Source organism: Panthera leo, chromosome C2 (genome assembly GCF_018350215.1).
Source record: "Panthera leo isolate Ple1 chromosome C2, P.leo_Ple1_pat1.1, whole genome shotgun sequence".
In the NCBI taxonomy this organism is placed as follows: domain Eukaryota; kingdom Metazoa; phylum Chordata; class Mammalia; order Carnivora; family Felidae; genus Panthera; species Panthera leo.
The window spans coordinates 32,476,013-32,620,191 of record NC_056687.1 but is presented as its reverse complement, the minus strand read 5'-3'; the positions used below and the strand labels follow the sequence as shown (position 1 = coordinate 32,620,191).

The following is a 144,179-nucleotide window of genomic DNA, read 5'->3' as shown; positions in this document are numbered from 1 at the left end:
CATTGTCACGTGTATAAGATACCTGGAATTCAGATTGTTTAAAAATTACCAGATGAAAAATGAAAGAGAATCCTATTGTTGTAGTTAATTCTTAGAAGTTGCTAGTTTTCTTAAGGAAAACTTGATGGGGCAGTAAAAAGGCTAACTTCTGTATGGGAAATAATGTAAGTTCCATCAGGAAACACTATAGGACTTTAACTCTTTTTTCATATAAGAAGATTTAAACATATGCAAAAATATTTTCTTATGACTTTGGAAAATTTGTTCATGTAAGTGTGTCTAACAAAAGACCCTCCTGGCTGCATTGAGCCAGAATGACTAAAAAATATCTTAGAAACAGTGGAAAACCAGGATCACAGTAGAATTAGAGAACTATCATTTTTTGAATATTGCTGATAAAAAAATGAAAATACTTCATAAGAATTGATGGAAATGAATCCCACGTCCATGTACTGTATCCAGCAATGACAGTAAATATTCAACTTGATATTAAAATAGTATATTATTTAAGAATTCAAGAAGTTGCCGACTTTAAAGTTTGACTCAGAACAACATGCAAGTGTCTGAACAATTGGTTACTATTATAGATGAAAATGCATAACCAAAAAATAAAGGAAAACACCGTTGAGAAATTGGAAGACATAAATCACTATATTTCAAAGGTCTATAATAACCATATAGCAATAACCACTGCTACATACATGAACAGTTAATGATAACTTACAGTTTTTTCATAGAAAGTGAATGAAATACTACTATTTATTTAAAGCTCTTGTGTCATACAATAGGAAAGAAAACTAGTTGGCCCAGCAGTTAACATATGCCACAAGTATTCCATGTGTATGTTGTTAAAAATGCAATTCAAGTTTAACCAAGAGTGCCCTTAGGATTCTCCTTTCTGGACTATAAGAACATGTCATTCTTTGTGGATTAGGGCCTTTGTTTCTTCTTTACTTTCTAATCCCATAGAGGTGCAGTGAATCTACAACTGCCCCGAGAGTGGTTATGTGATTAAGGCCAGAGGAGTTGCTGGAGGATTAAAGTCCTCTGCAGTACAACTGTGCTCTATGGACAGAATTCATGGCCTCTTGCTATAAAAATGTTCACCCAAAGCATTGATCGTAACTCTTTCTTCAAAAACCCATAGCACACAAGTGGGGAAAGAAAAAAAAAATAGATTAATTGGAATTTATCGGAAATATATATTTTTCTATTTCAAAGGACACTGTCAAAGAAGTGAAAAGGCAGCATACATAATGGAAGAAAAATTTGCAAATCATATAACTGATATGAGACTTACATGCAGAAAATGCAAAGAATGTTTATAACTCAATAATAAAAGAAAACTCAGTATAAAAATGGTCAAAAGAGGGGTGCTGGACGGCTCAGTCAGTTAAGCACCTGACTCTTGGTTTCGGCTCAGGTCATGATCTCACAGTCTGTGAGTTAGAGCCCTGCATCAGGCTCTGTGCTGACAGCACAAAGCCTCCTTGGTATTCTCTCTCTCCCTCTCTCTCTCTGCCCCTCCCCGGCTCACTCCCTCTCTCTCTCTAAAAATAAATAAATTAACTTAAAAAAAGGAAAAGATATGAATAGACATTTCTCTAAGGAATATATACACTAGCCAATAAGCGCATGGAAAGATGTATAACATCATTAGTCATTAGGGAATTGCAAATCAAAACCAAAATGAGATACCATTTCACACTCAGTAGGATGGTTGTAATAAAAATTTCAGATAATAACATGTAATACCGAGGTTATGAAGAAATGGAAACCTTCATACACTGCTGATGAGAATATAAAGTAATGCAGACACTTTGGAAAACATTTTGGCATTTCCTCAAAAGGTTAAACAGAGAGTTGCCATATGACCTAGAAATTCCACTCCTAGGTATATCTGAAGAAAAGTGAAAGCATACATGCATACAAAACTTGTGCATAAATGTTTATAAAAGCATTATTCATAATAGTTAAAAAGTGGGGGGCAATCCATAAACTGATGGATAAATAAAATATTATGTACCTGTACAATATTTTTCAAGAATAATAAAAATGAATGAAGAACTGTCATATGCTGCAACATGAATGATCCTTGAAAACATGTGAAGTGAAAGAAACCAGTCACAAAAAGGCCACATAGTCTATGATTCCATGTTTGCACAATTCTGTATTACAATAAAAGCCATTGAGTTGTATGGTTTAAGTAGGTGAATTGTAAGGTGTGTGAATTATATGTCAATAAAGATGTCAAGAAGACACCATAGCAAATATTTTCGAATGGTCACCAGCTCAACTCTCATAATTCCTTTGATATGAACAGTTATTAACTATAGACTTAAGATTATTCACTACTCTTTTGTTTGTTTTGTCTTGTTTTGCTTTGGTTAGTAGATTCTTCCATAAGCTATGCAGTAATAAAGTTGTAATCTAAAGTTGGCTTCAAGCTATGCTATGTGGAAATAGCTTACTGGAGACAGAATTAAGTTTTAAAAACCATTTCTTTTCCTCCCTCTCTTAACTAATTTTTTTTTTCCAGTGGGAAAGGAGTCATATCACTTCAGCAATGATTTATTTTACTGAACTTCATTAGAATGATTTTGACAGGGCATAGGTGATAGGAAAGAAGCCAACGTGTAAGGAACATCCAGAAATGGTTCTCTGATTAACAATAAATAACATGTAAGTCAAATAGCTTCACATAAAGAACATTCTATATCTTAAAAAATTACATGAACCATAAATCATTTCTGAAGTATAGGAATAGTGCAACTATGTGTACCATATGCCATATATGCAAATTCTAACATTGATAACTATTTCAGTAGTAACATGATATGCCACAGATTTTAATTTATTCATTCACTCATTCATTTATTCATAAAACTCTTGACTGCTAACTACATGTTAGGATTTGGAAGATACCAGAAATACAGGATGATTAGGGTGTAAATCCTGTTGCCAAACTGTCAGTTAAACTCCAAACATATGTCAGATTTCCTAAAGTTACATGGAGGAGAACTTACATTTGAAGAGTTACATATTCCTTATGTTGTTTCACAGGGAACTTTATTTTCTTTCCAAAGTTGCTTCATTGTCTGGTAATTCTACAAAACTGTTTGAAGTTACCAACCAATTAAAGAACCATGCATGTAGACCATCTGATATGTCAATCCATATCTTCAGGCAATGATATTTTATTTTATTTTATTTTAATTTGTTTTCTCTTTACTTGAATTATAGTTTATATAAAATATTATGCTAGTTTTAGATGTATAGCATCGTGATTGAACAGTTAGTACATTATGCAGTGCTCCACATGATTACTGTATTTACCATGTCACCATATAGAGTCATTACAATATTATTGACTATATTGCCTATGTTGTACTTTTCATTCCCACGCCTTACTCATTTTGTAACTGGAATTTTATACCTCTTAACCCCCTTCACCTATTTTGCCCATCCCTCTTTTTCACCTTTCACCCCCCGTTTCCTCTGGCAACCACCAGATTTCTGTATTCATGAGTCTGTTTCTGTTTTTTCATGTTTTTTTTTTTTGTTTTAGATTCCACAAGTATGTGAAATTAAATTTGTCTTTCTGTGTCTGACTTGTTTCACTTATCGTACCCTCCAGGTTCATCCAGGTTGTGAAATGCAAGGTTTCATTTTTTATGGCTGAGTATTATTCCAGTGTGTGTACGTGCGTGCGTGTGTGTGTGTGTGTGTATGTGTGTTTGCGTGTGTGTGTACACATACAGACATATATATCATATCTTCTTTATCCAATCATCTAATTATGGACAGTTAGGTAGCTTCCATATCTTGACTATTGTAATAAAAACGCTGCAGTAAATATACAGGTGCATATATCTTTTCATTTTCATTGGCTAAATACCCAGCAGTGGAATTGCTGGATCATATGGTATTTCAGTTTTTATTTTTTATTTTTTGAGGAACCTTCATGCTATTTTTCATAGTGGCTACACCAGTTTACATTCCTGTCAATGTAGGAATATACTGGGTATATCATTTACAAATATCTTCTCCCATTCAATAGGTGACCTTTTCATTTTGTTTATGGTTCTCTTTTTTTAAAAGTACGTATGTATAAGGGTGCCTGGGTGTATCAGTTGGTTAAGTTGCTGACTGTGGCTTAGGTCATGATCTTGTAGTTCATGGCTCTGTTCTGACAGGTCAGAGCCTGGAGCCTGCTTCAGATTCTGTGTCTTCCTCTCTCTCTGCCCCTCCTCTGCTCATGCTGTATCTCTCAAAAATGAATAAATGTTACAAAAAATGTTTTTAATTATGTATGTATGTATTTTTAATTTTTAAATGTTTATTGATTTTGAGAGAGAGACAGAGCATGAGTAGGGGAGGGGCAGAGAGGGAGAGAGAGAATCCCATGTAGGCTCCACGCTGTTAATGCAGAACCCGATGTGGGACTCAATCTCATGAACTGTGAGATCATGACCTGAGCCGAGATCAAGAGTCAGACATTTAACCAACTGAGTCACCGAGGGGTTCCTGTTTATTGTTTTCTTTTCTGTGCAAAAGCTTTGTTTAATGTAGTCCCCAAAGTTTATTTTTGCTTTCCTTTCCCTTGTCTGAGGAGATATATCCAGAAAAATAGTGCTAAGGCTAATGTCCAAGAGATTACTGTCTATGTTTTCTTCTAGAAGTTTTATGGTTTCAAGATTTACATTTAGGTCTTAATCCATTTTGAGTTCATTTTTGTGTATTGTGTAAGAAAGTGATCCAGTTTCATTGTTTTTTTTTTTGTTTTTTTTTTTTTTGGTTTTTTTTTTTGCTTTTATACTTTGGTTTCATTGTTTTGCATGTACCTGTCCAGTTTTCCCAACACCATTTATTTTAAAGAGGCTGTAATTTCCCCATTGTATATTCTTACCCTTTTTGTCATAGACTAATTGACCATATAAGCATGAGTTTATTTCTGTGCTTTTCTTTTCAGTTCCATTGATTTGTTTTATTTTTTTGGGCCAGTACAATACTGTTTTGATTACTCTAGCTTTGTAGTATATCTTGAAATCTAGAACAGTGATAGCTCCAGCTTTTCTTTCTTTCATTCTTTCTTTCTTTCTTTCTTTCTTTCTTTCTTTCTTTCTTTCTTTCTTTCTTCCAAGTTTGCTTTGGTGATTTGGGGTTATTTGTGATTCCATATAAGTTTTAGGATTATTTGTTCCAGTATTGTGAAAAATCCTATTGTTATTTTGATGGAGTTGGCATTGAATCTGCAGATTGTTTTGGGTAGATGGACATATTAATAGTATTAATTCTTCCAGTGCATGAACATGGTATACCTTTTTATTTATTTATGTCATCTGCAATTTCTTTCATCAGATTATTATATTTTCAGAGTATAGGTTTTGCACCTACTTAGTTAAATATATTTTTAGGTATGTTATTCTTTTTGATGCAATTGTAAATGGGATTGTTTTCTTAATTTTTCTTCTGCTACTTCATTACTTAGTGTATAGAAATGCAACAGACTTCTGTATATTGATTTTATATCCTGTAGCTTTACTGAATTCACTTATTTGTCCTAAAAGTTTTTTGCTAAAGTCTTTAGAGTTTTCTATATATGGTATTAGACCATCTGCAAATAGTGACAGCCTTACTTTGTCCTTGCCAATTGAATGTATTTCTTTCTTTTCCTTGTCTGATTGTCACATTGTCATATATAGCCTTATTATGTTGAAATAGGTTCTTTCCAAGCCAACTTTGTTGAGAGTTCTTATCATGAATGGATTCTGAATTTATTAAATACTTTTCTGCATCTATTGATATGATCATATTTTCCCTGCATTTTGTTGGTTTTGTTAAATATATTTTCTATTAAGTAAACTCCATGCCCAACGTGGGACCTGAACTCATGACCCTAAGATCAAGAGTCAAATGTCTTTCCACGTGAGCCAACCAGGTGTCCTTATCCTTCATTTTGTTGATGTGGTGTGTCACATTGATTGACTTAAAGATATTGAACCATCCATGCATACCTGGAATAAATCCCACTTGATTGTGGAGAATGATCTTTTCAGTATATTGGTGAATTCAGCTTGCTAATATTTTATAGAGGACTTTTGCATCTGTATTCATCAGTGATACTAGCCTGTAATTTTTTTTTTCTTTCTTTCTTTCTTTCTTTCTTTCTTTCTTTCTTTCTTTCTTTCTTTCTTTCTTTCTTGTCTTTGTCTGCCTTGGCGATCAGGGTAATGCAGGCCTTATGGAATGAGTTTGGATGTATTCCTTCCTCTTCTACTTTTTGGAATAGTTTAAAAAGGACAGGTATTAACACCTCTTTAAAAACCTTTTTAAATGTTATTTATTGGGAGAGAGAGCAGGGGAGGGGCAGAGAGAAGGGGAGACAGCATCCAAGCACCCTGACATGGGGCTTGACCATGAGATCATGGCCTGAGCTGAAGTCAAGAGTCAGATGCTTAACCAGCTGAGCCACCCAGGCGCCCTTAACTTCTCTTTAAGTGTTTGGTGGAATTCACCTGTGAAGCCATCTGCTCCTGTACTTTTGTTTGTTGTTATTTTTTGTTTGTTTGCTTTTTGTTTTTTGTTACCAATTCCATTTCATTACTAGTAATTAATCTGTTCAAAGTTTCTACTTTTTACTGATTCAGTCCTGGAAAATTGCATGTTTCTAAGAATTTATCTATTTCTTTTAGGTTGTCCAACTTATTGGTATATAATTTTTCATAGTAGCTCATAATCTTTTGGATTTCTATGATGTTGGTTTTAACTTCTCTTTTCTTTTTGATTTTATTTGAGTCTTCTCTTCTTTCCTTGATGAGTCTGGCTAAAAGTTTATAAGTTTTATTTATCTTTTCCAAAAATCAACTCTTAGTTTCAGAGATCTTTTCTATTGTTTTTAGTCTCTAGGATATTTATTTTCATTTTGATCTTTACTGCTTCTTTCCTTCTACTAACTTTGGGTTTTGTGTGTTTTTCTTTATTTTAGTTTCTTTAGGCATAATGTTAGATTGTTTATTTGAGAGTTTTCTTGCTTTTTCAAGTAGATCTGTATTGTTATAACCTCCCCGTCTAGGGGAATGTTTTGCTGCATCCCTAGGATTTAGAACTGTTGTAATTCCACTATCATTTGGTTCCTGTTTTCTCTCTTTTTTTTTAAATTTCTTATTTAATTACTTTGTTTGCTCATTGCTTGTTTAGTAGCATGTTGTTTAGCTTCATGTGTCTGTGTTTTGTCTAGTTTTTTTTTTTTTTTTTATCTTGTATGGATTTCTAGTTTCATACCACTATGGTCAGAAAAGATACTTGATATGATTTCAGTCTTCTTAAATTTGTTGAGACTTGTGTTGTGGCTTAACATGTGATCTATCCTAAAGAAAATTTCACGTGCACTTGGAAAGAATGTGTATTCTGCTGGTTTCGGAAAGAATGTACTATATATGTTTTTGTTAAACCCATCTGGTCTCATGTGTCATTCAGAGCCACTGTTTCCTTATTGATTTTCTGTCTGGATGATCTATCCACGGAGGTGAGAGAGATGTTAAATCCCCTACTATTATTGTATTACTGTCAATTTCTCCCCTTTTGTCTGTTAATATTTGCTTTATATACCTAGGTGCTCCACAATGATGTTTAAAGAGTAATTTACAATACAAGTTATATAAAAAATATTAAAGTTTAAAATTCTCCAAAGTTTCTTCATAAATATACTGCTTTGATTTGCCCATGCTCTTTTCTGGAGTAGTGTATGTAACTGGCATATATGATAACAGTAGAATAGATACAAGTGAATATTGTGCTTATTCCACTGTCTAATATATGCATTAATATTACTTATATAGTTATAGTCTTCAAAATTACTATTTCACATAATATATAATATTGGCTTCATTTATACACCATAATTATTTAATTATAACCTCATTTTTACTACGGAGTTGCCAGTTCTTAATAAGACATATATAGTATGTAATTTATATGTAATTTATAATTTGATATACAATTTATATGTAATTATGTATTTTTACTTACTTTGGATGATTTATATAAGTCACATCCTTCAGATGATGTTGTTGTTTTGTTTTGTTTTGTCTTTAGACAAAGCATAAGAGAATTTTCATGACTTTAGAAACACTTCACAATTTGCCAAACTTCTTTTTAAACTGTATGAACTGATTACACTGTCAAAAGGACAGCTAAGTACCTGTATTAAAATACTCTTGTTATCATTGCCTGTTGTCTTAGTCCTAAGTTCTAAGCTCTAAGAACTTATGTTTTCTGGTTAGTTATCACTCCATAATAAACTACTTCAAAATTTAGTGGCTGAAAACAACAGCCATTTCATTATATCTCATAATTTTGTGAGCGAACAATATAGGCAGGGTTTGCACGGTGATTCTTCTTCTGGTCTATATGATGTTAAGTAAAGTCCTTTGGTATTCAGTTGGCAGCGGGGCAGACAGGATGTGGACAAGGGGCCGTCAGACAGCCTCATTCCCTTTCACGGTGTCTTGGTGGAGAAGGCTAGGAGGCTATGCTCAGCTGTGCTTCTCTCTCTGAACTTGTATTTTTAGGGCCACCTCTTGTGGGTCTCTCCAGCAAAGTTATTAGACTTCTCATGTGGCATTTCCAAAAGGCAAAGATGGGAGCTGCTATTCACCTCAAGGGTAGCTCCAGGTCTGGCCCGTTGTCATTTCCACTTCACTCTGTTGGTCAAAACATCATAGGCCCACCCAGATACAAGAAGGGGGAAATAGACCCCAACTCTCAATAGGGAGGCAAAGAATTTGTGACCTTTTTAGTCCACTGCCTGATGATTTTATATGTCAATAAAATAGTGTTTGGCTACAGCTTAGCTCAACAAAAATTGTAGACTAACAACCCTTATAAATGTTTTTATTTTAATGAAGTGCTTTGATACAATACTTTGTACCTGTGATAAACATATTACAATCTGATTAATTCTGTATTGATTTCACTATAGCTAAGCCAAGCGAATGTGCAATTAGCATTTTTTAATCATCCAATTTAAATATTCTATGGCAACTAAAGCTCATGAAGTTGCTATTTACATTGTCGTGTGTTAGTCATTAAGAGATTGTTCCCATTAGGATTATAAAAGGCTAAATTTAAGTTTTCTGGTTGGCTCAGAAAAATTGGTACATTTTTAAGTTCTTTGTGTGCTGCTGAATTCTGATTTCTCTTGCAGGTCTATAAATATTCTCGATTCAGGGATCATTAGACTGCCACACAAAGGCATGTGGTTTAGTCCTAAATGTGGCTATTTTCTTTGTGTAAGCATTTGCTTTATTGCTGTAAATTTATTATGCAATCACATTGGAACACTACCTAAAATATATTTAGCTTATGAAAAGCTTTTCTTCCACTTTGGAGAAAGTGTGTTAGATGGATAGTAGATTTTTCTAAATTGGGCCACAGATTGCATGGTAGATTTTAAATAAGTTTGGAAATTTACAATCTGTGTTACAACAGAATTACCATATAATAATGGCAAAACTCCTTAGCAAATGGGAAGTTTACATTAGATTTATCCATTTAAATCTAAATTATCAACATTCCTGTTTCTTTCTAACCAGACATGTTTTTAAAGTGAAAGATAACCAGGCAGGGGCTGGTTGTATTATTTTATGAGGTAATAATTTGAATTTATAAATGGAACTGTATCTCAAATATTCCATTTATGTATGAAAATGGATGCTTAATTTCATTTTTTTTGTTATAAATTCCACTCATTACTTATAATTTATCACTTCTAAGGAAAGATTATAAAAACTTAAGTTTATTACGAATGCAGCTATATTCAGTTTATTCAAGTACTTACATTTTTTATTGTTCATAAGCAGAATTATAAAAATAAAGGGATTCACCAACATTTGTTGTTTCTCTGTGTGTGCCAGGTTCTGGGTCACCAGACCTCCTTGTATTTGTTTATTCCTCTTAGCACCTTTTGAAATTTCTTTCTACTTTTAAAAATAGTGCGTCACATATACAATATTCCCAAAATATAGATTATTTTATTTTGGGTTTATTATTAAGATGTATAGTTTTTCATTGTCTGAAAAGACATCTTAAAGAATTTAGAGTTCAATTCAACAAGCTTTTTTATTGAAAGATTAATTTAGCAATTTAAAAAGTATTTTTAGAGAAGAAATAAATATAAATAGATTAATAAGTCAGTGGGAGAAAAGTGAAGCATAATGATTTGGTCAATTGCTATAAACATTTTATTTATTATGTATGGTGCCTCCATGTCATTCTCATATAATCTTTTTTTTTTTAATTTTTATTTTATTTTTTTTTTAAATTTTTTTTTCAACGTTTTTTATTTATTTTTGGGACAGAGAGAGACAGAGCATGAATGGGGGAGGGGCAGAGAGAGAGGGAGACACAGAATCAGAAACAGGCTCCAGGCTCCGAGCCATCAGCCCAGAGCCTGACGCGGGGCTCGAACTCAGGGACCGCGAGATCGTGACCTGGCTGAAGTCGCACGCTTAACCGACTGCGCCACCCAGGCGCCCCTCTCATATAATCTTTTATCAGGAGTATTTTCATTTCATCTGTTTTCAACACAAATAGTAAATTAGACACAAATACAAAGGAACTACTGAGTCACACAATACATTTAGACTTAAAAAAAAAAAACAAACAACATATGCCATGATTTTCTGTAGAGAATAACTATTTCCAGTGCTTCATGTGCATATCTGTTGATTGATTGATTGATTAATGTTTTCAAGATAAATGTGCTTGTGTTAATTAAGCAACAACAAAATAAAATAAGGAAGGCGATTATTAGGGAATAAGTGAATATAGAGAATTATCTTAAGTAAGGCATGTATTTTTCCTGATTGTTGAAGTAAAATAGGATGCATATTGCTGATATTTTACTTCATGGACAAATAATATAATCAGGAGTAGAAGAGTTCAATCTCATAACTTAAAAAGCACTTAATAAATTAACATGAAGTTGTCTATGGTTTTATAAGGGGCCACAAGACTACAAATTTTCAGTTCTTAGGTAACATTTTATTTAAACGTATTGGTTTCCTTGTAAGCATAGTATGAAGAAAGTTTTTTGGGGGTTTCATTTTGACACTTTCTTTTAAAGTCTAGTTAAAAGAGCTTTGCTTCTGATCTGGTTAAGAACAATGATGAGGACGATAAAAGCACTTTAAGTTTGTTATTATTAATTATTATTATTATTATCTTTATTAATTATTTTTGTTCTTAGGCACAGTCTTAGTCCATTTGTCCTGCTTTAACAAAATACCAAAATACTATATTCTCAGGGGTTATTTCTATAATTCATTATAAAATACCGTAGGCTGGATAGCTTATAAACAACAGAAATTTATTTTCAGTAGTCCTGGAGGGTTGCAAATCCAAGATTCCAGCAGATCTGGTGTCCTGTCAGAACCCACATGCTCATAGATGGCTGTCTTCTCATTACATCCTCATATGGTGGAGGCGGTGAGGGAGCTCTTTGGGGTCCCTTTTATGAGGGTAATAATCCACTCAGGAAAGCAGAGCACTATGACCTCATCACTTCTCAAAGATCTTGTATTTCCAAGCACTTTCCAGCCAGATATTATCTCATTTAATTCTTTTAACAACCCTTTGAATTAATTGTTTTTAAGTTTATTAATTTTGAGAGAGAGAGAGAGAGAGAGAGAGAGTTCATGTGTGCCCATGCAAGTGGGGGAGAGGAAGAGAGAGAGAGTCCCAGGCAGGCTACGCACTGTCAGTGTAGAGCCGGATGTGGAGCTCAGACTCACAGACCATGAGGTCATGACCTGAGCCAAAGTCAGATGCTTAATTGACTGAGCCACCCAAATACCCCACCTTTAAATTATTTTTTTAATGATTGTTAAGCAAAATCAAGCAACTTGGTTATAGTCACAAATCTGGTAATTGGGAGAGCAATTATCCAAACCTAATAGTTTGCTATATTCATACTAGTAAGTATAACTAATCTAGTTGTACTGTCTTTGAAACCTATTAAATGTATACAGTTGAGCCCAGTAAACATGAATTACTAAGAGGATAAGTGCGCTGGTAATAATTGGATTTTATTTGTAAAAAAATGATATCTGTGTTGAAACATATCACTTCCAGTTTGTGATAATAACAAGATACACAACTTTGTACCTAAATATTTCTGCATGTCTAATTATCTCCTTAAGATTTTTAGAAGTGAACTTTTTAGTACCTTTTGAAACTCATTTTGAAATTTTTTTACAGAAAGTCTATACAAATACTAATGAGCCTTGCAACCATTTTAAAAAGATACAGTTTTGGTGTGCCTGGCTGACTCAGTTGGTAGATCCCCAGTTTGTGAGTTTAAGCCCCGCATTTGGTGTAGAGATCACTTAACAAAATTATACTTTCATAGGTGAAAATAACCTCTATAGTTTGTGTATGCATTTATAATGACTACAAAGACATATCCAATTTTTAAATATCTTTACTGCATTTACTGCATTACTCTGGTGAATTGGATATGTGCTCCTTTTTTCTGTTTTTTTTTTTTTTTTTTTTTTTTTTTTTTTTTTTCTTTTAGTTGGGGCCTTTTGATTTGTAGTGATTTAATGCTGAAATTTTTTCCCATATTAAATGATATTAACACTTGGTTTTGCTGGAAATGCCCCACCCCCTCTTCTCAACTACCTTTATTTTTCTTCCCCCATGGAAAATTAAACAGTGTTTTATTTTCATATTTCTACCTCTTATGTCTTGCTTACAAAGTCCTTCCTTATCTCAACATATACATATTTTTTTCTTAGCTATATTTTTGGTGTGTTTTCTCTTCTTTTTTCTTTTTTTTTTAACGCAGTAAATCTTTAATCCCCAGTGCTTGTTTTTGAAGAACTACATCTTTGTAGTCCTGTGGACATAGGATACTGCTAGTATGAAAAATACATCTGGGTATATAGCACTTAAAATATATCTACTCTCTCATCCATCCTTTTTTACGTAGCCGTTAGGTAGGGATCATTTCTTCCACTCTGCAGACAAAAATTTCTTCACTGCCTGCTACTAACACCCAGTCCAAGTTCTTGTGTGGTCAACTCTATCTTACTATGCTTTAACATTTCCTTATTGTAGTGCTGATTAAATTTCATCTTGGAGTTGGTGGTGGGCTTGGGGATTTGGCTGGCTCTTCCCATTCACTTTCATCTTCTATGTGTAAACAAACAAACGAAAACAGATTTTCTCTTATCATTTAAAATAAAATGCTTCTTTCTATCTCCCTCCCAAGCCTCTTAAATTATTTAGCTACTTTCTTTTTTTCATGAAAAGTTGGGAGAGTAGAAAACCATAATTTAATTGTTTTTCAAGACCCAAATTGTGAGCCAGATCAAAGCTGACTTTCACTTCCCTCTCTTTCCCGGGATAATTTCCACTGCCCTTACCTTGTGGGAGATAATGACGAGTATTCTAGCATTGTGTTGTCAGCATCTGTGCCAAAGATCTGACTTGTGGGGGATATAAAGGGCAAAGGACACAAGGACACACACGTAAACCCAGGTTTTCTTTGGTTTCATCTTATCTCACAATGATCTTCATAAAAAGAATATTATTTTTACATAAAAACAACACTTACCGATACTAAGATAGCATTAGTTGTAGCATTTGAAACTAACAACATGACATAGAAACTGTTATGTAATTTAATGCTTCATGTTAAATTGAGTCAAAGTATTATTTTGCAGAAAAAATAAATTCATATGATGAATGCCAATTATTTTAGTTTGTTTATACTGTGGATTATGTGCCCCCCAATTTTAATATGCTTGTGACGGCATGCTCGGGACATCATGAGAAAAATTAATTGCTTTCCTCTGTTTCTTCCGAAGTGAAATTCATCATTAGTGTTGGAGTCTGTGAATTTATGCTTTGAGAATCTAGGTGCCCAAGTGTTAAGTACTTGAGTTAAGGTCTTTGGAGTGGAAATGTATTAAGTCATTATTGTAGGGCATGAGGAAACGTTAACTCTGAGGAATAAAAAATTAACTCAGGGGAATATATCTACTTGGAGAGAAAGATGTATAAGTGTTGAGGGGGGGAGTCTAAAATGAGGCAGGGACTTCCCTAGAGAAAAAGTCTTTTTTGTGTGTGTGTCAATTTTATGGTAAGATTTTAAAAATTGAGTGTTCTAAGTATTTAGGGGAGAGAATATTACAACTATAAAATGACATGTGCAATTGATTAAAAAAAACTGACTAAAGAAACTACTTAGTATTTCTTTTTTTTTTAAGTTTATTTATTTATTTTGAGAGACAGAGAGCAGGGATGGGACAAAGAGAGAGTAAGAGAGAGAATCCCAAGCAGGCTGTGTGCTGCAGAGCCCAAGAGAGGGCTTGATCCCACAAACCATGATATCATGACCTGAGCTGAAATCAAGATTCAGATGCTCAACTGACTGAGCCATCCAGGCACCCCCTATTTAAAATGTCTTGAGTGCCTAGCAGAGGTTAGACATACTTATTTTTAAGGCAGGCACAAGGAGTAAGAAGTAAATCTAAATGAATACTACAAGGAGTTGTAACTGATTTAGGTAGAGAAAACTTCAAGTCATTTCTTTTTGTACTTTTTGTTCTTTTCTTTTGTGAAATAATCTCATGGTATTTTTAAAGCAATCAACTAAAAATGGTTAAAAACAAGGAGAAAATAGAATAGAACTAGTGAACATAGCTTTCTTCCCTTTAAACTGCACAACGAAATATCATGCTGTGTCTCTACCTCCAAAAAATACTCTATTGCTGCCTGCAGAACTTTTGTTTGACAGTCTAGGTTTGAGTAAATTAGTGGCTTTCATGTTTCTCAGTAAATGTTTTGATATTTTCACTGAAGTAAGTTGGACTCCTTATTAAGTCAACAGACTGAGCTAAAAGCTTCAGAAAAATGCTTAAAATTTGATAATCAAAGGTCTTCTGATTAAACTGTTAAAAGGACCACAGGCTTGATGACCTGTTAATCTTCAAGGCCACCTTACTTTTCCATTAGATATATTTGAACTTTTTTTTTAATGTTTATTTATTTTTGAGAGTGAGAGAGAGCATGAGCAGGGGAGGGTCAGGGAGAGAGGGGACAGAGGATCTGAAGCGGGCTCTGTGCTGACAGAAGACAGCCGGATGCGGGGTTCAAACTCATGAACCGCGAGATCATGACCTGAGCTGAAGTTGGAAGCTTAACCAGTGAGCCACCCAGGGGCCCCTATATTCGAACTTCTAGCTAATATCTCACCTCAGTGAGGGTGGTAGAAGTTAAAAGATACCACATTAAGAGAATCAAACTGTGAAACTTGTGCTCAAGTAGCTTAGGTAGAAGCTTAGGTAGAAGAAGCTTAAAAACTAGAACTGCTCTGCATATGGTACCTTCAGGAGAGATAGACATATCATGAGGGTAAGTGTAGTGCTATATTTTTTACATCTAGTATACATATGGAAGCTTAATTATATGAAATCTTTGAGCCTGTTAGAGTGTCGTGTTTCATATCCACCAATCAGCCTTAAAACTATATCTACGTGATGCTGAGAAACAAATTCTTTTCTTAAATAATTGAAAATTACTACTTATCACATAGACATCATAGAAGGAAAAAAAAAGCTCCTTACTGAACTAAATGCTTCAAGCAATTGTGTTGAGGGCATAGAGAAATCGCCAGTGCGTCTTTATTCATAGACTTTGGAGATTCGATGTGAGCAATTTGTGAGTCAAATCGCTCTTCCCTGTATCTACTATCAAAATGCAGGAAAATTACTCAGAGCCTTACAATCAAAGTAATTATAATGATAGATATAAGGGGATTGCAGATGAGTGTTTAAATGTTTTCTTAAAACCTTCAATAGTGAAATATTTTACCTGTGTTTTAGAAGCTGGTTTTAAGTGAATCAAAAATTACCCTTAGCATGTCTTCTTGAAACTACTCACTTAACTATTATGAAATTTTATTTTTTATAGAAGGAGGCACATTTCTCGTCTTATAAAAAATTATGCAGGAAATGGCAGAATAGTCAAGCCATCTGGTTCCTAATGAGCTGTAATAACTGAAAACTAAAGATTGATGTTAAATGTTGCACCTCACCTATTCCACAGAGGTGAGTACGAAACCTCAGAGTCTAGCTTCAGGCCCTACTTTCTGTGTTATAATGAGTCACTCTAAAAAGCAACACAGCTTGTTCTGTTGCAAAAGTCTTCTGTGTGCATATTTTAGCCTTTTTTACAAGGTGTGAACTGAAACTCAACTCGCGGAGAAGTTTTTAATAACTTCGACCAATTAGGTAATAAGAAAAGATATTCAGAGTGAGCATATTAAACTGTAATCCCTCTTGAAAAATAGGATCCTTGGAATATTCCCTGAGAAACTTGTGCCAACCTCTGAACACTAGTTTTGCTGACTTTCCCCAGGGGTGTCTACGGGGCTAAGTAGTCAAAACAGAATAAGAGACCATTCTGATATCTCACATGTTAATCAACAAATGCTGTGCTTTGCTCCATTTGTGATACCCCACCAGAACAATCTGGGCTCTACTACTGCCTAAAAAACATGTTTTATTTGAAGTCTTTCACCTGTTTTGGAGAGAGTCCATCTTTAAATTGAAACTGATAAAACAAATGTAAAAAACGATGAGATGAAATAATGTGAGTTACTGTGAGTTTAAAATAAAAAGAATCAAGTAAGTGAGAGAGAATCATAGGTTAGGGGACAAATTGTCCACTATGGAATTTTCTTGGACACTGGCTCATAGAGTTTCTGACCAGTGTTGTTTTTTTTTCCCCAAAATTTTAAATGTTCCTTTACCTTTGGATTACATGTCCTTATTTCATGCTACAACATATTATGAGGAATTTGAAACTGTCAACGTAATGATAAGGTGAATAAATTGTGTGTGTTCAATGTTTGCATTTTTATTTTCTTCTTCAGTTTATGGCTATAAATCAAAGTACAGTAGGTCAAGTACAGTGGGTTCCCCTTGTAATCATGGAATAACTGAATGAACAAGCACCTGAAAATAGTATCTCAAATTAAAAAAAAAATGTCTTGTTAAATGAATAGAAAATGAACAGTTATAGCACTTATTTTCCTGTCTTTATTTCTCAATAATAGCACGTTGTATACTTAATTTTTCTTCCTTATGTAATGAAATAATTTCCAATTACTTTTCTGGCTTGTCCTAAATAATGTACTCACTAAGGAAAACTGTGTTTCTTTTTGTTAAGTTTATTTATTTATTTTGAGACAGAGTTAGAGAGTACAAGTGGGGGAGCAACAGAGAGAGGAAGAGAGAGAGAATCTCAAGCAGGCTCCATGCTGTCAGCGCAGAGAGCCTGATATGGGGGGCTTGAACTCACGAACCATGAGATCATGACCTGAGCTGCAATCAAGAGTCAGGCACTTAACTGACTGAGCCACCCAGGCATGCCAGGCAAACTGTGTTTAATATCTTGATGAAACAAACTTAAATATATAAACTAGGACATTCCTCACCAAAATACCTTATTTTCGAAAAACCACTCAGACCTTAGCCAAGAATCAGACTTCTCTTTTCTTCACAAAGTCATATCTGACTCTAGTCACATACTTTGATTTATTTACTCGGACTGACCAACTACTGGGAAGACTTCCTGTCACAACAGAAAAGTCTAGAAGAGGCTGAGCAGTTGTGATCAACAATTACTATAAAATCTCTCTCTCACAAGTGGTGTTGTCTGATCCTTCGTCTTCTGTGACTTTGTCCATTTCATGAAGATGAACTGGTTTCTGAGATTCAGTGCAGTCTTTTGAAAAGCTACCTTGCCTTGTCCTTGGATGGTTATTTCCTCCAAGTCTGTTATTCTACTCTGACCTTTTGACCACTTCATGTCCCCTGCTGTGATTTATTCTAGGCTTGCTGCTTCTCGTTTTCCCAAGTTTTCAGCCCCCTACTTTTGATGTGGGTCTTCCTTGAGGCCTGAATTCGATCTGAATCCTGAACTAGTCTCTGAAGCTACTAATAGTGGCAGAGTTCCTGGCTCTCTTTCCCATGACTGCCCAACCTGTCTTTCTCAAAATAATTCTTAACCTCCATTATGCTTAAAAGAGGCTTAAAAAATAATTTAGAGCTGCAACCCTAAAGATTCTGTGTTCAGTTCAAGATTCTGTCTCAGTTAGTTCCCACATATCTGCATTTTGACAAGCTGCTTGGTTCTGTGATCTCACGACCACCTCTTGACATATATTTTCCTTCGTTTTGTTGATGCTCTATTTCTGTAAGGAAAATGGAAGAAGGTTTTCAGTTATTCAGTCCATCATGGTGACTGTTGATATTCTATTTGGCAATTCCAAATGGTCTTTTGAAATTGATTGCAGAGGTTTTGCTTCATCTGAAAGCCCCATGCTTAGAATTAGTTCCATTAGGGCATCATGCAACTTTCAGGCCTTATGTTCCTTCCTTGACTGTTTGAGAGGTGGGCATAGGCTTCCAGATTGATTCTGGCTACTCTGGGCACCTGCCCATCTCTTTCTTCCCATTCTTTGGTAAATCAAAGTCAACCTCTCTCCCTATGTGTATTTTCTTCCCGTCTATTATCTCTCCTGTTACTCTCCTGCCCCCCTCTTTCTCTATTTCTTCCCTCTTTATAAAAACTTTCAGGATTCTGGAAGACAATAGCCAGAAATGCATCTTATCAGTTAATAACTTCTGTTTCATGACTTACAACAAATATAGAGATTCTCTCTCTCCTTGCAATGATTTCTTTTTGAAGACCCAATTAAAAAAATGTTTGACTTTCTCTCTCAACACTACCAATAATAGTCTCTGATCATATTTATTATCTCTGATTAGTCTGACTTGGATTAATGCCCATTTATAAACCAGTCATCTTTTTTTTCAATAACTCTACTGACAAATCCATTGGCTAAGACTCAAGTCATAAAGTCAGTTTTGGAAGAGTGTTTGCTTCTCTGCATATAAATTTAAGGGACGAAACTGTGGAATCATTTGCTTGAGGTATTCACAGTTCAGACTGTGAAGTCTAACTTGGGTAAGTTTCTTAACCTCCTTCTGCCTCAGTTCCTCTGGTGAAAAATGAGGATGATAGTAGGACCTCATATGGTACCTGCAGACCATAAGCATCCTATGTGTGCAGTACTGGTGAGAGACTTAAACTCAGCGGCACATGGATTTGTGTTTAAAATCATTATTTCCCTTTTAAGGAAATTTAATTCTAAGGAATTTTTTTAAATGTAAGTTTTGGACTAAATGCATTAACTGTTTATGCATTTGTCTTCAGACTGCTGTGTGACTTTCTTTTTCCTGACCCCTTCTGGAAAGAAGTAACATATGTATATGTATATGTATATGTATATGTATATGTATATGTATATGTATATGTATATGTATATGTATATGTATATTTATTTATTTATTTTATATATTTGTATATATTTGTGAATACTTATTAAGACACTCAAACATACCTTGATCGAAGAGACTAATATCCTTGTATGAATATTCTGTTATATCATCAGTGTATGCCTTTATTTGATTCTTGCTTTTTTACCAAGTAAATCCAATACGTAGTCAAAGGAATTTTTCCTCCCACATCCTAATTAGAGTATATATACTAGTATATTCTCTGTAATGAACTGCTGTTCCAGAATTAATATTTAGTGAATATTCTTTTGTATTCCCCTAGTGAAATAGATGTCCTACCAATTTCTTTAATGAATAAAAATAATCGTTTTGGGGGTTTTCCCCAATTTGATAAAATATTTGAAGAAATACAGGATTTTCCCTACTTTATTTGTGACTTGGCGGGGGGGAGGCTCCCTATGTATATGCTGTTGGATCTTATAGGTAGAAATTGCCATTCTCTAGGCTTGGGTACAAATATGGGATGAGAACCAAGAAAAGAGTTATCATTGAACCAGGTATAAGATGGCCAATTTCCTCCATCAGTTTTTTTTAGTTCCATAATTTCTCAGGCTGTGACATATTGATATTCATGGTAGCCACTACTTTTGTCCCTATTTAATTAAATGGCAACCATGACAGATTTTTTAAAAATCATTAATCTTCTTGTAAAAGAGGAAAAAAGTCCTTATCAACTTTGGTATTTAAATGACATCAAGCTCATATTATGGTAAAGAGAACTACTCTCTGAAGAAACATAAACTTGTGTTCTACGGAGTGGGGACATGGGTCCCCTATGATAGGAAAGAAGACTAAAACATAGTGGAGGACGAATACAAAGCATGACCAACCAAATAACAGGACTTATTTGTGACTCTTAATGCTATAAAAATATTAGGTTATATAAAGGACACTTGCAAAGCATGAGAAAAATAAATGAGAATTACCAAGAGATTGTGCTTACAGTTGCTAAGAAAAGTGTAAAGATGTGATTAGAATGATATGTTCTATTTATAGAAAACTTCCTGCTATAGAGGAATATTACTTTTATGTTAAAAAAATCACATTCAGGGGCACCTGGGTGACTCAGTCAGTTGAGTGTCTGACTTTAGCTCAGGTCATGATCTCCCGGTTCGTGAGTTCAAGCCCCACATCGTGCTCTCCACTGTCAGCACAGAGCCCACTTCGGATCCTCTGTCCTCTTCCCTCTCTGCTCCTTCCCAGCTAGCTCTCTCTCTCTCTCTCTCAAGAATAAATAAAACTTTAAAAAACAATCACATAATTCATTTGAATCTTCTCTTTGACCAGCATGTAGATTGATAAGAGCATAAAATATGAAACCATTGCCAGACTTCAACTGCAGCTTCCGGCACATTCAACCTATAGCATCTAGGATGTGTTGCTTACCTAAATTAGCTGTGATGTAGTTATTTTTCAAATGGAACCAATCATAGTACCCCCTTGACAGGACAAATGACTCAATTTATATAAAATTCCAGGAAGAGGACCTAGCGTATTACATCCTAGCAACTCAGTAAATGTAACTTCTCGGTAGGAGTGTTAGCGGTACTACTAGTTGTAATAGAAGCAATGGTCATAGTAGCAGTAGCAGTAACAAAGATGGTCTTAGTAGTCATCATAGCGGTATTATCAGTAGCTGCAGGATCAGTCGTACGGTGGTACAGATTATCCCAATAACCAAAGCCCCTTTTGTCATTGTCAAAAGCTGAGAGTTCAACGAGCCGTATCTTCTTTATCGCGCACATCGTAACTAGTATTATCTAGTGATTAGGAATAAAATAAGCCACTCAGCATGATGTGTATATATAGCATTGGCATATTGTACATTAGCATTAGCATATTGAAGCGTTGGGTTTTGCTTTTGTTTTTTAAGACTAGCTTTCATAGTTTTATATTTACCACCCTCGAGTTTAATTGTTTGGTTCAAATTAACTCATGTTGTAGTCAAGGAAATTTTGTCCTTAAACGGATTTTCTGCATTCTATAAGCTTATTGCTTTTGGTTAAGCCTTAAGCAAATAAATTATATTGCAATCTGTGGTAGAAAGCAGTGGATCTGAAGTCTGAAGAGAGGCTAACAGGTTATTCGTTGAATCCCTATCCAGCACTTGAATTCTTTTTACAGTGGCACTAATTTTGTTCAGGTAGAACATCTCTTGGTGGAGATAGCGTTATCCATCCCATTTTTGAAGTTTACTTTGTTAGAAAATACTTTCCTCTGTTGAACTTTCCCTGTAAAGCCACTTAAAACAAGTGCAACATGCAGCCATAGGAGTGACTTTACATTATCGGGAATCTTCTCTCGTGTCTGTCACATCCCTCCGTAGTCTCGATCACACAGGCTCGTTTCTTGAGAGCCTCATCACGATCTTACAATATTGCTTCATCTTATCGCTTGTCTTTCTTTTTGGAAGTGGTCCAGTTTGTCAGCGTTTATATTACATTTTAAACTATCAACTCATGTTCTAGACTATATTCTTTTCTGTTAATGAAATCCAAGACCCCATTAGTGTCATTTTCTTTTGTTTGTTTAATGTTATGGTCGCATCTGTGTTAACGCTGTTGACTAAAATTAGAGGCAGCAGTATCTTCCGAGTCTTCTCCTCTTGCGCCCATTTAACGTGCATTCTTATTCTCTTTTACACTTGGGCTTCATATTTAGGCGTATTTTCAGATTTCACATGACAAGTAGCCATTTGACTCTCCTCTCGCACCTGTCCACTTTGACCTGCTGAGTAAGTCAGGGTACGTTTCAACTGATACCTTTCTCTACTCACATTGTCACTGTGAAATCATAGTAGAGTTATTATAGCAAGATTTTAAATTATGAAGTGTATTATCAAGTGAGACATATTTTCCTGTTGACTTAACATTTACATATTTTCTTAAAACAATATAGAACAGGTTAAAAAAAAAAGATGTTACATTTTTCTTCTTAAGCCAAGAAGACCAGATTAAAAGAGTATAATGTCATTTAAAATATACAGAGAGAGTCCAAAATTTGTAGTTTCATAGCCAGCATGAATCCTGTACAAGTTCACTGTGGCATATTTTAATAATATCATTAGCATTCTCATCAAGAACACAATATATACCATGGTTTATAAATAAACAGATGTTCTCCAAAAATAATGTGACATCTTGGTGAGGGAAAGTCCTCCATTTATTATATTTTAATTAAATTTTGTGCATATCTATTATAAGCAACACTGATTGCATCATGATCTCAATTATTTTAAAACACTAGAAATCACTATAACATATATAGTGCCAAATTTAAGTGGCTGTTCAATGTACTGAAATATTATTATACAGAACATGTTGCATAGTAAAATTTCAGACATTTAAGTAAGATAATTTGCAGTTATGGACTCATAATTTGATTTATGATAAATGAAATGTTAGAGTATTGTAGAAATTTGGAAAATTTGCCTTTGATATTACTTAACAGAAGTAAAAGTTTGAATTCACCACTTACATTTACACAAGATTTGTTTAGTATAAAGAGAATCAAATGGTAAAATAAAAAGATAAGATGGATATTTGTGTCCTTGTAAGTAACAGAGAAAAGGCCAAAATAATGATAAAAGGCAATATCTATGTTATTTAGGAAAAACAAGAAAATAAAAAATGGGCTATGATCTATGAAAATTACTATACACATAATTCTACTCATGAATTTCTAGGGATGAATAAGACCATTGATGTGAGCTTTTGGTGTAATCAATGTAATTTTTTGAAATAAAAACTTAAAAAGTTTATTCTGGGGTTAAATAATGAGGCTCAATATATTTATGTATTATTATATACAATATATTAATATATAGATTTTATATACATTAATTTGGATATGCCATGTATAAATATATATAATTTGGATATGATGTGTACAACTGTGTATGTGTGTATACACAATGTTTTGTGTTGAACAAAGCATGATACACCAGTTATCAGTCTGAGAGGAGTAAGGTACTTGAGTCAGTTACCACTCCCAGAAAAGGCCTCTAAACACTTCTCGTTGCATCTTGTCATTGGAGTCCCCAAGGAAAACATAGCAGAATCAAATACTGGATGGAACGCTTTACTTACATAGAGAAGAGAGAGAACAAGATCACCTTTAATAGTGTGCTGCAGTCTACCATGGCCCGCAGGTCTCTTCCAGCAAATGTTCCAGGGCAGTATGCAAAACCCTTTTTGCTGCAGTGCTGGGATCCAGTGCACTCACACTGAGGACAGATGTAATAGCGGGACTGACCAGGTACCATATGATGCACATGTGTCAAGCAGAGACAGAACATTCATTGAGCCTGGAACAAGTAAAGGTCTTCCTACACAAGGTGGTAAGCCCAGCACAGGCTGGGTGGGCTCATGATTAGTGAGAAAGTGTTGCAAACCTACTCAAGACCCATTGTTACATGGCCAAGTAGGAGCCAAGAGACTGCATGCACAAGACGCCTTTCCCAATATTTTGTACATAAATAAAAAAATGTTGAGACTCCAAGGTTGAAGTAACTAGATTATAGATGGGCGTTTATGTGTGTCTAAGTAACTGGGATAAGGCAAATGGGGTACAATCAGACTGACAATAAAAAAAAAAAAACCACACTAATGGGCTTATCAACCATGGAAGATCAAAAAAAAAAAAAAAAAAAAAAAACAAAAAACAATCACCAGTAACTTAGGACCCTCCCTGCTCTATTCTTGGATAACATCTTTCTCGCTCACTTCTTCCATCACTATCATCCCTTTGTGTTAATCTTTCTCCTACCTTTCCTCACTATTTTAATGTATGTGAATCGCTTACTTTGCCAGTTGTTAAACTTAACATGAATGGACTCATAGTATATGTATTCTTCGATGATTCCTTCCTTCCAACGTTATTTTGATATTTATGTTGACACATACAACATAATAAATTGCTGTCATTGCTGAGTTGTAGTCAACTGAAAATACATTTTATGTTTTCATCTTACCATTCATGGGCATTTTATTTGCTATTATTTTAAAATAATAAAATGCAAACAGCTTTTTGATTTGTAATATATTTGTCTCCTGGTACTCATGTTCAAAGGTTTCTTTGGGATGTAAATCTAGGCGTGAAATTGCTTGATTGTACGACATACGAATATTCAGATTTCTTAGGTAATGCAAAATCTTTCCAAAGCTGTTTTTTAAGTTTACATTTTGCTAGCAGTGGATGAGAATGTCAGTTTCTCATTATCCTTGCAAACATTCGATATTGACTAGCTTTTACATTTTTGCCAATCTGGTAATTGTGAAATGGTATCCCATTATAGTTTTAATGTGCATTTTCTTAACTGCTCTTTACATATTTATGGGCCATTTGGATGTCTCTTTAAATTAAATATCTATTCATGACTTTTTCCCATTTAGAAAAAATTCTTTTCTTTGTCATCTTATTTCATATTGGTAGCAGTTTTTATATAGCTTCAGTATTAATCATATGCCTGCAATATCTTCTCTTGGTTTGTAATTTTACATTTTATTCTTTTTGTGATATCTTTTCATGAGAAGAAGTTATTAATATATTTCAAATTAGCAATTTATTTCTACACAGTTTGTAATTGTGTGATCGTTAAAAACAAACAAAAAAATTTCACCACATGGTGATAAAGATATTGTATATAGTCTCAAGTTTTATCCTTTAGCTTTACATTTAAATTCTTAATCCAGTTGGAATAGACTTTTGTTATTAGTGTTCAATTTCACTTTCTTCATGCAGATTTGGGGCTCAAATTAATTTTTTCATATAGACAGCCAATTATCTTGCCTTCATTTATTGGAAAGTCCATCTTTTCCTTCACTAACTTGAAATGCCCACTATTACATATCATTCCATGTATGCCTAATTTTTCCTGACATCTTTATTACATTACATATGTAACTTTTTCTATTTCAGTAACAAAACCATTATCTACGATGCAATAAGTTTCTATATTTAGAAGGTTAAATTCCTCACCTTGTTCGATTCTTGGCCCTTTGTCCATGTAAATTTTAGAACAAGTTTGTCAAGTTCAATGGAAGACATTGATGGGATTTTTTCAGTGATACACTATTGAAACTTAGATCAATTTGTCAAGATTTCATATCATTGTAGTATTTATTATTTTAACAGAAAATTGTGTTGTATATTTCTCTATTTACTTAAGGTGTCCTTAAATATATTTCTACAGAGCATTTTTATTTTTCCATAAAGGTCATATATACCTTTTTTTAAATTGCATCTAGGTACCTGTTGATTTTCATTATTGTTGTAATCGGTGCTACTAATATCTTTGTTGATGTCACAGATATTTTTTAAAGGTAGCTTTTTAAAAATTCAGCAGTGTTGCTGAAATTATTATTCTTTCCAAATATTTATTTATTATATTATTATTCAGAGATTCCTTTGGCTTTCAATTTTTTATCAGTTATATTTTTCATCAGTTTTTTGTCAGTTTATGTATGCCCAGTACCTAAACTATTCTTTAAATGCACATACTTGCGCTCCACAAAAATATCAATATTATGCTCTTGATTTTCTTATACTAGTGTTCCTCAAATGTATCTAATCCAATATTCCTATTATTTGAAGAAATGTATTCCTTTCATTATATTTAAAGGACATTCGTAGTTAATGTAACCTAATTGCATACATTTTAAAAAAATCTAATTCAGGGCCATAACTATAATATGAAAAAGAAATTAAGGGGAATTGTATATAACTACATATGCAGTTTCTTTAATATATAAATTCTCAAGCAAAATATGAGAAGACCTAATTAAGTAATAAGATGTTTGTCCCTAAACTTGTGAATCCAATGTCATTCATGTGACAGCTTAAAACACTGACAAATAATGGTGTTTTGTATTGATGATGTAAATACAAAAAACTTTTTGGTTCTTGGCAATCTGATTGTCTGAAATGGTTAATAGTTCAGGATAAAGTTAAAACATGAGAAATTCTAAATTTCTGCTCATTATGTATGATTGCAATTTAGTTATGTTTAAGCAATGCAAACTTCTTTGCATTGGTAAGTGAAATGAAGTTAACATTGTAGACAATGCTATTAAAGACTGGCTATTTTACTGTCAGTGGTTGGTGAGACATTCTTAAGCCATGCTTGGAACACGTCACAGGACATCTATCCTCCTTGCTTTCCTTCTATTAAATTCTAAAAGTGTCTCTATATTACTTAGTCATGAAAAAGTGCTCCCCCAAATTTGCAAGCAGCACCTCTCTGTAGAAGATACTACTGTCCGTCTTGAGGAACCACAACTCCTTGCAGCTTGGCTGGTGATGCACTTTGGGGAAAAGGAATTTGGGTGCAGCAAAAATAGGACCCACCATCATTCTGTTAAGTCTAAAAATCAGTAGGTGAAATTGACCTCTTAGCAATTGTATATTAGAGGAACCGTGATTAATTACGTTATTCTCTATGTCTATGAAATAAATAGAAACCAGATATTTAGGAAAAGCCAGAGAAATTTCCACCAGAAATCCTCATTAAAAGATACTCTGAAATATTTGGGATTGTGTTTTTTATGTTATCTCCACAGTAAGTGCAGTGATAATTAATATATGAATATCCTTGTATCTCTACTCAATAGTGGTTGATAGTATTTTACCAAAATGCAAGTCAGGGAAAGAATATCTATGAGAAGATTGAGAAATGGTACATGAGTAACTCTTAATGGTTTGAGTTGATCCAAGGGTGTCACCTAGAACATAAAAATAAAGACCGACTGCACATACACAGGTGATTCTTTATAAATGTTTATTTATTTATATTTTTCATCTGGGCAAAATGAAAAATAACTAGGTAGCTGAGAGATCATATTCTTCTATAAGGATTGCCATCATTCTATGCTGTTGTTGATGAGAAGTTTGATAATGAATAATGGAAAATGGGTTCAGTTACGTTTTTTTTTTTCCCTCTTGGAGAAATAGGTCTTTTTATTTTTGTGAAAGTCAACCTCTGAAGGCATTATGTGATCAGAATAACTTACTTCACAAAATCAAATTCTGATATGCCTACAGCAGATAAATTTATAGAACTATTGCTATGTTAAATACAAAATCATTTTATGTTGTGGTTATAAGTTCAGTCAATTTTGAAGTAATCTCTGGAGCACAGATTCATGCCTTTGGAGTGCCCTACCTATTACTACTTCTAAATCATTTTAGTTTTCTTTTAACCTTCCTTTACACTAGCAATCTGCAGACTCTGGGATATGGGATTCATCTTTTTTTTTTCTTCTGACATACTATACATGTAGGCGCACCAGAGTCATATCATTATATCTTGGATGACCAATTGCTTTTTTCTGAGAATAGTAATTCAAGATGTGGCTATTTGAAGGACTAAGGAGAGTAATGATGAATTTTTCAGATGCTCATATCCTATTTTCTTGCTGTGAAAATGTTTAAAACAGATCTACTCAAGCTCCATAGCCTATCCCATAGAATAAAATCACCAAAAGATGCTGTAAAAATTACACTAAGCTATTTACTCTAAAACTGATTGGCCATGATCATGAGAGATGCTAATACACCTACCTAAAAGGAGCACTCAGATAATTGAAATCATACAGTTATAAATTAAACACACACACACACACACACACACACACACACACACACACACACACACAAATATTAGTGAAAAAGAACAAAATGTGGCCTAGTGTTCAGTGCCTAAGAAATTATAGCTCACTGATTAATTACAGTTCCTTTTGCAGTTAAAAGTTGCTAAGTCTTATTGAATGCCATGTTATGTCATATATTTTGTTAACAATTGCCTTTAAAAAATGTTTGAGGTTGTCTGTTACTAATAAATATAATCTACTCTGACAGGTTTTACACTCTTTTGAAATTCAATCTCAACATCTCTTATTGAGTGTCTAGACTCTAGAGAGACTCTAACAACCATAATTAAAGAGACTTCCATGTAGCATGTATGTGTTATGGTTGACAAAAATATATATAAGCATGACTTTAGGTAATAAATGCAATGTGAGTTGTTCTCAGCATAAAACTCTAATTTTATATGAATCATCCCTACTTAATATTTTAAAGTATAAACTGGATCAATCATCTGTTGAAAACAGTTGCCAGAATGACTGAAAATAGAATAGAGATCCAGTTTCCTGTGATGGCATTTGAAGTTCTCCACATCAAACCACTATTTCCGTCAACCATTTTCCTCACCATTCTCAAGGCCCTTTATTCCTCTTCTGTACCTCAACCACAGAGGATCAATTCTTGATCCCCAGACAATGTCTGCATTCTCTCACCTCCATATTTTTGCTCAATTCAACCAAAACAAATGAATTCCTATTTTGTATTAGGTTCTAAATGAAGAAAATTCAGGCCAGCCAGTAATTAGGGTCTAGGGGAGAAACAAGCAGAAAATGCAATTGGCATTAGAGCTAAAAAGTGTGCTTAGGGTAACATATAAGCAGAACTTATTTGATAAGCACTATTCTAGTCCTTATCTCCTCTTATGGGAGAGAAGCTAAAAAAGCTAATGGATGAGCAATTTTAATCTTACTTTAGTTATAGCTTCCTAGCATTTGTAGTTTCAGTCAAGCTAGTTCTGAGAGTTGTGTAAAAATCAGGAACATAAGTAATAAGCAAACGGTCGTTGCAGACAGAAGATGAAGCCGATGCCATGCCATGGTGTCTTTGGGACACTACCAGTAGTTTGGTATGTCTGGGGTAAGTGGGGATGCGGGGGAGGAAGAGCTAATAATGGGAGATGGGGCTGGAGAGGGAAACAGTCCAGTTGATGCTAAACGTTATTGTGACATACTAAAGGGTTGTTATTGTATTTTCAGCCAGTGGGTAGTGTGACTTGATGCTCTTTGTCTCCTTGAAAGGTCACTCTCACAGCAGTGTGAATGATGGCTTGGGTGGGGTTCAGAGTTAAGACCCTGGTGTTGTAGATATAGAGTATTGGACAAATTTCCCCATTCACCCTTCCATGCCTGAAATACTGTCTGTCTTTTAGCTCCATATGTTGGAGTCCTATCTATCTTTCAAAGTCTGGCTCAAATGTTACCTCTCCATGAAACGTCTTCCTAGATCCTTCCTCCATCAAAATATTGTCTCACTCTTCGAGTTATTCCCACAACTTTCTCTCCTTCCTTCCCTCCTTTTCTCTCTAATCTTCATTTTAGCTTTTGGATTATAATTTACATAGTGCTGTCTTTCCAACTAGGAATGAACATAAAAAGGGAGTAGCCACTCAATAAATATTTACAGAACTGACACTTTTCATTAAGTTTTAAAAGTCACAGATTTACATTAAAATTTGCATGGTTCAAAAGAGGAGAGATTTGGGAAACTATATATGTTAAATTAATTGTAGATGTTATTTATATTTTAGCTATTAAGTTTGTTTCTGTTACTACTTCACTAGCTCTCTAGTATATACCAGTTGGGGAAAGAATTTCCTCATCTGTCAAATATTGGTTGATTTTTAGAAAGCAAAGACATAAAGCAAGTGTCCTCTCAATTTACTTATTATATTAAAAAGAATGTAGGAATGCCTAAAAATAGGTTTAGTTAATAATGCTTTCTAGTATGTTCATTTCTTTCAGATACTGAAATTGTTTTTTTTTTCTTGACATGAGGAGGAAATGTGAATTTTATACTGAAGATCGATTGTCCACAAAAGACTGCCTTACCTCTGAGGCACTTTCCCCTAACTGCAGGATCCTACAGACTTAAGTTAATTATTGATTGTCATATTCTACAGGACCAGATCTGCCTGTCTTTACTTTGTAAAACAGAAGCATACTTTTATATATGTATTTTAGAGATGTTTTTCTCAGTGGTATTAAGTTCCATACTTAGAAGTAATTAATATTTATGAAGCCTAACCTGAACAACATAATTTAATTTTTTCCAAATATTTAAAAAACATAAATACCTTTTATTCTTAACTTTTCTAAACAATATATAAACATTAAGAACCTGACAGTGAAAATGTAGAATATTGGACAGATTTTCTCATTTACTGTAACACATCTGGAATACCCTGTCTTTCGGTTCTGTCTACTGGAAACCTGGCTGTTCTAGTGACCCTCCACATTTCTAAGCTCCCTGAGACTGCAGTGACTTAAGCAGGCAAACGAATTAATGCTTAAAGTGAATGATTTCATAGCCGTTTAGAATATTAGCAGAGAGCTGGTACACATCGTTGGAATTTGCCAGATCTATGAATTAGTTTGGGCTGCTGATTGTTTACTCAGATAGCACACACAGCAGCCAACTCTTGTGGAAAGAAAGAAGAAATCACATTGATCTAATTGGTTTAAAATGCTTTTTTTTTTTTGGCCAAATATTTTATTTTGAAAATGAAAATGAAGGATTCTGATCAACATGGTATATGTGAACACATGTGGATAATTTTGGAGAAATAAACAATTTGCTACCATTCCTCTCTATAAAATGGGAAATAAACTATTGAGTTTTATTCCCTGGTTTCTATGTGTGTACTTAAAAATTCACACCAAGCATTTTGACATCTATACCTATAACTACCAGTGACTATATGTCAGAATGTTTCATTCTATATAATTAAGAATACATTAAGGTATAATATACTAATTTTTATTTTCTTGGGACACTTTATTTTCTAATCCATATTTGATTTAAGGGACATGATACCTTAATATTGTACATTTAGATTTTTAGAAGTGTATTGAGAGATAAAAAAAGACATTCTCTTGTGATGACTTTTTAAAATAATATATACCATGATGTTAGTGTTAATATAGATTGGAGTAGACATTTTGGTTGGCAATATCAAAAATCTTAAAAGATAAAGACTCTTGTAACTGTATGTCTTTGATTCATGAATGATTCTTCCAAGAATAAAAAGGAAATAATAAAAATGCAGACATTTAAATTATAATACATTGACATGATGGAATTTCAAAAATTATGCTTCAAAGACAAATGTAAATAATTTATACAACATTAAGTGAAATAAACAGTGAGGGGAAGATGATAGATAAATAGAGAGATAGATATATAGGTAGGTATCCCAATTTATGTCTCTGCATTATATTAGCATTTATTTTATTTCAAAGACTAGAAATGTGGTGGATGTACTTTCTTTTCGTCTTTGGCTTATTTCATTCAACAATATGTATATGAGAGTTGCCTGTGATTTTGTGTATAGTATCCCATTGTATGAATGTATCACAATTTACACATTTTACTATAGATAACCATTTGTATAGTTTTCAGGATTTGGCTCAGACCAGTATAGCTTCTATTAACATTCTTGCAAACGTTCTTTGGTTAACATATGTATAAATTTCTAAAGGGAGTATATTTGCTGGCTCATAGGTTATGTCTGTGTTTAGCTTTGGTTTGCTACTTTTTGTTAGCAAAAGGGAAAAGAAAGGAGGGAAGAGAAGGGAACATCGGGGAGAAGAGGGAGAGAGGAAGGAAAGAAGGAAGGAAGGACAGACAAGAATTTGCTACATATACAGACAAGCTTGCTATTCACATTAACTTGGGCAGTATTAAAGGCCATTGATCCCTGGCTTATCATGTATGTCCATTTCTTTCATTTAGTTCTGCTATGCTAGTAAAGTTGAATAAAGCTGATGGCCTTTATTCTGTATTATTTATAAAGCAGATCTGTCTCTTTGATTCTCTATACTCTGACTTCACCTTGACTTCTGTTAAACGCCACTAATATGAGAGGTACCGTCTGTGCCTGTATTATGATTTAAATATTAATGATAACATGTAGATTAACCATTATAATGCATGTTTTAAATGCAAAAATGTTATTATTATTATTATTATATTACATTAAGGCTCAATCTAGAATCCAGAATGAGAAAACTCAGAGATCTACCTATCAGGAAATCAAGATGTAGGACAAAAGAGGTGAAACCATACACATGATTTGAAAGGAAAAAATAAATAAACACCCTAACAGTCACATTAGGGGCATAGGATAATGTTTTAATTTTTAAAGCAAATTTTTAGAACCCAAAATGCTATAAGCATCTTTTTATAGCATACTTTTCACAATGCTTCTTTTGATACCAAAGAGCTCAGCCTCAAGTTTTTGGAATGATCAAAATTAAGAACATGATCTTCATTTTTGTTGGCCCAGATATCTGCTTTAACACTTCAAACACTCTTTTAAAATATCTCACACTGTATCAAAAATAACTTTCCTTAGCCACAAAGAAATCTGAGAGCTCTGTCAGTCAGCAAGCCCATATGTAAGTGAGAAAGAAATGTGCTGCTTAGTTTACATGACAACCTACAGATCAAAGCAAAATAAATAAATAACATTGAGTTGACTAAGCCTTCTATTTCTCTGGGAATAAACATGGAATATAAATACTTTGAAATGGAACACTGAAGACACTGTTGCTATCACTGTTGGAAAAAGATTGAAAATAAAAGTCCCTGGTAAAGAGGAATTATAATTTTCAATAGAGAATTTTAATGTTCATCAAACAATACAAATCAAATGTGGTACAGATTGGTAGACTAAAAATAAAAGGTTTTGTCCATCACTGTAGAAATCTAAACATTGCTGTGGAAAAATAATTTGGGCTTCTAAATGCAAACTAACCATTTATGATTTGTTTGGTTTCATTTAATATTTTTAAATGTTATTTTATTCATTAATATATTATTTAGTTCAAATGAAACCATGATTTATAGAATTAAATCCAAGTAGCCCTCCCCCCCACCCCTTCCCCCTCCCCACCACTGAGGAGGTATTATCGTTTCCTTACAAGAGTCTAGGATATTTTCCTGGAATAAAAAGGTGTTAACTTTTGCATAGGGTTTTATCTCCATGGTGGTTTTAATTCTTCATGAATGATTCTGATTCTTATGGTGGTAGTTTCTTCCTTTCATTAGGCTTCTTCCCTTCTTTAGGATGAATCAGCTTTTTAAAAGTAGGAATCTATCTAAAGGAGGGATCTCCTCCCCTTAGAGAAATAAGCTCAAAAGAGTTTGTAAAAAGTTATTTTAGGGAGAGCCCAATTTTCTTACATTTACTCCTGGCCTACTTCGGAGCTATCAAAGGAAGGGCGGCCCTCAGCCACATTTCACAGGAAGTTAGTTCAAATTAAGAGGATACACACAATGTCAGAAAGCCGGAATTTTATAAGGAATATCTCCAGGTGCTCTCAACCAAATTCCTTTGTTAATTTGATCAGTATTTTACAGAACTCAAATTTAGGTTGATCCTTTTAGAAACCCAGTAGTCCTGGTGACTACTCCTGTGCAGAATATGGTCATTCCTACATGGATTCAAACTCAAGTCCTAAGACTTTTTGTTACCTATGTAAAAGAGAAGAATAAACTTGAAGAAGAGGGTGCCGGCCTCCTGTAGGCTGAAAATTAATAGGAGGCAGTCCGGATTTGTAGTGGGGAAAAAAACTATATGTAGAAATAAATATAATTCAAAACATTTAAAAATAACCCCAAATTTTATTTTAATTACTTAACCTAAACTTCACTTTGGGATATATTAACTCTTAGGAAACAACTTTGATGTAATATCAAGGACAGAGCTTTCCAGAATTTCAAAGCCAATAATAATATATAGCCTATATAAATTATGTATGTGTTGGTAATATTTAATCAACCAGGATGTCATTAATGACCCCTGGGCAAAGAGAAGTATTTTAGCATTGATTAAGGAAAACACACACATACACACACACAAAGAACAAAAAAACAGTATGGTTCAGTAAGCAGTATGACAATAATCAGAACTTTGTTGGGGGGGGGGTCATATAATTTGGAGGCAGACCTTAAGACAAGTTCACTCTGTCTCTTACATGGGCAGTGATTATAGTTGGTGAAGATCGATAGGAAGCATCAGATAAGATAGTTCTTTGCAATAGAATGAAGTAGTTCAAAATAGTTAGGGTTTTTTCAATGTTGTCTATGTCATTTCTGAATATATTTTTAAGTGCATCAAGATTAGGATTGTACACCAACGATGTGTGAAATATTACCTCTTCACAGTAGAAACCTATTAATTTAACAAGATAGTTTAATCTCCACGTAGGTGTGAAATTCCTCTGAGTGATTCAGTGTCTTCAAGTTCATTCCCTATACTTTGGACCAAAATATATCAACCCATCTTACGTAGAACACATAAAAATATTTATATGGCAATTGGAGAGAATTTGGAATATATTTATACAAATTGATGAAAAACGCAATGTTATGTTTTCTTGATTCTATTAAGATAAAACACAAAACGTTAGAATAATTTTAATATTGAAATTGTATAAACTGTACAAATAAAATATTTTCATTTTGAATCAGCTTGCTTTTGTAAATATAATATTTCATATGCAATATATCTTTGAAACAGTTATGATAAATTACAGATACAGAGTTTTTGATAATGGTCTTTCAAAGTCATCATATTCACTGTGGACAAACTGACAAATGAGTAAATGGTAACAAATGTCAGGAAAGTATCTATCACTTCTTTTTCATTTAGTAAAAACTTTCTTACTTTTAATAAGAATCCAGAGTATTTGATGTCCTTAAATAGGAATTGATGTGTGATTACTTTCTAAGCCTAAGAACTCTTTCATGTTCTTCTTGCCAAATGCAAGATTGAAATTAAACTTTGAAATTGAAATTGAAATTTCTGGTGATAATGCTAAAGGTCTTTTAATTCAATCCAGTTTTTTCATATCAAATATTGCCAAATAAAGAAGCTACTACTCTTACTAATTTCTTAAGATTCAATAAGTTTATTTAGTACTTATACTTGATAGACTATTTTTATCCTCATTTTTCCCAAACTGAATTTTTACTTTGAGCCCATAAACTTTGTTTGTACATATTGACATATTTTCATATGGGTATTACACATTTTTAATTAATTTTATTGTGCTGCTGAAAAATAGCAAAATACTTGTAAAACCAAAAACTGTCCTTCAAAAATTGTTTTTAAGTTCTTGGCAAAGTTCTTCCTTTGACAATGAATGCACGTTAGTGTGAATCACCAGAGAGTTTTCTGGTTCTATTTCTTCATATCAAATTCAAAACAGAAATGAGTGGAGTGGCCTGGCTTGCATTAGATTAATTATTGTGATGTTATATTTAATGAGTATTTCAGATGGACAAAATTTTCATATGCAATATTTTCTGTGAGAAAAAAATCTGTTTAATATGAATATCAGATTTCCTTTCTGTCCATATTTATTACATTTCCATAGTATTTCGTATATTTTAAGATGTTCATTTACCACTTTGACTATTTTGTCACTGATATTATTATTTTGCTTCTCATTTTAATAACTCATGTTACTGGGGCACCTGGGTGGCTCAGTTGGTTAAGCCTCTGACTTCAGCTCAGGTCATGATTTCACAGTTTGTGAGTTCGAACTCTGCGTCGGACTCTGTGCTGACAGCTCAGAGTCTGGAACCTGCTTTGGATTCTGTGTCTCCTTCTTTCTCTGCCCCTACCCCACTTGTGCACTGTCTCTCTCTGTCTCTCGAAAATAAATAAAGGTAAAAAAAAATAAAAGATGGTCGCCTGGGTGGCTCAGTCAGTTAAGCGTCCGACTTCGGCTCAGGTCATGTTCTCACAGTCTGTGAGTTCGAGCCCCGTGTCAGGCTCTGTGCTGACAGCTCAGAGCCTGGAGCCTGCTTCGGATTCTGTGTCTCCCTCTCGCTCTGACCCTCCCCTATTCATGCTCTGTATCTCTCTGTCTCAAAAATAAACATTAAAAAAATTTTTTAATAAAAAAATAAAAATAAAAAATGTTTAAAATAAATAAATAAATAAAAGAATAAATCATGTTACACTAAACTTAAATTCTAATTAGGGATATTAGCAAAGCACAATTATTATCATGTTACACATTGTTTTTATCTAAGAGTGCTGTTCACAAAAGTGGCACCTTTTCTATTTGTTTTGAGTCCCAAACAGTGCAGGCTTGGAAAATGAGTAACTCTGTAGTGGTGTAGCACATTCTGGCTTCAGGTATAAGTTGTGAGAATTTGCAATGTGTAGTGCTTGAACAGGTGATGTCAGAACTCACTCATAGAAGATTTAGACATTTTCAGCTCACTGAAGTAATAATTTAGAAGTGTGTATATCCGTGGGGAGTATTTTGCTATAAGATGTCTGCATAGTATTTTACTTTCATTGTGCAATTTGTTACTTTGTATATTTCCTTGCAAATTAAATATTTAGGCTGGTTAGAAGTAGAAATATTCAGGTATAAATTTCAATTATACAAGATGAGTAAGTTCTAGAGATCTACTGTATAGCATAGTGCTTTGAGTTAACAATATAATATTGTATACTTAAAAACTTCTTGCAAGGGTAGATCTTATGTTAAGTGTTCTTAACATACACACACACACACACACGTACATGCACATGTACACAATAATACTAAAAAATAAAGAGGGTGAGTAAAAGATTTTGGGATTGATAGGTTTATGACACAGGTGTGGTGATGGTATCATAGGTATATACTTATCTTCAAACTCATCAAGTTGTACACATTAAATGTACACAGTTTTTTTCTTGTCAATCATAGTTTAATAAAGTGGTTTCTAAAAAAGAACTTTGTGAAAAAAATACATATGTGATGTAATCCTCATTATATTACTCAGTAAGTACTTTGTGCTCCTTTTTCTGTATGTACCATGTTTTGTCTTCTGAATCCGTTGAATTTTCACCTTTATTTTTTTTTTTAACTCTGCATTACTCTAGTATCACAGGGCTCAATGAAAAAAAACAGAAAACACTAGTATTATTTCAAAAAGAAAAAAAAAAGATTAACACATGGAATAGAGCGCTTTACTAACTTTCTAGAAGAGCAGGAGCAGTGAAAATGAGGGAGTGTCTCATGATTGGAGTAAAGATCACTTCTGTGGCTGTGATAGGAGATTAAGAAACTAGTTCTGCCTATTTCCACCACAACTGGCTCTTATGCCAGGTTGCTGGTGACTAGACACTGACATGCGTCACACAGAGAGGGGATGATGCCTGCCACCCCCTTTTGCCTTCCAAAGTTCATACGAGCACATCTACATGATGGAACCTATTTATATCTAGAACCCTAGCTGCAAGGGATTTGGGGAATGTGGTTTCTAACTTTACAACTACAGATGGTCCCCAATTATTATCTGTTGACTTTATAATGCTACAAAAGCAATATACATTTGGTGGAAATTTTACTTCAAATTTTGAATTTTGATCTTTTCCCAAGCTAGCAATATGCATGCAGTAAAATGCTCTCTTGTGATGCTGGGCAGTGGCAGTGAGCCGCGGCAGCTGCTAGTCAGCCACGTGATCATGAGGGTGAACAACTGACACACTGACAACCATTCTGGACCATAAAGCCGTTCTGTGTGTCACTTCCGTTACAGTATTTAATAAATTACGTGAGATAGTCAACACTGTACTGTGAAATAGGCTTTCTGTTAGATGATTTTGCCCAACTGTAGGCTAATGTAAGTTTTCTGAGCACATTTACGATAGGCTAGGTTAACCTATGATTTCAGTAGTTTCCATGTGTGAAGTGCATTTTCCACTTACAATATCTTCAACTTACAGTGGGTTTGTCAGGATGTAGCCCCATCACAAGTCAAGGAAGATCTATAGAAGCAAGTTGGAATGGAAATTGAGAGAACTAACCCAGGCATCGTCAACAGCCCACACCTTTGGCTATTCAATCCTCATTTACAGTCTTCTACAATTAATGAAATTTCCAAATAGCAAATATAACAATTTGATCTAGTCCAAAATAATGTAACTATACCATGCATTCGTGTTTTATTCTCTTCCCCAAAATGGAGACCCCAAATCCCATGAGTAACTGAATAAACCTCTGGGGTTGTATTGAAGCTCTTATAGTTTAATTGCAATCCCATTTTCCCATCCTATAAAATCTTTAAAAATGTAAGGAACAAGAAGAGGAGGAAAAATGGAAACTGGTTAGTATATACAAATACTTATAAAACAATGAAATGGAAATAATATGGAAATCTACATCCTTTCATTTCTGCAACTGGTCATAAAAGTGTAATCAGTTTGTACAATTCTTATTATCCTTCTGCTAGCTCTTCAGCTGTCTGGGATTATCTACATGGTAGAGTAACCCAAATCTTGATTTCTTAGTGATCTAATCAATTGGAAGAAACAAAAATTTCTATAAAATGAAATTTTTTTACATTTAGAACTTCAAAGATTTTGCATGTTTGTTTTCTGGCTTCTTGGCATAGGTTGTCTGTTTAAATGTAAACATTAAAAATACTTAAAATTAAATTATATTTAAAAAGGTGAAAAAATAAGCATGAATTTAGCAGAATAAAATTGTTACTCATTTTTGTTTTGCTTAATAAATTTCTGAAAATTTACAAGTTTTAAATATTACATACAACTGAATGATCAAATATTTTGAAAAATCAGTTTTCTTAAGCTTTATGATCCATAGTACTTTAATGAGTTGTCTTATTTAAGTCATATTCATTTTTATTTCTTTCACAAAATTGTAGAACACTTTCAGTCCTTAAAAAAATATGACAAATTTAAAGTTGCATCACAAATCAGACTGCCTGATTGTGAACATCAAATGTAGGAAGATAATAGAAAATGAGAAAAATGTGAAAAACGAAAGAAAAGTGTTACAATTCAGAAAATTTACAAAAGCAATTACAAGAGCATCTGGTATATAACAACAGTCACCATCATCATCATCCATATATCGTATTTAAGGTGAAAATGAAATAAGGGCACTATAAACCCAAAGAATGCTATATAGTTTGCTAGTTGCTTATAAAACAGACCTTCCAGCTAAAAAGGTAATAAGTTAACAGACATAATTCAATGGGAAGGGCTAATTGCTGCTATATGGTGTAGCCAGTTCAGAGAGGTATGTGACTCCAAATCGATTGTTTCTGAATTTCTGCTGTGACAATATTCATTGGGATGTTGCCAACAAAATTTTCTGGCTCTCAACCTCCGTAGTTTATGAATTTAGTGACAGCAGACTATTTTGTCATTTGCTGCCATGAACTTTCTTGCTTAGCTCAATGCTGTTTTTACTCCTTGAGGCTGTTAAACTGACCCCTATCAATAACTCTATAAACTGGAATAAATTTTGAATCTTTCAGGATTCTTGAGTCAAATTCTCTGACAGAGCATGAGGGTTGAGGTAGTTTTAGACTTGAAGCAGAACTGGCTTTATAGTCTGGCTCAGGGAGCAGTGTTTTAGGAACAGCTATAAACTTTGGGGACCCCGCTTGATTTTCACATAAAGTTGAAAGGAAGAATCAGAAATTCCAATCATAGCCCAGGCTTTAGTTCACAGGAGTGTTATCTATGGCCCTTGGAAGCCAACATTAATATTTCCATGTGGTAATTTGACCTGCACATATTCCTACCTTCATTTTTTGTGTCAGATTGTTGAAGTATAATTCTTAGACATTAAAAGTCACTCTTTATGCAGTTCTGTGATTTTTGAAAAATATAGTAGTAATGTGACCATCACCATAATGAAGATGAATATTTCCATCTTCTGCAAAAGTTCCTTCATGGCCCTTTGTAGTCAATCCCCCTGGAAAACTTAGATCAGATTTCTGATAGTTTGACCTTTTCTAGAATGTCATCTAAATCAAATTTTATAATATGTTGGCTTTTCCTCCTGGGTTCTTTCATTTAGCATAATACTGTTGAGATCGGTCCATGTTGTTGCATGTATCAGGAGTCATTTTTTCTATTGTTGATTAGTATTCTGTCATATGAATGTGCCACAGTTTTCTCATCTACTCACCATTTGATGGACAGTTGGTTTGTTTTCATGTTTGATGCGGTTTTGGAGAAAGCTGATACAAATATTTGCCTAAAGTCTTTGTGTGGGCATATGTTTTATTTCCTCTTGGGTAAATACCCACAAATGGAACTGCCAGATCTCGGATGAGTACGTTTCATGTCAAGAAATGGCCACATTATTTAAGCATACTGGCTTTAACATTTCGCATTTCCACCATAACACTAATAATAGCGACAACCACAATGGCAGCAAGAACAGCAACAGCTGCCATCTTACTGAGCACCTATTCCACATCTCTCACATAATGAGCACTGTGTTGAGCACTTTGTGTATATTTTTGAGAGTACAGGAATACAGGCACTGTAAGGTGCTGCTTATTGGAAAGTAAATTATCTCAACCCTTCTGAAAGCCAAAATGGGAACATGCTTCAAAAGACCTAAATATATGCATGTACTCTCACCCGTGGAAAAAAATCTGTGTTCAGGAAATTTGGGGGGTATATAGTTCAATAAATTTTAACACGTGTAAATTCACGTAACTACCAACATAATAAGTATACATCAAAAAGGTCTTTTGTGCTATTCTTTTATAGTTACCCTTTTCCCCCCACAGTCTCTGGCAACCACTGATTTGTTCTTCAATACTTGTAGTTCATCTTTTCAAGAATGTCTTATAATTGGAATCACACAGTATGTAACCTTGCACTGAACACAGTGTGTTTTAGATTCATCCGAGTTGTTGTATTTATTAATAATCCTTTTATTGCTGGCCAGAATATTCCCTTGTATAGATGCAATACTGTTTGCTTATCCACTTACTAATGAAATGAGATTTGGGTTGTTTATAGTTTGGGGCAATTATTAACAGAGCTGCTACAAATATTTGTGTACAGATTTTATGTGAATATAGGTCTTCAATTCTCTAGATACCCAGCAGTGGGATTGCCGAGTCATGGAGCCTGTACATGTTTAACAATTTATGAAACTATAAAATTACAAACAGCCTAACTATTTTTAAGATTTGCATTCCCACCAGCAGTGGAAAAGACTTCTGTTTGCTCCATATCCTCATCACTGCTCAGAATTATATTATTCATTTTTGTCTCTGATCGATGTGCAGTGATATGTCATCATAGTTTCAATGTGCATTTATCTAAGTTAATGGTGTCAAGTGTCTCTTCATGTGCTTCTTTACCATCTGTGTACTAGTGCCAATGAAATGTCTGTTCATGTCTTTTGCTCATTTTTTGATTGCTTGTTGTTGCGTTTGAAAGTTCTTGATATATTTTGGACACAATTCCTTTGTCAAATATGTGATTTATAAATGTGTTCTACCAGTCTGTAGTGTGTGGTGTGTGTGTGTTTTAGAAAATGTTTCTTAGAAAATCTCACCCTGAACTGGTGTAACATGTGATACAGTACAGCCATTTATTGAAACCAAATATACTTGTTTCCAAAGTGGTCCTTGTACAAAATGTATGAAAAGCAGTCTCTGGTATGACCCGTGCTCTGTTTCTACCCCTTGACATCCCAAAGCATCCCGCCAATGGCTATGGATACCCATTTTCCAGATGGGGGGACCTGAGGCACCAAGATAGCTGTTGCACCAGTGGTTGCATGGTGTGGTGGCTGTTAGGAGTTGCCCTTCTCTGCCTGGCCCAGGTGGGAGGTGATGGGAGAGAAAAGCTGACAGGACTATGGGGACAGATCTGTTTCGTATCTGCCCCAGGCCCTGAATAAGGGAGGGAGGTGCTTAGGGCACGACTTTGGTAGAAGCGGAAGACACCTTGGGAGCTGTTGAAAGTCTAGAAGGGAGACATCTTTGGGAGAGGCAAAGAGTCTGTGGCCAAGGTGGGAGGTGGGTGATGAAAAGCTCGTGCTGCTCACGACGAAGCCTGATCTGGAGGCCAGTCAGAGAGTTTGCTCTGCTAATACTTGTGGGCAGCTGAGGTCATCTTCCAGCTGGATGCCTTGAATTCGATGATGTCTAGCAGCAGCAGGTGGGCCAGGGAGCTGAGGCCAGTTGGGAGTAGGAAGCCATCTTGGTTTAGGACTGAGAGCTCATCCATTCATCCATGTCCTGTCTGCTCATCTTTTCCAGCTGCACCTCCCTGCCCTCCACCCCCCCACGCCCCAGCCAACCCCCCAGGTGCAGCACCAGGCAGTCTACCCCCTCCTCCTTGCTCAGATTATTGGGTGGGGCCCACTGGATGAGGCAGACATTATAATGCAAAGCACTTTGTATATTTTTTAAGCAGGTTTTTTTTAAATGTTTGCTTATTTTTGAGAGAGAAAGAAACAGAGTGCGAGCAGGGAAGGGGCAGAGAAAGAGAGAGACATAGAATCTGAAGCAGGGTCCAGACTCCGAGCTGCTAGCATAGAGCCCAATGCAGGGCTCGAACTCACAAGCGTGAGATCCTGATCAGAGCCAAAGTTGGACGCTTAACCGACTGAGCCACCCAGGCGACCCAACACTATGTATATTTTAAATTCATTTCATAATCACAGAGATGCATGAGATGGATGCTATTGCTATCATCTTTATTTTTAAAATGATGCAATTGAAAGCCAGAAAATGGCATGTAACTTGCCCAAGTCGTCTCAGCCTACAAGTGCCAGACTGTGATATTCAAACCTAGACAATGTGGCTGAAAGATTGCCCCCCCCAAACACAATGTTCTACTGCCTCTCCATTTACTGATAAAATAGGCGTGAGGGCTAATACAGAATTGGCCACCCTGCAGAAAAATAGAATTCTAGAAACTGTCTTTTTAGGGACAGCATTGAAAGGCATCTTGAGCAGAACATAAACTATAAAGTTAGCATCCAGGAACTGGAGAAAATACCATTAGTAAGTGCATACAATAGCCATTCATATGTGCAAGTTGCCCTCTTTTTCCTGTATTGACATAATCCCTATCCAAACAGGAGCTGTTTTCTGCAAATCATGTGAGGTTTGGATTGAATATAATCAGAAAAAAAAAAAATAACTTCAATCTTGGAGAATAAGAACAGAGGTTGAAAGAGTCAAACTCCAAACACAAACAAAATTCTATTTAATCTGAGAAAGAAATAGAACATGACATGTTTTTATTAAAAGCAGGAGAAGGATTTAATGGAATCATTGAAATAGGCCTTGTATTTTTATTTGCAGATTATATAAAACTGCTCACAACAATTGATAGACACCGAGTAGTTTGGCAACTGCATGTTGCCCAGAATTATTTGTTTTCATATTTTGATTAATTAGTTTGGAAAGTGGTTAGGGCCTATTTTTTTGAGAGTGTATAGTTTAAACAATTTTTCCCTAAAACTGCTTTAGATTGTTTTCTTCTAATTTAGTTGAACACAAAGAGGAAAACAATGAAGCTGTTTCTAGGTATAACAGCATTTTTGGAGATAGGCATGATAGAAATATATGAAGAAAAAGGAAAAGACATGATGATCATATTGGTATCTAAGAAACCTGAGATCACATGCTTTATGTATATTATTTGTGTTAAGTGACAATATATAAAAAAGCATTGAATCTGCTCTCTTATGTTAATATTTTTATCAGGTGTTGATGCAAGACTATTTTCACCCTTTCTGTTTTTTCATAAAAATTCGGAGTGAAACTTCCAATATGTGTTATGTAACAATAGTACATCTAAACTGAATTCATCAACGGTGGCATGCTTACCTCTTCCGCTCATTCTGGGGGCTAAATAAACATAGACAGGTAGGGGGGCACTCTGCCTAGATTTCTGTAAAAACTCAAATGATTTTCAAAGAAAACTTTGTGAAGAATTAAAAAAAAAAATTGAGAAAGGCTGTTGCATCAATAATGGCATGCGTCCAAAATATATACACTTATCAGAGCACCAAACAGTGCACCAACAACAAGCAAGACAGTGTGGAATCCAGGTCTTTATTTCTAATTTCCTCCAGATTTGTGGCCAGAAAAATGATCTCCAGGATTCTGGTCTGGTCTGTATCACCCACGTTTTAGAACCTCTTCTGTGTGCGTGTGTCCAGGTGCCCCACACTGCTCTCCTTCCATGGTATTGACTTTTTCAGGAGATTTCAAGTCTGTGCATTATGTAGAATTTATCAACATAAAACTTGACATCTCTCATGGATTTTTTTTTGTGTCTGATGCTAACTAGGGGAAATCTGGAACCTCTAACCAGTCACTGGTCTTCTCCACCTTTATTTCTGCTCTGCGGTACAGTAGTGGGGCCCGTTGAAAATAATGCTAAATCAGGTAGAAACCTGAACTGTCATAACATTTCAGTATCTCCTCTGGTTTTTGTAGATCAAGGATGTTTAAGCATTTTGTTCTCAGTGTCACTTGAACACCATTTATTTATAAAGCAGTTATGGTAGCCTCTTGAATAGACCAATTGAAATAAATTATCATTTAAAAGGATACTGCGTTATCAAGGAAACATTGTTCATTTTCTAACAATTTTTTCCAGGATTTTGTTCTCCATGTCATCTGTATAAATGTACATATTAATGAATGCATAAAATGTGAAGGGGTGCATAGTTGAAATGGAAGGGAATAATTATATGCACCTTTAGCAGATATTCCCTTTGTTTAATTTAATCTATTTGTTGCAAGATGAAGAAATCCAACCCAAGGTAGCACCAATAATCAGAGTTTATTATAAGGACACATATGCATTGCTTCCCAGTAATATTCCTCAGGAAAAGCAGAAATAATATGAAAGCCGCTCCTCAAGAAGTGTATGAATTGTTTTATGATTGGGTCAGGTGAAGCCTAGTTCTAGAATGCTGGGGGGTTGTACGTATCTCAGGAGCACGTCTCCATCTGCTGGTTTCCCTAACTTCTGCTCTCCTCAGTTTCATGGTTTATTTGTTCTTTCCCGGCTTTCTACTGACTCCTAGCATGACCTCTGCTCTCTAAAAAAATCTCTTTTTACTTCATTTCCTTTTAATCTCCATTCTTGTGTTCTCTGCATTGTCTCTTTGTGTTTTAATTCATATTCTTAAAAGTTACAATCGAACTAACCCAATACATCTTCACAGATATAATTCACAGAGATAATTGGCCAAACTGGATTGGTTTCCCTTAGATCAAGTCAGTAAACACATTGCCTCCTGAGTTGCTCCTTCATCATGGGTTGTGGTGTTGGGAAGCACCACGTTTGGATGTTTTTGTGTATCTTCGTGAAAAGACAAAGGAGAATCAAATGTAAGCTCCATGAGAGCCAGGGCTTTCTCTTTTGGTCGCACACTGTTATGTCTCCTATTCCAAAAGCCGGGTGAGGTACATTGTGAATCCTTGCATATTCATTGAATGCATGAATAAACAAATGGCTAATGGATCATTTGGATTTGCTTATGGATTGTGCAGTAACTTCTGAATGGTATGAAACCAGAAGATTGGCCTGGTTCAGGTATTGTTCAATGTGAACCAGCCTTAAATAGTTGCTCAGATGTGAATCCAGTGAATAAATTTATGCATGAGTAGCGTGAGGGAAATCTCAGACTAACCCAGACCAGAACAGAGTCATCTTCTTCCAGGTCACGTATATCTGAATATATCTTCCATGTATTTTTATATATTTAATTTGTTATTTAGAGTATAGGAAAATACTAGGAGCAAGAGCACGGGCCACTGTCTCTGAAACCACATGCAGCCATCTGACTACTAAAAATGTGGCTTTAGAGATGTCTGTAACAGAAGCAAATTCAAGAATAATGTCACTGAAGATGTATGCAAGGCATAATTGCACAGAAACAAAAATGGAATCCTGACCAAGAAGGAAGGAAAATCATATGGACAAAACTGGATATTAACATGGCCACTTGGGAGAATTCTGCAAGAACTATTTTTGACATTTTTCATCTCCTCCATATCCATTCCTATATTTACCCTTCCCTGCAATTTTACTAATCAGAGGTTTCCATGCATTTGTGCCTGTGGATCTCCACATTATATTTCCTCAAAGATACTCTACATTTTTCATCAAAATGCTAAATTGTTCAGTGTTCTGCTCTTAGGAAAACTAATACAAATAGTACTGGTATGTTCATTTACAGTCAAAAATCATATTCCCATGCGTCGTACCAATTGAGCCACACAAAAATTCGATGAGCCACACATTCTTAATATGTCCATATCACAGGTGAGAAAACAGGTTCTCCTAGGAAGAATGACCTACCCAGATCTCTTTATCCATAAGTGGTATCATCACGATCTGAACGTAGGCCTTCTAACACTGCAAAGCTGTCTCTTGAGATTTCACACTTTATGGAAGTGTGATAACAATTTAACATGTCAGTACTTCCTATGAATATTTTCACTTTAATGTGAATGTAAAGACTGGCACTGTATAACCCAAAGTTTCCTTAGTAGTAAAAAAAGGAGATTTTGACAACCCTAGAGATTTTATTTGTAGGAAGGGTTATCTTCCCATTTCCAAAACATGGGGTTGATCCCACTTATTTCCAAGTTCCTCTTAGTCTGCAAATGATGAAACCAGAATTCTGATTTAATTTAATTTATTTTTATTTCCTTAATATTGTGCATTGATTCTGTTTGGTTTTGAGTGCTTCTTTTCATTGTAATTCATAAGTTTGTTTCAGAATATATTAGACCCTTGAGCAGAATAGGTAATTCTCTCAGCTCCCTTCAAGGGGGGGGAAGGAAGAATTCTTGGTGAGTGGGAGTTTGACCACATGGAACACACACACACATACACACACACACACACACACACACACACAGAAAACAAACCTAGAGAAGTCTTGATTGCACTTCATTATTATATCCTCACACACTTGTTTTGCTCTGTTTAAGAATTATATAAATAGCTCTAAGATAGTATGGGGACTTAGGTGTGACATCTTCCAAAACTGAAGCAAATTCTGATTTCAACATCCAACTTGGATTTAGGTAGAGCCTTCATTTGTCATCAGGTCATCCTGTTTCTAAAGTCATTGGAAAATCTCTGATTCCTTTGTACTATTCTGTACCTTTTCCACACAAGGGTACTGATTCAAACATTTTAACAAACATGGCAATAAATGAATATTTGTATTTTCTGTAGTGAAATACTGAAAGGTACAATCCCCCTGAAGATGGTTAAAGTAATTAGACATCAGCTGAAGTACTTAACACAGGTTTTTGAACTTACATGTTTGTCACACACCCTTTGCAAAGGGATACATATTGTCATTAGCATAGTTTCCAGTTATTTTAAGTCCTTAATCAATTTAAAGCCAGAAATGCCCTGGCTACATTGTTTCTATTACTAGTTAAAATGTTTTCTGTGACCCACCTGCACTATTTTATTTTCCATTCTCACAAAGTGACTGGGGTAAAGGAGTCAAATCCAGTGTAGAATCGAGTCCATGTACCCTGAAGATTGGGAGGGGTGGCTGTACCAATTTATATTCCCACTGATTGTGCATGAGGGTTCCTTTTTCTGTGCATCCTAATAACACTTGTTATTTCTTGCCTTTTGGATTTTAGCTGTTCTGACACATGTAAGGTGCTATCTCATTGTGGTATTGATTTGTATTTCCCCATTAAATTAGTGATGGTGAGCAACTTTTTATGTGTCTGACATTTGTGTGTCTTCTTTGTAGAAATGTTTATTCGGGCCTCTTACCCATTTTCTAATCCCATTATTTGTGGGGGCTTTTTGGCATTGAGTTCTATAAGTTCTTTAAATATGTTGAATGTAACCCCCTTATCGAATATATCTTGGCAAATATTTCTTCCATTCAGTAGGTTATCTTACCATTTTGCTGATGGTTTCCTTTGCTGTGCAAAAGCTTTTTATTTCGATGCAGTCCTCATAGTTTAATTTTGCTTTCATTTTCCTGGCCTGAGGAGACATATCTAGAAAAATATTTCTACAACCAATGTCAATGAAATTACTACTTATGTTTTCTTCCAGGAGTTTTATGGTTTCAGGTCTCACATTTAGGTCTTTAATCTGCTTTGAATTTATTTTTGTTTATGGTGTAAGAAAATGATCCTGTGTCACTCTTTTGTATGTAGCTGCCCAGTTTCCCAGCACTGTGTGTTGAAGAGATTGTCTCCTCTCCGTTCTCACCTCCTTTGTTGTAGATTCACTGACCATACATGCACAAGTTTACTTCTGGACTCTTGTTCTGTTTCATTGGTCCATGTGCCTATTTTTGTGCAAGTATCATACAGTTTTGATTATTAAAGCTTTCTAGTATATCTTGAAATCTGGAATTGTGATATCTCCAGCTTTGTTCTTCTTTGTCAACATTGCTTCGGCTTCTTCAGGTGTTTTGTACTTCCATACACAATTTAGAATTGTCTGTTCTACTTCCGTGAGAAATGTTGTTGGTATATTGATGGGGATTGCATGAAATCCATAGATTTCTTTGGGTAGCATGGGCATTTTAACAATATTGTTTCTTCCAATCCATGAGCATGGAATGTCTTGCCGTTTGTTTGTGTCATCTTCCATTTCTTTATCAGTGTTTTTTTAGTTTTCACAGTACAGGTTTTTCACCTCCTTGGTTAAATTTACCCCTAGGTATTTCACTATTTTATTTATATTTATAGAATATTAACTTTTGAGTTGACTTATGCCATGTTTTTGAAAGATCAGAACATTCAAGAACAAAATAATAACAATAACAACAATACAGAGAAAAGCAAATTAGTTAAGTTTTAAAAATAGTACATTCACTAGAATGTACTTAACTAATTTTCACAGGACAGCAGAACAAAACTTGCAAAACGAAGCTTTACTCATAAAGTCTTCCTTAATGATAGTAATTTCTACAGAAAATTAAGCCATTACATACTGAATTCACTTTATATATATTGATGCAATTCACCTTCATACTTATTTGGATACATATACATAGGTGAATTCTGCATTATAGCTCTTTTTTTCCCAGTGTACAGAAGGAAACTCAAGTGTAGCATCGATACCACTTGTCCAAGGCAGCCGTGCTAAAAACTGATGGAGTTGGTCTGAGCACAGTCTGACTCTTTTTTTCTTTTAATGTTTATTTATTTATTTTGAGAGAGAGACAGAGACAGAGAGAGAGAGAGAATCTCAAGCAGGCTCCATGCTGTCAACACAGCGTCTCACATAGGACTCATCTAAGGAATCATGAGACCATGCCCTGAGTTGAAATCAAGCATCAGACGCTTAACCGACTGAGCTATCCAGGCACCCCACAGTCTGACTCTAAACCCGGGTTTTTACATTGAACCAGTATCCTCCTCTAGAATCTAAAGTGGCAGTTTTCACTATAGAACATCAAAAAATGAATACAAATACCAACACAAGAAAGGAGGCATATGAACCTAAATTGTATGCATTGTGCCACAAAAATGGGTATATCCTGTGGGTATTTATTGAAGTCCATGAATATAAAGATAGGTAAGACACAGCCCTGCTTCCTATGAACTCACAGTCTAGTGGGAAACACATAATTAAACAAAACTTCTAAACCGAATATCATTTTGGCAATGATAATAACTATAGGAGCAGAGAGAATACTTAATAGCCTTCAAAGAATAACAATGTGGCCCTTCACAGAGGAGGAAATGTTGGGGCGGACCAGATAGTAAAAGTAACTGTAAAACTTATTACAGAAATAGGAGGGCAAGATCATCACAACCAGAGAGAATAGCACACAGAGATGGCACAGAAAATATGGGTTGAAATCTGGGGTGAGTAGGAGGGAAGGAGTCATAGAAGATAATGCCAGACAAGTAGGGAGCCTGGCATGTTGTGCCAAGTCATATTAAAATGCTTAATTTAGTTACACTAAGCTAATTAAAATATTAATGATATTATATATATGAAATCATTGACCACAATGGTTGGCACAAGGTGTCTTGAATAAAGCAGAGTCACAGCGTGAATATAGAACTGTGGTAGTTAATGACTTGGACCCTGGAACAAAAAATCTGGATCTGGATTTTAGTTCCACAGCTCTTGGGCTTTGGGAAAAACATGTAATCTCTCTGAGTCTCAGTGTTTTTTTTTTGTTTGTTTGTTTGTTTGTTTTCTGTAAAAGACAAATCAACGTTGCAGCAACAGCAGCAATAACAACAACAATAATGTTGCTTGCTAACATTTTATTAATGTTTGCTTTATCCCGGGTAATTTTTTAAGATATTTCATCACATTTAGTCGTTGAGTATTCTCAACCACGCTGCAGGTAAATAGCATTGTTCTCCTCATTTTACAGAGCAGAAAATGAAGGGCAAAAAGAGGTTAAATAAAATACAGAGTTGAGCATTCATGGATTTGATTCAGAGAGTCCCAATGCAGGAAACATACTGCTGCTAACAGCTGGGGTGGATGATGCCTCGCTCTGATGTCTGGTAGCTGGTGCAAGCTGCGGGCTACAGTGGCTCAGTCTTCTGTCTCCTCATGGGCCCTCTACCCCCAGTAGGATAGACCAGATGCCTTTTGTGGTCTCCAGGCCGAGTTCCAAAAAAACAAAAGCAGAGGCCCAACCACACAAGCCCCACGTGTCACTTTTGCTACATTCCATTGGTGAAAATAAGTCACAAGGCTAATCCAGTTGCAAGTGGTGTTGAAATAGACTTGACCTCTCCATAGGAGGATTGCCAGAGCAACATGAAGTGAGCCTTAAGATTGCCAACAGCTGTTGCAGTCATTTTTGCAAACACTACCACAAGTTTTTCCGGGGCACTCTTTTTTTGACCAGTGGACACATTTCCAGTTCTGTGCAAGAACACTGATGAAATTCAGGGGTCACCAAAGTCTCAGTTATTATTGGAAAACTAAATTTGGTATGCTAGCCTAAATACTTATTGGTAAGACCTATGATAGAGATGTTTTACTAACATGAGTTGAAGGTTCTCTAGTTGATTCTCGTATAAGTGGAAAATTAATTCAAATAAAGCATTCTATTTTTCATCAATATTAACTACTCAACGTTCCTGTGTGTATAAACTTTTCAATTCCTCTGTCAGTGATAAAAATTACGGCTTTGACTGTTACTGCACTAAAAATGCAGAATACTGTGAATTCTGAAACACCTGTTCAGGTAGGAAAATATTGGTATATTTAGAATGAGTTAAATAAAATCTGATGTCATACAAAGTGGCACATGGTTTTTAGTATCATGAGTATTTATATTTGAGTTCTAGCAGTAGACTTCATTTTCCTGTCAATGCTGTCATGTTTTCCAAAGGTTTATCAGAAGGCCAGTAGGACATTTTATGGATAAGAATTAGAAATATTGGAAATACTGTTTATCTGATGGATAGTCATATACATTATAGCTCTCTCTATTATTTCATTATGGAAAGATTACAGCCAGACTCAAAAAGTTAATCTTCAAAAAATTAGTCTTTCTGAAAATTACTCTATATGGGACAAATCTTAATCAGTGATATTGAAGCGTAAATGCCAGATATGCATTGACCATGGTGCAACCATGCCTCCTGCGTAATGATAATCTGTAGTCTCCTTTTCTGATGCATTTTCCAGAGAAGTGGCAAGATGAACATCAATTCTCTGTCATCAATTCCCAATTAATGGGCCCCAAACCCTCTCATAGGATTACATTTTCAGTAAATCAGACCACAGAGTCAGAATTCAAAATAAGCCTTTTTCACTTTAACCAGAACTATGCCTGCAAGATGGACCCAGGGTCTGGGAGTGGAGCTCACAAGACACAAGCTAAATTAAAGACACTCTTTAGTTTCTTATCATGTTCAGATTCCAGTTATTCATTTACACAGACACAGCCTTCGAATCTACTTGAAAAACTGACTTGTCACCCTTTGGAGGGTGGAATGCCTGACACTCAGGAAAGGGAGATCTGTGATACTATGGCCAGGTGATTCCTACATGTAACAGGTGTGGTTTAATCCATGACCGAGATCATTTTGTTTGTCTAATGAGACATTAAGGATCTACCGATTTGCTGAGACTATACCTCTCTGTTTACAGTAGCGGGGGGCTTCTTCCTCATACGGCCTTGCTCGGAACGTGCAACATTTTCTTCCTGTTCTCAGACTTAACTCCATGCTCGTCAAATAAGCATTGTGGGTTATGTGATACTAACCTGCCTTTCACTATGGCTTTTTACAAATGCTGTCAGCCCCAACCACAGGAATTCCTCTTCACATGTCCTTACAAATGCATATCCAAGTCTCTTTTCTCATTTTTTTTTTTTTTTTACTCCTGTACCAAATATTCTAACACTGGTCGTCGTTTGTCCTTGATGAACTTTTAATATTAGTCCTGCTTAAGTCAGAACTTCCTGTACACACTTACAGGATACCTAATCTATTTCCCAGTTTCCTTTGGCGTTAAGTGATTAATTCTTTAGAACTTGATTCATTTGTGTTTTTGTTTCTTTTTCTAAGTTCTCTTGCTGTCTGATCAAATCATGAGTTTATGGGCATAGTTACGCCTCATACCTGTTTGGTATCCAACACAGTATCTCTATGCATCTATCAATGTATGTATCTGCCAGTCTTGTATAGTTGCTGGAAGAATTTTTGACACGCTAGTAGCCGAATGTGTGTACCCATGTGTCCAATTAAAATTTGCTGTTAATGTTATTTGCATAAAATAGTTCTCTGTATTTGTTTGTTAATTTATTCATTCAATTAAACAATTATTGAGACTATGTATAAATAGCTGCTCTCATTACCAGTGGAAAAGAATGAGAGGCTGTCATGGCTGAATATTTTCTCATTGATCATGGCATTAGGGACACAATGAAATCTTTTTTCCCAAAGTATTTTTAGCCCCCATATATCTTTATAGATCAAATCTATATCCATTTGAGGTGATACAAAATTAATTGTGGTTGAGCTTTAAGTTCTTTCCCTTCTCTGATGTGCTATGATAGTATTCATTATTGTAATGTGATAACAAGAAAGCAAACAGTGGGTGGGATGCTCTAAAGAAATGGGGAGTCCTCTTTCCCAAGACATAAAAAGAAATTCACTGGTGTCCTTCTAAAAAGCAGGTACAAAGGATGAATTTAGGGCTTCCTGGAGAAAGTAAGAAAAGAACACAGGACACCACCACTCACAGTTTTTGTTCCATACGTTGATGTTCTTCCCAGGTGAAAGTGATACCAATGAATCATTTATATGAGATATTTATTGAGGGTCTACAGTGTGTCTGATGATATGCTTGGAGCCTGATAGGCAGAGGCCCCTTAGAAATAGGGCATTTTATCAAAGTCATAGAAGCAGAGATGAGAATGATGGTGACCAGGGGCAGGGAGGGAAAGAGAGGTGCTGGTCAAAGAGTACAAACTTCCAGTTATATGGAAGCTTATTCTAGAGTAAGCTCTACCGATCCAATGTACAGCATAGTAATTATAGGTAACAATACTGTGTTACAAACTTGAAAGTTGCTAAGAGAGCAAATCTTACATATTCTCACCACCAAAAAGATATGGTATTTATGTGATATTATGCAGGTATTAGCTAACTCAGAGGTGGTAATCATTTTGCAATATATAACTGTACATTGTACACCTTAAACTTATGCAATGTTACATGTTAATTATATCTCAATAAATCTAAGAAAGGTAATTTTTAAAAAAGAGAGAATTTTATGTAAGAGAGTGATGACATTTTTGTAATAATCTGGTTATAAAGTATATTCTGAAACTAGACTCGTAACCTACATGTGCATGAGCACCTAGCTGGAGTGAAAAAATTACAGACTATGTGCCTGCGTAAACAAACGGAAATGGAAATTTTCAAAAATACTTTGCTAGTCAAAAAACCAAAACAAACAAACAAGCAAACAAAAAACACAAACCCAAATCTATAGTGTTGACTAGAACAGAGTTCATTCAGTTGATGTCCCTCGGCTTCATATATTTTCACCTTACCTCACTCATTTGAGGAGATTCATAAGTGATGTGGTTCACGGCAGTTATGGTTGTAGCCGTGGCCTTTCCCGGCCAACTGATGTGACATCGAAATCATGGTTTTGCAGGTAGTTGCGTTGAGAAGAAAGGAGTGAGTTGTTGTGACCCAGGTTATGGTAGTTATCTATTGCTATGTAATAAATTACTCTCAAAGTTCAGCAGCTTAAAACTACAAATGTGTTGTCTTGCACAGTTTCTGAGGATCAGGAATCTGAAACAGGTTGGCTGATAGTTTGGGCATGGGGTGTTGTGAGGTTGTGGGCAAGCTATCAGGTAGGGCCACAGGCATCATGTTCCATCAGCTCAGTCACATGGTTGACCGCAGTTGCTTGCTGGCTATGGGATTGCTACCTCGGTTTCTTGCCATCTGAGCCTCTCCACAGCCTGCCCGTTTCCTCACAAGATGGCAGCTGGCTTCCCCAGAGTGAATGGTCTAAAGGAGAGAGAGGGTGCACAAGAAGGAAACCCCAGTGTCCTTTACACCCTCATCTCAGAGTCATGCCATCATTCCCACCTTGTTTTCAGCAACATCCCAGTTTATACACTGGAATAGGGATTCACGCTCACTTCTTGAAGGAAAGAATATTAAAGAATTTGTGGAAATGTTAAAACCACAGAAAATCTGCCATTTTCTAATCTATGTCTTCGATGGTGGAAAAGTATTTTAACCTTTCAAACATCAGGGGCTTTTGTTTGTTTATTTGTTTCCACTTACCAGGTTTTTTTTTTTTCCAACTGAAAACGTATTAACAGTCAGACTAATGTCACAAAACTGGCTTGAGGATTAATGGAGGTAATTTTTTTTAAGTTCATTTATGTATTTTGAGAGAGAGGAGGGGGACGGACAGGGAGAGAGAGAGACAGAAAAAGACAGAGAGAGAGAGAAAGAGAGAGAGGGGGATCCCAAGCAGGCTACACACTCCATACTGAGCCTCACTCGGGGCTTGATTTCACAGACTGGACAGTGTGATTATGATCTAAGCTGAAATCAAGAGTCACAGACACTTAAGCAACTAAGCCACCCAGGAGCCCCTGGAGGTGATGTTTATAAAAGCAGTTTGCAAAGTGCCACGGGAATAAAATGTATCTTTTAATAGAATCTGTAGTTATTGGGGCGCCTGGGTGGCTTGGTTGGTTAAGCGTCCGACTTTGTCTCGGGTCATGATCCCATGGTCCGTGAGTTCGAGCCCCGCGTCGGGCTCTGTGCTGACAGCTCAGAGCCTGGAGCCTGTTTCGGATTCTGTGTCTCCCCCTCTCTCTGCTCCTCCCCTGTTCATGCTCTGTCTCTCTCTGTCTCAAAAATAAATAAACGTTAAAAAAATTAAAAAAAAAACAATCTGTAGTTATAGCTGTGACATTATCTTCTAGACGAGTGTGTTACCCTATAAAATATGGTATAGGGATACCTCACATATTATTGATGTTATTGTTAATTTATAGTTGGAGTAACCACTAGTATTGCTTATGGTTGGGTCATACTGTTTACAAATGACAATTATGGATGCATGTTTCCCAAGTACAAAACAACAGCATGTCTTATCAATTTCATTTCCTTCAAATCTGTCCATCTGCCCATCTCTACTGAGAGAACCATAGACCAATATCATATCTTGCCTGGGCTGCTGAGATATCCTTAACTGGTTTTCCAGTTATAACCATTGCCCCTTCAGATCCATTTACCACATAGTAGCCAATGTACTTTATTTAATTCAAATCTGCAAATGACATATTGGATAAAGGGCTAGTATCCAACATCTATAAAGAACTCAACAAACACCACACTGAAAAACAAATAATCTAGTGAAGAAATGGGCAGAAGACATGAATAAACACTTTTCTAAAGAAGACATCCAGATGGCCAACAGACACATGAAAGAATGCTCAACGTCACTCCTCATCAGGGAAATACAAATCAAAACCACACTGAGATACCACCTCATGCCAGTCAGAGTGGCTGAAATGAACAAATCAGGAGACTATAGATGCTGGCGAGGATGTGGAGAAATGGGAATCCTCTTGCACTGTTGGTGGGAATGCAAACTGGTGCAGCCACTCTGGAAAACAGTACAGAGTTTACTCAAAAAATTAACAATAGATCTACCTTATGACCCAGCAATAGCACTGCTAGGAATTTACCCAAGGGATACAGGAGTGCTGATGCATAGGGGCACTTGTACCCCAATGTTTATAGCAGCACTTTCAACAATAGCCAAATTATGGAAAGAACCTAAATATCCATCAACTGATGAATGGATAAAGAAGATGTGGTTTATATACGCAATGGAATACTACGTGGCAATGAGAAAAAATGAAATCTGGCCATTTGTAGCAACGTGGATGGAACTAGAGGGTACTATGCTAAGTGAAGTCAGAGAAGGACAGATACCGTATGTTTTCACTCATATGTGGATCCTGAGAAACTTAACAGAAGACCATAGGGGAAGGGAAGGGGGGAAAATTTACAGAGAAGGAAGGAGGCAAACCATAAGAGACTCTTAAAAACTGAGAATAAACTGAGGGTTGATGGGGGGTGGGAGGGAGGGGAAAGTGGGTGATGGGCATTGAGGAGGGCACCTGTTGGGATGAGCACTGGGTGTTGTATGGAAACCAATTTGGCAATAAATTATATTTAATATAAAAAAACAACAAAAACCACACATCGTCCTTCTAGAGAATTAAGGCTTTTATATGTTGTAGACGAATATGTCATTTCTCACCAGATATAAGGTCTTATTTCTTATACTGGTATTTGTTTTTCTACTCACACAACGTTCAGTGTTTCTTCCCTATTTGGTTTGAAGTGATAGGGATATTTTAGAAAGTTATTGAACAGCAACAACAAAAAAGAATGCTAAGTTCAAAAGACCCTTTTCTTCACCTTTGATTTTCCGGTCTGCTTAGATGGCTCCACTCCAAGATGTCCATCCCAAAAGTCAGCATCAACCTTGGAGCCCCCTTTCCCTCAGTCTCTGTGTACAATTCATCACCCACTCTTATTGACTCTGCCTTCAGAATGTGTTTCTCATCTATTCATTTTCTATTTATTTTTCTTTATTTCTATCACTACTATCACTTAATAAGGAGACGGTCTCCTAACCAGTCACCCCCTTCCATCTCGACACCCTCCAACTTATTCTTTGTTGAAAGGAAAATAACCTTTTAGTGCAAAATCCATTTCTTCTTAAAACTTTAGAATAAAGTTCAGAATCCTTAACATAGCTTCCAGGGCCCAAACAGAAAAGGTTTCTCCTTCCCTCCCTAGCTATTCTTTCTTCCTCATGTGTGCCAAGCTCTTTTATGCCTGAGAAATTTTTGTGTAAGTTTTCTATCTGGCTGGGCCTATTTTCTGCTTTTCCTACTTTTGTCTTGTGTATGCGTATTCATCCTGTCTCTGCTTCTGCATTACTTCTTCAACGAACCTTTAAACTAATCCCCCTATTATATCTCTGTTTGAAATCTTCTCTTTCACTTCATCTAGTGGTGGGATTGTATTATATGGTGTCCATTTCCAGTAACTAGAATATCAGCCCCACGAGAACAGTGACCACATCAATGAACTGGTTGCAACTCCTCAGTAATTAGCCTAGTTCCTGACACATGTCGGATGTTCAGAAAACATTTGTTGAATGAATGAATGATAGGAGGATAGGAGGATTGGACTGCTCCCATTAATTTCCTTGGGTCAGGATTGACTTATTTGACTAGTTGACATGATGGTACTGATCATTTTCACTTATGAAGAATGAGATTGCTCGATTCACTGGCTCAGACCAGAGTGTGTTTGCTCAGCCAAGTGGAGGCAGTGCTTGGAGAAAGAAGGAAGGGAAGGTGAAGAAATGCACTTTTTCTATTTAATGTCTTAAGTTGAAATAACCACAGACATGTGGAATTTAGGATGTGACTGCCAAATAACTGCTTTTGTACCAATTTGTAATTTTAGAGCAGACCAGGCCCATTTGCTGATAATCCTCATTGCCTTTCTGTTAAAATGTTTGCATATTTGAAAGCTGGTCTTAGAATGTGTCTGCAGATTAGAAAACTGGTCTTACAATGTTAACTAGGATTTCCTTTTTATCTGTAACATCTTGTAATACTAATGGTCAAGTAAAGCCCATGATGACATATAAATAAATGTACATCCTGTATTCATAGTTGCTCTCTTTTGATGGTCTCCTAATTCTCATGACCTGAAAGTTAATATAGAACGTAAGTTTCAAGTTTTTACTAGTGTAGTATGGATCATAGGAGTGATAAAAATCATTTTGCAGGAAGCAGGAGAGACAGAGTAGACCAACATGTATTTACGAAGCAAACAAGTGTTTATGATACAATGCAGATGATCCTCAAATACCCAAAATACATTACACTTTGCCCTTCTTCATGGATCTGGGATACTAATGTGTTGCTAGGATTGACTTTAAATGAAAGAGAATAAATAGGAATATGGTTTCCTATTTATCTGTAACATCTTGTAATACTAATGCCCAAGGAAAGCAAATAATAACATATAAATAAACACATGTCCAGAGCATGAAAGAAATTATCCTGGCTATTCTAAAGAGTTATATTTTAATTTTAAACTTACCAACTCAGGGGCACCTGGGTGGCTCAGTCGGTTAAGCATCCGACTTTGGTTCAGGTCATGATCTCACAGTTAGTGAGTTCAAGCCCCACGTGGGGCTCTGGGCTGACAGCACACAGCCTGGAGCCCACTTCGAGTTCTGTGTCTCTCCCTCGCTCTCTGCCCCTTCCCTGACCCTGCTCACACTGTGTCTCTCTCAAAAATAAGTAAACATTGGGGCGCCTGGGTGGCTGACTTCGCTCAGGTCACGATCTCACAGTTTGTGGGTTTGAGCCCCGTGTTGGGCTCTGTGCTGACAGCTAGCTCAGAGCCTGGAGCCTGCTTCGGATTCTGTGTCTCCCTCCCTCTATGTCCTTCCCCTCTCATGTTCTGTCTCTCTTTCTAACATAAATAAACATTATTTTTTTTTTATTTTTTTTAACGTTTATTTATTTTTGAGACAGAGAGAGACAGAGCGTGAACAGGGGAGGGTCAGAGAGAGAGGGAGACACAGAATCTGAAACAGGCTCCAGGCTCTGAGCTGTCAGCACAGAGCCCGATGTGGGGCTCGAACTCACAGACCATGAGATCATGACCTGAGCCGAAGTCTGACGCTTAACCGACTGAGCCACCCAGGCGCCCCTAAAAATTTGTTTAAAAAACATTAAAAAAATTAAGACTTACCAACTCAAAATGTACCATCAATTCAAACTTTTAGTAAGTTTCTTCTGTGTATAGCAATCATTACAATCACTACTAAATTTAAGAATATATAGAAAATATAATATAGTCAGGCCCACAGTGAGGTATACATACACCTTGTATTGAAAACACACACACACACACACACACACACACACACACACACACACACACACATATTTAAGTTTTAAAATAATTTCTGAGATCTACTTCCAGGTGAATAAGTCATGAGAAAAATGAATAATTATGCCTGAGGACATCTGAAAAGATAAACTTATATTAAGCAATTAAGCTTTAATAGGATTATACAAAGTAGTGATGGGAAAAAGAGGTATTTCAAGTAGAAAGATAATGTGTAAAAAGACCTGACAGTCTAGAAGTTCATGTTCTTTTGGAGAACAGGGAGTTTCCTAGTATGGCTAGATCTTATGGCTTATAATAGGAATGAGAAAAAAATAAAAAGCCTTCCTTAATGCCCCTAGTCAGTCAGACATTTTCTCTTCTGTAATTCCACAAAAATTGTATATGGATTTTCACTGCATTTATCATATGACATGAAAAATTATTTGTTGAAATATGTTTCTCCCTTTTAACTATGAGCTTAGTATATGGATATTTGCTGTTAATAATATATCTGTATGTTATAGAAATTCAAAGAACATCTCTTGAATCAAAGAGCCTGGAAAATTAAAGTTAGAACCAGATTCAGAATGCTCTGTCTCATATGACTAATGAAAAAGTTTAGGGTTGGGTCATTTTTGCGTTCAAAATTTTTTCCTTTTTTTCATTTTGTTACGAGGAGTTTCCTCCGAACAATCTGAATTTTCACCTTCTCGTCAAAATTGGAAACACTTGGCCCCCCGTGAGGTGGTAACATGCAGCTGAAGTTGAGTGGCGGCTGCCACCTTTCACAGAACTGTCTCTGCACATGCCACAGTCCCCACCTCTCCCTCTTGTCCTCCACTCAGCCCTTTTCATCACTTTACGTTATCTGCTTGGCTGCTGCAGACTCGTCCATTCTTCCCTCTCCTTTGCTGCAGTGCAGGGGACTACCAGTAAACAGCACATCCTCAGGTATGTGTTTTAGAAATATGTTTTGGCAGCTCTTGGAACTATTTAACTGTAGAAGTAGGTCAGGTTGTAGCATATTCTAATGTCAAGTGTTTAGCAGGATTCTAAACTAGCTTTATATGCTTGATAAAAAACATGTATGTATTTATTGTTCTATAATGTCCTTAGGAGAATAAAATGGGTTTTATTATTAAAGACAGAAAGAAATTTGGCCCCAAGGTGAAGGCCAGCTTCTTATGTCATGGCAGGGAAGACAATATTGCAAGTTGTCCATAGGAAATAGATTTAATTGTAAAAATGAGAAGTATGATTTTACTAAAAACTATGCTCAGCTTAGAGGTGATGAAAATCATTTTGCAGGAAGCAGGAGAGATAGAATAGACCAACATGTATTTACAAGCAAACAAGTGTTTATGACACAATGCAGATGATCCTCGAATACGCAACATACATTACACTTTGCCCTTCTTTATGGATTTGGGATATTTTTGGCAGATTGGTTTTTTTTTTTTTGCATTATTCTCTGAATATAAAAATCACATAGTACAAGCTAAGTAGGAAAGATGATTGTTTACCACTCCCTTTTTTTCAGAGGTATTTTTATCATGTCTTACCAGCATATATTTATATATCTAATCCTTTCTCCAGGATGCTACATAGAGTTTTGCGAACAAGTGTTTTTTCCCTCCTTTGCTTAACAACACCTCTGGTTGAAAGGTGTGTTTGCAGTGCCAAAATTAAATATTCGGGTTCGTCAAGTACTATAATCTGTGGTACAGAAATGGGTAGGTGGGAAAATACTGAAATCTCAGCTTTTTCTTGTTATCAGGTTATGAAAAATGTTGACAAACATTTGGAAGAAGTGAGAGCTGGCAGGAGTGGGTTAGGAACTGGTAGCTGCAGAAAGACCAAAGAAAATTGTCAGCTTCTCTCTCTCCTGACATTTTGCTTATGTATAGAGGAAGGGTTTACATCCCTTCTATTTTTTTTAACATTCCTGCATAATTCGAATGGAGAGCCTGATGAGGATGTACCTGCGTTTTGAAAATTTATGGGGAAAGCAACATTTTTGCATTTGTGCTAAATGAAATGACAGGATTGGCTCCAGGTTTCTATTCCCAGCAAAAGCCTCAGGTTCGTCTGTGACAGGACTCTCCATAGAGGTTATTTTTACCTGGCATGGCTGTGCTGTTACTGATGCTGCTGCTCTCGCTGGCAGAAATAACTTCTCCTGTGGGTGTCTCGGGCAGAATGAAAGCTGGGTCAAGGTGGAGAGGTGAAAAGAATCGTGAGTAACCAGGAATTTTTACTCTTGGTGCATTTCTTTCTCCTTTATATTTTAGAATGTATCGGATCTGCCTAGCTTTGCAGTTCACAGCATTTCCAAGAGGTTGTTTTAAGACTTAAAAATAATTTTACACATTAAATATGCATGCAGAATAAATGGGCTCCACCTTCCATAGGCTCCACACATCTGCAATATTGTTCTGTATTTCATTGCAAGACTTTTGCTTGGCTTTCTTCATTAACTCTTACAATCCCTGACACTTGTAAAGACTGAGCAGATAGATCCAAAGGCCATGTATGTAAATTAACATTACCTCTTCTACATAAAGTTCGAATATGTTGCTGACATTTGTTGATATTCAAGTACTAGTTGTCTAATACGATTCCTACATCTAAGCATCCTGTTTTGAGGGTAATAAGGAAGGAAAGTTAAAAATAGCAAATGTCGTAGGAACTCTGATTTGAATAACTTAAGAGTTGAAGCTTTACAGTCGGGAGTTGCAGGTCGATACATGGATCACTCTGTAGAGTCAGTAAGTCCTTTATTCTGTGCCTATGAAAATGCAAGACCTCCACAGTTTCACCATTACATTTGTTTATGTACTTAAGGCATATAGAGTTTACATTACTGTTATAGTTTGATAACTGAATCTGTTTCTGGTATCATTGGAAGACAGGGAAATGCATTTGACATTTGTTTCCCTCTGAGCTAATTGGCCAAATTCAGCCACTGTCCTTTCTCCTTTTTACCATCCTATCAGCCACCACAGACCCCACTTCTGTGTGTGTGTGTGTGTGTGTGTGTGTATGTGTGTAGAAAGCTTACACATAGATTTATTCATCTTATCCAATTTTAGAAGTAGAAGTATTCCTCTTCTCTAAGTCTCTTGTCAAAAAAGAGATGTAGAAACAGACCCAGAAATCTGGAGGATTACTTCTTTTACATGTCATTGAATGCTCATTGGAGGCATGCCGATGAGCTTATTTCACTGGAACTTCCCCCAGAAGATTCTAAGTAACCTTAAAGCTAATTGCTAAGCTGTGTCTTTTGCTTCAATCGTGTCTTTGGCCAATTTATGGTTCTGTTTTACTGACTTGAGTAGGACCTGGAATGTTCCGATCGAATGATAAATGAAAACCGGAAGCTACACACAAGCTGGAAAAGTTACAAATTTAACCACTTAGCTTCCAGTCAAATTTCACAGTAATCAGTTATTACTGGCCTTTTGTCTTCCTTTCTCTTTTTTCCTTTAATCTGTCTCTTTTTTCTGCCTCTTGTGATTTATAAAAGGCTTACCTAAGTGTCCGATATTTACAAATAGGTTATTGGTCTTATTGATGATTTCTTCTCTGGTAATGTTCTCCCTCAATGTTCTAAGGTGGGACCGTGAAGTTTAAATTTTGTATCCCCACTGGAGAGTTCTAAAGGAGGAATTCACTTTTCCCCAAAGTCCAAGATGCATCCGTTTTACTTTATACCTTGGACTTAAATCTAATCTCTCTATTCCATAATATTTGTTATAATTTTTACCTGTCTAGCCTGATAAGTTTATAACATTTTCATATCCATTATATGGTAGTATATCTACAGTAATCTCATGATTATCAAGGATGCATATGAATACTTCCATTTAAAAAGAGGAAACGGGTATACTAAAAAGTTAAATGACTGACTCTAGAACATTGACCCAGTTAACTTACAGACATAGCTTTATAACAGAAGTGTTTAGACCTCTAATTCAGCACGCTTTCTGCTGTGTACAGCTCCTTAAGTAAACCAGTTGACTGTGGAAAGCCCATATACCAATTCCTGACAGAGCTTTCTGTCCATTTTTAAAACAATATCCTCAAAATGAATCAGAGGCTATGCAATATGTTACTTTTTCTTGGAGGCACTCTCAAAGTCTTCTTTCTGGTTGGACAAGAAAAAGATCTTTATGGGACCAGTAGCAAGCTACAAATAGCAATTTTGAGAATTTCTAAAATTAAAAAAAATTAGGAAATAATGTTGGAAAATATTGAGGATGAGGCTATGGTCAGAAAAAAAATGGGGATGGAATTATGATGTACTAATTACTGTTAATATAGAGGTACACTTTTCTGTTTTTGGATTATATGACATCTCAAGAGGCTATTAAGCTATAATTTCCTGTATTATGATTGCTATGGTAGTTTCCAATGCAAAAAAAAAAAAATCAAAACCAAACCAAAACCCCAAACAAAACAAAAACCAGAGGAAAATACAAACTCTTAAACTCTTGTCTTCAACACTTTACTTTTTAGATAAACCTCTAGGAAACACAAAATTGAGTAATCTAATGACACCCTTGCTTTGCATAGTTTGGATGAGGATAACAGAGGCATTTCACTGAGAATTTCTCAGCTAAGAGAATACCTATGAAGTTACAGGCCAATTGATTCCCAGTATGAGTAAATTATGATAGAAAGCTTATATTCAACTTAATCTCTTTCAAGGCAATTTGTGACATATATTTAAAGGGATATTACACTCAATGAGCATTTACTTAAGTAAATGGACTCTTCAAAAATACCTATCAAATTTGAGAGTGTAGATCAGTATGTGTGTGTGTATATGTGTGTGTGTGTGTATACACATATATATTCAATTCTTTAGAATATGTACAATTACTGAATATGGTCTTATTCTTTGACAGAAAGTATTTATCTTCCAAAATATCCATCAAACTATTATTGCAACTAATATATAAATGTAAGCTATAGGAAGAAAGGTACATAAATATAGTAGATCCTATAAAACATAATCATTTTCACCATTAAAAGTGAGTTTTGGGTGACTGGCTGCTCAGATGGTTAAGCTCTGTCTCTGGATTTTGGCTCAAGTCATGGTCGAGCCCTGTGACACACTGCACGCTGACAGCTGGAGCCTGTGTAGGATTCTCTCTCTCCCTCTCTCCCTGCCCCTCACTGGCTCCTGCTCTCTCTTTCAAAATAAATAAACTTAAAAAAAAGAAATCCTCAAAGTTAAAAAGAGTTTTCATGGGGCGCCTGGGTGGCGCAGTCGGTTAAGCGTCCGACTTCAGCCAGGTCACGATCTCGCGGTCCGTGAGTTCGAGCCCCGCGTCGGGCTCTGGGCTGATGGCCCGGAGCCTGGAGCCTGTTTCCGATTCTGTGTCTCCCTCTCTCTCTGCCCCTCCCCAGTTCATGCTCTGTCACTCTCTGTCCCAAAAATAAAAAAAAATAAAAAAAAAAAAAAGAGTTTTCATTAAGTATTATTATTATGTAAAATATTGACCTATTTTTAAAACGCTTCTGAAAGCTTTTCTCTGAGACAAATTTTAAAATAAACATATTCACTATTTTTTTTAAAGCTGCCATATCACCCATGGAAAAGACTGGCTCATAGTCATAGTAGAATAGATAGATAGATAGATAGATAGATAGATAGACAGATAGATAGATAGACAAATTTGAATCTTTTTTTTTTCACTGCAAAAATGTGATTTTATTAAAGCACGGGGACATGACCTGTGGGCAGAAAGAGCTACCCCATAGATGTGATCCTTTAGATTAATTTAGCAAATATTATATATAAAGAAAAAAATAAATCTCTACTTTACAGAACTTCAACAACAATATGACAAGGAAAAGAAACAGAACATTTCACTATACATCAATGGTTAATGATATATATACCCATCACCCATTTAACCCACCCCTAACACCCAATGCCATCAATCATCAGTGTGTTCTCTGTATTTAAGAGTCTCTAATGGTTTGCCTCCCTCTCTGTTTTATCTTATTTTTCCTTCCCTTCCCCTATTTTCCTTCCCTTCCCCTATTTTCATTTGGAAGTTTCTCAAATTCCACATATGAGTGAAATCATATGACATATGTCTTTCTCTGACTGACTTATTTCACTTAGCATTATACACTGCAGTTTCATCCATGTTGTTGCAAATGGCAAGATTTCATTCCTTTTCATCACTGAGTAGTATTCTGTTGTGTATATATATATATATATATATACATACATATATATACACACATATGTATGTGTATATATATGTGTGTGTGTGTGTGTGTGTGTATATATATATATATATATATATATACATACACACACATATATATGTATACATACACATCACATCTTCTCAATCCATTCATCAGTTGATAGACATTTGGGCACTTTCCATAATTTAGCTATTGTTGATAGCACTGCTATAAATATTGGGGTGCATGTGCCCCTTCAAATCAGGATTTTTTTATCCCTTGGATAAATTCCTAGTAGTGCAGTTGAGGGTCATAGGGTAGTTCTATTTTTAATTTTTGACAAACACCCCACACTGTTTTCCAGAGTGTCTGCACCATTTTGCATTCCCACCAACTGTACAATAGGGGTCTTATTGATATATATATATTTTTTTTTTTTTAACCTACCATCTCAATATTTTCAAATGAACTCTCTACAGTTATTTTTAACCATCTACTCCTTTTCTTCTATCAGTAGCCACAGGTCAAATATTTCTTATAGTATTTCAGAGTTTCAAAATTTGTGAAATACTATGATTATTCAGGGCAGCGTCCTTCAGAGGTGCTTTGAAATCATTTAAAATAAATTTTTAAAAGCTTAACACAAAACTTGATACTATTATTCTGTCTCCAATTTTATGTTCATCTTTGCCACTTTATTGAAAATATCATACACTATACGACCCCATAACTGCTTATTACTACAAACAGTTCTTTTTTTTTTAATTTTTTTTAACTTTTATTTATTTTTGAGAGACAGAGAGAGACAGAGCATGAACGGGGGAGGAGCAGAGAGAGAGGGAGACACAGAATCCGAAACAGGCTCCAGGCTCTGAGCTGTCAGCACAAAGCCCAATGCGGGGCTCGGACTCACGGACCGTGAGATCATGACCTGAGCCGAAGTCGGACGCCCAACCGACCAAGCCACCCAGGCGCCCCACTACAAACAGTTCTTAACTCTTCTTTGAGAGTACCAGTTTTGTAACACTATGAGCCATTCAAATAGGCTTAATTTTTTTTTTTTTTTTTACCGACAAATGATGTTTCACCATTTATTCTTTGTCTCTTTTCTTCCCCAACTCTTCACATTTTATGAATTTTTGAGAAAAACCTCTTGTAAATAAGTACCATGTTCAATAATTTAAAGTGGCCTGTAGCTGTTATGCACAATACAAAGTGACAGAAGAGAGTCTTCGCTATTTCTCGTTCCCCTTTTATAGTCAAAGAGAAAATATTCTTGCAATGTGGATCGGGCCATGAGGTTGATCCCCCAAAATCAATAGACTTATGGTGAACTAAAGTATAAGTAGTAAGTTACCTCCAGTCAAAGATTAGTATCCAAGATAAGCTCAAGCAGCCTGAAGCTGACAGCACAATGCAGGCAACTGGGAAACCTGAGAAGCTGATAGGATTTGCCAGGGAGCAGCCACAGGGGTGACTGGGGCCTATCAGAGAAAGAGCATAATGTGCTTCCTGGAAGATGAAAAGGCCCATATGTCATAACATACACCTGACACTTTGCAGAACAGATCTTCCTTTCTGCAACCATGTGAGCTGCCAGTTGCAGTCCTAGGGTAGAAATCACATGCACTATGTTAACAGAGTTCATGGTACTCAAGAGGATTATCTTTTATCATGATGCTTTAAAAATATACAGTGTGCCATACTGAAACTCTGGAAAATATACCGCCTTTCATTTTTATGGAGAACAATATACCGTTGTCTATCCACGGTCATCTGTGGTATGGCATTTTTGGAGGAACTAGTGTCTTTCCTACCATTAATTAGTTGTAAATTATAGCTGAAATCAATAATCATAATTTCAGTGGGACAATTCAGACACTCCGTTCAACGCAAGGTGATAAAGAATCATTTGGATATGTAAGCTATTATTTTTTAATAGAAGAAAGGCACAGTAAGGCTTCTTTAATAATTACAGCAAGAGCAGAACCGGAATAAAGTGGATTTGACTACACATATCTGTTTTGTCACGTTGTTGTTGTTGTTGTTGTTGTTTTTAAGATAAGATACATTTGAGCTGAAGCCATTCATCATTTAGTAAAATAATATTTTGCAAAAATACCACAAATTTCATTGACCTCTAGTTTTATTAAATGGTCATGGTAAGTACACGCCTTATAGATGACAAAACTCCTAATGTAGCAACACAGGCCTGTTCAACCTTTGTACTTTCCCATTTGGTCAATACTTGATTGTTCAGAAAATCAAGTTTAACTGGTGCTGACATATGAACTGCCTTCATTGGCTGACACCACATCATTGTATCTACCCCCAAGGAACTCGGGGACTGTAGCAACATAAAAGCAACCTTGTTTCATCCCATTTCTCCAGATTGCTTGCCTCTTGTCTGAAGAGGAATGCAAATACTAGATGACAGATAAGGGTTTTTACCCTTAGCTAAGTTTGGAAGACTGATGTTTCAACTTGGAGCTTACTTATTTTCTAGTTTGTATTGCACTGAGCCTCTAACACACAGTGATGGTGGATATGGTTGTTAATATATATGTAGACAAGGTAGAGGAGGCAACGCTTATAGAAGATGATTTTGCCCATAGTTGTATCGCAGAGGTCAGTAACTTACAGCCGTAGCATATGAAGGGAAAGTAAATGCCTTGATTGTATGCATTCCGATGAACTTTGTCGCCTACAGGTCCTTTAGTCTCAAATCTGGGGACCGGGAGAAAGTGCTCAGCTGTTCCATAGATGCTTAAGAAAACAGCTGAACTCAGCTGTCATACACACAAATAGAAAAGCAGTTTTCCAGGTAATCCATTCTCAAACAGTTACACATTGAAGGAAGCAGGATTTCGAAGTAAACAACACCTTGGACTTCATTTTGATAAAACTAATAGAAATTAAATGTGTACAGATACTATAAAATGGTGAGTAATCCAACAGCATGAACAGAATGAGTACAACCTCAGTTTTGGTAAGTCCAGTGTCCATCCCAGTTTTTGCTCTAGAGAAATGATCCTCAGGTATTCCACCATGATGATTTTAACGAACTCCTCTGTAATTATTTCAGATAAAATGTTTTGGTCCTAACAAATTTATGAACAATTTTGAAGAGACTAAAAGAAGGGGAGGCTATAAGATTTCCCCCCTTCGTCTTATGGTACAAATGTGAGCCAACAAATTTGGCTATGTACCTTATTTCTGTCAGTTGACTACTATTTTCCAACTGACTTTGATTTTAAAATTAGAGATTTGAAATCATAAAAATTTAGCCCAAGGGTATCATAAAGCCACACCTAAGAATATAATGTCTTTGAAACTTATTTTGAAAAAGAGACAAGTTAAAAATTTTACTATTCACTAGTCCTCCTAGAAACTACCTATTATTTGCCATTTGAAATTGTTCTTAGGTTACAGAAGTGTTAAAAATTTTTATGTGCTAGAGCTCAGTTAGTTTTGGACAGGGTAATGAAGTAGAACAGTGTGCCTAAGGAAATGTGGTGATGAATATATCATTGCTGTAACTTGTCCAAAATCCCTGCCAATGTAGCCACATTTTTTTCTATGAATCTGTTTAACACTCTCACCATTAAGATTTTCACACTGTATGTCACGGTGGTGTTGTTTAATTAATGTAAGAAAATGCTGAGCAGACTCAAAAGCAACATAGTGTTGGTTCCTCTCTCATTTTTCCCATGAAGAAAATAATCCCCTAAATTATTAGCATTAACATCTCTAGCCTTGTTACAATCAGAGACAAAGACAGGGGGAAAGAATGGCGGTTCTTTATAATAAGAGATAAATGAAAAGTGGGTTGAAAGAGAGTGAGCAATAATCTGAAGACAATTAGGCAGCTCATTAACCTGAACCATTCAATGGTTAAGTCATCATAGAGTGACATTGTAACCTGAACAAAGTTTATAGGCTCTACCTGAAAGTTCCTCAGTCCCTGCCATGGCAGTTTCTTCTTGGATAAATGCAGTCATTATGAAAATAATGATCAAAAATCATTTACCATGAGAAGAAATACATGAGTTAAAGTAAAACAATGGTCGGTCCAAACCCAAATTTAATTTTAGGGAAAGCATTTAAATCTCCACTATGGGGGTGCCAGGGTGGCTCAGTCAGTTAAGTGTCAGACTTCAGCTCAGGTCATGATCTCTTCAGGGTTTGCGAGTTCCAGCCCCACATTGGGCCCTGTGCTGACAGTGTGGAGTCCGCTTTGGAGCCTCTATCTCCCTCTCTCTCTGCCCTTCCCCCCTACTTGTGCTCTCGCTCTCTCTCTCAAAAAATAAACAATAAATAAACATTAAAAAAAATTAAAAAAACATTAAAAAAAAAAGGAATCTCCAGTATGTTTCAAAATCATTGTGTCATATGGAGTCTACAAGAGCAGGTAGCCTGGAGTTAGGCATACCAAGGTCCAAAACCATCCTTCTACCTTGATGTTGTGAGAACTGACATGATCTCTCTGTGTCTCTCTTTCTGTTAAGTGGAGATGACCATATGTTCTCTCCAACACGTTGTGAAAATCTACCACACTGGTTGGGACGTTTGAGGACACAAATATTCTAAAAATGGTGATTCTGATTGTTGTGATTATAATTGCTTATTGGTATTGTGATTATTAATTTAAAATGTTTATTTCCTCCGAATGCCTCTTTATCTGTTGCACATTCATCTCTGTAACATTTATCAGCGGGAAGATAGCACTTTGCTGAGAGCATATTGCTTGATTGGTACAGAACCTGTATCACTATATGCAGTGGGAAAATGTAACATAAAGATGGCGGTGAAAGAAAGGGTGATATCTATCTATTCCAGTCTGTAGCATCAAAATTGTTAGGGAAAGGACAAAAGAGAAAAATAATTAGGGTATATTTTAATGTAATAAGAAATTTTCTCCGGGCTGAAGAAAAATGAAATTCAAGTCCAGCTACAAATTTCGTCTTTTTTTTTATGTTTACTTTCTCTAATTCTCACATAAATGCACACGGTACTGTGGCATAAGTGCTGAGAAAAACAATTATCTTGTATTTTGAGATTTATACTCTCAAAACTTAATATAAAACACACTGACAAGGGGCGCCTGGGTGGCTCACTTGGTTAAACATCAGACCTCGGCTCCTGATCATCAGTTTTGTGGGTTCAAGTCCCGCGTTGGGCTCTGTGCTGACAGCTCGGAGCCTGGAGCCTGCTTCAGATTCTGTGTCTCCCTCTCTCTCGGCCCCTGCCCTACTTGTTTTCTGTCTCTGTCTCTGTCTTTCTGTCTCTCAAAAATAAACATTAAAAAAAAAATTTGAAGACGACACTGACAAATCGGTGATATTTCGTATCAAACGATTGTAAAAATCAAAAAGAGTCAAGATGTGGTTAACAAATACAAATTGGTAATCAGTTAAACAATATGTTATACACATTGCACACACATACCCACCCGCATGTACACACACATACATATATGAAATCTGAGTATAACTATGGTTTATCTCCTGAAGAGTTACTTGAAACATCACATAAGGTTCTCATAAATGATGCCAGGATTAAATGTGGAAGAAAATTAGTGAAATTTGTATGTTCTGTTTTGCCAAAAATTCATTTTATTTTTATTGCTAAGTAATATATTTTCATTTTATATGCTAGAAAGTATTGAAGATGTTTTGGTTTTATTTGCAGAGTATCCATATTTATCACCCCCTCTTTTTTCTGACATTCATGATTAAGTACTACGATGTGCTTCAGTGATCCTTGATTCAGGAGGGATTATGTTTGTGTTTACAAATACAGGTTGAATGGGTGTGAGTATTCAAAGTCACTTAAATTCTTTCAGGAACTTAACTAATTAAAATACCTCAAACTGAAGGGATCCTGTCTCTTTCTCTTCATCATCTAAAATGTTCATCTATATAGGGGTGCCTGGGTGGCTCAGTCGGTTAAGTGTCCGACTTCGGCTCAGGTCATGATCTTGCAGTTCGTGAGTTCGAGCCCCGCGCCAGGCTCTGTGCTGACAGCTCAGAGCCTGGAGCCTGCTTCAGATTCTGCGTCTCCCTGTCTCTCTGCCCCTCCCCTGCTCATGCTCTGTCTCTCTCTGTCTCTCAAAAAAGAATAAATGTTAAAAAAAAATTAAAGGTTCATCTATGCAACATTAGACATTTTCTCAAGACCTTAATTTTCCTTCCTCTTTTGTTAAACATTCCTTATGAGGAACAAAGTAGACCCAACTCACATTTATAGTATCACTCTCAGGAAATTTTGAGGGGCATGTAGAACAATGAGGGGCATGTAGAAGGAAAATAAATCCATTCTTATACCTTTTAGCCTTTAAATTATAGCTAACTGTGGCATCTTCATATTAAAACCCAATTTAGCAACACAGTTTAGAGAGACTGGTCTATAATAAGTAAATAAATAATGAATTAATGGATACTAGGGCATTTGCTTTTTTTAAAAAAAATCATTGATTCATAAAAACTAACCACTAAATAAAAAATATAATTTACAAATGATTAACTTTTAACAAAATAAAACAAAGCAAATGATTAACTTTTGACTAGAAACCCATTTTGAATTTTCTTCATTATCTCAAATTTTAAAATGAGTGTATATATTTCCTCAGCTTTTAATCTGTGTTCTGGTAAGAATTCAATACATATTCATCAAGTAATAATTGATAACAGTGATATTTCTTCTCTTTTTGTCAAATTGTATTTCTAAAATTAAAATTATTTATTACAAGATGAGTGGGTTCAGAAAAATCTAAGGAAACTAAGGAAAACTAAGAGGATAACTTAGAACTATCTTTACCAAATCATCGACTTACTAAATAAAACTCAGTCACTTAGACACCAATTAGCCAAAATTCTAATATTGATTAAAGAAAAACAAATACTTTATGTCTTTATCTAATATAGTATCCTTATTTGTAGAAACATTTACTTAGAATATACATTTTGAGAATTTACATATTTTTGCCCATATGAGACCCATACTGTATAAATTGGCATATAGTATTCTAATATAAATGCTTGGAAATCAAGTTCTCATTCTTGGGGCACCTGGGTGGCTCAATCAGCTATGCATCTCACTTTTGATCTCAGGTTTGTGAGATCAGGTCATGACCTCACGGTTTGTGAGATCAGGTGCCACATGGGGCTCAGCACTGACAGCACAGAGCCTGCTTGAGATCCTCTGTCTCCCTCTCTCTCTGCCCCTCCCCTGCACTCATTCTTAAATACTAACTTGTTATCAAACTTGAGAATAACTGAAAATTACTCTTGTTATGAAAGTTTGCCCTGAGGTTTATAAAGTGAAGTAGCAGTAAATAAATAAAATAGAAGTGCAGAAAGTTTTAGTGTGTTAAAGGGAGTTGAGTAAAATGTGTTCACATAATAATTTTTACAAAACCTAAAATGTGAGGGTGGCTTGGGGGATTCATATACAAAATTTTATCAGATGTTGTGTCAAAAGAAATGCAATTAGAACATATGTTTCCCTGATATTATCAGTTGTTAAATATGCAGCCTGGGGTGTGTGTGTGCGCGTGCGTGTTGGGGGGGTTGTGATAGATATATTTCTCATAGAGTGGCTCAGGAAATTCATAGAAAAACTTGGAAAAATATTTTAACACTTTGGTTCATATGTATAGGAAATAATGTAAACTGTTGGATTTATTTTAACTGATTGCAGTATTTTTCTAATTTAATAGTTTGGCTGAGAACTCACATTTACCATATTTTGACATAAATTTACATTTGGTGACATAATCTGGAGAACTGATCAGCACACACCAAGCTTTTCTGAATAAGTAGTTAAATATATAACCAGGGTAAATTTACACCCAATAAACTTAAGTATTATGAGTCTGCTTGGCAACACAAGGATCCAGTGTGAGTGAATCAGCAACTTAGGTCTTTAATGTCATTTTTGGATCATGTTTGGAAAACACCTGTAAAAAGTCTATCACAATTTCAAGAATAAAGGACAATGTCAGTGTGTTTCACAGTCACATTCATGTAATGTTATATAAATAGAAAATGAAAATATCTACAGGTGGAAAAATATGAAACACCTTTTCATTTATGCTCAATGCAGTGAGCCCATGCTCTTCTGTCAACCTGAAATCATCAGGGTTTTTTTTTTCCTATTAAAAACAATCTTGATGATTTAAGGTAAGTTTTATAGAGTGTTAGATATGTGGTCATTTTCAGCTTATAAGTATTTTGAGGTATTCTGGCAGTTCTCAGAGTGAACGTGCATATGCTAGGCTGTGCATAATCAATCATCTTTGATTCCAAAATATAGGTTTAATCGGGATAGATTCACTCATTGAATAAATTAATAGACCTGGAAGAAGTAATAAGCATGTAAGCTCTGTTCCTATCAGAGGAAAGAATGTTCCAAAATGAGGGCACAGTAAATGCAAAGCGTTGACTATTAAGAGCGTGCGTGGCTTATTTGTGGGAGTGTGCCCGGAAGTCACTGTGCCTGGAGATGAGAGGGAGAGTAAAGGAGGAAGCCATCATGTAGGGCTGGATAGGCCAATGTAAAGATTTGAGATTTTACTCTAAATGGAATGAGAAGGCCCTGGAAGGGTTTCAACAAAAGAATGAAACCATCTGATACTATCATAGAACCGTTCTGGTTATGTATGCGCACAAAATTACAGCATCTCACATTTCTCTATTTAATATTATGTCAGAGGAGCTACCAGCCTGTATAATCACACATCTGGGAATGTGTTATTGATCAGAAGACCCCAGTGGGCAGGCCTGACTGGACTCTGGCACCATGACCTACACTCTTTCTTAGCATGAGCGATGGTTCTCAGTGGGGGGTGCTCTAGTCCTCTTAAGACAGATATTCTCCATGGAGAAAACTTTGACCACAAGAGTGAGAACATTTGATCATATGATGTAAAAAAAATCATGCTTTTATATGTATAGAGCACATCTATGTTAAAATTTCATTGACAAAGCACCATTAGGATAAAGGTATTTAAAAGGTTCTTTGGGGGGTGGGTGATAACAACAAATGAAAAAATGGGAATCACTGCTCTTAGGGATGGTTCAGAAATCTGCATGGACATTTGTTTTTTGTAATTATCAAAGAGGATTGGTGTCAGCATTTAGTCAGTAGAAACCAGAGATGCTACGTGTCCTGCAATGCTTAGGGTGGATCTCCCAAATGAAAAATTTTCAAATAGCCCACTAAGAGTCCATGTAGGCAAAATTCTGGTTTTAATTATCCAAGTATAAAAGTTAATTCTTTTTTTTTCCTTCCATAGTCATTCTTACTATACAACTACCTTATAGAAGGAGGGAAGATTTATTTATTTTGCTCAGATCATTACATCACAAAGGTTTCAATTTTTTTTTTTGCATTGGATTCAATAATTGTCACATCCACAGTGTTTATATAGACACAAACATCTGATTATTTCATTGTCTTCAATATACGACTTTTATGTATATTTAAATCCACATGATTTTACTAAAATTCATTTAAAATTTTTTTTTCATTACATGAGAGCTTATTACATACTTATTTTCAGGAAAGTAAAAAGTATACTTAATAGGGTGTACTGAACGGAAGGAAGAAGCAGAACAGGGGAGACAACTCTTGATTCTTCAAATTGTAGATATGAAACGTTTAAGAAAAAACATTTAATCTTATTCTTGCACTATCAGATAGAAATTTGGCAGAGGATAATAATAATTAAAAACTAATATGGAAAAGTAAAAATTGTTTCCTTTCTAAATACTAACCAGCTGGTAATTGCTAACTATGATTTTTTTTCTTTAATTTATTAAATGGACCAGTCCTATTATAAATACTTAATCCATTTTAATTTATTTAAATTTTTCAGTACCCAGAAGGTTTTTCTGTTTTACAGACGAAGAGTATGAGGCACAGAGATTAGGTAACATAGTCCAAAGCACATTGCTAGGAAGTGCTGGCATTTAACTAGAACGCCCTTGGTTCAAGTTATATCATTGTCATTTGACTGGTATCGGGCTTCCCCAGTTTCTGAACGCTTGTTCGGTTTTATGGAATATTCTAGTGCACAGTATCTCAGGCTTCCTGATGTTGCATGGGTCATGGTTAATTTGTCCAACTGCTTGCCTACTTGTTCATTTGGCTGCTCGTTTTGAATTTAAGGTGAAGTTGTTCATTTTTGTTTCATAAACACGTAAGGATTTTTTTGTCAAATTGATGTGTCTGATCACTTAAAGTTGGTCTTAGTGACTCTTTTCTGTCCAATATGCTTACCCTTTTCTGATGTTTCTCCAAAACTAGAGTACCCTGGGAGAGTTTTGTCCAATATCACAGATGGTAAAATATTTACCAACTGAAAAATAGTATTGATCGTTGCAGCAACACAGCTAATGAGCGTGTCTAGTTTCTGAACAGCATGTTTGGCTGCAGTCTTTGGAGTCTATTGATTAAAATCATAGCAAACACAACAAATGTGTATATGCCTTAAGACTTCCAAAATGCTTCTAAAGTTTTATAAACTAGAAGTATTCTTGCATAATATATTTGAAGAAATTACTGTTTCATTCAATATATTTTTAGTCTATTTTTCACAGAGAATTTTTTCCCTCTTTGGTCATCAGTGAATATGTTGAATGAATGACAGATGGACTGATATCTAATGACAGAGGGTTAGTTAAATAAATTGGAACATAGTCCTAGTAGAGTCCTACAGCAAGTAAAGTGATGTTATGAAGGTTTCTCCTTTATTAATAATATAAAAACTCATACTGTGATATGCAAGAAATAGGATGTAAATTTTTTATTTAGTGTACTTTCCAGCATATAAATAAAAGTGGATGCCTGCGACTAAGAGAAATATTAGAAGGAAATGTATGTAGATGTTAACACTGATTGGAATTGTAAGAATATTACTTCCTTCTTCATATTTTGAGAATTTATACAGTGTACATATTATATTGAAAGGAAATAACACATTGAATGTATTTCTTCATATGTATTTCTTTTCATCTTCCCTCTCACCAAACCAGAGAATTTTTATCCAATGGGGTCCTGAAACGTGGAGATTGATGATGCAAAAAATTGCAACGGTTCTGCTCTAAAACACTAATACAAGACACTATCATGTTGTTTCTTATTATTTTATATTATTTAAGTTTATTTATTTCGAGAGAGAGAGGCAGGGAGGGAAGAGAGAGAGGGAGAGAGAATCCCAAGCAGGCTTTACACTGTCAGCATAGAGCCGGTTGTGGGGCTAGAACTCACAAACCATGAAATCATGACCTGAGCCAAACCCAAGAGTCAGACACTTAATTTACTGAGCCACCCAGGCACCCCTCTAATTTTAACTATTAAAAATAGAAATGATATTCTACTGATGCAGATCCCATAAGTTCTGGTAGGAATAATTAATATAGGTAGAATTCCATTTTGTGTCACCATAAGACATGCATTGCACTAACAAAATAGAATTTATATATCAGAAAATACATATAGAAAGATCTGTTAAGATAACTGATTATGATCATGATTCCAATTTTAAAATATTTTATTTTGTTTTAATGCTTACTAGCACCTGCCTATTAATATCCTTAAAGATGATAATAAGTTTAATTTTCATAGAAACATTTCTATCAGGAATAGGAGGTCCAACAATAATTTCACTTACTCCATTTCACCAAGAAAGAATATTACGGTTATTAAATTGTATCCATCAACAATATTAAAAATGCATTATGAATAAAATGTAATACTTTATATGTCTTCATATATAGTTGTTTTCTTATTTCCAGAATGTTTTGTCAAAGAATATATGAATATATTTTTGACATACATATGTAAATATACATGTATACATGCATATAGCACAGATATAAAATAGAAAGTATATACAGTGAATTATTTCATTTAATGTGTTTTATTCTTACATTTTATTAACTTTGATTTATTTTTGAGAGAAAGAGACAGAGTATGAGCAGGAGAGGGGCAGACACAGAATCGGAAGCAGACTCCAGGCTCTGAGCTATCAGCACAGAGCCCAATGTGCGGCTCGCACTCATGAGCGGTGAGATCATGACCTGAGCTGAAGTCAGACTCTTAACCGACTGAACCACCCAGGCACCTGTTAATGTGTCTGATTCTTAAAGAGCCCTGTAAATAGCAACTAGATATTTAGCAATTTGCTAAAGTTTACTTAGTATATTTGCGCTTTCTATCAAAATTAATTCATCTTACTGCATCGTTTTTTTATGTGAATAGGAAGATCAAATGGTGAGGGCATTTTAACTGGACATATACACATCCTTAGCTCCTCCTTAAATACAAGCTACATTACTCTTTTCTGACCTGAAATTTTCTCTTTTGTGCCAGCTCTCTTCCAAAAACTTTAATTAAACAATAACAACAACAAATTCAAGATCTTACACCAAAACTTAGAGCTTATTTGCATCTAACTTCTCTTGATTTGCTCCACATATCCCTGGTCCTGTCCTCCTCTCTTCCTGCAGGACTGAGAAATATCTAAGGTCACAGTCTTCATTCACTGCCCCATCATTTCTTTGCCCCTGCAAAGTCCTGAAGCCTGCAGTTTTGCATGAGCTGCAAGGTTTGGTTTCGGTTTTGGTTTTTCTTATGTTTTTCTTCCAAGAAATGTCATTTTAAATGAATTTTATTTAAATTCCAGTTAGTTAACATATAGTGTAATATTAGTTTCAGGTGTAGAATTTAGTGATTCATCACTTACATATAACACCTGGTGCTCATCACAGCATGGGCCCTCCTTACCCATCTAGCCCGTTCCCCTGCCCACCTCCCCTCCAGCAACCCACAGTTTGTTCTCTATAGGTAAGAGTCTGTTTTGTGCTTTGACTCTCTCTCTCCCCCCCCCCCCCATGTTTGTTTTTTTTCTTAAATTCCACATAGGAGTGAAATCATAGGTATTTTTCTTCGACTTATTTCACTTAGGATAATAGTCTCTAGCTCTATCCACATCATTGCAAATGGCAAGATTTCATTCCTTTTTAAGACTAAGTAATATTACCTTGTATATATATATACCACAACGTTTTTATCCATCCAACAGACAATGGACATCTGGGCTCTTTCCATAATTTGGCTATTATTGATAATACCAGTTATAAACATCAGGGTACATGTGCCCCTTCAAATCAGCATTTTTGTATCCTTTAGGTAAATATCTAGTAGTTAGTAGTGCAATTGCTAGGTCATAGGGTAGTTCTATTTTTAACTTTTTGAGGCACCTCCATACTGTTTTCCAATGGCTGCACCAGTTTGCGTTCCCACAAACAGTGTAAGAGGGTTCCCCTTTTCCCACATCTGCTGATTCCTGTGTTGTTAATTTTAGCCATTCTGACAGGTGTGACGTGATACCTCCTCGTAGTTTTGTTTTATTTTTCTATTCACTTAAGTTTGCATCATAACCATGGCAGCATCTTCAGAGTTCCCACTTTATCCCGATGGTCAGGTTTTATTGACCTTCCCAGTACAACTGGAATTAGTTACCCATCCCTTCAAAGCTGACATTTGGCATTTCCCTTCCCTTGCTTGTTGATTATATAATGTTTTGTCAGACACATCTACTTTTTAAATGTTTGTTTGTTTATTTATTTATTTATTTATTTATTTATTTATTTTGAGAGAGACAGAATGAGAGTGGGTGAGGGGCAGAGGAAGAAGGAGAGAGATTCTTAAGCTGGCTTCATGTCACAGGCTCAGGATAGAGCCTGACTCAGGGCTTGATCCTGCAGCCATGAGATCATGACATAAGGCAAAATCAAGAGTCAGATGTTTAACAGACTGAGCCACCCAGGTGCCTCCAGACACATCTATTGCCTGTTAAAAAGGTATCCTGTTGGGGCGCCTGGGTGGCTCAGTCGGTTAAGGGGCCGACTTTGGCTCAGGTCATGATCTCGCGGTCCGTGAGTTCGAGCCCCGCATCGGGCTCTGTGCTGACAGCTCAGAGCCTGGAGCGTGTTTCAGATTCTGTGTCTCCCTCTCTCTCACCCTCCCCCGTTCATGCTCTGTCTCTCTCTGTCTCAAAAATAAATAAACGTTAAAAAAAATTTTAAAAAAGGTATCCTGTTGATAAGACTCCATTTAAGCATAGCCCCCTTTGCATTGATACATTCCTTTCCCATCAGTTCTCCCATGTCTGCCATTTGTGATGGAAGTCTTGGCAGGTTATTGTAACAATCACTTTCTTTAGGGTACACCTACTCCATTTTAATTTTCAGTAATGCCCAAGATTTTAATTATGTTCTGTTATAAAGATTCCCAGATTTGCTTTTTAGTTCTCACCTCTATTTAATACCAAACTAATAGTTTCCAAGAACCAAAATATGCTTATTTTTGTTTTATTTTCCTCCGCTTCTCTGCACATCTCTCTTCCGTGTCAAGTGGCTTTAAACTAATTAAATAGTGTTTGTATTATATTCCACATTAGGCATTGTTCCTGTGTTCTCTCTGTTAGGTTTATAGATTTTAGAATATCCTTCTCTTGACCTACCTAAAAACTCTTTTCACATTCCTTTCTGGCTTTTGTTCCCGTTTTCTTAACAGCAGTGGCCGATATCCATTGTTTCTTTAGCCACAATATTTTCTTTTGTCTTAATTATTTTCTAATTATACATAAGTAGAGATTTAATAGGTTTTCCAGGTTTGCCAACATTTACTCCATACTTTCTGGTTCCTCTCCTCTCTCACCAGCGACATGGCCAATCCTCTGCTGTGTTGACTGCACTCAGGTAAAATGATTTACTATGATTTTTGGGATACTTTCATTTGTTCCTCTTACCATAATGTCACCTAGAAAACCTTAAGCCAATTCAAAACTAATCCTAGATAGTATTGAGAATTGTTAACCAGGACGGCTGGGTGGCTCAGTCGATTAAATGTTTGACTCTTGGTTTAGGTTCAGGTCATGATCTCACTGTTTGTGAGTTCGAGCCCCACATCATACTCTGTGCTGACAGTTCAGAGCCTGCTTAGGATTCTCTCTCTCCCTCTCTCACTACCCCTCCCCTGCTCATCCTATCTCCTTCTCTCCCTCACTCTATCTCAAAAATAAATAAACGTTAAATGAATTAAAAAGAATTTTTAACCCTTTATCTTTCATTGTAAAGAAAGAAAATATACATAAGATATATTTTGAGCCCATCTTAGAAAACTAACTGCTGCTATAGATTATTTTATGCCATGTTTCAGTGTTACTGTAAAATTCCAAATTACTTTAGATAGTGAAATCTTTGAGAAATTCTGATTGAGAAATTCTTCATAGATTAAAATTTCAAACTGTATTAGGAATTCATTGAATTGTCAAAATGATTTTTAACTACTGAAACTAGAATGACTCAGTTCTTTTGAACGTTTGGCATTCTAAAAAATTTTGAATGAAGTTTATTTGCATGTAACTCTTTGCCCTGAGTAAATAAATCCATGAATTCCATGATAAGACCTACAATGGAATTTTCTTTCTTTAGATAAAGTTTTACAACTAGTCATTGCCTTAGAATGGTGCTGTGTATATTGGTATAATGAGTTGAAAACCAAACATTTTATTTTTATTTTTTTTTAATTTTTAAAAATTTATTTATTTTTGAGAGACAGTGAGACAGACCATGAGCAGGGGAGGGCCAAAGAGACGGGTGAAGGGGACACAGAATCCGAAGCAGGCTTCAGGCTCTGACCTGTCAGCATAATTTTATTTTTATTTTTTATTAATTGTTTAAAATTTGTTCAAACTTGCCATATGCTGAGATATAATAACTAGCATCTAAAAAGACCAGATTCTTATTAATTTTCCATCCATAGACTTATATAGCTACATATACTGTGGGTTATATGAAAACAGTTTTCAAAATAATTTTAATTGTCAAACTGTTAATTTGCTATAACTCTGTTTTCTCAAAGTATCAGTAGGGTTTACCTTGTACATTAAAGTGCATAAAGGGCTATTCTCATGGGTAATTTCTTTGTCAATGTAATAACCTCATAGATACGTGTCACTCTTATCATCCGCATATTCAGATAAGGAAACTAAAGTATAAAAGTTTAAATATAATCTATATTCACACACCATATTTAGCTACAGTAAATAATTGAGCTTGACCTTAAAGCTATGTCTTGTCACTTTTAATTTAACGTTGTTTTCTCTAAAACTCTTTGCTGAAGATACATGCAGCTACTACATTGCATAACTGGTTCTACACAGCAGTAAGCTACAGAAGCTGTAAGACTTCAGAGAGACACGGCTTGATGACAAATGTAGAATTATCATAGGACTAACAAATCACACAGAAAGGGTTATCCAAAAAATTAAGTCTCTTCTTTGAAATAAGAAAAGTATTCGGAGAATGAGAACATTACTACAGAAGTCCTATAATCTTACTCATAAACCTCCATATATATATATATATATATATATATATATATATATATATATATATCTCCTCCATATATATATACATATCCTCCATATATATATACATATATATATATATATATATATATATGTATATGTATATATATAATGTCAAGCTAGCTAACATACAGTGTATATAGTGTGCTCTTGGCTTCAGAAGTAGAGTCCCGTGATTTATCACTTATATGCAACACCCAGTGCTCATCCAACAAGTGCCCTCCTCAATGCCCATCACCCATTTTCCCTGTGCTCCTGCCCCCTGCCATTAACCCTCAGTTTGTTCTCTGTATTTAAGAATCTCTTATGGTTTGCCTCTCTCTCTGTTTGTAATTATTACGTTTTTCCTTCCCTTCCCCCATGGCCTTCTGTTAAGTTTCTCAAATTACACATATGAGTGAAAACATATGAGATAGGTCTTTCTCTGACTGACTTATTTCACTTAGCATAATGCCCTCCAGTTCCATCCATGTTGTTGCGAATGGGAAGATTTCATTCTTTTTCATCGCCAAGTAGTATTCCATAGTATATACGTATGCCGCATCTTCTTTATCCATTCATCTAAACTCCACCCTTTAAAAATCAGACTACTGTCCTGGGCTCTGAAAAGGAAGTTCAGTATTGGCAACAGACACTTTCAGTGATGGCAGACTCTCATCTGTCAATGCACTCTCTCGCCATGAAAGGTTTCAGTGAAATGATGCTGCTTTCTAAAAGGTGCCAAAGGTATTAGGTTCAATGTGACCTCCTCAAATTATGTGTCTGCACTATTTTCTCTAAAAAATTCAAAACGTAAGTATAAGTAAAACATTAAGCCCTTTTAGCTATGCATAAAAAGTGGTATGTCCATATAAGACCAATATAATCAGTTAAAAAATAAATCCAGTCATTAAGAGAATTTATGATTGACGTTGAAGAATTATTCTATTACTTTGGCTTGTATATATATATATTTATATATATTCACCATATTGATATATATTTATACATATTATATAAATAAAACATTAATATATATTCATTATCATGTATACTTATATAATATATTATATATTAATATAATATTTATATTATATTTATATATTATTCATGTATAATATATTATTATATATATTTATATACCATCACCCCGCCAATTGTCCTTTCAAAGCCATGGTGTTGTCATTTGTAGTCATCCCTTGGGTATGTCTACTTCATTACACAGCACTTATCTTACACAATTTCCTGTCAACAGATTATGTTCTAAATGTACTACAGGATCCAAAGCAAATATGTTTTTGGTTATAGATCAGTTAGTTACTTTTTACCTTTTCTTTTTCTTCAGCTTCCTAATGATTACTCCAATGTCCAAATAACTATATTAAGTCATTTGACCTCAGTTTCTTCATTTATGAAATAAAGGGCTTTGGACCACTTGCTGACTGTTTAGATCTCTTTTAGCCCAACATTTTCATTCATTTCTTTCTTTTACAACTGGAGATGCCACAAAATTGATTAATACTGAATATGAAAGGAGTTCCCAGTTTGTTGTCTCTGAAATGATTCTACTTTTCTTCCTAAAACATAACAATGTGATTGAATGTTTCAAATTATTTACTTAAATTTAAGCCTAATTCTAAATTACAAAATTATTAAATTTAAATGGCCTTATATTACAGACTGTCTCAACGTAAAAAAATGTATGTATCATACATGAAATGAACATGAATATTAACATTATAGCATCAAGATAGGGCGCCTGGGATGCTTGCATTTCAGTCGGTTAGATGTCTGACTCTTGATGTTGGCTCAGGTCATGATGTCACAGTTCATGAGTTCGAGCCCTGCATCGGGCTCTGCACTGACTGCAGAGCCTGCTTGGGATTGTCTCTCTCTTCCTCTCTTTCTGTTCCTCCCCTGCTCTTTCTGCCTCTCAAAATAGATGAATAAACTTAAAAAAATTATAGCATAAAGAAATAATACTGTTATATTCTCCAATTACGTACTCCCAGTTAAATATTATATTAGCTTCTTTATCCTTAAAATGGATTTCTCCTGGATTATTATTTAAAGTATGCACAAGTTATTCTAATTGTGAATAAAAGTATTTTATTTTTTATTGAGATGTAATTGACCTATAACAGTATTGTAGTTTCATGTGTACAACATAATGATTTGGTGTTTGTATATATTGCATAATGATGACCACAGTAAGTCCAGTTAGCACCCATCACCAAACATAGTTACAAATATTTTGTGTGTGTGATCAGAATGTTTAAGATTTACCTTCTTAGGAACTTTCAAATATGCAGTAGAGTATTATTACTATATTCACCATGTTGTACATTACATCCCCATGATTTATTTATTTTAGAACTGGAATTTATTTTAGTACCTCCTGACCCTTTTCAACATTTTGCCCCACCCTCTGCCACTTGCAACTAATTTCTTTTTTTTCCCTTAGGTTCCACATATAAGTGAGATCATATTGGATTTCTTTCTTTGACTTCTTTCACTTAGCATAATGCCTTCAGGATCCATCCATGTGGTCACAAATGGCAAGATTTCCTTCTTTTTTGTGGTTGAAATATATATATATGTATATGTACATATATGTATATATGCACACAAACATGTATGTGCACATGCACACATACACACGTACATATACACACACATACAATGGAATAAAAAAGAGATGTGGTGTATCCATTGTATTTACCCACTTATCCATTGATAAATACGTAGATTGCTTCCATGTCTTAGCTATTATAAATATACTTGCACTGAACATGGGGGCACATGTATCTTTTCAAATTAGTGATTTTGTTTCCTTTGGATAAATACCCACAGATGGAATTACTGGATCATATGGTAGTTCTATTTTTACTTTTTTGAGGAACCTCCAAACTCTTTTCCACAATGGCTGCACTAATTTACATTCCTAGCAACAGTGAATGAGGGTTTCCTTTTCTCCACATCCTTGCCAACACTTGTTTTTTCTTGTCTTTTGGATAATAATCACCCTAACAGGTGTGAGATATCATCTCGTGGTTTTGATTTGCATTTCCCTGATGATTAGTCATGTTGAGAATCTTTTTGTGAACCTGTTAACCATCTATATGTTTTCTTTGGAAAAATATCTATTCAGATCCTCTGCCTATTTTTTAATTGGATTATTTTGGGGTTTTTTTTGTTTGTTTGTTGTTGTGTGAGTTTTTTTAATGTATTTTGAGTATTAACTCCTTATCAGATTTATGATTTGCAAATATTTCTCCCAGTCAGTAGTTTTCTTTCTTTCTTTTTTTTTTTTTTTTGATGTTTACTTTGCTATACAAAAGTTTCTTAGTCTCATCTAGCCACACATGTTTATTTTTGCTTTTGTTGCCTTTACTTCCAAAAAGTTATTGCCAGGATCAATATGAAGCTTACCACCTATTTTTTTCTTCTAGAAATTTTATGGTTTTAGATCTTATGTTCAAGTCTTTAACCCATTTTGAGTTAGTTTTTTTGTGTGGTATAAGATAGTGTTCGAGTTGCATTTTTACCATGTGACTATTCAGTTTTTCCAGTGCCATTTATTGAAGAGACTGTCCTTTCCTCATTGTATATTCTCAGCTCCTTTGTCATAAATTAATTGACTGTATATGCACAAGTAATGCATATTAAATTCTCATAGCCAGTCCTCATTTGCTGTTAGATTGAACCATAGGAAAATGTTGATATTCAACTAAACTTTTTAAATAAGGCAATTTTGTATAGTTCAACCTAAGTCATGCACAAGCACCTGGTCGGTAATGCCTAAAATCCCTTAACTTATGTATATAAGTTACATATAATTTATAAATAAGTACTTAAAAGGGAAGAATACAAGATAAAATATTCACATTTATATTTTGGAATATGGAATTAATGTATATGTACACATATGTTTTACTGACTCTGCATTTCTAGTATTTTTATTGGTCTTGGTGTCTTCTGCTTATGTGCATCCCTAGTCCTGTATTGTAAATGCTAGAATGTAAGGACTGCACTTAATATGCGCATGTATTGCTCTCTAGAGATAATGATGATTAAGTTTAGACATATGTTTAATGACATATTGACTTACCCAAAGACAGTTTTAGAAACAGACTCTTAACCATAGAGAACAAACTGATGGATATCAGAGGGGAGATGGGTGGAGATCAAGGAGGCACTTGCTGTGATGAGCACAAAGTGTTGTATGGAAGTTTTGAATCACTATATTGTACACATGAAACTAACGTTATACTGTATGTTAACTAACTGGAATTTAAGTAAAACTTCTCAACAATCAGGAAACTAAGTATACCGTCTATAAATTTGTAAAATGTCAAAAATCAGAAAGATTGTATTAAATTTTATAGTCAAAGAAATGATTTCGGTTGCTATTAAAAGTTGAGAAATTGCAAGTCCTAAATATATAGTTTTATATCAAAGAAAGAAAATTTTAATAATGGAATTCTCACAAAATTTATTTTTTAGAGAGTATAGTTTCTCCCCCTTTGGGTAGCAGAGAAACTCTTCAATATTTCTAGCTTTGACCAAAACATTTCTTAATAGTAAACTATAGTGAATTAATTAGGCATGAGAGAGAGAAATAAGTATCAGTAACTAAAACAATAGTCATGTACCTTCTATGGTGATCTAAACATGCCCACATATCACATTTGAATTTTACAGTTGCCTTAATGAAATGTGTAATATGTACTATCAAGAAATGCTGTAGTCCACTAGCATTTATTCCATCAGTAGTATTGTAGAAAACCAATATTTTACGTCTACTCTTTATTTAACTTATATTCTCTAATGTAAGATCGTCACCCTACTTTAATCTAAAAGTAGCAGGGAAGGGGGATGAACAAATGGAAAATAGAAGAGTGCAGGACTCTGTCTTGTAAGAAACTGCGAAAGAATGAAAATCTTTATGAAGGTGAATAACAATATGAGACTTGTTTTTAGGAAGATCATTTTAGTGGCCTTATGGAGACTATAGTAACCAGAAATATATTGGTAGCAATGACCCTTAGAAAGGCTGTTAATATTTTCCCGAAAGAAGAAAAAAAAAAAAAGCTACACTATAGAGGTTGGAAAGAAATATCAAGACTGATGACAACTGTGAGATAGACTGGATGCCTAACATGATTACGATAATCATATAATTTGTTATACACATCATAACATTTTTGAGAGTAAAAGAGATTTCTATTAATAGTGAAGATGAAATGGCAGGTATGAATTGGAACTGTCCCAAGCAAACAGGGATGATTTGTCATTCGAGTCATGCTGGAAAGAAGAATGAGAGGAACCTTTGGGAATTTCAGTGGCATAGATGGAGATACAATTTCTGAAGATAGGAAATTCAGGGAAGTTAGTTCCAGGAAACTTTCCTGAGTTCTGTTTTCTGATCTCATGCATTAAAATAAAAATATACAGCAGGCAGCTTGAAATTAGGTCTGTATCTATCTCTGGAATTAGATAAATAGTAGAAATGTACATCAGAGTCCCTGGCATACTGGGATGGTTGTGAGCTTTGAAGTAAATAACATCATCAGGGAAAAAAAGATAGGGCAGAAACCAATGGTCTAATATATAAAGTGCTGGGAAGAGTGGGGGTTCACAGAAGTCAAAAGACGATAGAATTTGAGGACACACACAGAAATAAACAGTGTCAAGTGTTGTGTTGATATAGAACAGGTACTAAAAATGGGCCACTGAATTTGTCATTTAGTTGGTCATTAGTGACCTTTCAAGAGCAGTTCAGTGAATGACACAGAAGAAGCCAGATTTCAACAGGATGACAACAAATTGAGGAATTGAGTAATTCCCAGTAGATATAGTATCGACAACCTAAAATGTAGCTTTTGCTATGTGCATATTTTTATTGTAAGTGCTTTACATTAAATATTTTAATGCAATCCTCAAACTGTCCTTATGAAGAAGTAGTTGCCCAAAATGACTACTAATAAAACGTGGAACATAAATTCAAATCACACAGACTATTTTAGAGCCTGTTCTTTTAATCCACTGAAGATTGGCTATTTTCTTATCTATTAAGACTAACCAACACAGCACTTAAGATTGTGCTCAAAATTGCCACAGTTCTTTTGAGTTGTTAGGGAGTGATCATCTGCTCAAATGGGGATTGTCAAAATTCCCACATCCTTCAAAGTGGAAAGCTATGTTGTTCTACATCAGCATCTCTGAGTTTCCAATATACTGTACCAGAGAGGTACAATGACATCGGAAAGGCATATTAATTCTACCTGTAACCAATGATTTATGAGGCAAGGATGGAAGACGGGCCAAATGGGGCAGTGACTTCTGGACAGAGAAGAAAGGTCTTGAGTAATTTGTCACAGGTAGACCCGGAAAGGGTAGGGAAGAGAAACAGTCTACTAGGAAGAGTGGAGAGGATTATGTTTCAAAGGGAAAAGACGAGACTTTTTCACATTTGACTAGGTTAGGCCTGATGTTGACAGCTGTTCATAATTTGTGACCTTGAGCAAGTCACTTAATTTTTCAGTCTCTATTGTTTTGTTTGTAAAATGAGAAGTTTGATCCGTAATGTTTCTTCCAGTTGTAACTTTAAAAAATAGGTTTAAATATTTGCTTAGGCTTTGCATTATTCTATTGGATGATATACTGTCTCTGAGAAAAAACCAAAGTCCTATTATTGCCTTGGGGAAAAACCACATGAAAATATTGAGGGGGTAATGAAATGGGTCATAGTGTTTGAAGTTTCATATGAGATCTTTTCTTTGGTCATGCTGTAGAAATATATTTCTCCTTTTGATAACCAGACAGGCCACTGATACATTGCCTGTTGTAAAACAGTGTCACCCACTTTTGGAATAATTTTCTCCCTGAAGTTAAAATCCATTCAAATAATTTCCTGCATATCATTCCTATCCTTCCTACTTTAATGTCTTTCTCTTGAAGTGCTGTTAAGAGAAGTTTAAGGCAGTAACCGATTCATCTGACCTTATAATTATGTGGCTTACAGCATTCTCTCCAAAACTGTAATTATTTCCTACTGAAAGTAACTTGTTCTGCAAGCTTTATTCTTCTAGTAAAACACAAAATGGTTTCTTTGGCCGAGATCTGTTTGTCCAACTGATATGGCAAAGCCTTGAGGGGAAGATAAAAGTTACCTGTTTTGATAGTTGGTAGGCCTGTGCCACATTTTTGGATGCTCATTCTGGGATTGCTTCTTTGACCCTTTCTCAGAGAATCTGAGAATTCTTTGGGTGATAAGCAATAAATGGACCACTTTGCGGGGGGTGCTTTACTTCATTTTCCCCCTTTCAGGGGGAATGCTGAATGAAAGATATCTGGGCTGCTGGTGCAGTTGTGCATGATTGCTTTGTAGTGATTCAGCCTTAAAATAGGAAGTGAGGGGGGACTGAGTGGCTCAGCCGGTTGAGCGGCCGACTTCGGCTCAGGATCTCGAGGTCTGTGAGTTCGAGCCCTGCGTCGGGCTCTGTGCTGACAGCTCGGAGCTCGGAGCTCAGAGCCCGGAGCCTGTTTTGGATTCTGTGTCTCCCTCTCTCTGACCCTCCCCCGTTCATGCTTTGTCTCTCTCTGTCTCAAAAATAAATAAACGTTAAAAAAAAATTAAAAAAAATAGGAGGTGACACACCTTCATGTGGGGACACACTAAGGAGCCAATTTGGATAAAGATTAAGCGGAAAATTATGCATGTTGGTTTGCCTTTTGGAAGCCGCAGGTTCATTTTATTGGTGATTTCCCTCTCCGTTTATCATAACTTTGTTTAAACCCAAACGGAAACATCAGTTTGCAAACATGATAATTAAGTATAGAAAACAATTACGGTAACTCTCACTAACTGATTCTCAGTTACGTCTTGTGGCCATAATGACATAACTCTCTGTCCCTCTTATGCACCTAGGGATAACATCAGCAATGAACCCCACTCATCAAAAGTTCATACCTCAGATTAATTTAGAAGGATATCATATATGGTTTCTATAGGTAAGTATCGTTGCAAATTATAGTGAACATTTCAGCTCTGTGCATTGCTAGGAGAAACTATGACAATGGGCTGTTATACTGGGGTATGAATGGGGGAGTGGGACATTCTGGAAAGTTGCTGACTGAAAACATTAGTATATGGTCAAAAAACATGTTACTCCTCACTTTATAATTTGATTGGGGATAAATGTAAGACCTTTGCTATGGTCTGTTGCTGTTATTTTTAATAATTTAATGAGAACTATGCTATCTCATTAAAATGGTGCTTTGGGGTATCCTTAAAAATGTCTTCCTCCTTTTCCATCTTTGAATGTGTCCTATTTCAGGTCTTCAGAACACAGCTGCCCAGATATGATACTATCATCCATTCCCTGCAAGTACCAAAACTAAAAGTATTGCTTTGTGAAGAGGGCAAATATATACTGAAATTGACTGCCAGTCCTACTGCATTTTGTCCTGGTCACATTTCCCACATTCCCTATCTCCTCAGGCTTCCAAAACCTCCCTTCATCATTGCCCCAGCCTGAGGCACCTATGTGATGATATATACACTCTCCTACTTTACTCTGGAAAGTAATCAGTAGTAATCATTTTCATCTTGTCTTTGCCAAATCTGCCAAAGTGTATTCATCTAGATCTCAGCTGTATCTGTATTTTATCCATGCTTTCTATCTTCCTTCTTTCCTGGTGCAACAGAAAACAACTATTTGTACCATACAACTATTTGCATTAAAAGTTACTTTTGCTCTGAATTGATCATCTCTCACCTGAATGGGAATATGTTTTCTTCAGTCATTTTTCTTTTCAAGATCATTAATATCTCTCTTTCAAAAGGATCATTCATGCCATGCTCTAGGATCCTTTCTTTAAAAGGGAGGGGAAAATGTCTCTCCTTAGAATAATGTCTCTTTCATGGTCCCCTTTTCAGCAAAACTTCTTAAGAGCTATTTATGCTTCCCCTGTCCCATCCTCACTACAGTCTCTCCTCATCATATTTGATAGGCACCCACACTAAGCAGGGCATTGAAACCAATTCTACTCAGAACATCAGCTGTCTACATATTGTCAAATATGATACTTACCTCTCATCTTACCATGACATTTTAGCATCATTTGACAATTGTCCATTTCTTTTTAAAACATTTGCATCTCAGAGCACCTGGGTGGCTCAGTCAGTTACGTGTCCAACTCTTGACTTCAGCTCAGGTCATGACTTCATGGTTCATGAGTTCGAGCCCTGCATCAGGCTCTGCACTGACAGCATGGAGCCTGCTTGGGATTCTGTCTCCTTCTCTCTCTGCCTCTCACCGGCTTGATCTCTGTATCTTTCTAAAAATAAACAAAAATAAACTTAAAAAAAAAAGAAACATGAGGGCATTTGGGTGGCTCAGACAGTTAAGCATCCGAGTTCAGCTCAGGTCATGATCTCACGTCTCATGGGTTCAAGCCCTGCATTGGTCTCTGTGCTGACAGCTCAGAGCCTGGAGCCTGCTTCATATTCTGTGTCTCCCTCTCTGTGCCTCTCTCCACTTGCACTGTGTCTCTCTCTCAAAAATAAATAAACATTAAAAAAAAAGAAACATGGCTTCCACTACACCATACACACCTGGTTGTCTTACCTTGTCCACTACTCTCAGTCTCCTTTTTATGTTCCTTCTCTTCCTGGATCTAAATGTTGGAGTAACCATGGTCTTGGAGCTTATTTCCTCTTGTTTACAACCTTTCTCTAAAAGATCTCTTATAGTTGCCTGCTTATAAATATCACTGTGTGTGTGTGTGTGTGTGTGTGTGTGTGTGTGTGTGTGTGTGTATGTAATTCCCAGTTTTGTATCTCTAACTCTGGACTTCCTTCCTTCCTTCCTGCCTTCCTGCCTTCCTGCCTTCCTGCCTTCCTTTTTCTATTTAAACTCTCCATAATCCTATATCCAACTATTTTTGAGATATTTCCAATTGAATATAAAGTAGGCATTACAAACACTATGTGGCCACAATAAAATGTTTAATTCTTCTGCCTCTCCATTGCGACCTGGCCCTTCCTCTATCTCTGCCATGCCAGTGTTCAGCACTTCCATTCACCCAGAAGCTTATAATAAAAGTATGGAATTTATCATTTATACCTCTTCTTCTCTCTCATCCAATCATTTGACTCTATTTCCAAAATATATCCTAAATTAATGGACCTCTCTCCATCTCCACTATTATCATTCTGATCCATGGTTCTACCCTTACAATCCATTTCTCACACAAAAACAAATCAATTTTATAAAACCTAAATAGAATCACATCACTCCACTACTTAAAGCTGTCCAATGGAACACTTGTTTCATTCAGACAGAAATTCAAATGCCTCATTTGGCCTCAGGATTCTTTCTAACCTGGACCACACCTATTGCTCTAAATCCAGCTTCCACTAGTATCGTGCACTACTGTTTTTCAAGATGACCATTCCTGGTGGTAATATTGCCTCACCTATTATCATATGACTCTGTTTTGTTTTTACATTAGATGCGATCACTATTGGAAATCAAATTATGCATTTCTATGTTGTCTTACTTATTTTGTATATTCCCTAACCTCAGTTCCGTATTTGCAGCTCCATTTTCCATAGTGGGAATGCTGGCCCCGAACCGTATCAGTATATGCATTGATTAGTTCTACACTGCAACATACATACAAAATATCTACTACTAACAAAAAACATACTAAGTGCATTTCAGATTTCTTTGTAGTTCTTTTTGTCCTTAGAATCTATGCTGCTGAAGTCCAGTCAGGACCCTATAATCAGAGTCGCATAAATTCTTTTTCTCTGGGATTATATCACTTGCTTGATACAGAGTCGATATTTCAGTTCAAGGTTAGCTTTTCATTCCTTTTTATTGAATATTGTTTTTGAATATTGAAAACATTTATATAATACACATGTCAAAAGTTATGCTCTAATAAAACTTGCTCCCATTCAAATTTTAATGCATTAGAAATCATGGCAAACATATAATTATTAATTTTTATTTAATCATTTAATGAAAACCTGCCAATTCTTTCATTGTTGTACTTTTAGAAGTTTCTTGTTCTTTTTATCTTTAAATTATGCCGACATCAACAAAAGTGTCTTTTTAAATTTTTATTTATTTATTTATTTATTTATTTATTTATTTATTTATTTATGTTTATTAATCAGAGGGAGGAGACAGAGCATGAGCAGAGGAGGGGGAGAGGGAACAGGAGACACAGAATTCAAAGCAGGCTCCAGGCTCTGATCTGTTAGCACAGAGCCTGACACGGGGCTCAAACCCATGAACTGTAAGATCATGACATGAGCTGAAGTTGGAGACTTAACCAACTGAGCCACCCAGGCACCCCTAAATGTGTCTTTAAAGAAGTATCGATACTCTAATATTTTATTCTAACTGTGGTACAGAATATTTGCCATTATGAATATAGTTTCTGCTATTTATTGTTCCTCTATATCAGATAACTTCAACTGTAATTAGTATATTAGGATTAGTCCAAATTTAGGGGAATATCAGCTCTCCAGATGATAGAGTTTCTCTCCACATATACACATAACATGAAACAGATAACAAATTCCAAGCTTGGACTTAGGTTCCTTTCCCCCCGTTTTATCTGTGCATGTGGATCTCGTTTAGCTCAGTCTAAAGTGGGCTTAAATAGTACCTCCCTTTTGGAGTTTACTACAGAGCCATTTATTCACCTGACCAGAGTGATTTTTCCAGAAGTAGCCTATATTCTAATTTATTAATGGTCCATTTTTTAGATTCTTTCAAACACACAATCTTAGGAGATACTCTATTTTCTTTCACAGAGTTGTCTTGTGAGTGAAGATATTCTGGCAGACACATTTTCCTCTCCACTTGCCCCTCTCACTCATTCCCCTGGAGAAGCTGATTAGGGGATTGGGAGGGAGAGAGAGCTACCGATGGACTGGAGAGAGTCCCCGGATCTATCTCTATAGATATCTCTATCCCTGTTTAATCATACAAACACATAAAGTCTCATTTAAGTAGTTAGATAAATACTGTGTATTCCCCTCTTAAAGACTTTACATTCTAAGTGTATCTAAAACTTATTCGTGTGTTGCATGGATAGTTATAGCATAAGGCAGAACAGTACATGGACTGTAGCAGAAATGCCAAATGTTCTGGAAAAGATATGGAAGGTGTTAATTTCAGTATGAAGGATCAGTCAAAAGATGCTGTTAACAGTGGTTTTTTAAAAGATTAACCAAGAAATTAGTTGTGAATGTTTCATTCAATTTAACAAGGATGTATCAGCCATGCCTATATGCCTATACATACCACATAGCATAGGTATATGGCACTATGGGAATCACTGGGTAGACAAATATTAGGCAAAACAGCATCAACTTGCAAAGAACTGTAAGGTCACATCGACTCTGCTTTGATATCATCTTCCAAAGCCATTATCCTACTCCTAATTTATCCTATACAAGGCAACCAGAATAATGTGGCTAAAGCAAAGGTTTGAATATTTGGTCCTTTTACTCTAAAAGTTTTAATGGCTTTCCAACTTCTCATTGCACTTCTGTTTTTCATTTATAAAATACCTATATGCATCATTGTGCTGGTGGGCATAGTAAAATATACAAAAATAGACAATAGAGAATAAAAAACGAATGAGATAAAAAATGACATCAGGGGCACCTGGGTGGCTCAGTCGGTTAATCATCCAACTTCAGCTCAGGTCGATAGTAAGTCCACCATCAGGTTATGATCACACAGATGGTGAGTTTGAACCCACATCAGGCTCTCTGCTCTCAGCTCAGAGCCTGGAGCCTGCTTCCGATTCTGTGTCTCCTGCTTTCTCTGCCCATCCCCCGCTTATACCGCAGCATGCTCGTTCTCTCTCTCTCTCTCTCTCTCTCTCTCTCTCTCTCTCTCTCAAAAAGAAATAAACATTATTATTATTTTTTAATGAGGGTAGCCTGGGTGGCTCAGTCAGTTAGGTGTCCAACTTCGGCTCAGGTCATGATCTTGCGGTTTGTGAGTTCAAGCCCGGCATGGGTCTGTGTGCTGACTGCTCGGAGCCTGGAGCCTGCTTTGGATTCTGTGTCTCTCTCTCTGCCCTCCCCCACTTGTGCACTGCCTCTCTCTCAAAAATATAAATAAATATTATTTTTTAAATGAGATCAATATGAAATAAGTCATTTCAAAAATATCTTGCTAACCACGATGGCATTTTACTATAATAAATATTTGAAGGACATATATTATTTGAAGGCAATATACATATACACACATATATACATGCAGGTAAAGTTGTATTTTAAATAGCACTTTGAACACAATCTTCTTTTGATTTTTGTATAGCAATTGTTTTTACTCAATAATACTGATGGGGGCGCCTAGGTGGCACAGTTCATCAAGATATGATGATCGGATCAAGTTCAGATCATGATCCCCCCGTTTGTGAGTTTGAGCCCCGCATCAGGCTCTGTGATGACCCTGCAGAGCCTGCCTGGGATTCTCTCTTTCCTCTCTCTGCCCCTCCCTCACTTGTGCTTTCTCCCTCTCTCTTTCAAAATAAATAAACATTAAAAAATTAAAATGTCATTGATGAAGAACTCAATCTCGTATTAATAAGTTACTGCTACTACTGTTTCCATTGCTATTTTCTGGTCTACTGATACCAAAAAAAAAATTTAGTTCCAGTATTATCTTTTTACACCCCAAGACATAACCTCTCATACTGTGTAAGATGTATGTATTCCATCACACTGGATAATGAAGCCCAAAGTCCTTTATCCGGCTTCAAAATTCTCTGTGACATGACTCTAATCTATTCACCTTAGCACAGGCAGTTTATTTGGAAGCGGAGCTCCCCATCCCCTGACCCAGGCAGCCTCTGCGCATCGTTGCTTTGTCCACGCTAGGCCTCCACTTGCCCACCCTGTCAGCTGTAACAGGACCGCGAGGAGCATCTCTGAACCATGGTTTGCTGCCTCACATCCAGCGCAGTAATTGACAAAGAACATAGATCTCATTGGGAGCTCACTCTTGACCTTACCCTATCGGTCGATAGTAAGTCTTCCATAATTTCCAACGAGTGGGATTTTTGCTCTCGTATCTGTTATGTCTTCTTCCGTTCATAAATGGACCAACCTCAATACTACCAGCATAGCAGTAATATTTATTTTTTCTTCCCTGCTCTCTTTTTAATTCTCCATTACATGGTAAGTTTATATGAAAATAATATATATAGACACATATATAAGATATATAAAAATATATTATATATGATATATATTATACATAAATATATAATATATAAATATATATTATTGTATATAAATACATTATATGTAAAAATATAAAATATATAAATATAATATATTATATATAGTAATATATATGTAATATAAAATATATATACATATATATGTATATGTATGTATGTATTTGGGTAAATGAATCAGTAGGTGAACAGAATCTCTGGAATTCTGTATAAACTGCTGTTCACAGCAGGCTCTTTTCCCATATATTTTTAAGTAAATCACACATTCCGATGTGCTGTGTTTGTTTCTAATTAAAACATCCTCAAATAGCTCATGTGAAAAACAATCTCAGGTAATAATAGTGGGTAAAAAAATACTGTGATCCCATAGCACCCAGGCATTTGATATGGGGAATCTTCAACTATTTTCCTGAAATGGTCAGAAACAAGAAATTCACATTGGCACATTGGATTCAATATCCTGCCCTGTTCAATTATTTTACAAAAAGGAATCATTAAAATGTTTAATTTGTAAAGAGCATTTTAATTGTTTCTAAATCTGCAACATGCAAGCTGACTCATTATAGCTTTTATCACTTGAAGATCTATATTTCTGGAAGCTATCTCCTTGAAGTATTCTATTTCTTCACTAGAAAATTTGCATATCTGTTTTTGTTTGCTTATTTGTCCATTTGTTCTTGCATCTGTCAGTTAAGTCATTTTTACTTTTTTCTATATTTTACCAGCTAGCAACTCATTCACAAGGACCCAGTGAGAATGTTTCTTTTCACAGTCCAGCTCTAGCCCAGGGAGGTTTCATAAGTAGTTTCAAATTCACGACTGATTATTGCATGAGAGTTTCAGGTTTCACATTTTTATCCAGCAAACTTTATGTCGCCTTTAGGATTAGCTGGTCTTGTGGAAAGATAACCCACGGAGGCACAGAGATATTCTCTGCAGCCATGCAACATTACAATGATGATACTGACTTATAAAAAAAAAATCCTGTTCAGCAGGACTTTATCTTGACCAACATACCAGTCCCTATGCTCTTCAGCTCCGGTGCCATGGTCATAAACTTCTTGAATTTGCAGCCCTAAAAAAAGGAATTTCCAAATATTTGTGACACTTGCACAAAAGAAGCTATAGGATTTAGGATTTACATACATACAGAAAACTTAAAGGTAACTAAAACCATCTAATATTTGATAAATACATATTGGGTTTCTTCTCTGTTTTTTTTTTTTTTTAATTCAAACTTAACTTTAAGTGTCAAAATTTAAGAAATACAGAGTTCTTATGAATGAAAATTATTCTCACCCATATTTGGGATGGATCTTTCTGAACATATGGCTATAGACAAACAAGCATTCTTGGGCACTCTTCATTTCAGAGTAGCTGACCTTAATTTTAGGGCAACATTATTGTAATTGTCTCAGTATCATCAAATTGAAACTAGTCTGCCAATGAAATTTGATACAGGAAGAAAGCAAGAGAAGTTACTGAACTTTCCTCTATCGGACAAAGTTTTCCAAGGAATGACTGACTGCACCTCATGCCTTTGCTTCTTAAATAGGTATTATGAGACCATCTTATTTTTTTAAATTATCTTTTAAGTCTATTTATTTATTTTGAAAGAGAGAGAGCCAGCATGAGCAGGGGGCGGGGACAGAGAGATGGGGAGAGAGAGAATCTCAAGCAGGCTCCACACTGTCAATGCAGAGCCCCTACACAGGGCTCAATCTCAGGAAGCATAAGATCATGACATAAGTGGAATTCAAGAATCGAATGCTTAACCCACCTGAGCCACCCAGGCGCCCCTGAGACCATATTTTTCTTAACAGATTCATAGTGTATACTTCTATGTAATCATGAATATGTCCATAAATACTTGAAAACAATGTGTGTGTATATATTATTTTCATAACCTAAACATAAATAGATCTTAAAGCAACATTTAGGACGTAATGTCATACTTGACTTGCTAAAAGGGATTAGGCAAGTAAGCCTGAGAAGGAAGTATTCAAAATTAAACTCAGTTTTATTGTTTAGCGATAAACTCTCATATAGCTCGTAATATAATAATTTAAAAATCTGTTCTGGCCCTAATTGAATTTTCTCTGATTTATATGCTCTCTTTATCATAACTTCTTAGTTTTTTTCCAATTATTATGTAACTGGCCTTTACTCCCTGATATAAACATCTAACAGATGAATGGCTATTTATATAGTGTTTTCATCTCTACGCATGTTCAGTTGGATATATGTCTTATATTTATTTTTTCTATGCATTTTAAGACATAAATCTAAGAAAATAATTTTGATCATTGTGCTTTCTATGCATATGTAGAATTCAAAAATAGAATGTTAAACTTAGAGGATACAGTGTGATAAAACTATTTGAAGAATAACACATTCAAACTCAGTATCAGGTATAGAAATAGTAGAAAGAGTCTTAACTTCAAAAAACAAAGTAATGAAAGTATTAGCTATTTTCTACAGCTCTGGAATATTATTAAATTGTCAGTTAACCCACCAGCATTTTCTTTTTGGCATCAGTTGACTGCTCTCAATAGCTTGTTTATAAGTGAATAAGATGTTTTGATGCACTGCATATGTGATATATCCAGTCCATCTGCTATGAAAAAGATTGAAATTATCTCTAAATTAAACCAGCAATCCCCCAAATAAACAACTAAATAAATATATAAGGCATATGGCACAAACTGTTACTTTGGTGTATTGTCTAATCTTTTAAAAAAAAAATCACATTTACATTGTAAATCACACACACACACACACACACACACACACACACACACACAACAAAACAAAACAAAACAAAACAAACAAAAAAAAACCGAAGCTACTCACAGTTAAAGGGGCAGTTAACTGACCTGCCCCATCTTCTATACCAGCAGTTCATTTAATGAAACTTAACACCTGAAGGAAGAGGAAATTACTCGTGTAGAAGCTAAATGAGACATGAGCTATGTGAGTACATGGGTTTTGAAAGGGACGTGGAAACTGCCATGCCTACTTTTCTTATCCAGGTTTGCTATATAGCTTAACAGACTAAAAAATGTTTCTTTCTGGCGACAATTGGGCCAAGGAAAAGAAAGGTGGAAAATCTGGCTTAATTCCAGTTCTCAAAGAAAAGCAGAACTGAAAGGAACAGAGAGATGAGACTAGCTGTCATGGATGTGTTTATAATACACCATCTTTAAGAATCCCATGAGCCCGAGCCACTAGGTCCATTTTTTTACTTAGTTTCTAACTGTTCAATGCCAATTATTACATTTCAATTAGAAAAAATGTAGATAAAATTACTTATTCTCACATTTTCAAACATGGACAGTGTTATAGAAATTTTTTTTCTCATCCTATTATCAACTTTTCACAGTTAAAAGTTGTGTGTGTGTTTGTGTGTGTGTAACTAGGTAAATAAATAAATAAATAAATAAATAAATAAATAAATAAAAGGAAAGAAGGAATACTTACAGCTCCCAAGTGGAATAAAATCAGTACAAAAGCTCTATGCAGCTTTCGAGGTAGTCAAAAATAATGACATTTCATTGTATGGCATCGATCTTGCATACTTTAACTTTGATTTAAAAGGAAATCTTGGCAGGCAATTAACCTACATATAAAGATTTGTATAATAGGAAGCTCTTTTTGAATTGCTAATAGGTAATTCCTTTTTTCCCTAGCAGCCCATTGAGGACTCCTATTTTTTAATGTGAACTCTGTCTTCCATCATATATTAGCATCAACTCTTTCAGCTGTCCTTGGTATCTACGATTACATGAGTCCTCCCTAGAGCCGTTTCCTCTTTCTGTTTCTTAGGAAGTAGATTCTGAACAAGGGGAGAATAGCTGAAATACGAAGGCCTGCTGGAAAATGCCAGCATCTAAATACATATCTCATCGCTTATGCACCTTGACAACTAAGAATTGATTAAAAGGAATTAGAATGGAAGGAATATAATAAGATAAAAAAATGCACAGAAATTAGATGTCATTGTTTTAGAGAAACAGACACCATATATCATGAGAGACCAGTTATTAGTCAAAAAACTTAAGGGTATAAATTGAGACTGCAGTGAAACTTGGTTCAATGACCACATGTATAAGAGAAAATGTTAGGAAAGTATTGGTCTTACTAAGAATCATAACTTCAGCTTAAATTTTAATAACATCTGGCCTAGGAAACATTAAGTCTTTCCTTACATTAAGTCTTTCCTTATATCCTGGGGCTATATTCAATATCGTCAAATTATTTTACCAGAAAATTGTTTAATTAACAGCATCTATTGTAACTGTGTCCAACATCTTATGCCTTTGAAAATCAAAACCTTTGAAAATCCGGTCATATCATATCTTTCAAAATTTATGTTCCAAATGCCTTGCCACACAAATCTATCTTAGCCAAATGAGTCTGTCGACTTTTCTTTAAGTATACCTCTATCATTATTCCTACCTCTATTGATTTTTTTCTTGCCAAAAGTCATTAATTCTATATTGTACAGTAGGTACATTGTCACTAAGTGCACTGCTTTTCAAATACGTTCTTGATCAAGTTTTTTTTTTTTTTCTTCCTAGTTTCAATCATTATTCCAACTCTTTGATGTTTAGGAGAAAAGAATGGGGTGTAGCTTCCTGATTGTGCCATTCAAAGTGCTACCTCTTTCTCCAACTTAATGTGAGATCGGATTCGATGATCCTGTTCTTTCATCTTCCTGCCTGATGAAAGATGCAATAATATAGGTGTGAAGTGATAAGAGTTAGACTAAACTGGTGATAGTAAAATGGAGATTAAAGATATCTAAGTAAATAGAAGAGATGAACTGAACATTAGAAAGTGATTGTGAAACTTGAGAAAATAAGGCTGTGGGGATGGAGCTGGGTTTTATGGAGAAATAATGAGTTCCATTTGAACGTATTAAATTTGAAGAGATATACAAAACTACATTTGGTACATGTATTCCTCATAATGTGCATATCACTATAAATATATATTTATACATGCATGTTAACATATAGAGTTTCATATATAAGGCCATGAATTCTTTCATTTATAGGCAAAATAATAAAGCTTCAAGTATGGTTTTCATAGTATACAGTTTTGCCTTAAGTCCTGTTGGACCTTGGTCATGATCTGAGTGCACTTCCATTATATGAGGCTAGAGATTAGGTAAGACATTAGGGTGGAAGATTATACTAAAAGTGACATAAACATAGAAGTGGCAGTTGAATACATGCAGGATAAACTGGCACAGTTAGCCAGGAGGAACAGTGACAGTGTCTCACACAGCCAAGAATTATCCTACTGAAAAAAAAAAAACAAAAACAAATTACTTTTGTATCAGTTAACTATTGTTGCATCACAAATCATACTAAAGTTTATGGTTTATAACAACCCATTTTTATTATTTCACAAAAGTCTAGAGTCATCTGGGTGTCTCTGCTGATGGAGACCACACTCAGCAGCCACACTCACCAGAACTCAGCTGAGTTTGTTCATGCATCTTCAGTCAACTGGAGAGTTGGCTGAAAACTGGCTAGTCTAGGAAGCCCTCCGCTGGATATTTGTCTTAGTTCCACATGGCCTCTCATCCTCAGGCAGGGGATCTTAGTCTTATTATAGCAGGGGCATAATTCCAAGAGAGAATCAGCAGAAGTGCTCAAGGCTTCTCAGAGCCTTGACATGGCAAGGGCACACTGTCACATTGTTTTAGTTAAAATAAGAGTCAAAAGGCCAGCTCAGATTTAAGGTGTTCAAGTTGCTTGTTCAAGTTTGCACAGAAAGAGACATAACTGGAGCTAGACTTCAGGCCTTCCCCTGCTCCAATGCTCTTTGCATTCTGCTGGGCACCAAAGTATCATGCTACACTGAATCAAGGATGCAACAGTATTGCAAATAGTTGTTCCTGCAAGAAGTTTACTTTTCTTCTGAGCATATGAAGTGCAAAGAGGTGGAATTCTAACACTTAATGCATGCAATTAAAAAAATAGGAACATAAAAAAAAGATCTCCCAAGGCAGCCTCTGATTAATTGCAATAAGTAACAGAATTCCACAGAGAAAGAGATTAAAATAGCTGCATGAAATGCCTTATTAATCAGTGTTTTAGAACAAATTTTGGAGCATTTTGTGAAAAAGAGAATACGAGAAGAATTTTTTATATATTCTCAGGATCAATCATAGATTCTCCACCCCAGTGCATGAACTTACATGTAGGGTGAACGCAAAGCAAAATCCTGAGAAATCCAGGGACAGAAACAGGAAGTTTTAACAGGGTGGGAGGTAATAGTGCTGATTCTAAAGCGCAGCTAGGAAGGCATGCCTGGTGGGGGCGCTACAACGTTAGACACAGGACAACAAGACTTCGGACAAGGTGGAGGGCATGGGAAAAGAGATTTCCCAGACTACTTACTTCTGGATGCTTATAAGGCAACCCTACTTAAGACCTAGAGTGGTGTGTGTGTGTGTGCGCGCGCGCGCGCGCCCTCGCACGCCTGTGAGAGGGGGGGAGGAGGGAGAGAGGGGGGAGGGAGGAACAGGTGGGGAGGAAGTTGATTCCATATCTGCCTTAAACAAATATATAACTTAAAAGCACATTAAATATTTACTTTCTCTGCAATCAAAAGTGTAAGTGCATGGAGGAGGTAATGCGGGGCGGTGGTGGAGGTGGGGTTGGAGGTGCACTGAGGAAGAATTCATGTGAGTCAGCGTCAGAACCGTCCCTCCAATTAGTCAGGATTTTACCTTGTTACGGAAACCCTGCTAATCTGCTTTGTTAAAATAGTCCAGTCCTTGGTCTATATTGTTTGGATTATCAAATTTTAAACATTTGACATGTTCAGGTTTATGGTTGATGTGCTGGCAGGAACACATCACTCAATCTGAAATTAAGATAACAGAGGAGGGTGGCTGGAACACACAGAAGCAGAGCAGTTGGGCTCTGATGAGCGAGGCCGCTGTGTATATCAAGGGAACAGCACTTAGCTGCTCTTAATGACCACCTTTCCTCATTAGTGCAAACTGTGATGAATTACTAAGTGACACTATGGACAAAATAATATATGACACCGAGATAATGAAGAGTATAAACATGCATGTGGGGCAGAAACTACATCTAATAAATTAATTAGAAATAAAGTAGGGAGTAATATTTCAGAATAAAAGAAGTACAGTTCTCCTACTGGAAAGTGGTTCTGCAATGGTTTTTCTGCTCATTGCTCAATTAAGTCCCTGACTACTACTAAAAATCATTTTGTATTAGAATAATTGTGTAAATAGAAACATTATCTAAATACCCTTGCTGTTTCCTTAAAGATATTTGGCAGGATTTGATTATTTGTACAATGTTATATTCTGTCAAGAAATTATTGGAGAAAAGCTGTTAAATTTTTAATTTCTGCCAGAACACTTTAGGTGGCAAGAAAATGAACTTTTTAATACCCTGGCAACCGATTAAATAACATCTTTAAATATGGCTTGACATTTATTTGAAAGACTTGTGTATTTTTTCCTCTTTTTATTAAATTATGGCTGTCACCACATAAAGATGAAAAGAATATATTTTTTTAAAAGACTGCAAATACAATAAGCAGCCATCAGGTTTGTTCGGTCTATTGAAAAACTTGCTTTTCTCAACACGTTGACTTCTTAATCATCTTATCATCTTAGAGCTCTGCTATATATTTTGCTTAATGATCTAGTCATATATTTTTAATTTTCCCCAAACAGTGCAGTTGTTGATGGTATATGTTTCTGCCATTTGATGAATTAAAGTGGAAGCGGTTACCCTAAATCTTGGCCTCCTGTTTTTGATTTCCCTTGAAATAATCTCTTCGTCCATTCTTTTCTAACCAGGCCTCTCCTCAATTAAACACAAGTTTGAATAATAACTATTAAACTCGTTTTTCCTACTTTTAAGCTTAAAATACTACTCCTTACATATTGCCTTTTTAACATGGAGTAAATGAGTGGATTTAAATTTTAGAACTTGAGGCATCAGTAAACATATTTGAAAAAGAGCTTCTGACAAAAGCTTCTGAAGACGATCATTCTAGAGACCTAAGTCATAATGTCGGCTTCTGGTGGACCCTTCACTAGTAACTAGATGTAAGCAGTGTTATATACAATGCAGAAGTTTGGGAAAGAAGAAGGACTGTGTAGTTTCTACATGAGTCCCAGTTGATTGGGAAACTCAAAAATGAATTAAGTTCAGTCTTAGATAAGAGTAAGAGGTTTTGAAAATATTTGGAAGATATTAAAATATATTTTAAAATGTATTAAAATAGCAACCTTTAGCTAGTTAAAATAATAAAGCTAAATGCATTGGAAATAATGTATAATGTGGATACTGATTCCCAAAGCAAGACTAACCCTCCAGACCATTTCATTTTAATTTGAGTATAGTTGGCACAATGTTACATTAGTTTCAGGTGTACAACCTGGTGATTCCACAAGTTTATACATGGTGCTAGGTTCATTAGGAGTGTAACTACCAACTGTCAGTATATAAGGTGTTACAATATCATTGACTATATTCTTTATGCTGTCCCCTGAATTTTTCATTTCATAACTGGAAGCCAGTATCTCCTGCTCCCCTTCACTCATTTGGCCCATCCCCAAACCCCTCTCCTCTGACCACTATCAGTTTGTTCTTTGTATTTTTAAATCTGATTCTGCTTTTTGTTTACTCATTTGTGTTTTTAGACACCGCGTATGAGTAAGATCCTATGGTATTTATCTTTCTCAATTTGGCTTATTTCACTTAGCATAGCACTCTCTAGGTCCATCAACGTTGTCACAAATAGCCGAATCTCATCCTGTTTTATGGCTGCATAATATTTCAGTGTGTGTGTGTGTGTGTGTGTGTGTGTGTGTGTGTGTGTGTGTGTGTTTCATCTTCCTTATCCATTCATGTATTGATGGACGCTTGGGCTGCTTCCATATCTTAGCTATTATAAATAATGTTGCAATAAACATAGGAATGCATGTACCTTTTCAAATTAGTGGTTTCATTTTCTTTGGGTAAATACCCAGTAGTGGAATTACTGCATTCTATGGTATTTATATTATTATTAATTATTTGAGGAACCACATACTGTTTTCCACAGTAGTTGTACCAATTTACATTCCCAGCAATAGTGTATGAGGGTTCCTTTTTCTCATCATCTTTGCCAATAATTGTTATTCTTTGTCTTTTTAAATTTTAGCCATTGTGACAAGTATGTGGTGGTATCTCATTGTGGTTTTAATTTGTGTTTCCCTGATAATCTCATTAGTGATGTTAAACATCTTTTTATGTGTCTGTTGGCCATCCAAGACTATACACAAAATAAACTTAAAATGGAGTTTAAACTCAAAAACTCTAAATGTGAGACCTAAAATCATAAAAACCGTAGAAGAGAGCATAGGCAGTAATCCCTCTGATATTGGCCATAGCAACATTTTTCTAGATAATCTCCTAAGGCAAGGGAAACAAAAGCAAAAATAAGCTAACAGGACTATGTCAAAATAAAAAGCTTTTCACAGCAAAAGAAACCATCAACAAAGCAAAAAGGCCACCTACTGAATGGGAGGAGATAATTTGCAAATGATATATCTGATCAAAGGTTAATATCCAAAATATATAAAGAACTCCTACAACTCAACACCAAAATCAGCAATCCATTTTAAAAATGAGCAGATGACCTGAACAGACATTTTTCAGAGAAGACAAACCCTCCAGCCTTTTTTGATGTCACTTGCACTCTAACTTCTGTGAAAATTCATGGCACTCAGGCCCAAATCCAGTCTATAATGTATACTTGCTATGCACTTCTGAGGAAGCTCTTAATTCTTTCATATGCATTTTAAGCTTCAAATACAAACCAGCTACAGTATCATGTTTTCACATTTATCAGTAGTCCTTTTTGTAAATGTAGAAATCCCTGTTTTCTAAGTAAAATTTGTAATACTATTATTATCTAGTAGAACTGAAGAGAAGCATCTCAGATGTTCATCAGTGTTCAGCTTTTGGCTTCTAATTAAATCCGTACATTTTTCAGCGGCCAACTGTGGCCTCATGTTTCAGACACTCTCAATGCCAGTGGAAAATGCTGATTTAATAGACACGTGCCTGTTAATGGTCTGCTCAAAGCCCTGGTAGATCTTTCAAGCTATTCCAATATATAAATAGATCATCTGATCTAAACTTCTAATATCCCAACAGATTTATTTCACATTAGTTGGTGTGCAACATGCTACTGTATTTGGAGTGAAACAGGATTTGGGAAATAGGAGGCTTGGGTTGAAGGTCTAGCTGTATCATTTCCTGCTTATGTGACATTAATCGCTTAGCTTGTTCCAGCTGTAGCTTCCTAGTCTGCGAAATGTGAACGCTGTCAGTGCTGGGAGGACTAAAGACCAATGCTGTTCTATTTAACCATCTATAGACATCAGCTTTTCCTCTTCCAGTGGTATTCCCAGTTCGCCTAAGTTTCCTCTTGTGAACTTCTGTCCCGGTCCCAACCTGAACTGCAGCCCTGGGGGCCCCTAAGAATCATAGAATTTCTCAGAAAGAGATAGACCATGCCGTTATCTTCAGGGCCACTGGCTGGTGACTCTTTCAACTCTGAGCCCTGGAACTGAAGTGTCGATATTTCTGTTATTGGGCCTTTTGCCCTTGTCCTGGAACTGGCAGGGAGGTGCACTCTTCTGGCTAATGAGCAGTCACAATCTCATCGTTAAGAAGTAGCAATTTCACGTCACCCCACTGGGCCGCAGATCACTGTGCTGCTTGGAGTGCATCCACAGTAGGCCCAATCCTTCTAGCACGAGCCTGTTGCCTTTCCTCCCCTCCTCAAAACTATCTTGTTCTCATCAGACCGTTGAGTCGCCAACTTACTTGTATGAGCCTTAACAACCCATAGAAGTTTCCCCTGCCCCTCCAACTAAGAGGGATCTTTCACATACCTAAACGTGAGATTCATGTCCAGTTTATACCACTTTATCATGCATTTGTTGACTATCTGAGTTTCCCTAATAGATCTGAAGTCACAAGTTGTTTCTTCCTGTGATGTTTAAGACTATGTTTTAACTACAGCTGACAACGAATAAATTAATGTTGAGTAAATGAATCAGAGAATGGACAAATGCATAAATCACATTGAAAATACTCCTTAAATACATATCTCTTTAATAAGAACAAAGAACTGTAAGGCAAAAGTTTACCGCCAAAGCTAATTGATTGGTATATTTTAATTCTCCTTGTTGCATGTGACCTTCAAATGTTCGTCCAATGAAAGCTATTGAAGAGGATGACAGATTTTCTCCAGGATTGAATTTAAACCACTTTTGACTATCAAGTAAAGTATGAAAAAAGATATTATTAATTTCTATTAATATGAACAGGAAAAATGAAATACATGCCCAACCATTATTCCAACTAAGAGCTGAGTTCAAATAACTTTTAAAATATCAAATTTTCAAGATTGCAAAAATAAAAAAAATCTTGAACTTGAGATGCTGCATTCCTGCATAAGACAATTAAACAGCGATACCATAAAGTATCTTACAAATGGTCAATATTTGTATATCAAATAACAGCTTATGTGACAACTAATTATTTTATGCATGGCTCTTTAAAATATGCATGTATCTTAAGGTTCAAAATAGTGTTAAATTAGACCAAAATTGTTTATATTTTAATGACTGTCCATCCCAAAAAAGTGACATATAGATATTATGTTTTTCTTCTTTTTTAAAAAAAAATGTTTATTGATTTATTTTGAGAGAGAGAAAGAGAAAGCACAAGAGGGGCATGGGGGAAGAAAGTGAGAGAATCCCAAGCAGGCTCCACACTGTCAGCACAGAGCAGGATGCGGGACTGGGTCCCACAACCCTGGGATCATGACCAGAGCTGAAATCAAGAGCCGGATGCTTTAAACGACTGAGCTACCCATGTGCCCCTCTGTTTTTCTTCTTTTTAAAAATTAATTGCTTATTTTCATTGGTCAGTGTCACTAGGTAGCTTGGGGATAGGTATCCTATTTCCAAAGAAAAGAAACAGTCTTGCATTTTAAAACATGTATTCATCATTTTATGTTTAAACACATCTATGTGAAAGAATGTCTGAGCTGTAACATTATCTATTTTAATATATTTTTATCCAGGTGTCTGTGAAATTATTTTCAGACTCTTAACATGACATTCATTTACATATTCCACAAGGGACTAACATATTTGGAACTGTCACTCCAATAGGATGATAAATTAAATTCAGCTGAAACATTAGCCTCTATACCCTGAAGGAACAAGTTCCAAACTTCACCCCTAAGTGGCTCCATGATTGATACGTCTTCTTTTGTCCCACTTCTTATAAAGTTCTTTCCATTCCCAATTTCACCTGTAAGAGGTTCCATGACTGATACTTTTTGAGAAAAATTCCACTTTTTAGAAAGTGCTTTCCATTCCCATCACTTTTCTATGTTAATTAACTGAGACTTGTTTTTGTTTTTAATATAAATGTATGGCATTACTAAATAAAAAAATAAGAATGATGGTCCTATTAAATAGTCAATATGAGATAAAAAGCCAATTAAAACCCCAGATGGAAGTGATGCATGAGAGAAAATAGTATAAATGGATAACAGTAATCAGTTGATTGGTTTATAGATCCAAAGTTCCTCAGGGGATGTTTTAAATCCAGATAGTGGCCTAGAATGCTGAATTTTCCATTTGGGAGCTTTTATTGAACTAAAAGATCCTTAGAAGGCTATGTTCCCTCTTGGGTTCACATCCAAGGAAGACTCAAAGTGAGTTAATTCAGTCAGGGTCTGGAATAAATTGCACACGATAAATTCACTTTAGAAGATCTTGTCAGATAAGATGGAAGCGGCCCCATTATAAAATTCTAAAGATCAGATACAAAGCCATAATTTTAGGGAAATGGCAGAATTTCAGTGGTTCAATATTTGACCATTTATTTATTGTTCTCTGTAGGATTGTAGTCATTCTGTGCATTTCTGTAGACTACAGGATGACACTGCTCCCTTGACTAGCTATGCTTCCAAGGTTTGACAATAGAAACACATTTGCGATGTGTTATTCCCCTTCTCTGTAAGCTATTCAAAATTAATAACACTGTCTCTCAAGTGTTGTAAGAGAGATCATAACCCATCGATCATTTGCTATCTGTATTCTGGGTCAGAAGTAAGGCACAATAAAAGAATAAAGGGTAGACAGGGGACTCAGTCAAAAGACACATAGCTTACATATAGGACCAAAAAAAAAAAAAAAAAAAAAAAAAAAAAAAAATATATATATATATATATATATATATATATATATATATATATATTTCATTGTTAAAAAACATAACAATGTAATACAGTACTTGAAGTGTAAAGCAAGTTGAAGCCGCCATCATTAGCTTTGCTTCTTGCTGGTTACAAATATTGAACATTTTGTTTCAATGAAGGTGAAACAGTTAGGATTTCCATGTCTGTTAAGAAAAACCCTAAACCTTAGTATTAAACATAACTTCAGCCTATGTTTTAGTCGATTTATACTGCTATAACACAATACCGCAGACTGGGTGGCTTACACAACAGATATTTGTTTCCTCACTGTCTGGAGACTGCCAAGTCCATGAGTAAGGTGCTTGAAAATTTGGTTTCTGGTGTTAGCTTGCTTCCTGGTTTGCAGATTATTGCCTTCTTGCTGTGTGTACATGTGATCTCTTCTTTGTGCACAATCAGGAGGCAGTAAGAGAGAGAGAGAGAGAGAGAGAGAGAGAGAGCACTCTGCTGTATTTTTCTAAATGGCATTAGTCCTATTGGTTCAGGGCCTGACCTGTATGATCTTAACCCTACTTAACCCTACTTCCTTAGAAGCACCATTTCCCAATACAGCCACTAGAAATTATGGTTCAGCATATGAATTTTTTGGTTCTCATGTACTCTCTCAATCCTCAGTGTTTAAGTATTGCCCCTTATGCCTCATATTCCCTCAAAAACCAACATATTTTGTTTATGTTTGTGCATTTGTATTTTGGTGTTAGGTACCTTTATATGAATTTAAACTTTCCTAAACCAGATTTATGTTTACTATGAATAATCTGGCTTTTCTTATCTACTTTATTTTCTCTTGTACATCATTTTCTATCTTCTACATAAATGGAATATGTCTACACTGTACTTTAATTTCTTTTACATGTCTCTAGATTCTCTAAAGGATATATTGGTGTATATTCATGTGAAACTTGAAATTCTGTCTTCATGGAGATAGATATTCAAATATGTTTCCAGAAGACATATCTTGCAGGCTGGTTAGTTATTGTCACTGAATGCAAATCCTAACATTCTGTTGGAAGAAATAGAGGAGAGGAGAAGAAATTAATATAGTACATTGGTAAGACTTGGATATCAATCCCAGCTTGACACTTTGTGGATGTATGATCTTGGGGTGCTCATTGAGTGTTGAGCCAACTGAGTTTGTGTTTCCATTTCACAAAAATTTGGAAGTTATATAACAGTTGTCCTACCCATGCATAGGGTTGTGGCAGGGATAAAAGGAAACAAGATATATGAAAAATACCACACAAAAGTTAGTTATTGTTTAAAGAAGCAGTTAAGCATAGGAACAGGTTTCATATATTTTCCTTGTTTTAAAAGAAATGTAAACAAGTATGGAATATGAACTGTATACATTCAAAAAATTAAGTATAGCAGGATTCTCTTCCACTTCTATCAGAATTTGAAAATTTCCTCTTCTATTTTGAACTTACATTTTATCTATATTTTTACCTTACATTTAAATTTAGCAACTATATGCAAAATTTTTAGAAATGAAAATTTGATGAATTATTTTTAGTAAAGGTTTCAGTTTTACTTGAAAAAAATTAAGGAATATAAGTGACAGACCTTTTCATATTACAGTTCTTTTCCACAATGGCATACTGTTAGAAATATACAAGAAATCTGCACATTCATTTAAGACCATCTCCACCCCCTCAAAAAAAATTCTGTAAGAATTTTAAATCTGTACCCCCTTTTAAAAAAAATTCTTCAAGAAGTAAGAAATTATGAAAATGGTTACATTTAACTGTGCCATGAAAGATTTTTCTGAGAAGTTTGCTCACTGACCTACAGATGGCAGAACAATGTAGCAAATGGAAAATAGGTGTTTTCTCCTCGTACTTGCAAAAATCAAAGCAAAGGATTATCTAAACTACCTTTGTGAGAATTGTATGAGGTCAGAGAAGGGAGAGTCAGGAAAGGGAAAAACCCACTACCAATGACTTTTCTTTTTTTGTGTGGATTTTGGTAGGCAAAATCCAAGGATCTCCTTTGTGTTGAAATAGACCGGAAGTCTGGTATTCAGTAAGTGCTATGAGCTGACTTTTCCTAAAATGTGTAAGGGAAGTTGCTTGGGTAAGTGGGCCAAAGGGATTTCACACATGGAACTTATTTGGGTTTTCTCATATTGTATTCTTTCTACAGGGAGAATTTAGATTTCTATGTGACCAAGAATTTGTGGATTTTTTATAGCTTGCTATGTTTTAAAGCAGAGAGAAGAAAAAGACAGTATCTTTCTGAATTCAGTTTTGTGGATCTCTTATGTCTTTACATTAACTAGTGCAATTGGTTTTAGACATATTAATTTTGATGAGGTATATAAGAGAAAAAATTTTCTAATTCGCTTCTCGCTGTTCAGATTGCCTTATAGATTGTGTAAACTCACTTCTCTATGAATTCACAAGGTATTTGAAGGTATTAGTTATGCAAAATAGGTGTTTTCCTGCAAAGTTTTGTGTAAATTAAACATGTATTAGTCAAATCAGATTAAAGAAATGCACAAAGGAACAGGTATTCCTTAAGGCGTCATTGCTGAGTCTGTGAAAAGAAAGCTTTTATGGTATGAAATGTGAACTAATATTTTAATCTGTTCGGGCGTGTCCAAGCGACTAAAAGTACAACTCGCCTGTATTTAGTAATTTTTTTTCCTGGGTGAGACAAGAGCAAAAACAGTGGAAGTGGATTTAAATGGTCAAAATCAGAACAGGTAGTTGAAACCACACGCTGAAATCAGAGTCGGATGTCGGGGAGGAGTGAGGACAGCGGAGTGAGACAAGCAGCTGAGGGTGCCTGGGGGAGAAACGGCAGTGGATGTTTGCAGCAACAGAACCCGTTCCTGTGGTTAGTTAGGGCAAGCCTGGTTCCCAGGCATAACAGTCTCACACCTGGCAGAATTTTAGGAGGTTGGTTTGTGGGAGCGCTGAGCCCCCAGAAAACTCCATCACCAACCCTTGAGCCCACTGAGTTCCAGTATCCATGGACTGCAGATACAGTCTACTCTCTTTTAATGTGCAGATGGTAGTAATAGCATCTATCGCTTGCATAATAATGTGCAGATATTTTTAGAAAGTGATTTTCTACAAAGTCATGCTTGTGATCCTGGCAAAGCGTCCCTAGGACTTTAGTATGAATGAGTTTGTCAGGTCACTATTGAAGCCACACTGACTATTTGGTTGTGGCCAAAGAAAGGAAAAGCAAAGAGAAAAGTGCAGAAAAGAAAACGTATAGTATTAATTCATCATTTGTCCATCCATTCAGCATTCTCTATATGCTGGGCAGTGCACTGGCCAAAAGAAAACATCATTCCAGTCTACTTTCGTGAAATGCAAAGCTCAAACAAGAGAGCAGTAGTAACCTAATAAACCCAAAACCTCAATTACACATTGCCAGAAAAGTGGAAAGTGTTGATCAGGGAAGGCCTCTGAGGAAGCGGTATTAAACTAAGACTTAAATAGTGATACATACTCAAATCTACAATGGTGCTGTTATTGGCCACAGTCATTGTCCCTGATCATCATCCACATTTTATAGTGGAAGAAACAAAGTTGCTTTGAGGTGAATTGTCCATTCACACGGCTTAGTAAGCAATGAATCTGAACCAGGTTCCCAGCTTTAGTATGCTTAACCACCATATGCTGCTGCCTCACAACAGAGAGGGAACAGCCAGCATTCTGACAGGTCTCCAAAGCAGAGAAATCTGAAGATTAACTTCCAACCCTCCGTCCTTCATAGGTCTGCTTGCCCCTCAAGTTGTACAGAATACCAGAGTCAGCATCATTGAAGCTGTTATTATTGGTTAGAAGCTCCGGGACTAACTGCACACATGTTGCCTGAAAATAATGCTTACCGCAAGGAGAGACTTGCTGTAGGTGCCCCTGAGCCAGAGGTCACCTGAAAGCTGGAAATTCTCTTAGCCCATTTGAAGTGAGCCGGCCTTTATCTCCTTCTGACAGAGACCAAGGACAGCGAGTCAAGAGGGAAAAAAAAAATTCCTGTACTATAGATGACACTTCCCGCGTGTAGGATTTTTTAATTGTGTTCAGCTATTTAGTGTAATTACACCTAATCACATAATTTCTGTAAATTGGTGAAGTGACATAATTTAAGTGTTTAACAAGAAATGTAGATTAAATAATTATAATGTATAGCTGCAACTTATGGGTAATGATGGGCAAATTTTAAACTTTGCAAAATAGTGTAATTTGAGCCTTCATGGAAATATCTCACCATTTCTCTTTCCTATTTCTGACCAAGTGCAACAGCTTTGAAAGCTACATAATGTAAACTTAAAGGCTTCTCTCTTTCTAGGACATCCTTAATATAGAGTGTTCCTAAGAGACTAATGTGATTTTAGCCTCTCCCCAGAAGTCTAATATGGAATTAACTGCCTCAGAAGGAATTAAGAATTCCAGCTGTTTCTTAAGTGAAATGACCATTCCAAAGTCTGAAAACTCTATAGAAATAAATGGTGACTTTGACCCTGGAGCTGTCATTCATATGTTAATTGTTAAGTCATACAACACATATTTATCTGTGTATCTGTGTCTATTATGTGTCATATATTGTGCCAGCTGAGTGCTGGACATTCTATAGTGAACAGAGTCCAGGGAGGCCAAAACAGAAAGGGGATGAGTAAGTAAGGCATGTCCAACATTGTCTTATCAAGAGAGCAACTAAGATAAGGGTCTTTCAACAGGGAGTTGATGTTGGTGATTTTTATGAGGCTTTGCAGTAGAGTGGTGAAGGTCAAAGCCAGAAGGAGTAGGTTGGGAGACAATTAGACGTGAAATAGACCACTGCTTTTAAGAAATTTCATAGTGAAGTAGAAGAGTGAAATCAGATAGTAATTGACAAGAGGTGTTGAGCTTAAGGGAGACTGCTGTCCTCCCACACCCCCCGTAGGACAGGTTTATTTGAACCCAGTTGGGAAGCACAATGATAGCAAGATTTTATGGAAAAAAAAAAAAATTCATGCCAGGTTTTTACCTGACCCGTTTTTCTCATTCATTCATCACTCCAATCCTGTGAGGTATTTGCTACTATTAGTCCCATTGTAAGGTAAGGAAACTGAGGATGAAGATATTAAATATCTTGCCCTGGATTGCTAGCTGGTAAGCAACAAGACTGTAAAGAGCACCAGGTCTGTCTGATTCCAGAGTCAGCCTAAGCAGCTTCTCTATAGGTAGAAGTAAACATAAAAGGATGAGGGCTTATCATCAAAAGTTCCAGGTCCCTAGAAGTCTGGAATAGATGTAATCCAATGGAGAAGTGCGGAGAGAATACCCAGTTATTCAAAGCAAAGCAATACCATTTTAATAGAAGGGAGAGCTAAAAGTAGAAGTACAGATGCAAGTTGAAAGATTCAGTGGAGGAGATCAGTGGTACTTTCATGCCATGGTTTCTATTTTTTTATAAGTTGAAGGTCCTATGATGATAGAGTAGAGATATGAAGGAACCAAGATTTCAGACTGAGGGGAAATGGTGCATAGTCTCAACCCCTGGAAATGGGAGAGGGAGCTACTACAGAATTGTATTTGCTTGTTCTCCTTCAGGACCAAGTAAAGGTTATTGACAATGAATTTAATACATATGTGCAGATTGCGGGCCAAGAGCTGGACTGATACATGGTTGTGGTTTTGCCAAGCAAGTGAGAAAGGAGATTAATGGCACATGGAGACCGAGAATAGTGGTACAATGTGGCTATGGTCACAGATGAACCTTAGACTTTAATCATAACGGGAAAGGAAGTGAAGCAAGGAGAGAGTCAATAGACAAGATGGAACTAGAAGATTCTCAGGACTGGAAATTCAGATGCATTCCATGTTTATTTTTGTTTGCAAATTGAATGAGGCTGTAGTTAGAGTGAAGAATGACTAACTTATTTTAGACCTCAGCCAGAATGGAAATTGCCCCCCGGTGTTAGGAGAAAAGATAGCCCCTAAAGGATACTATTTCTAAGAATGTTTACTATCATGGCTTCAGTGTTGCATCAGGTACCACAGTATATCCTCAGCCAATTCTTTAGAAAAGTCATATACATTCAGGAGATGTACATGCTTAAACATGTTAAAACTAAAGTTTTATGTGATTAACATGAATGTCACAAAAATGTTTTGTATGAGTTTTCATGTCAGTAAGTTTTTTGATAATGAAAATATATTTTGAAAATGAAAACAAAAGCAAAGTATGGTTAAGAACCAATGTTATACAAAAACCACCAGATTGATTAATCCCTGAAAATTGTGACCGTATAATTTAAATTATGACAGTACATAGTTATCAATGACTTAAAATTTATAATATTCTAGAGTGAAATAATTCACATATTTAAAATGAAAACTTTATTTTTAAATCTTCATTATATTCAAATCCTTCAGAATTTGGACCATGGTCCATATGGTGAAAATTGCCTCTTTGCAAATGATCACCAAAATGATTATTGTTATTTTTATTATAAATCTGTTATGGGGGCTTTCACCTTGTAAGTCAGAGGAAGGGAATATGAGGGTAGATATGTCTGCATGAGCACATAGGTGCATGTCTAAATATGCATAGGTGTTCACATGTGAGCCTGTGCAGGAGCACATGTGTATGCCTTGTGTACATGTGTGTGCATATCTATCGTAGGCCCTCTGGTATCATTCTTTGCAAAGAATTAGCAGTCATGACTTAATTATGCACATTATACTTATGTGGGCTTCCAGGTAAAATTTGTCGAGTAACCATACCATGTAATGTTCATTTGTTACCTGATCATGATATGTTATCTGAAGATAGTCCGTGTAAAAGTGGTTTCAAAAAGTTATGAAATCATTGGTATCATCAATGAGGAAATTTAAAATAATTTAAAATAATTTAAAATGACAACATTACCACAGTTCCTTACGTTTCTTTCTTAATTTATATGTCATGGTCATGCTGAATACAGGGCAAGAAAGGAACAAAGGGTCTCACTGAAGAGTGAGTGGTTTTTGAGAAGGAAAGAAATTGCAGCTGCTTCTGTGTTTCCGAGGCAGACCAAGAAAAGTCATCATGCTTAAGATTGGGGCAAGAGAGGCTGCATGAGTGGTCTTATTCATAGCTCTGTGTTGCACATATCCATATTGTTTCCTCTGAGTGGCTGAGAAAAAGAATGGCTCTCCCTTTCCAATAGCTCGTTTGGAATATATAAAAGCCTTCCTCATCAGGCTGAGAAAATTACATCACTGATAAGTCAACCTTCTGTACCCTTTTGGATCCTAGTCTCTAGATAGAAAATGTGGCATTTTTAGACATTAAGACCATTTTGGATTCTTTTGACTTCCTCTAAGAGCAATTGGATCTGATGCAATGGGTTTTTCCCTTATCTCCTGGGCTATGAAGAGCTCTTTCATCATCACGGCATTTGAGTTGGCAGAGTCCCTGGAATAGGTCAGAAAAAGCTCCTGCAGAGATTTTTATATTAGAGCATTGTTAGCTAAATTAATCCTTTTGCCTAGATTTTCCTCACTGAAGAGAAATTTTGTAAAGTTAATTGGAGTCTCAGGAAGAGAACTAACAAAAGGCAGAACTTCAGTGGGGTCAAACAGGCATATTATCTCAAAACCAAAAAGATGAATTATAAGGGAGGATACGTGGCTTTTAACGCAATTAAAGCCTGAAAGGAAACTTAATTTTATCTAGTCCATTCTTTTCTCCTCATGGTAAGAGAGTTCATGAACATCTGTAGAGGCATACATTTTTATCTATTACCCAGGATCTGCAGTGAGAAAAATTATATAGCTTTCCATGGAGTCTTCTGGTTATCAAGCAATTTGCTTGGTAACTTCTTTTCTCCAGCTTAAATACCATGTTTGAAATTATATCAAATTTTTGTCTAGTCTTTCCTATAAGGAAACAGAAAAAAGCAAATTATCAACTTTTATTGTGAATTATTAGCCCTCCTACTTACGATAACCTTAAGCACACTCTTGACACTGAAAATATACTTTATTCTACTGTATTTTAAAAAACTATTTGATGATCCTTTCCCTGTATAAGGTCTTGTTTATACATTAAAGCTACTTTCTTATATATTTCACATACTGTCTTTGATGATCCTTTCCCTGTATAAGGTCTTGTTTATACATTAAAGCTACTTTCTTATATATTTCACATACTGTCTATGTCTTAGATACACATAATTCCTCATTCCTTACTAAATCATTAAATATTAAGCTTTTATTTTAGTGCAGTTATTGTATGTTTGTCTCATTGTACACTGAATTAAATCTCTTTAGGAACTAAATTTACATTAAAAAAATATATATATATATAGTATCTATCATAGGCACCCTCTACTGACATTGATCAGAAAGGATAATCTGTTAACTGGTTTCGCCACTAGATGGCACTGATCTGCCTTTGGAAGTTGCTAAGGACATTTGCTTAATTGAGAACAATTACTATTTTAATCAAGAAATATATCACCTTTTTTAACCAATAGGCTTTTAAGTTTGAAATGAGTTTTAGTATTCACAAATATCTGCTATTGCTTAGAGCAACCATAAAAAGTTAAGAGACCAACAACAAACAACAAGTGAGTATTGCTCTTTTCTATACTAACATTTTTATCCCTTCAACTTTATAGTTTATGCCAAAAAAGTAGAATTCAACATTGAATTTAAACATTTTCAGGCTTGCCAGATTTCATTATTGTCTTCTAAAATGTTGCCCATTCCTTTGTACTATTGATCCAAGAGTTAAACTTTTTAAGTTCTTTAATAGACCCTAGTTATTTAAGTGTGACTATCAACTTCTTTTTAGATAAGATGTAACAAATCTCATATAATTTAGCTACCTGTAACAAATCTCATATAATTATTTGCTTGTGTCCTGTTTACCTGAATTTCTGGTTCAATCAGGATCACGTTTTAGATAGGAAGTTGATTTTTTTCCAACACAAAGATGCATAATAAGAAAATGCTATTATTTTTAAAAGACAGCCATTTATTCCCTTCAAATTGAGATTCATTGTAAAATATATCCAAAGAAATACTGGAAATATTTGTCTTGGTTAAGCCTTAATTTGCCCTCATGTGGATGAAGGCTGGCAAATATGACATAGCAAATTAGCTTAGGATATGACATTGCCATTAGCTACCACAGGGCTTCAGAATATCTACATCAAGGTTCTTAACCCTGGAAGTGTGCATCAGAATTACCTGTGGAGCTTCTTAAAAGGATAAAGACACAATCTCCATCACAGATCTATTTACTGAATCAGAAACTATCGGTTGGGAGCACAGCCATCTGTGGTTAAAGGCTTTAAAGACCGCTCTGGGATGCAGCCAAAGATAAGAACGATTGGTCTTCAAAGAGGAGATTTGATTCAAGAGCATCATCTTATTTAAATATCCTGCACCATGTCTCAGCACTCTGGAATCTGGAGCCAGCTTGCTCCCAGCGTTTTCACTCATTAGCTCTGTGAACTAAAGAAAGTTAGTTATGGTGCTGTCCTTCAGGTTTCTTGACCACATAATGGTGACGATAAGAGTATCCATCTTATAAGAGGTTGTCCTGAGGAATAATAGTTCTAATCCATGTAAAATGACTGAAACTTAGTCCTCAATAGGGGAGAGCTATTGTTGTTGTTGTTGTTGTTGTTGTTGTTACTGTTGTTTTTATCATCATCATCATTTGTACTGTTGCAAACATATAGCTGCTCTATATATTGATAAGCTTCAAGTTTGTATAAATTTACTTTTGTAATTATTTTATTTATTTTTGCTATATTTAGTTTTAGCTTTGTACTACATTGGGTGAGAGTCACGTGGATTAAAGTTTATAAAGACAAAGCTGGGGAAGGTGAAGTAACAATTATAAAAGCACACAAAGGGTGCCTAGGTGGCTTAGTTCGTTAAGCGCCTGACTTTGGCTCAGGTCATGATCTCATGGTTCATGGGGTGGTCATGATCTCACTGTTTGTGTGTTTGAGCCCCACATCAAGCTCTGTGCTGACAGCTCAGAGCCTGGAGCCTGCTTTGGATTCTGTGTCTCCCTCTCACTCTGCCCCTCCCCCACTCATGCTCTGACTCTCTCTCAAAAATAAACATTAAAAAATTAAAAACAAAATAAAAAATAAAAATAAATAAAAACACAAAATCTTCACAAACATTTTACAAGCGCTTAGAGTCAATTCACTTATGGATGGTCAAGAATTGATTTCATGTAGTTTTCTTTCTTTTTTTCCATTGTCATTTAAGATTTGCTCAGAACTCCCATTTATAAATTTTTTAAAAAATAAATGTATTTCATGTATAAAGGATTTACATTTTCATATGATCATCAAGACATTGGGCCAATATCATGTAATTAAGAGATAACTAAACTCTTCTTAAAAGAAACATTTAGTAATTAAAACTTACTGAAACCTGAAGTTGGGAATGTTTGAACTCCATCCAAAACTTTGTCAGAGCACATATATTATGATCTTTCATACTATTGTCTTGGGTGCCACTGCCATATATGGAATCCAAAGAATATTCCACAATTTGCCTGAAATTATCTTTCTTTTTTTCTTTATCTGGTGATTAAAGTTTCTGAAGGAGTCTCAGCTCAAGGATCACTGACTCCAGAAATCCTCAGAAGATCCCCAACCCACTAATTCCAAGGTCCATACTCCCTCTGTTTTTAGGCCTCTTGTGTTTATATATAGCTGTTACATCCCAGTTGGATTGTACACTTATTGAGAACAAAAAGCCATGACTGATGGAACTTAGTAATTCTAGACCCCCTATCATGTGCTTGTTTATGTATTTAGGTATTTAGAGAGCACAACCAGGCATGCACAAGCAAGGGAGGGGCAGAGAAACAGGGAGAGAGAGAATCCCAAGCAGGCTCCATGCTGTCAGCATGGTGGGGAACCACGAGATCATGACCTGAGCCCAAATCTAGAGTCGGATGCTCAACCGACTGAACCACCCAGGCACTGCCCCTCATGTGCTTTTTAATAAAAAAGTTTACCATGTTGCTTATAATTTTTTAGGCTAAATGGGTGATGGGCATTAAAGAGGGCACTTGTTGTATGAGCACTGAGTGCTGTATGTCACTGATGAATCACTAAATTCTATTCCTGAAGCCAATATTACATGATATGTTAACTAACTACAATGCAAATAAAAAATTGACACACACACACACAGATTTTTTTTCGGATTTTTCTCATAACCCTAGATATGTTTATATTAATAAAATTGGCAAATTCTAGATTAATAAAATGAGTCTTGGAAAATAATTTTCATAGTTTACTTGATAGGGCGGGCAAAAAGTGAACAAATATGGCATTTAGAATGAAATAAAACTTGAACTATCAGGATCATGGAAATTTGAAAATTAAAACCCTTGAAATAAGGTCAACATTAACCACCAATCCAGCAGTAACAAAAACTATTGTGAAAACATTTCATATACAGACAGAAAATGAAACAATTTCAATTTATGTATGTTTCTGTATCTGTAGCTATATCATTTTAATGATTGACCATATATTTTCTGCGAATGTTGACATTACACGTGATAGGATGTCATATATCAAATATGGTTCCTCCTTTGTTTGGAAGTTTAACCAATAATTGAAGTAAGTAGTTTTTTTTTTTTTTTCTTTTTTAACTATGTATATAATCAAAATGCATTTCTTGATGTTTATGTTTCAGAATTTGGCCATTTTTTTTAAAGCAGAGAGAAAGTAGAAAGGCTTATTTTGACTTCATGAATTATAGGAGCAAAGTATGTTTTTGATATTTATCAAGGATTTAATTGAGTGATTCATTTGCTGTTTCATCATTATATTGTTATAGCATGTTGATGTGTGATTTAGTTTCCATTAAGTATTGCTAGAAGATTAATCTAGTTTAAGATGCTGACTAGGCAAGCAAAATGTTTGCTCACTGCAAGCATTTTTATAATTAACTTACCAGCACAGATAAATAAAGACGTAATCTTATAGTAACACGGAGGACTTGATATGACGGGTGGTCTAAAGAAGTACATTTTAAATAGTAATTCATTGATATATAAGTGGATATTTGTAGAGGGAAAAGGAGCTTGATGTTTAACCGTGACATGTCCAAACTTGCAGTATTTTTCAATTTCATGGCCAAAAAAAGGTTGAAGGCAATAAAATACATGATAAGTAGTGCAGTACATTACTGATTTATTATGGCAAAACGTGCGAATGGGTATAATATTATATACTCATTCGTGCCCTCCCGTATGCAGGAAGACTACTATTCCATTGTAAAAATTATGATTAGGTTTGAGAAAGAAGAGATTTAGTTAAAATTCCTACATTTCTGAAGTCTGTCTCCTTTTTTGAAGTGGAAACTAGGTCTCAAATATGCAAGTACTATTAAAAATACAGTAAGACTTCATCATGGGAAAATGTAAGTTAAGCACACCCAGACACACCTTGGATTCCAATACGTGTGTTGAAATCCTAAGACAGATTTATAGAAGCAAAAAGTATTATCTGGAGAATCAGCAAATTAAAGGGACCTTCCCCAATCACAAAGCACTATTGGCTTCATATCCTTCTAGGATAACCAATTATGACGCCCTAGGGACACCTATCAGCCTTCTGAAATCAGATCCAAAGTGGAGACAGAGAACATAGTCAAGTAGAATCTTTTCTCTGACCTTTGCTTGTTACTTCGGACCCCTGATGACTAACGCTTACTCCTGAATTGTACTTCATTTCCCTGTACCAGTATATATAGTGCTTGGTATATAGTGTTTGGTTTGTGCCAAACACTGTTCTTAGTGTTTTACAGCTATTAGAACATTTAACTTTGTAATGTTCATATGGGGGGTATTATTTTCACAATCACATTTTACAGATAAAGAAACTAAGGCAAAGAGAATAGCCAATATGACCAAGATCATGTAGCTGTATAAGTAATAAAGCCAGAATTCAAGCAAAGAAGTCTGTTCCAGAGACGGCTCAAAACCAATATTTGAAACCACCAAAAACGGACTAGCAGACTGTTTGTTCTTTGAATGTAAAGAAGAAACCACAAAAGTTTATATGTAGAATGCTATCTTTTAATTTCATTTTTTGCTCCTTGATCTATAAATGAAATTTTATTCCACTTATTCAGCCTAAGAAAATCAGGAACTAGATCTCATATTTCATATGTACAGAAATACCTTCCGGCTCCACAACCAGAGAGGGTTAGTGTTAGATGTTAGCAATTACACTTAAATGAGACTCATTTCAAACAAAGTCAAAATTAAGGAATCTGATTTGGCGATATATCATCATGGTTTTAGAAGTCTTGTATTCTCTCCAAACCACCTTGTCCTCAGGGGATTCATTACTTTACAAGGAGGCTTGTGGAAGGTCTAGTTCAGATTCGTATTTTCACTGCGTAAATGTGGCCTCTCTGTAGTTGCAACTTTCAGTTAGGTAAATACTTTAGATAAACAGCTCCATTATTTTTTCTGTATAACTGAAGATAATTGGTTAAATTATAACTAAATTCTATATTAACTATGATCTTCTTGTAATTACCTCAATTAATGTTTTTAATTGACATAATGATTCACTTTTTAGCTTAGTACCTGAGGCATTTCCATTAACTCTCTGCCATGAAACGCATATTGTGATTGCTCACGGGAGAAATGTCCAACACGCTTGCTTGTCCCTTAAGTGTATATAGAAGCCTCTCGACTTACAAACTGCTAAGGTCTGAACAGTTATTGTCACCCCTTTATAAAGCAAAAGTAATATCATTAAAATGTGTGCTTTTGCTACCTGTTAGAAACAGGCAAAGAAGACAAAGAAGAGCATGTTTTTGAAGGATATTCTTTAAGTTAAGGGATTTTCTCTCTTTTTTTTTTTTTTTGTTAAGTTGATTTTTATTTTGAGAGAGAGAGCATGTGTGTGCACAAGTGGGGAGGAGCAGAGAGAGAAGGGAAGAGAGAATCCCAAGCAGACTCCATGCTGTCAGCATGGAGCCCCATGCGGGACTCAAACTCATGAACCGTGAGATCGTGACCTGAGCCAAAAGCAAGAGTCAGACGCTTTGCTGACTTAACCACTCAGGTGCCCCGGTTAAAACATTTTCTTAAACTTCAAGGTAAAGTTCCTCATTTCTTCTATGTGGTATTCTGATCTTATGTTGATGGTCATGAAGACAAACTCCTCCAGAAGCGGGTATAGAGGGACAAATTAATGAATCTAGAAGTTGCACACACCCACCCTATCATGGCTTCCAGATTGCCCAGCTCATGTGAATACATAAGAAAAGAAATCAATCCCTTTCAGCCAAAACTGAAAGTGCCTAGGAACAAAGAACTTTTGTATTAATCCAGAAAAAGGAAATGGCCTAAAGCCAGAGCACAACTAGCGGAGTCTTGAAAACATTGTATTAACTCAGGGAAGTTGTAGTTTTCTGGTTGGTCTGATGAAACTTCCCTGAAGGCCCTGAAAATCTCTTCTGGTCATTGATTAATCCCGGTCAAAGATTAATTTTGTTAGCCTTTCTTCTAAAATGAAAAAAACGATGTCTTCTCGCCATTAAATAAAAATGTAAGTACTGTGGATGTTGTATGAATGGGAAACTGACTTTCGGAGTTCTTAGATGTCAGGTTATAGACCCGCACCTGTGTGATACTACTCTCCTGGGTAGTATTTATGGAAATGCTGTTTGTGGGTAGTGTTTTTGAAAATAAAATGCATTTATGAAAACGGTGATTCCACTCACTCACATGGTTTCCACTAAGATCTATATGCCAGTGACTCCAAAATCTACATCTCTAGATTTGACCTATTATTTATTATTAATATTATTGTTATTATTATTATTTCTAAAGACCCTTAAGTAGGGAAGAAATATATTAGGTTTAGCAAATTCACTGCTTAGTGGTGTCCATTACCAGTTTGAGTAGATAACTCGTGAGTCGTGGCAAATGTGTCAAAGGAGGCCAGGAATTAAGCGCGGAGCTGATGGCAAATCTGTAAAGGTTGGTCAGTGGTGCCGAAAGCACTGCTGTGATTGGAAACCTTGAACTGTTGTTGTGCCAATCAACATATTTAAGTGATATAATCCCGAGCACTCAGATGTGTAATTGCAGAGCAGTGATGTGGGGTATGGCACTGATCTGATGTTGGGATTCTAGTAGGCAGCTCTGGTGGCATGATGGGATGCGGAGTAATCGGGGTATGTGTGTGAGGGCAGTGCGGATAGTAAATCAGGCCTTTGGAAAGCAAAGGAGCAGAAAAGGTCAGGAGGAAGTTGACTGAGATCACATGACGAAGGCAAGAGCCTGGATATCTGGATGAGACCAAGAGGTAGTCAATAGTGCAGAAAAGAATGGGGGAAAAGAAATAGTTCTGACTGTTCCTTATCATTCTCCTTGCTGTATACACTGTGGTGAAGATCAATTCTGATCGTACGTGTTAAAAGTTGAGAGGAGTCCCTGGCACATGGTGAGTACTCATTGAACTCTATCCAATAGTGGTGGTGGTCTTGGTGGTGGCAGTAAGTAGACGTAGTGACAGCAGCAGTGGCATTGTAGTGCCTTTCCTAGACTATGGAAATAACTCATTTTTTATTCCTTTGGAACCTAACTTCTGGTACATCCTCCACACTTCCACTGTGGATAGCCCTCCGCCTAAAACTCCTATGAACTTCCTAGTGACTTCCCATTGACTGAATAAATCAGAATTATTTAACAAGGCATAACAAAGAACCCTCTGCATTTAGCCCTAGCACTTTTGGGAACTGAGGGATTAAGCAGGTGAAAGATCATCGGATACAACCATATTGCAGTTCCCATCACTCTATATGAGAGTAAGCAATCACATGACTAGTCCAAGTATGGTTTCTCATACTTGGAAATTAGTGTGTGTGTGTGTGTGTGTGTGTGTGTGTGTGTGCGCGCGCACATGCATTTTCTTCTCTTGTGAAATTAATTCATTCAGATTCAACTAGTCAGAATGAATTTTTCTTTCTCTTCTGATTTAATCATATATCTACTATAGCATTTCTCGCATAACTTAGCAATTTGTCTGTCTCTCCCACTAAATCCTTAACAATTTGTCTCAAGGACTCATAATAGTACTTCATATCTAATATCAGCTAGCTAAACATTTGGGAAATAGTGAATGCTACAGTCTGAACATAAAGAAAATAACACATTCGATGAACTATATCGTCTCAATGTACTTTAGCTCTGGTCTCACACTTCCGTTATGCACAGACACTTAGGAAAATAGTTTGTCAGTAAAGCAAACTGCCTACTTCTTACTGAAGAGTTCATGTTATTCAGTTGTACAATTTTAAAAGTTAATATTCTTAACTCCTTCTAAATACTACAATATCAGTAGATTGACTAATTTAAAAATAGCTTCAGTTCTCTTCAATATGTGTAATAGTTTTATTCTGTGTATTTGAATTTAAAACGTGTATAAATGGTAAATGGATCTGTCAAATTTATAAGCAATGAGTGTTCATAAATCTTTTTAGTTCATGAATTAAATCATAAAGGCAAGAGAACAGAAAAGCAAAATATAATTTGTCTCGACATTGTGCAGAATTTTTTTTTTCCTCTATGACTTTCTGGGATGATTAGAGTATTAAAGGAGAATAAACCTAACAGTTTAATGGGATACTTTCATTTCTAGTTAGTAGTCCCGCAATTCAAACTCAAGAAATTCAGCAAAAGAAAGATCTTGCAGGAGGATGCTCTGTTCGAAATTACCTTTGTTGGGACTTTTGTGTAATGGAATTAAGTCAGCAGGGACAGAGAAATGCTTAAAATGGCAGCTGGCTTCTTCCTGTTGCAAAGACATATGTCTTGATTTGTAATTACCAGAAAAACAGGTTGCACGTACTGTACTTTAAATCATTTTCCCAGCTACGGGAACTAGTACAGACATGTATGCAGAGGACACACGGCACTCTTCTTTTAATTTCTCAAAAGTTTTTTTTTTTTTTAATCAGATCCCTTTCATTAGAAATAATCACTGGATAATTAGTTACCTTTTATATAGCTTTATCTTTCATTAAAAAAAAAAAAGGTCACGATGTCATAAAAATAGACATAGTATTCAAACAATTGAATTGAACTGGGATGAATCGAATACTCACCAAAAATCTTATATGGAAACAACTATGGGAAATGTTATCCTAAAATGGTTAGGAACGTAAAGAACCAAAAATTTGATTTTGGAAAAGTAAAATCTCCTTTTGGCATTCTATTTACCGTTATTCAAAATCCAACAAACAAATTAAAAACAACAACAACAAAAAGAATTTTGCTTAATGTAAGGAACATAACCAGAAATCTATGGGCTGCTTAATTACTACCAACTATACAGGCAATTTAATTTTTTTTTATTTGAGGGGGAAACAGGGGAGAGGGGCAGAGGGAGAGAGAGAAAGAATCCTAAGCAGGCTCCACATTGAGTGTGGATCCCATTGTGGGGCTCTATCCCATGACCCTGGGATCATGACCTGAGTTAAAATCAAGAGTCCCGCACTCAACTAACTGAGCTACCCAGGCACCCCGGCAATTTAAATTTGAATGAAATTTTGACATTTAAAAGAATATCAATTAATGCAGTTGATTATTTATTTATTTATTTATTTATTTATTTATTTATTTGGCAAAAGGGTCTTTATTTGTAAAATGCCAAAGGGGCCCCTGGTACAACAGGACAGGCAGGCCAGCTTCTCAGGGGTTGGGGACATTTAGGCAGATGTGCTGGAGCGAGAGGATACCCTACCAGTCCTCTGTATCAACCTGGGCTGTCTTAAGGACAAGGGACACTGGCTCAAAGACAGGATAAGCTTCGGGGGCCCCAGGCTCCAGCAATTCTGGAACAGGCTCCTCCTTGGTCAGCACTTGGTCAGCACTTGGTCAGCCACTGGTGGACCCCCAGGGCTGCTGGGGTTACGCCCCTGGGATCCTCCTGCTGCTGCCTGCAGTTTTGTGCCTGGGATCTCTCTCGTCCCAACTGTGGGGGCTGAGCATCCTCTGAGACCTCTTCCGGTAGTCTCGCAGGTGACACAGGGTGGCTGGGCTGGAGGGTGCCCCCAGGGCAGGACTCGGTGCCCTTTTGCAGAGAGAAACTCTGGTTGTTCTCATTTGGATACTGAAATATCTGGTTAATCTTTCATTGAGTCCCAGCAGGATCAGAGGGTCACCCCTGTGGGGACTGGAGCCCCTGCCCCACCTCTCCTAGCCTCGAGATCTCTCTGCTGCTCCCCCCTCCTCCATTGCTCTTCCTCCTGGGGGTCCATCACTGAAGAAAGGAAGGGAAGTGTCACCCAAAGTCAGCCAGTGCTTCTCCCCTCTCTGGACCTTCTGCATGTCCGCCGTTACCTTCTTGATGTCCTCCTCAGCTTGGCTGAGGATCTCAGCCCAAATGGTCTGGCTGGTCATACAGGTGCTTCCGGGCTGCCTCCCTACCGGGTGCAGCCTTCTCAACCAGCTCCCTTCTAAAGTTGTCTGTGCCCTCCCTTTACAGTTGATCATTTATTTTTTATTTTTTTACTTTTTAATTTTAGAGAGAGCACATAAGTGCAGGAGAGGGGCAGAAGGAGAGAAAGAGAATCTTAAACAGGCTTCACCCTCAGCCCGGAGTCACTGGATGAAAGGCTTAATCCCAGGACCCTGGGATAATGACCTGAGCTGAAATGGAGAATCTGGGCTCAAACAAATGAGCCATCCAGGACCCCCCACAGATAGATTGTCTTTTAAAGTAAACCTCTCCTGAGCACCTGCCTGGCTCAATGGGTTAAGCCTCTGAATTTGATTCAGGTCATGATTTCCTGGTTGGTGAGTTCAATCAAGCCCCCACCTCAGGCTCTGTGCTGACAGCTCAGAACCTGGAGCTGCTTCCAATTCTGTCTTCCTGTCTTTCTCTCCCCCTCCCCCACTTGCTCTCTCTCTCTCTCTCTCTCTCTCTCTCTCTCTCTCTCTCCCCTTCTCTCTCAAAAATAAATAAATGCTAAAAAAATATTTTTAAAGTAAACCTCTCTACAAAGTTGAGTGATCATTGGTGGCTCCCAAAACCACTTCATCTAGTTTAATTTTACTTCTCATGGTTGTCTCTGAGATCAAAGGAAACAATATGTTTGAAATGCATGGGACAATACAAAACTGTAAAGCAAAATTATTTATTTAATCACAGTTTGCATTTGTCTGGTAGAAGCCTAAAATAGCATTTGTGAGAAGATTTTTATGAGGTAATTCACGTACCTTGCACCTCACCCATTTGAAAAAGTGTATAGCTCTTAGTGGTTTAGAATACTCCTATATACAACATTTACCATGGCCAATTTAGAACATTTTCATCATTTCAAAAAAAAAATCCTATGTCCTTTAGCTATTGCACATCTATTTTCCAGTTCCACCAGCGCTAAATAACCACAGATCTACTTTCTGTTTCCATAGAATTGCTTATTCTGTCTATTTCATATAAATGCAATCATGTAAAGGTTTTTTGGTGCCTAGGCTCTTTCTTTCTCTTAACATCACGTGTTGCAGGTTTGTCCAGGTTGTAGTGTGTATCTGTACATCATTCCTTTTTATGGCCAAATAATATTCCATCGTGTGGATATACCATGTTTTTAAAACCATTCATCAGTTGATGTTGTTTCCACCTTGGCTTTTGTGATAAAGGTGCAGAGAATATTTGTGTACAAGTTTTCATGTGGGCATAAGTTTTCATTTTTCTTGGGAGTGGAATTGCTAAGGCAAAACTCCATGTTTAACATTTTGAGGAACTTCCAGGGTGTTGTTCAAGTTACTACACGATTTTACATCCCCACTAGTAATGTATGAAAGATCTAATTTTTCCATATCCTCACCAACACTTGTTATTGTCTGTATTTTCCATTATAACCATCCTAGTGGGTGTGAATTTGTATCACATTTGGTTTCAATTTTTAGTTCCTTGATGACTCTGATGTTGAGCATCTTCTCATATGTTTATTGGCCATTTGTATATCCCCCTTGAAGAAATGTCTATTCAGATCCTTTGCCCATTTATTAGTCTATTTGTCTCTTTATTATGAATCCTAAGTATTATTTATATATTTAAGTGCAAATTCCTTATCAGATATATGATTTACAAATATTTTCTCACATTCTTTGGGTTCCATTTTCACCTTTTTATGGTGTCCTTTGAAGCACAAAGTGTTTTTGGTTTTGTTTATTTTGTTAATTTTTATTTTATTTTTGAGAGAGAGAGCAAGAGCAGGGGAGGGGCAGAGAGAGAGGGAGAGAGGGAATCCCAAGCAGACTCCACACTCAGCACAGAGACCGACATGGGGCTTGATGTCACGAACTGTGCGATCATGACCTGAGAGTCACTCAACCGACTGAGCCACCCAGGCACCCCTGAAGTACAAAGTGTTTTAATTTTGATGAGGTCCTATTTATCTGTTTTCCTTATTGTTGTTGACACTTTTGTCATATCTAAGACTCCATGGTAATATCTGAAGTCATGTAGATTCATCCCTGTGTTTCTTCTAAGAGTTGTATAATTTGGGGGGCGCCTGGGTGGCTCAGTTGGTTAGGCATCTGACTTCGGCTCGGGTCATGATCTCGCGGTTTGTGGGTTCGAGCCCTGCTTCTGGCTCTGTGCTGACAGAGCCCGCTTCGGATTCTGTGTCTCCCTCTCTCTGTACCTCCTCCTCTTGCACTTTGTCTCTGTCTCAAAAATAAACATTATTTTTTTTTTTAAAAAAGAGTTGTATAATTTTAGTTTTTCTATTTAGGTCTTTGATTTACTTTTAATTTTTGTATATGCTGTGAAATAAGAGTCTAATTTATTTCTTTTGCATGTAAATATACAAAAAGTCCCAGCACCATTTGTTGAAAAGACCAATCGTAGGATTTTCTATAGATTGCTTAGGATTTTCTATAAATGAGATCATATCAAGTATGAATAGGATAGTTTTGTATGTTTTTTTTCAATCTGGATGCCTTTGATTTCTTTTTCTTGCCTAGATGTCCTTGTTATAGGTTCCAGTACAGTATTAAATAGGAGTGAAGAGAGCAGACATCTTTTTCGTTTTTTCTGATCTTAGGAGGAAAGCACCTAGCCTTTACCATTAATCATGATATGGGTTTTTTGTAGATGTCCTTCATAAGTCTGAGGAAAATCTTTTCTATTCCTATTGTTTTAGGTTTTTTTTTTAGCATGGCAAATGTTTTTTCTGTGTCTATATAGTTGATCATGGTTTTTGTTTTTGTTTCTGTTTTTGTCCCACTTATATGTTGTATTACCTTAATGATTTTTTGGATGCTAAACCAACCTTGAATTCCTGGGATAAATCCCATTTAGTGCTGTGTATGTGTGTGTGCTGCTGTATTCAGATTGCTAGTATTTTGTTGAAGATTTTCACAAGGGATATTCATTTGTGATATCCTTTTTCTTTTCTTATTATGTCTTTGTCTGGTTTTGAGTATCAGAGTTATACTAACCTCCTAAAATGAGTTGGGGAGTTTTCCTCCTCTTTGTTTGTTTTTTTTTAAATATTTTGTGAAAAGGTGGTATTAGTTTTTTCTAAAATGTTTAGTAGAATTCATCAGTGAAACCATCTGGGTTTAAACTTTTGGGGGAGGGTATTTTAAAATTTCTAAGTTAGTCTCTTTGCATGTTAGAAGTTTAAGTGTGTTTCTTCTTGAGTCAGTTTTAAAGTGTTTCTTTTTAGGAATGTGTCCATTTCATCTAAGTTATTTACTATACTGGCATATATCCTACTGTTGTAATTTTTTAAAGGTGTAGCACTGTTCTAGCTTGTATTTCTGATTCTAGTAATTGGAATCTTCTCTCTTTCTCCTCCCCCTCCTACTCCCACCCCCACTTTCTTTTGCTCAGTCTAGCTAAAGGTCTGTCAATTGTATTGAATTTTTCAAAGAATCAGCTTTTGGTTTCATTGATTTTCTCTATTTTTTTTCTTTTCTGTAGTTCAGTAATTTCCACTGTAATCTTTATTATGTACTTCCTTCTGCTTCCGTAAGTTTACTTTGCTCTTCTTTTTCCTGTGTCTTAAGTAGAAGGTTAGGTTGTTAATATGAGATCTTTCTCTCTCTCACTCTCTCTCTTTCTGCATATGTATTTATATGCATATATGTATACATGTTTATATGTATATATACTCTGTCTATATAGGCATTTATAGCTATAAAATTTCCCTCTGAGCATTACTTTAGCTGAGTCCTCTAAGTTTCAGTACGTTGTATGTCTTTAGTTTTATTCCTCTCAAAAGTATTTTCTGATTTCCCTTGCGATTTCTCCTTTGGCCCATTGGCAATTTAAGACTGTGTTGTATAATTTATACATAACTATGAGTTTCCCAGATTTCTTTTTGTTAGTGTTTTCTAATTTCATTCCATTATGACTGGAGAACACATTATTATTATTATCATTATTATTATTATTATTATTATTATTATTATTATGATATTATCATTATTATTTTAAATTTCATGAGGTTTGTTCTATGCCCAGCATATGGTCTATCCTAAAAAATTGTTCTATGCACAGTTGAGAAGAATATATGTAATTCTGCTGTTGTTGAGTATCCCATAGATGTCTGTTAGTTCTAGCTGGCTTATAATGCTATTCAAGTCTCCTATTTTCTTGTTGACTTTCTTACTAGTTGACTGTCCATTATTAAAAGTAAGGTATTAAAGTTTCCAACAATTATTGAAGTGCTGAACCCATATAAACATTTGGTTAATGCTATATTTGTTGAAGAAGTTACTGAAATTCTCTCTGGGCTTCAATATCCTCATGAATATGAACAAGTCTTTACTTCATAGGCTTCTTAACACTCTTTGACTCTATCACTTTTATTAGACATAGGTCATAAATGAAACAAATCTGTAACTCATGAATGCTTATGCTAAAATACCACAGATATTCTAGTTCTTTTACAAAGGTGTTTCAGCGTTACCTCCTCAAGTAGAGTCAGAATCTGAAATCAAAACAGAGACTTGGCTAGGTTTTGTGGCCAACTATTGTGCTTGGCCAACAATAATATGTTGTTTGAATGTTTTATTAAAGCTGAGGAATGTTAATATGTAGATTCGATTGATATTATTTTTCCAATGAGACTTTGGGGTTTTAAATTGAATTATTTTTGGTCATAATTAAGCCTGTCTTGGAGAAGAAACTTGGAACTTTGATAATAAATCTCGTGTGTTCTGTCCCTTTGGAAATGGGTGGACGCATGCAAACATTAGCTTCACCACATGCATATGAAGTTTCTAACGTATTTGTCTCTTTTCCCCTCAACAACATAAAATATACGACTCACTGGTAACTTCTGCTGACAGCCAAATGACCGTCTGAGATGGTTGTCATTAGAGATTGAAAACAGTTTATAATTCAAAGTTCAGTACAAACATGACCTCCAATGAGAGGCCTTCTGCAAATCCCAGTTAGCATTACTTGATTCTGTCTCCAAATCACTGTGTAACGCACCTATATTATGACACTTTCTCCACTGTTGTGTTTCTCCTATCTTCCCTCCCCACCTCAAAAAAAAAAAAAAAAAAAAAAAAAAGACTGAATGTTTGGAAGGAAAACTTTACCTCACAGGTAAGAGGTGCAAATAAATGCATATCTCGTCATTTTGACTGTGATACAAGATGTTTCTGATATATGTGTTATTATCTACGCATACCTCAATGTAACAAAAATAATATAGTCTGCACTCTGTCCTACCTGAGTCTTCTATTCACAGTATACTCCATGGGGTTTTAAGTTCATGGTTCACTCAGTACCCTTGTTGAAAATGAACCTCTTTATTTATTATTGGTGTGCTCAGGTGAATGAGCCAACTACTTTTCTTCCTTGACATTGGAATGTTATATTCTACGTTTGTCATTACACTCTAGCGAAACTTTACCCCGTTTTCTGCTTCTGCTTGTGGTGGTTCCCGGTAGGTTCACCTGTTTGCCAGGGATTCTCTGACCCTGCCTCAACCGCAAGGGTTCCGAGATGTTTTTGCCAATATGCAAACTGCATTGCCATTTATTGTCTGTACTTCAATATACTGAAATTGTCTGATGGATCAGATCTTACTTAGAAGTTAAATCCTTTCTTAATTTAGTGACAAGGAGCCCTATTTACATATCACATCATTATTATTTGGTACAGTTTGTTGAGAGGATAATTTAGGCTGTGCCACAGGCAAACTAATATTTGACCTTGACTGTCATCAAAAATATTTTAAGTCCAACAAACATGCCGACACATTAGAGAGGTTTAGATTTTTCACAGAATCCTAAGCCATAGACACACACATTACTATTTAATGTATGTTTATTGAAATACTTAGAAAATAAAACTAAACACAAAGGAAGAATTACAACACCCCCTATTCCTTCTGTATTATCAATCCCTGAATATAAATATTGTTAAGATTGGGGTATATTCCTTTCCAGACCTCTGTCTATAAAACAATATATATCTACACATGCTTTTGCTGTACAAAACAAAAAACCAAAAACCTACATACTATTTTTTGTATTTTTTTTTATGCATCACCATACTATGAACTCCAGGAAAGCATTAAATTAAATTGTATGTTTTGACTGTCTACATTTAAATCATATATGATTATCATAGCCTGAAATAAAGTAACTATTAGAAAACTTTCATCTCTAAATGTAAAGTATAACTGAGCTCTTCTTTCTGAATGACTGTTTAAAATAATCATTAGTAAAATACATATACATATGATTCTAGAATATGTGTCATTTTGCAAAATGATAATTTTTATATGATATGCTTCAGTGATCTAAGATGGTGAACATATTTGTGTAGCTCTTTTTAGGAAATAGAGCTTCATATCGGAACCTTTTTAATTTAGGAAATCTTATTTAAAGAGTCGGGCTTCATTTACAAATTTGATGCTCACATAACATTGTACCTCTTTTAAGAAGTGACTTGATCCCTACACAGAAAAAAAGAGAAGAAAGCTTGGGAATATTCACTTAGATACTCAGCATTTACGGAGACTACTGTTTGAAGCATCATGTGTTCAGACATAAGAAAAAGAAAAGTACTTTTTTGAAGAGTTAAAAAAGTAGTTCATGTTCTGATAAAAGTCATATAAAATGCAACCAAGAACCAGCCTGCCTGTTTAAGACACAATTTTCTACATCATCATGACAACGGAATTCAAAAGCAATTCCAACATACTTCTATTCATCCCACTGAGGGATGACTATATTTCTCTACAAATATAAATAGTAACCAACATATAACCATTTACATCAAAAGCAAGAAAATAAATTCAACAAATGTATATCAGTCATCTATTTATCTAGGATTTGTTATATATGCATTTGTATATATGCATGCATGTATATATATGCATATATAATATATGTCATAAATTTATAAATTTATATCAGTTCATCTATTTATCTAGGATTTGGTGTATACGAAACTGACTTTAATCAGACTCTTCTCAAAAAGTACTCTTGACCTAATTCTCAATGAATCCCCCTCATATTAACCTATCATTAGTATTTGAATATTTTGGCCAGTTGTAGAATCTACTATATTTCAAACGTGTGCTCAACCAAAGCATCAAGTATCTACAAAGTACCCCAGTATGTGAGGGCACTATGAAACACTGAGAAATATTTTTAGAGTTTTAGCAACAGTGAAAAAGCCACAGTAACCTTAATAAAAGTGGCAACAGCTTATAAACTGTCCAAAGCTGAAAGACCTGTTTCAGCAAAATTGCTGATGGCCCTGGAATGCAAGACAGAGCAAGGAGAGGGCCAGAGAGGTGACAGCTTCACCATGGAATGCAGTCACTCGAGTTATCACCTCACGATTAGGAAGTGGCTGTGGTCGGGTTTAGATAATTCCAGTGAAAGCAAAACCATGTGGGTCTTTATCTCTCTTCCTATTTTGTTGCCCCAAGGGACATGTTTTGAAAGCCACTGGGTAACCTCCCACTCACAGGTACCGTGCAGGTAATTAGACCCGAGAGTGGAAGTGAAAGACTTCCCTCTAGTGAGGCAGTCTGGAATCCTTTGCCCCCAGAGAGCAAAAGCCACCTAGATGAAACAAAGAGGGAAGAGACATGAAATAAAAGACTGTCCATAGCTGTCAGATTCTTCATTGAGTCACATGTGCCCTGCTTATACCTCTGTTCCTATCAGCAAATGCATCTCAGAGATTTTAAATGACTGAGAACAAGTGGTGGTGGGAATGGTCTAATGCAGTAGAAAGATGGCAGGAAAAAATGATTTCAGGATCAAACAAACCATAAGGAGCCCCTTGGTTCAAATCCCAAATATACATTGTCAAAATACATCGAATGGTACTTTCCACAACTTTTTTATGAACAAATTTCAAACATACCAAAAAATTGACAGAAAAATAAGGGAACGTTTATGTTCCTCTTTCTGTATTAAAACTTAACATTTTGTCACAATTATGTCATCTCTTCTTTAAAGATACATATGCATATGTATACATTGCTTTCCTTGCTCTGTCATTTGAAACTAGTTTCAGACTTCAACACGCATATCCTAAAGAAAAGTGTTCATTTTTCTAAGCATAATTAGATCACAGTTTAGAAGAATAACAGTGATTCTATTATATACTGGATAGCCCATGCACAAATACCCCAAAAGTCCTGAGAAGGTCTTTTATAGCTGCTGCCAATGTTATTTTTTTTTATGTTTATTTATTTATTTATTTATTAGATAGAAAGAGAGACAGAGGGAGGTCATGGGCAGGGGAGGAGCAGAGAGAGAGGGAGAGAAAGAATCCCAAGCAGGCCCTGCATTGTCAGCAGAGAGCCCGATGTGGGGCTCAAACTCACGAACCAGGAGATCATGGCCTGAGCTGAAATCAAGAGTCAGATGCTTAATCAACTGAGCCACCCAGATGCCCCAGTATTATTTTTAATTTTAAATTACAATCCAAACTAGATTCACATATTGAATTTAACTGTTATTCCTCTTTATTTTATGGTTTCTATCTTATTACTGTCAATATATTGGGCCAACATTTGTTTGCTGTGGGAAGGTGAGGGCTGTCCTTTGCATTGTGGGGTGTTTAACAGCATCACTGCGTTGTACCCAGTAGATGCAAGAAGTACTTGCCCCCCACCCCAATTTGTGACAATCAAAGTCGTCTTCAGATGTTACCAACTGTCCTTTGGGGAACAAAATCACCTCAAACTGAGAACCACTGTTCTATTTTAATCTGGAAGAGTACTTCCGTCTGCACCTTATGGAATGTCACTTAGCCATGCCTAGAAACACGTCTACATTTTATACCTGTATTATCTCAACATATACCCCATCCGTCCTTCTGTGGACTTTTCTAAAATTATGAATTTCAATAGGAAGCAATCAGCCTCTGAGAAATCATAAAAATCACCTGAGAAACTTGCCAAGTACCAATTCCTATACTTTTCTCCTAGATATTCTGAGTCAATTCTGGATTGGGACCCTGGACGCTGAGTTTTTGTAAGCACTCCAAGGTTTCACTCTCTCAAGTCAAATTCGGGAAAAGAAGCAACTTATGTCTTCTGACACTTCTTCTGTCCACCACTTAATGTGGGGACACCTATGTCTTAGACCCTATGTTTTCATGTAAAACAACATCCAGTATTTAATGGCTTCAGATGTCATCAATACTGCAATACTTTCAAAATATCTGTGTTTAATGCTGAATACTCCCACTAGTTCTCTCATTGTCTCAAGTCTATTTCTGTGAGGATTTTTGTTCATTTTGATTCTAATATGTTAGTAACACACCTCAACATCTTTCCTACCATGAATGCTTTTCTACCATGATTTCTGCTATGATAAAAGTTGACTTTAAATTTCGATTGTCATTTGTGGCTGGTGGGTATGCAAAATGGTACCTTCACTTTGGAGGACAGCTTGGTGGTTTCTTAAAAAACTACACATGCCATCCAGCAGTCATTTACTCAAAGGAGTTGAAAACGTATATTCAGACAAAAATCTCTCCATGAATGTTTATAGCGGCTTTGTTCAAATTGCCAAAATTTGGAAGCAACCAAGATGCCCTTCTGTAAGTGAGTAATAAATAAGCTGTAGTACATCCAGACCATCGACTGTTATTCAGCAACCTCAAGAAATGAGCTGTCAATCCTTAAATGCATATTACCAAGTGAAAGAAGCCAATCTAAAAAGGCTGCATACTGTATGGTTCCAACTATGTGACATTCTGGAAAAGTATCAGTGGTTGTTAGGAGTTCAGGAGGAGGAAGAGATGAATAAGCAAAGCACAGAAGATTTTTAGGGCTAAACTACTGTGTATGACATTATAGTGGTGGACACATGTCAGTATGAATTTTTCCAAACCGGTATTTGGTTCGACACCAAGAGTGAAACCAGTGTAAGCTGTGGATGTTGGGTGAGAAGGATGTATCAACATAGGTTCACCAATTGTAACAAGTGCACTGCTCAATAGGGGATGTTAATAATGGGGGAGGCTGTGGGTATATAGCGGCAGGGGGTATATATGAACTCTCTGTACTGTTGCCCAGTTTTGTTGTAAACCTAAAACTCCTCTAAAAAATAATATCTATTAATTTTGTTTTCTATTGATTGCTCTGTCATGTTTTCCTGAGTCCTAGTTGGCTGCCATATAATCATTGTACTCTTTTTTTCCCTCCTTTATTCCCAAATATAGCTACCGTGTTCTCTTAATTCTTCCTCTAGAGCAGAACTTCTCGAACTTCCATGTGAAAAAAAAAAATCACACAGGGAACCTGTTAAAATGCTCACTCCCAGTCCTCTTCTGACAAGAACAACATTAAAGAGTTTAGGCATGTAGTATAAAAATATGAATTTTTAACAACATTCCAGGTGATTCTGAAATAGGTGATCCAAGAACCAAGATTTGAAACCTCTTGCTTTATAGCATCTGACAGACTCATCGTTTTGGCCTTTTTCCTATGACTTCAGACCTATTCTGTTCAAACAAGGGTTACAATAACTTCTTTGCTGGTGATCCTAATTCCTGTCTCCTTTTGCTACAATTATTCCTTTGTAAGTTGCTAAAATAATCTTCCGCAAATGCCATTTTTATCACATCACCTTCCTGCTCAAGAATCAGCTACTCCTACTATATCAAGTCTAAACTCTTGGCTTTTAATTCAAGGTCTTCTGTCAACTGGCACTTTTGTACCTCTCTAATTTTATCTTTTCCCACTACAGACTGACTCTCCCCTCTAGCTAAATCTAGCCAACTTTCCATTCTATGCTACCTATTTGTGTGCCTTTGAGTTGCCCATCAGTTAGAAGGCCCTCCTTTCTCATTTATTCCCAAGTCACCTGCTTCAGGAAAATTTCCTGATTACATTTTCCACCTAATTGTCATGCTGATTGAACAAAAAATAACATACCGGACTATAATTTTCATGGGTAGAAATAACAGAAGAAGACTCTAATGTAATAAAGTATGAATGGTATGTTATTTTTCCAGTTATAAAAAGAAAGAATTACTACAATAAAAATATCAATCAGAATTTTGATGGAAAAGTATGTGAAATAAAATATTACAAATAAATGGGTTAAAAGTTGAATGTAAGTACGGCAGTTGGAGTAAACATTACAGTGAGACAACAAGATAGAGAGAGCCAGTAGGAAATGAATGAATGAAGAAAAATATGGTAGTTGGGGTGCCTAAGTGGCTCAGTTGGTTAAACATCAGAGTTCGGCTTAGGTCATGATCTCAAGGTTTGTGGTTTCGAGTCCTGTGTCGGGCTCTGTGCTGACAGCTGAGAGCCTGGAGCCTGCTTCAGATTCTATGTCTCCTTCTCTCTCTGCCTCTCCCCCACTCACACTCTGTCTGTCTCTCTCTTCCCCCCCCCAAAAATAAACATTAAAAAAAGAGAAAAATACAGTAGTAACTGCTAAGATGTGAAATGAATGTGGTGATGGAGTACAATGCCAGATGGAAATGACACAAGAAATCAAAGCCTCGGTTGCCTATCCAAATTAATCTGAATCCTCCCCAGAAACCGTTTTGGTGGTGCATGGACATTAGTTTTATTATTTTACAGCCATAATTCCTACATCCAACCAACTACTGATTTCTTCAAAGCAGTCATTTCCTGAGCTTATGGCGCAAAAACACTTCTACCAGAGATTCCATTCCAGTGACATGCTGCATGCATACCTAATGCATTCAGTACACCCAGATTTATTTCCAGATGGTTCTATGAGTTAGGAATTCATGAGAGTTACTGATTTTCCATGCCCTCACCAATACTTGGATTTACCTATCTCTAAATTTTGTTAATTGAATGGGTGCATGATGATATCACATTGTGATTTTACTTGCATTTATATAATTACTAAGGAATCAGTGCATCCTCTAAAATACATCAGAGTGATTTATTTTGGCTTCTCTGTCTAGGAATTGTCTAATCAAATCTGCCTAACTCTCAGTCTATTTACTTCCCTGTATTCACTCTATATCAGCCATGTTGAACTCTAGAAGTCCCCCAGAAATACTAGGATCTTGCTAGCCTCCTTAGGTTTGCACATGTTTTTTTTTTTTTCTTTTCCTGCCAAACTCCAATATACTTCCTTTTCACGTTTTAATTATAACACTTCATGGAATTCATGAAGAGCGTTTGTATGTATATTTTTCCCACAAGACCTGGTCTTGAAAAGAAAAGAAAAGAAACAAAAAGAAAAGAAAAGAGAAAAACAACTTTGCATTCCTAGCTTCTAAGAAATGGGAAATAGTAAAAGGTAGTACAAAGATACATTTCTGGCTGAAGTTTTCTTCTTAACATCCTAAGAGGAGAGATTTTCTCTCTCTCTCTTAAGGTGAAGAGAGCCAAGACAAACCACCATTAGGTGCACATTCAAGGGGTCTGTTGGACTCAGAACTACAACTCACAGTCATCTGTATCCTGAACCCAGAGCTCTCACATTTCCCTTTTCCTGGTAACATGAGGTTTTGAGCTCCAGAAGTTCTCCCTTCCCTCACTCAGGCCAAGATCCAAGTTCACCTGAACTGGCTTGTACCTGAGGCAGTGAAAGAAAAATCACAAAAGCAGGAGTCAGGCACTCTGCAAACTTGGATCTTGCAACATAACTGGGAAAAATTGCAACAGTTAGAAGCAGGCTCCACAGAACAGAGTAATGGAATCAGACATGCCTTAGGGGATGAGGCAGGTGCTATCTTTTGGGGTGCATCCAGATGTAAGATAGACAAGGCCATTAAATTGATGGAAAAAACTCCAGCCAGACTCATGTAAATTGGTGTCGAGAAACTCAGTGACAGACACTGGGTGGTTGGGACAGCAAGTCACTTCAGACAAGGTCAGCAGAGCAAACAGGCTATCCCACTTGCCAAGTAGGTGGGTCCAAGATGCAGGGAGTGTATAGATTTGGAATTAGATGGGTCTGTCATTAAATTATAAGATCAAAGTCATTGGAGAGAATTTAAAGTTAGCCAAGAACAAGAAATATTCTAGACCTACAGAAACTATAGTGTTAAAGACACAAAACAGGAATAAAAGATATGTTCCTTAAACAACTATACAGGTTGTAAAGTTTATTTATTCACTTCTATAACAAATATTTTTGAGTGCCTTCTAGAGGTTGCACATGGGCATTGATCAAGCATACAGCAATAAACAGACCAAAATCTTGGCCCTCAGAGAGCTTAACATTTTACTGGGAGAATGTGGACAATACAAAAGCACAAAAAAAGTAACGTGTATAGTATTTCAGATGTTGATAAGTGCCAAGGAGAAAAACAAAGCAGAAAAGAGAAGTGGGGGTGTCCTCAGGGAGGGCAGGATTAGGTTGTAATTCCACATTTGTTGACTAGGGAATAAGACAATTGTACATGCGTGCAGACGGAGAGAGAGTGAGCCCTGTGTTCGCCAGCAAGTGTAAAGACTGTAGCACACAGGTATGTTCCTGATGTTTCTGTGGAAAAGCAAGGAGGCCAGAGTGTGTGGAGAAGAATGACTAAGGGGAAGAAAGGGCACAAGAAGTCAGAGGTGTAAGACTAGGGAAGATCAAATAGGACCTTGCAGTCTACTACCAACACGTGGAGCAGAAGAGTATTATGAGCTGACTTGCACTGAAAATTATCATTGCTTCTGCTGCATCGAGAACAGATGGAAGGGTGGAAGCAGAGAGAACCGTCTGGAGGCTATTGCAGTAAACAAGCCGTGTGAGAGTGGCTCAGATCGTGGCTGGAGTAGTAGAAAGAGCCAGCAGTGTGAAGAATCTAGGCACCTTTTGGAGATATAATCAGTAGTATTTGTTGTTGAACTGGAGGGTTGTTTGTGGGGTGAGAGGATGAGTCAAGGTTTCAAAGTCTTGAGCCTGAATGGCAAGAAGAATGGAGTTGCCTGTTACCGAAAAGAAAAAGGCTGCAGGGATGTAAAATCCGAGTTGTTTTTGAATGTGGTGAAATTGAGACATCATTAGCTATGCACACAGACATGTGAAGTTGGCAGTTGCACCCCACAGTGTGGAGTTCAGGTGAGAAATCGGAATAGAAATATAAATTTGAGGACGTTCCTTGCTATTTAAATTCATGAGGCCAGAGGAAATCATCAAGCCAATGAGTATAGAAATGGAAAAGGGAAGAAGTTCAGTGTGTGCGTAGAAGTTGAGAAGATGCTGGCAAATAAAATGAGACTGAAAAAGGGCAGACAGAGACATAGGGACAAAGCCAGGAGAGGCACGCGTCCTAGCATCGACGTAGAGACGTATCAAGGGATGGGAAGGATCCAAGGACAAAACTACAGTGAATTTGGCAACATTGGAGAATATTTAGTATGTGACCTTAGTATCTTTTGTTGCTGTTGTTCTGTTTTCTTTTTTTACGGAACATAATTTTTGCCAAAATTCAGGGAATATTCAATGTTATTAGCGATACAAGTTGTAAATAAGGTGAGCAAACAGTAGAACACCATTTGTTGGCAAACATAAGGTGTGCCTATAGAGATTATACTAATTTTTTTGTCATGCTTATCCTACTAAGGAGATAATCCTCAAAGAGTAGCTTTTCAAATTATGTTAAAAAATGACGTCATTGGGACACCTGAGTGGCTCAGTCGGTTAAGCGTTCCAACTCCATCTCGGTTCAGATCATGAACTCATGGTTTGTGAGTTTGAGCCCCATGTGGGATTGTGTGCTGACAGTGCAGAGCCTGGTTGGGATTCTGTCTCTTCCTCTCTCTGTCCTCCCTCGCTCTCTCTTTCTCCCTCTCTCTCAAGATAAATAAACTCTAAAAAGAAAAAAAAAAAAAGAAAAAATGACATTATTAAAATTATTTACTGCCTCCTAACCAACATGAAATAAAATATTTAATTTTTATCTTATTATATGATGGAATCTTCTGCAATGTGTAGTCTTGACTAGGTTATTTTTAGTTCCTGGAGAAAATCATTTAAAATGATTATATTTATTGAATACCACCAAGAGCCAAGATCTTCACATGAATTTTGTAATTTGTAGCTCAACATAGGTGTTATCATCATTATTTTCAAGGGGAAGACTGATCTAGACTCTTCTGGGTAACAGCTTTCTGTGTGAAGCTCATATTTAATACAACAGAGTAGGAGAGTAGGTTCTCTTGGAGCAAAGACTTCTATAATTTTGTATTCATAGTTCACTCACCAAAGGTCTTCACCATGTTTATTGAATTACGTTAAACGAAAATAAAACATACCTTGAAACTATATGGTTAACTCCAAATCTGGTAAGTAGTTGACACAGTTACTGGCAAGAAAAATTAGAAATAAGCAAATATTTTGTGCAAAATGATCATACTATGTGTGATAAAGTGATACAACAGTAAGCAAATAGGCAATCTCAGGAATGAAGTTGGCAGTTTTCTGAGATTGTTCATGAGAGTAAAATAAATCACTTTTGAAACCATGAGTTCTGTTTGACAGAGGCAAAAGAATATTAAATGTAATTTTTAAAGGTAGTCATCTGTACAATTTATGCCTGAATTTCATAAGTAAATTTACCTCTTTGTTGGTGTAGGATTACTTAATTCAGGTTCAAAATCAACAAATAATAATAACATCAGGCAATTACTGGAATTTTTAACTAGATAAAATTAGAAATTCAATGAATTTTACTTTTTTATAATTTTTTTAAAATTCTGTTATAATTAAGGTACAGTGTTACATTAGTTTCAGGTATACAATATAGCGATTCAGTGATTCCATGCTTTACCCAGTGCTCATCAGGATAAGGGTACTCTTAAACCCCTTTGTTTCAAGCATCCCCCCCCCGCACCCTCCTCCCCTCTGGCAACCACCGGTTTGTTCTTTATATTTGAGTCCATTTCTTTTTCGTAGTTCTTTCCTTTGTTTGTTTTATATCTTAATTAAAT

The 144,179-nt window shown here is 35.8% G+C and overlaps 1 pseudogene; it reads right to left on the bottom strand.

The window, feature by feature from the left end:
- Positions 1 to 61,621: 61,621 nt before the first annotated feature.
- LOC122229240 lies at positions 61,622 to 128,205 on the bottom strand (annotated as a pseudogene).
- Between the last annotated feature and the right edge of the window lie 15,974 nt (positions 128,206 to 144,179).